Source organism: Pinus tabuliformis, chromosome 6 (assembly GCF_031772625.1).
Source record: "Pinus tabuliformis cultivar Carrire ecotype Pingquan chromosome 6, CPIR1, whole genome shotgun sequence".
Lineage (NCBI taxonomy): Eukaryota > Viridiplantae > Streptophyta > Pinopsida > Pinales > Pinaceae > Pinus > Pinus tabuliformis.
In genome coordinates this window covers 1,568,666,314-1,568,810,492 of record NC_142292.1, presented here as the reverse complement: position 1 = coordinate 1,568,810,492, position 144,179 = coordinate 1,568,666,314, and the positions used below count along the sequence as shown (strand labels likewise).

The window sequence follows — 144,179 nt, the reverse complement described above, 5'->3', positions numbered from 1 at the left end:
AACAATGCCTTTACATTGCCAATTATCAAGGCAAGATGATATATAACCCCTAAGGTTTAGGGAAAAATCACCCAAAACCCCAAATTTACGGCAATTTAAATTATTAAATTATTAAGTTATTTGTATTTCAAAGTTTAAATAAAATAATTACAAATCTCTTTACTCTATTTGAAAATAGAAAGCAAAATTTCATTCAAATAATATTATTTTAACTTTCAATTAATTGAAATTTATTTTATTTTAATTAATATAAAATTATTTTTGGTTATTTATATGTATTTTTGAAAGTTATTTGTAATTTCAAATTAAAAATAAAATAATTATTGCGCCCATGGGGTAGATCTCGGGTAAAAACCTAAACATGTAAACTTAAATGTAAATGTAAACATAAACATAAATGTAAAAGTTAATATTTAACATTTAACATTGTTAATCTAATGTTGGCCCTATTTAAAAATCAATCTAATTATTATTATGTATAAACACAACATAAATTTAAAATATAAAGGGTTTTATGAATAGTAAATAAAAGAGCTATGGTAAATAAATAAAAATATATATAAACCAGAAGTATCTTAAATAAATAAGACTTTTTTTTATATATTTACTCTAAAGGTATGGTAAATAAATAAAACATGTTTTTATCTTTACTCCATAAACCTCTTTATATTTATAAAAACTCAAAAAATAGGTTTTATTTAGGTGGATCCTGCCCGAACACATAATTATTAATACCATGGGCCAATTACCATATTTATAAAAGAGGTATAAAGATGTATGGTAAATAAATAAAAACATATCAAATAAGTTTAGAAATCAACAGCTCACGGGGCTTTGGATTGACGGTGAATGGGTGCGCTGTTAAGGCACTCCTTGTGATAGGTCACCGGTTCAAATTCCCCGTGGGTACATAGGTTAGTCTTAACTAGAAAAAAAAGAGATTAGAAATCAACATCTAATTATATACCAAGCCTATGGGCCAAATACCATTGTAATTAAAAGAAATATGATAAATAAATAAAAATATAAATAAACAAGAGGTATGGTAAATAAATAAAACATCTTTTTATATTTGCTCCATAAACCTCTTTACACTTACTAACACTCAAAAAATAGGTTTTATTTAGGTGAAGCCTATGGGCAAAATACCACGAGCCAAATTATTATTAATACCATGCAAAAAAAATACTATTAACCATAATATTAATATTAAAAGATTGTTATTATTATTATTATTAAATCTAATATTCATATTAATATATCATAATATTGATATTATTAAATATAATAACTTTGTTTTAATCCAATATTAAATTTGTTATATTATAATATATATTAATATATCATGATATATATTAACTCTATATATATGGGAGGTAAGAACAAAGACATAAAATTATAGAGGTGGAAAGATAGGGGGAGTGACAAGGGAGAGATGGAGATAAATTGAAGGAGAGGGGAGAGGAGGAATAATAAGAGAGAGAGATAGAGAAGTATAAAAGAGGGAGATGGAGACACAAATATGGAGGAGGAAGAGAGAGGAGAGTGGGAGGGAGATAGTGAGAGGATTGGAGGGCAGAGAGAGAGAGAGAGCGATAGAGCGAGACAAGGGAAGAGAGATAAATGTAGGAGAGAAAGGGAGAGAGAGGAAGGATGAGAGAGACGAGGATAGGTGGAGGGATAGAGATATGGAGTTGGAGGGGGAGAGAGGGAATGAAGAAGAAAGACATAGAGAGTGAGACGTTGAGAGAGAGAGGGACTGGCAAGGGAGAGATGGAGAGAAAGAGTGTATGTTTACGGGTGAGATAAAGAGATAAATAAGGAGAGATAGAGAGAAGGGGGGAGAAAAGGAGACAAAAGGAGAGAGGGAGGGATATAGTTACATAGGTAGAGAGAGAGAGAGATGGGGGAAGATATAGGATTGGAGGGAAAAAGAGAGAGAGAGAGAGAGTGAGAGAGAGGAAGAATTAGAGATAATACTTGAGAGAGAGAGGAGATGTTAGCCCCCTATACTACTAGTGTAACCCATTATTGTTATTAGTACAATCCCCTTATTATATTTTTGTACCCATGTAGTCCCCATATTGTTATTATTGTGCCCCATAGAAGCCCACTATTGTTATTATTGTGCCCTTACATTATTATTGTTATGTTGGCTCTGATTATATTATGATCCCATAGACTCCTATATATAGAAAGGAGGTCTTGTCATTTGTATCATCCAAGAATTGTTCATTTGTGTAATGTAAAGGAGGTTGCCCCCTCGAAGGCGCTAAATTCTAAGGCATTCAACTATCTTTTCTATTATGAGCTAGTTTCATAACATTTGGTATCAGAGCTTTAGATTCTAAGGTTTTGCTGCTCCAAATAGGTCATCGTGGCATTTTCGCTATAAATTTTTTTCTACGAAGTTTTAGAAGCGAAAAAAAACCCATTTGAGATGAAATCACACTGAACCATGAGTTTGAATTTCAGAGCTTTTCGCGCTATATTACGGAGATATGATCTGAGGAAGTTGGTCTTTTTTCAGACTCCTAAATTACATTCCAAACAGGCGACCTGGGGAAAATCGCCATAACATTCTCTCTGAGCATTGGATTGAAATTGCGTAAGAAGGTACAGAAAGAGGATGAATTGTATTTTCTTGTATATATTTTTCAAAGCCAAAGGTCGAAACAGGGACACGTGACACGTCGTACAAGTTCGCTCTACTGAACTAGTCTATAATCAGGTCACTATGGGAGATTTGGCTTAACTCGTCCTTGGAGAATCCAATTTGGATCAGACTGGTGGCATTGGAAAGAGGAAATAGAGGGCTACTGCAGGTCGTAATTTCAGAACTAGATGATCTGAAATTACAAAGATACATCAGAGGCAATATCGAGCTCCTACAAAGTGAAAAAGGTGTGTAGATTTTTTTTAATTTTTGCTTAAGCTTGGTTTGAAAAATTATTTTGAAGGAATTCAAAGGGAATAGTTGAGCATTATTATCGGTAACTGATGCCTCGAGGAAAGAAAATGCAAACACCTAGTAAGCAACCTGAAAGCTCTAGCATGACTCATGAAAAAGAGGAAGAAATGCTACATGGTATATCAAAATTACAAGACCAAGTGCAACAAATGTCACTCTCACAAAAGCTAACAGAAGCTAAGATAAATGGCATGGAATCTAAGATAAAGGGTGTGGAAGCTAAGATGAATGGTGTGGAAGCTAAGATGGATGATTTGAAGATAGATTGGAAGACAGATTTGAAGATAGGCATGGCAGATTTGAAGACAGATTTGACAAATTTTCTACAAGAAATACTTACTAATGGTGAAAGGGTAGTAAAGGAAACTCATGATGCGAACAAAAGAAATGTTAATCATGATTTCATAGACTCTATTGTTGGATCGAAGGCCCACCATATTCCAAAAATTGATATGAGGAAGTTTGATGGCAAGGATCCCACAACATGGATATGACAGATGGAGCAATTTTTCGATCTCAATAATGTGCAAAACACACAAAAGGTACGTATTGCAACTTTATATTTGGAATCAAATCAGTTTGTATGGTATCAATGGCTTTGCTCTCGTAAAAAAATTATCACTTGGGCAATTTTTACGGAATAATTGACAGCACATTATGAGGATACAAAAAGCAACACTTTTTTTAGCCAATTGATAAGTCTCAAACAAAAGGGTTCAATAATGGAGCACAATGAGGAGTTCCAAAAATTGAACGTAAGGTTAAAAAATATTCCAAAGGAGCATAAGATTGATGTGTTCATAGGGACTTTAAAGGATAATATCCAACATGATGTTTTCCTTTGGGAACCTGATTCATTAGAGAAGGCATTCAGGTTAGCAAGAAAAATGGAAAGAAAAATTATGGCAACCATGAAGCATACCACTCACAACTATAAATATGGAAGTGTTGTTGCCCCTAGTCTTCAACAACCTATAAGGTTGACACCACAACAATTGGAAGAAAAAGAGAAAAAGGCTTTGTTACAGTTGTGATAGCAAATACATTAAAGGTCATAAGTGTGTTGAGAAGAAATTATTCTACATAGATTGTGAAGAGGAAGAAGAAAAGGAGAAAGAAAGGTAAAAAAAAGAGGATATACTCCAGGAACAAAGCCTAGATAAAGAAAAAATGAATCTGACCATATCTTGTAAATCATTGGCAAGAATTACCACTCCTAAAACTCTCAAGATAGAAGGAAATATCAAGAAGAAAAAGTTGCAAGAAGTGAAAGATCACATCAATAAAAAAGAAATAAATCCAACCATATCTTGTAATTCATTGGTCGGAATTACCACTCCTCAAACTATCAAGATAGAAGGGCATATCAAGAAGAAAAATGTTCAAGAAGTGAAAGATCACATCGAGCATCAAGAAATGAATTCGACCATATCTTGTAAAGGATTGGAAAAAATTACCACTCCTCAAACTCTAAAGATAGAAGGACATATCAAGAAGAAAAAGGTTCAAGTAGTGAAAGATCACATCGAGCATCAACAACAAGTTCTCCAACTTTTAAAGGATAACACCACTTTGGTGCAAAATCGAATGAAACAACAGGTAGATCAACGTTGTAGTGAAAAATGTTTTGATGTAGGTGATTGGGTATTTTTACTGCTACATCTCAAGCAAGCTATTTATGAGAAGGAAATGTTGGCAATACTATATGCACTTAAGAAATGGCGACCTTACTGAATGGGAAGACACTTCAAGGTAAAAATGGATCATGATAGTGTTAAATACTTTTTAGAACAACTATTATCTTTAGAAGAACAAAAAAAATGGGTCACAAATATGTTGGGTTATGACTTTGACTTCATTTATAGAAAAGGGAAGCAAAATTTTGTTTCAGATACACTCTCAAGAAAGGATGAGGATGTGGAAGCATTGTTTTGTGCTATTTCCATTATCCAACCAGATTGGATAAATGAAACAAGGGATGAATGGAAGAAGGACGAAGAAGTATGGCCACTCATTCAAAAGTTGCATAATATTCCAATTCAAATAATATTGCCAGAACTTGAAGAGGAAGGAAAAATCAAGCTGGAACTGGAGCAGTCACAGAAACAAGAACCCGATAGCTATGAAATTGATCAATTAAAGAGTATCTCATCAAGTGCAAGAACTTACCTGCCGAATATTCCACATGGGAGGACAAGAATTTTATACAGAAGCATCAAGAACTACTCAAGCGTTGAGGACAACACTTTTTGAAGGAGAGGGGCATGTTAGGCCCCTATACTACTAGTGTAACCCCTTATTGTTATTAGTACAACCCCCTTATTATATTTTTGTACCCATGTAGTCCCCATATTGTTATTATTGTGTCCCATAGAAGCCCACTATTGTTATTATTGTGCCCTTACATTATTATTGTTATGTCAGCTCTGATTATATTATGACCCCTTAGACTCCTATATATAGAAAGGAGGTCTTGTCATTTGTATCATCCAAGAATTGTTCATTTGTGTAATGTAAAGGAGGTTGCCCCCTCAAAGAGGCTGAATTCTAAGGCATTCAACTATCTTTTCTATCTTTTTTTGAGCTGGTTTCATAACAGGACACGGATGGGGTAAGAGAGAGGATTAGAGGGAAAAGAGAGAGAGAGAGAGAGAGAGAGAGAGAGAGAGATGGGGGTAGAGAGAGGGAGGTAGGAGAGAAAGGGAGAAAGAGGAAGTACGAGAGAGAATATTTGAGAGAGAGGAGGAGAGAGGGATGGATAGGGAGATAGAGTTGGAGGTGGAGAGAGAGAGCCTCGAAGAAGAAATACATAGAAAGTGAGAAGTGGAGAGAGAGGGAGTAACAATGGGGAGACGGAGAGAGAGTGTGTATGTTTGGGGTTGAGATAAAGACAAAGAAGGAGATATGGAGAGAATGGGGTAGAGAAGGAGAGGGAGGGGTATAGTAGTAGAGTTGGAGGCTGAAGAGTAAGAGAGAGAGAGAGAAAGAGAGGAAGGAAGAGAGAGAGGATGTGAGAGAGTGGAGTGAGGGAGGGAAAGAGAGATGGAGTTGGAGGGGGAGAGAGAGAGGTAAGAAGAAAGAAATATAGAGAGAAAGGTGGAGAGAGAGAGAGGGAGTGATAAAGAGGATGGAGAGAGAGGGAGAGAGGAAAGAAGTAGGGAAGAGAGATAGAAATGGGGGAGAGGGAGAGAGAGAGAGAGAGAGAGAGAGAGAGAGAGAGAGGTAGATAGATTGAAGAAATAGAGTGTATGTTTTGGTGGTGATATAGAGAGGCAAATGGAGATAGAGATATAGATGGAAAGTGAAGAGAGGAAAGAAGAGAGAGAGGGAGAGAGGGAGGGAGGGACAAAGAGATTGATAGATATAAAGTGAAATAGCATGTGTGTTTGGGGGGTTGAGATAGAGTGGAAAATAAGGAGAGATGGAGGGAGATATAGATATATATGGGGGGAGGGGGAGAGGGAAGAATATTTCCTGCACTAGATACATTAATTTCAATGTAGATGGTGATTTTTAATCCAATTTGATTTCTTGCACTAGATGCATTGATTTTACTGTAGATGTTGATTTCTAATGATATTCTAATGATATTTGATTTCTTTCACTAGATGCATTAATTTCAATGTAAATGATTTCTAATCCTATTTGATTGCTTGCACTAAATGCATTGATTTCAATGTAGATGGTTATTTCTATTCCTATTTGATTGCTTGCACTAGATGCATTGATTTCAATGTAGATGTTGATTTCTAATAATGTTTGATTGCTTGCACTAGATGCATTGATTTCAGTGTAGATGGTGATTTCTAATCTTATTTGATTGCTTGCACTAAATGCATTGATTTCAATGTAGATGGTGATTTCTAATCCTATTTGATTGCCTGCACTAGATGCATTTATTTCAGTGTATATGTTGCTTTATAATCCTATTTTCTTGCTTGCACTAGGTGCATTAATTTTAGTGTAGATGTTGGTTTATAATCCAATTTTCTTACGTGCACTAGATGAATTGATTTGAGTGTAAATGTTCATTTTTAATCTTATTTGATTGCTTTCATTAGATGTAGTGATTTTAATGTAAATGTTGTTTTCTAATCTTATTTAATTGTTTGCATTAGATTCATTAATTTTAGTGTAAATGTTGATTTCTGTTTTGATGTAATTGGATGTATGATGGTACATTAATTTTAAAGTTATTGGATTAACATTGTGCATTGATTCTAGTGTAAGCACAAAAAGTTATTTAAAATGTACATTTATTTTTGTGTTATAGTAATTCAACCTATTAATATTGGAGAGAAGGAGAGACAAGGAATGTTGTTTACTACAATAGATTGAGCTAAAGATTTAAATGGTTTATGGTTTAACGTGTCCTTTTCATATAATAGATATGAAAATATGGCAATAAATATGAAAAGATGACAAAAGTAAAAAGGGTGACAATAAGAATAATAGAAGAAAATAGTTTTAGATTAACCACAATGAAGACTATTTGTAATTGACTATATTCTTATTATTCACATTTTCTATCATTCAACACTATTACATTGTCCCTTTACATTCAAAATTTATATTTCATCATTAAAGTTATTATCGTTACAACAAACTGAGGCAACTAAGCAAATTTATAATTAAAATATACAGATTAATCTGAGACATATTAGCATATTTAAAATGATTATATTAATATTAGACGAATTTACGTATTATTGATAAAATTAATCATATGTTCATTAGATTTTCTTTGGTCACACATGACTGAAACCAACCTAGATCCATCTTAACTCTGGATCTATCAAGCACCGAGAGGGATCAAATCTCTCGAGGTACAAACATTTCCTCAAGTTTTGCACTCAAAAAAGAGGTTTTCACCTCAAGATATGTGATCCCTCTCGTCGCTTGATAGATCCGGAGTTAAGATGGAACTAGACTGGCTTTATTTTAAAATTGAGGAAATTACAAATATTTTGAAAGTAACTTTTCATTAAAATAATAGTTCTTTAATTTCAATTTCATAAATGGATATAAAAATAGCTTGGATCTATCTTAATTTTAGATCTTAATTTTGGATTTACCAAGGGCAGAGGGGATCAAATCTCTTTTCACTTTAAAAAAAGTTTGCATATGAAGATATTTTATGCCTCTGACACTTGGTAAATTAGGAGTAATATGATTGAATTATTAATTATAATTATAATTATTAATTTTATATTTCACTTTACTAATTTTAAATTTTTTAATTTTTAATTTAATTTTATTTTTTTTAACCCCAACTTTATTTTTCTTAAAATTTTTCACATTAAATTTTATTTTACGGAGTTTCCTCAAATTAGATGTTAAAATTGTTTTTCAAATAAAATAAATTGCCTATATTTTTTAATATTAAAAGTTATTTTTAATTTGCCCCATGGTGTAGATTAGTTGATGATAGACTAGGTTGTTAAGGCATTTCTTATGATGTTATTGATTTAAACTTCGATTAACTTAGTGTGCCACGTGTGAGGCAATGTGGGTACACTTGGAAGTGATTGTGGTAGTGGATAGAATCGATCTTTAAGTACAAACATGCTATAGTTGTCTATTATCTCATATACAAAAAAATAACAATAACAATAATAATCTTATTTTTTTAATTTTATTGAATTAATTATTTATCAAAATTAGATTTTATTAAAAGCACATGATTTTATTAGAAGTAGTTTAGGTGATGGAAATAAAGGAAACTAATTTTATTGTAAGCATTTTCTAAATTGTATCTCCACTCAAACACTCTCATAGAAAAAAAAGTCTTAACCCCACCCATCAAACAAGCCACCCAATGTCACCTTGGTGGCCTTCTCTCACTCTTTAGACTACAGGAAGGATATCCTTATCTGGGGGGAATCCTTAAATATCGAGCTAAGCTAGGTCATTGAGTAATGAAAGGAAGTTCCTTAATGAAGGTTAGTGATTTGACACTACTCACTCTCAAAGTAAAAGGTCAGGGATAAGTGTGTGAATAGTCAAACAAACCATGAATTATTAACAAATTTTGAATGATTTTAATTACACAACTATGCTTATTCATGCAACCAAATTATACTTGAAAAATGAAAGATAAAGCTTGCTCAATTAACCATATAGCATGAGATGCTAGTGAAGCATATATAAAATGACACAATAAAAATAGAAAATGAATCATAAATTGTCTATATAAGTAAGGCATTAGATCATTCATTCAATGTATTCATGAGCATTGGAGATTGAGAGTTTGTTATCATCATCAAGAGACCATTCCACAATTAAGAGATCATACACCAACAATATTAACTATGTTTGGGACAACAAAGAGTTATGTGTTTGCGATGATAAATAAAGGAAATATTCAAACTTGTCGTTGTTACTAAGGACAATGAAGACAACAAAGTTGAATGTGGACTACTTACACATTTGTAACATTCAAATTTCATCCATTTATCATCATGCAAGTTGCATGAAGGAAATTTGGTAGTGGTACTAAGTGAACATTATTTGATCAAAGTTCATACCCTCTCCTTAGCACTACCACTTTGCAAGACGAAGAAGAAATGTGAAATATATGTGCAACCAACTAAATAAGTTGGAAAGGTTGTTGCAACATATATAGGTGGTCATGTCGTGTTGCAAAAGGAGGTGTTGGCCCACTCCCCTTTTTGATAATTTGTCAACCTTTGAATTTGATTCCCTGTGAATGTGATCAAATGCTATGACCATAAAGATTCTAATAAGCTCTATAATTTTAATCATCCTTTGATCCAATAAACAAGTGTACAAGGATGTATAAACTTTCACCCAATATAAAACAACCTTTGAATCCCCTATGACTTGTAAGTTTAGATTGTTGAAGTGACGCAATTAAAATAAATAACATAAACAACTAATTCATATTATTGTAGTTTTTGTTAGGCAGTCATATTTTTTTTCCTAGACTAAATTAGTCATTTTTAGTAGTATTACTTATTAGCTAGTCGTATATTTTAACTAGTGACTAAAATAGTTATTTATGTTAGTCATTTTTAGTTGGGTCTCTTCATATTGCTAATTTTTGGTAGTATTTCACTTGTAAAAGTTGTGGTGATTAAATGTTTTAGTCACCTAGTCACTAATTTCATCATTTTCTAACAGTGATAGTGATAAAGGAATGGAGTTCAGAGTCTGTATTGTAACCATTTACAATAATTATGGTCAAAATCCCCTTCCAAATGTACCATGTAATATCTAGAGGATTGATCATGTATATTTTTTAGTTTCTTCTTTTCTAGTTTATGTGTTGATTGATCGACATTCAAGGAAGGGAGTCCTAATATGGAAAATAATCCCATCATAGTGACTTACCACTAAAGAAATAAAATTTATTTGGGATCTGAGCAATCTAAATATTACAAATTTTATCAGTTGTCAAACACCAACAAAACTGATAGATAAAGTGCCAATCTCCCTCATTACTCGTCCAATTCACAATCTTTGTGTCACACACTAGAGGATGAGTTGCGCGTTGTTGGAATATGCACACTGCATATGCACTGTAGAAAAAAATGATCAAGGAATGGAATTGGGAGTCAATATCATAACAAATAACAATAATCTTTGTTGAATAGCCCTACCTAATGTACCCTATTCAGTTTATAATATTGGTTATGTCTACTTTTTAGTCCTGTTTTTTCAATTTTTTTTGGTGGATTGGAATTTAAAGAAGGGAGTAATAATATGGAAAAAAATACCATCATAAGGACATGTCATTGTAGTCATAGATCTCAATTGGGACTCAAGCATTCTAAAATATGAGAGACTTGATTGGTTCTATCACTAGCAAAAGTAACAGATAGTGTCAATCTCTCTTATTATTTCACTAGATTTGAAGAAATTTAGAATGTGATTTTGACTATTACGAGCCGTATAATCTACTTTTGATAGACTTTGTTAGGTTTGACTAATCGCCAAGTTTCCATTGTCACTTTTTTTTATGCTAAGTAACTTTATGAAATACTTGAACGGAAAGTAGAACTATATTCTGTTGTCATACTTGGAGAATTGTTTCTAATTGAGGTTTTCACTTACAAAATATGAGAAAAGCATAATATTTAGTTTGAATACTACAAATATTGACTATTAACTAATATTTGAAAGCATGTTGAGACATATATATCATGTAAGGTTGTTTGATGTTGTGATTTGTTTTGAATTACAAAGATAAATTCAATCTCCCTAAATACCTTGAGTTCGACTGTGAATGACATAGGCTTAGTGGTAAGCTTGATAGATAGGATGGAAGGACCTGCACCAGGTGATGGTTTTAGATATACTACTGGACAATATTTAGTTGCTATGACAAAATGTCACAGGAAGGTAGTTCCATGACAAAGAGAATGAGTAGTTGCATGAGTTCGATGCCCCTCATCATTGTAGCTTTAGGTGGAAGTGTGATCAATAGTCTCCATCAACATAATAATGTAGAGTCTTTAGAAATGGAATCTACAACAACTTCTAATATCATGAGGCTGAGATTGGAGGTATGTTCTTTATTCACTTGTTTCTAATGTACTATTATAGTTTTCATGTGTGTTTGTGTTTATTAACTTGTGTTTGCATTAGTCCACTTTATTGTGTAGCTGTGGATCTTGAACTCACTAACCATGCAAGTTTAGAGATTTTTATTTTATCTTCTAATATACCTCTTCCATTTCAACATTAGAAAACTATATATTTGATCTTTTGCATCCTATTTCAATTTTTATGTATCTCTCAAATCATTATTTTTTAAATATTATTCATGATCTTTGATTTTTTTTTGTATTTAGTGTCATTTGAACCTTGGGAGTCTTTAAACTAGTTTAGCTTGTCTTAGCTAAGACTCATGAGTCTTGCGAAGTCTTATCTAGGGTGAGTACTCACATACGACCTTCCTATGAATCTATCCACTCACTATATTCATGGGAAGTTTGCCATTCTTTCCAAGGCTCACCATAAACTTTCCAATGACCATACTCACCACAAACTTGAAATATTTTTTGTGTACAAAATTTACTATATTTTAAGGGTTTCTCATCTTTGTTGAGCATTTCCTAGGTCACTGATTTTTGTTGAGTCCCTAGGCAGCCAAGTATTTACTAAGCCCACAATATTGGTTTAAATAGTTTAAAGCATATTTTTTTGTTCCATTTCTACAAGGAATTTGTGGGTTTGATTATTGTGGTTTCTCTCTACTAGGTGATTCTTTTTTGCCACATCACATGATTACAATTTATTGACACATCTATCATCACTTTCGCTCATTCTAATGCAAATCAAGATAATCCATTTTTCTATGTTCAAGCATCTCTAACACCATATATGAGCCATTGCGAAAAGTTTTTGTCTCTTTAATCTCTGCAACAATTACATCTAGATGGTTGGGCATTAGCATTTTAGTCCCATTACACTAAACAATAGAGAGATATGGTGGCTGAGATGTCATACTTCAATGAGGTTTAATCAAACTTGAAACCATGTATAGACTTGAGATGTTATTCAAGGTTTCTTGTTCCTCTATGTCAAGTTTCTCTTGTAGAGACTATGACAATGAGGGGGGTTAACTTGGAGTCCACAATCTATATCCTTTTTTTAAAGAAAGAAATGCCTCTGATGAGGCCTGGTTTAGTGAACATGTTTTGTACTTTATTCTTGTATCTTGTGGGTGACGTAGTCTAAATTGATCACTTATCCACTTTATCATATTTTATTGGAGACTTAGACAACTTTTATCACTCTCCCCACAACTTTATGCTCTATATACATCAATATAGATGAGCGTATTTTGAAGCCTAGGAAAACCACACCTATGCTTCCTATGTTTTCTATATTTATTTGGCTTCCTAAACATGTGTACAGTTCTGGAATACTCTTCTCATACTCACCTACTTTGTTACTCATGAATTTGTGTGTACATTCCTACATTGTTGGTTTTGTGATTATATTAATTGGTATAGGAAACTTAATATTAGGGGCTTCTCAAGACTTAACCACTTTTCGATCCATATCATTTAGGATCTTCTTCCCACATAGAATCTTTCTTTAGGATATCCATATTGTGGGGGTGTGGCTAAAAGATGAAATATTTGGCACTTTATCCTAGATATCTTGGGGATTTCCATTTTTGGTGTAAAATCCTATCATTTTGTGCATCTGCCAAGTCATGTGGCACCCTGTAAAATATCCAGTAACTCATGAGACTTGTTAATGCTTGAAATTGGAAGAATTCTAGAGTTAACTAGGGAAAGTACAAAGTCACCATGTAGTTCCCCTTAGCATTTTGGCTTAGTGTTTTCTAACCTTGGGGAGAATCCTTATGCAATCTATTGATGGAATATAAACTTGGGAAATAAAACACTCCCAAAATGTGAATAACTTTCTATTATATAAAAAAATGGCCTGAAATATGTGTAACATAAATCTAGACAACAAACTATAATGCATACTTACACCTAAGTAATCAATTTTGCATTTATAAGTGTGAAAATATGCTAGAAATACCTCAAACCTTCTCTTAAAAGATGCTGATTTGCATATAAAAGAACACAAAATTGCAAGCTTAAAGTTGGGAAATTAATATATGTGACCATAATGCCTTGAATTCATGGGTGCCGGAGTAGAAAATCAATTAGGCATGAGTAATTTACAATGTCAAGTGATTCAGAATAATTCAGATAAGGGAAGAAAAAAAATCAAGTAACTAAGATTTCATCCTGATGAATACCTTGAGATTATTGACTATAAAAATGACATAGTTAAGCATCAACATGGGGAATATGTCTCTTGGGTGAGGTATTGATGATTCTTACCAAAATATTTCAACTATTTAAGTCGTCTAATATTTTTTAAATTGCCACATCCTAAGACATTTCCTTTGTGTAGGTGGAAGCAACTCTAGTAAGAATCCATTAGTTTGACAATATCATGTTACATGAAGATCCATTCCATAGTTACTATGTCTCCCTTGTCATTCCATCCAATAAATACCTTGAAGGTTGGGCTCAGAAAGAAGGATTTGTTTACAAGGATTTTGCTGACTTGTGTCAGAAGAGTGAATCAATTAAAGAAGTTCAAAGCTCAATTTTATATATCTATTATGGTGTCCACCACTTCTACTTCATTATAAATTTGTATTAATATTAGATTTAGTTTTTCTATAGTACTCATAATATCTTACAATTCATATTTTCTATGGCACATTAAACATGCTCTTTGATATAATAATGCAAGAGTTTATTTATTAGGGAAAACAATAAAAGGTCGCATGGAGACATTTCATGAAAAATGATGGAATTGTCACTTTTAATGGCATTATATTGAACAACTAATTGAAGATCAATTTATGTGCATCAAGAATGGAAAAAAGGAAAATATATATTAATACTAGAGGGTTGATCATATGGGAGTGATAATTCCTATGGTTTACGGAAAATTGGATGATTGTTAGGATCTATAGATATTAGGGTTGTCTTGGTTTTTGAAACAAACATTTTTTAGGATGTAGATGAATATGAAAGAAGGAAATGAAGTGGGTACATTTGGTCAGATACATTGGAAGAGGGTGTAAATGAATTAGTTTTAGAAACAATTCCAAAATGCCATTTATTTGGCGTATCCAATTTTTTTTGTAGGTATGTGGAGATAGCATGCGAAAAGGATTCTATGGAGTACAACCAATTAAGGATGGACTTATTTTTATTTTTTTGACTCACAATGGAGTGGAAACCAATCAATCATTATGTTACTAGAAGATTTACTCCCTCTAGACCCTAAGGATCAATGCATATTGGGGCATGGTATCCACCCACATGTATGGGTAACCATAGGAGAATTTTTTTCTTCGATGATGTAGTTTTTCAACCAATTTTCATAAATTATTTATTATATGTTATCCTTTTCTTTCCATTTGTTTTCACGAGTTATCTACAACTTGAGATTTTTAGCACGTAACTTAGTCGGCATGCTTGTGCCTAATATTTTCCCGAAGGTTGAATACTAAGTTCCTAAGGTGTTCTTTTCTATGGTGATTTTTTATTTGCTTTGTTTACACAGGTCATCTAACCAAATAGTGGCCACTATCCCCCAACTGAAGAAAACTTGTTCAAGTTTCTTACTTTTCTGGGGAAAAATGGCATTGACATTGCTGATATTGAGTTATATGTGGTATAAATTCTTTATAGTCCATTTTATTTTATATTCCAGTGTTCATTGGATTTCATGTCTTATACTCTGCATTGTATCTTCTTTCATTTTAAGAAGAGGAACTCAATATTGGTGGTAAGAAGTAGGAATTGAAGAAAGAGGAGAACAAAAACACTAGAGTGACAAATGTAGAAAGAGAGAGAAGAGAATTGGTCTAGTGATACCCTTAAAGTTAATATCTTGCATGAGACTCACACATACATACTAATGTTGAAGCCTTAGAGTTGGTGAATTCACCTGCAATTCATTGGCAACACAATGATAATGTTTTGAAGCAATGACACAATATTTCATTTGTAACTTGTAGTCCAACCAATAATAAATTGGAAACTCATATTCTAATACATTTCATAGAATATAATTTGTTGTTGAAATTATTTATAGTTGTACTTGATATTATTTAGTGTTGTAATTAACATATGTAACTTTGCATTTTCATATTAAATGAACATGCACATTAATGCCATTTTCTTAATTTAGTCACAAAATCATACTAATTAATTACATTGATTAATAATGAACACATAAAATCAATTCACAACTACTAAATTAGTAGTTTATATTAATTATTGATTAACAGAAATAAAATGAATGTGCAATGACTAAATTAGACATTTATAATGATAATTAATGAAATTAATATAAACTACTAAATCAGTTGTTTATATAATGAATATGAAACTACCAAAAAAGGATAAATGGCTATTGTAAATGATAAATTTGTGAATTACAGAGGACAACTAAATTTTGCATATATATGACTATTAGTAGTTAATTTACAATATCTTATAACATGAATGAAATTTAGTCATATTTCTTTGGTCATTAATTAGTTTTTTCGGGTGATCATGTATTAGTACATTTTGTTGCGTATGTGGTCATTAATTGTGGCAATTAATGAAAAAATCAATGACTAAATTATTGACCAAATTTACGAAGAAACATACTACTATCCGATAAAATTGAGGCAACCAACAAATGATTAAGGTAGATACAACTAAAAGTTGGTTGCCTTATAAGACACTGTAAATTAGCCATTATTGGTCATCGAATGAAAAATGGTCGTTTATATGCAAAATTTAGTTGTTTTTTTAGTAACTAATTAGCCATTTTGTACTAGTGCTTAGCTCCTGGAATTGCATATTGTGCAACCATGGAGAACATCCTCCTTCAACTACACAATGTGAAATCCAAAAGCTCAGTCACTCCATTATCCTGGCTAGACTTTCCCAATACATAGTCCTTGACCAACCCAGCCTAGTTTGTTTCAATGCACACATCTAGTGGATAGTCGGGTCAACCTTAGACCCTTCCCATGCTCAAATGTGCACTACATAATCACAGTGCACACAAATTTCACTCTTACCCCTCTAGTGCTCAACTGCACAAATCCATGATCAATTTTTTTTTCAACTATACACTACACATTTCTAGTGTATAGTGGGATCATCCCTTAGTCCTTGCATTGCTCAATTATGTAATCCTTTACTTCCCATCCTTGAGCACTACACACTTCGCATTCTTAGTCATTAATCCTGTCACTCTTGTCTCTTTTACTTGCTCAACTATGTAATGCCTTCATCAGTGTTTCACTTGCTATGCATTGCATAATCTTAATGGATAGTAGGGCCTTCCTCTCGTCCTTACAATGCTCAAATCCAAAATTCATGGATTGTTCCCCTCAAGCATTTCATATTGTGCGGTTACAGTGCCTAAGCCTACTCTCCTTTCCCTCCGAACTTTCCCAATGTGTAATCTACACCTTGCCTCTCTCTTATCACTTTACATTGTGTAATCATAGTGTCCATACCCTCACTTCCTACTTCTTAACTCTCTACGTTGTGCATTCCTAGGCTTCTCATTTAGTTCTTATGCGTTGTCCCATCACATTTTGCCTCACATGAGAAAACAAAGATAAAACAAGTAATTTTGGGACTAATATTCTCTTGTCATGGGTGACCTATATTTGCTGGTGTTAACATCCTATGACTGCAAGATGATGATGAAGGAGGTTAGTAAGAGAGGTTACAAGAAGGAGACTTGTGGAGACAAGTCACAAAGATGTTATCATGTAGGAATAAAGGATCTGTAACACCCTCCTCCCACACCTACCCAAGTAACCATGCCAAATGGTAAACATGTGATGAGAGGATACTATGATTAGATTCGACCTCCTATGTGACCTTAAAGAAGTGGAATCAATGGAACACATCAACCAACTTATCCACATCAACAACAGAACCCTCAGGAGACATGTCAGCCACTCAAACATCCTATCCTTAGGTCCCACTTATGTTCTAGACATATTAGGCCTCAATCACTCCCATGATATAGGCAAGAGAGCATCCAGAAACCAAATGCCGCTCACAATATTTCTTGCTAGTGACCAGAGACTAAATTTGTCAGTCCTATCCCAGTCACCCTGAGATTTGAGCCACTTTTTCAGGTGATTTGAAATCACCCCTAGGTGACCTCAGGAAATTAATGAAGGTATTACAGACTCCTATGCTGGTGTGCGTGTCTATGTTATCTTGTGCAACAGATCGATAAGATTGTGAAATACACAGACACTTGAAACAGTAAGAGATCACAGTAAGCAAACATAAACACAACAAAATTTAATAAGGAGTTCACCCAATCCTCCTGGGCTACGTCTCCTGGTCTAGCCTTCAGTGGTGGCCTTTTTATTATGTTTTTAAAGCAGAGTCTTACAATAAGGAGCTCAATCTGAGTCTCACTTGACAGAGGATGATCAGTAGGATGGCACTTGGAATTCCCAAGTCCTTAGAGTTCACAAACTCCCCTTACCAAATTTTGACCTCAATTGGTCTCTGTCTGCTCGATGCTGCCCTTACTCTGATGGTCAACTCGGCTTCTCTGCCCTCTGCAACTTTGCCTCTCTTTCTGTGTCTCTCAGCCTTCGGCTTCTTCACTACTTCTCTGCCTCACTGTCTCTCTGTCTTGTCTCTGTCAGCTCGTGGCTTTAAAGCCAGTTCGTTTCTTCGACTGTTCGCTTCGTCTTCTCGGCTCTCTGAATCACCTGCCTCTATCCACTGGGACTCCTCTGCCCTGCATCATCATTGTTGTGTAACACTTCACAAAGAGGTGGCCACTTGTCTTCTTGCGAAGTGAGTGTCAGTTCTTCCTGAACGGTCGTTTTTTTCCGTTATTTCCTAGATGCCTATGAAACGGATCCTTCTGTCAATTTATTGGTCAAATCGGACTTCAAATCTTATGCATCGTAGTTTATTTCTCCCTCGGGTCCGGTCATCCATCAGGTTGAACCTCCACCATTGATCTGGAGCCCCCAGATCCTCCGGTCTTCGCTTATATCGCGCGGTTGAGTTGCTCGACCGTTAGTCCGCAATGTAAGCGGTTTCTCTCTCTCCCCACTAGACATGCATCACTCAGTGTATGGAATCACTGGGTCCTCAGCCAAATCCGCTTACCGCCCAAAATGCCTCCAATATTCCGTCGGTTTTGAGCACGGGACCCGCCTTGTCAATTTTAGCACTTTCCCACGGTTTTCCATTTTTCCTTATGACCGAGCACTCGGGGCTTTTCCTTCTCAAGGGATTTTTCCCAACGATATGTGATTAGCACTCTACGCTAATCGCGTATAAGAAACAACCTCCGTTTCTGGGTTTAAGCTTCCCAACTGCCATTTTTGTGCCATGCACAGTCTCCATGGGACAACGGTTAGCGCGCTTTGACCGAAGGTCCTCATTGCTCCATGCTGGCTGCAATTACCATTATTCAGAGGTTATTTATGATAGTTATAAGATTTTTTGAAGTCTGTCATTCATTCTTAACAATCATGGAATTGTTTGAGGATCCAATTTGGATCATGGCCTTCCCACTAAAAAAGCTTTTGGACCACCAAAAGTTGGTTTTCAAGCATCGACTAAGTAAGGATACAACTTTCTCACCTGTCTAATCTCTATCCATTTTGCACTGCTTGGCTTTGAACCCCTGAGCCCAATTCTGAGGTACTCAACATCTCCCCTACGTGTCGTTCTCACCTTCCTGTCCAGAACTGTGTCTTCCTGTAATTCATTAAGATATTCAGGTAGTAGATCATCAATAGAAGGCAATTGACTCTGTTCTTCGGGATCTTCAATTAACAAAGGTTCAAATAGTCTCAAGCTGTCTGCATTGATGACCGAGTAGATGTGCATATAAGCTGGCAAATCAAGGCGAAAATCATTCTCACCAATTTTCTCAAGGATCCTGAAAGGTCCATACCTTATTGGTTTCAGCCTTTTACCTTCAACTTGCATCCTGTCCTTGCTGATATACAGCCAGACTTGATCACCAACTTGGAAACTATGCTCCATCCGATGCTTGTCATGCCTTGCCTTGTATTTGGCCTCACTCTTTTCCAACTATTTCTGTACTGCCTTATGGATCTCTTAGATTTGTTCAATGAACCTAGTTGCCTTGTCCACATCACTGTGTCCCTCAATTGTTGTGTCCTTACCAAACACAAAATCCAAGGGAGACTTTGGTGTGAAACCAAAACAGGTCTCAAAAGGAGATCTCTATGTGGGAGAATGTTTGGCTCAGTTGCAAGCATGCTGCATATAACACAAATGTTCATCCCAAAGCTTAGGATGCTTGCTGCAATATCCCCTGAGCAACTGGATCACTGTCCTGTTGACTACTTCGGCCTGGCCATCTGTTTGTGGATGGAAAGTTGTGCTTTTCTTCAGTTTGGTGTCCATCAATTCCCACAGACTTGACCAAAACTTTCCCACAAATTGGGTGTCTCGATCAGATATAATGGAAGTGGATAATCCAAAATGAACCCATACATGTTGGAAGAACAGTTTTGCAGTTTGTTCAGCTATAATCTGTTTATTGCAAGGTATCAAAATACACATTTTGCTGAACCTATCCACAACAAAATACAGATAATGATGACCTTTCCTAGATTTAGGCGGTCCTCCAACAAAGTCCATGGAAACACTTTCCCAAGGATGAGAAGGAACTGATAATGGAGTGTAAAAGACTAGTTTCCTATTGTTGGACTTGCTTTTAGCACACATAGTACACCCTCTTACATATCTAGAAACTGTCTCGTTCATTTTTTGCCAATAACAAAATATTTGCAGCTGTGCAACTGTTTTGCTTACCCCAAAGTGACCTGATATTAGAGAAGTGTGTGCTTCTCGAATTATCTTTACTCTTTCAATTTGTGGAATGCATAGCTTCCCACAATGATACAAGAGTTGGTCCTTAATATGATAATCCAATTCTTCTACTCATTTTCCTTGACTTAAAGTTGCATATACATCTTTAAAGTCTATATCTTGAGCATATTGTTCAATGTAACTTTCATGTAATACAAAATTATGCTTAAGTATAGTAGATGCATTTATAATGGGTCTAGATAACATATCTGCAACTTTATTATGTATGCCCTTTTTATATCTGATGACTAAATGAAACTGCTGTAGGAACCTGTAGTGTCTTGATTGCTGCAACTTAGTTTGGGAGTGTAGATATTGAAGTGGTTGATGATCAATATGGATAACTGTTTCTTTGCCCATTAAGTAATGTTTCCACTTTTTCACACTATGTACTAATGCATACAATTCCTTATCATATGTGGGATAGTTAACTACTGCAGAGTTAAACGTCTCAGAATGATAACATATGGGTTTACCATGTTGTATCAACACTACTCCCATGGCATAGTCACTGGCATCCATTTGGATTTCAAACGGTCTTTGAAGATCTAGCAGTGCTAGTACTGGTGTTGTACTAATATTTTCTTTCAAGGTGTCGAAGGCTTTCTGTTGTTTGCCTCCCCACTGAAACACCTTGTTCAATCCTGTTAAAGCATGTACGGGAGCTCCAATTAAGAAAAAGTTAGAAATGAACTTTCTCCAATATTGTGCTGCTCCTAAGAAGCTTCTAACTTCTGTAGCAAATTTGGGTTTAGGCCAGTTTACAATGACTACCACCTTAGAGGGATCTATCTTCAATTCACCACCCCCTACTATATGTCCCAAATAATTCAAAGATGTTTTTCCAAATTCACATTTTGAGAGTTTAACATAAAGTTTTTCTCTTTTCAAAACATCTAGTGTCTACTTAACATGCTTTAAATGTTCTTCCCATGTTTTGCTAAATATCAGAATGTCATCCAGATATACAATAACAAAATCATCAAGAAAAGGTCTAAGCACATCATTCATTATTCTCATGAAAGTAGCAGGAGCATTAGTTAAGGCAAAACGCATAACCATCCACTTATACAATCCCTGCTTTTTTTTGAAAGCAGTCTTCCATGCATCTTGTTCTGCAACTCTAACTTAATGATATCCACTATGCAAGTCTAACTTGGAAAAATAAACAGCTTCCTTTAATTGATCTAATAGATCATCTATGCGAGGAAGGGGATAATGATTTTTTATTGTTATTTTATTTAGTGCTCGGTAATCAATGCACATTCTCCACGAGCCATATTTCTTTCTCACCAAAACGATTGGTGACCCACATGGTGATGTGCTAGGTCTAATGAACCCCTTCTCGAGCAACTCCTGCACCTGCTTCTTGATTTCTGCATTCTCTAAAGCGGACAACCTGTACATTCCAATGTTAGGCAATGGAGCATCTTGCTGCAAATTAATGTCATGCACTATTTCTTTTTTGGGTGGTAGACCTTTAGGTTCTTGAAACAAGATATCATACTCTGAAACAACTTTTTCTAAATCGGCTTGCTGTTTAGCATCACAGCCTTCAAATACATTGGTTTTATCAGGTTTGTTTTCCTTTACAACCATCAGTAAAAATTGTTTGCATGAATTTATAATTCGTTTCATCTGCCCTGAGTTTATGAGAGTGTAATTATTCTTGAGCTTATGAGCTCTTACAAAGTATTCAATTCCATTTTTAACGAGTAGATACTTGTTCTCAGCTCTATAGAAAATAGCTTTTCTATCATACAAGTAAGGAATTCCTAAAACATTTCCACATATATCCAAAGGAATTATATCTAACTCAACCTCATCTACAAATGCTGACCCAAAAGAAAACTTAAGTTTGCATTGTCTAGTCACTTGTAGTTGTGCTTTATCACTTAACCAACCTAATGGGTATGGTTTCTTGTGAGGTGTAGTCAGTAATCCCAACTTCTTTACAATTGCTTCAGAAATTAAATTCACTTGTGAGCCACTATCAAACAAAGTATCAATCTTTTGATGTATGGAAATAACTCGAATATGGAAAATCTCATGTCTTTTTCTCTCATTTTCTTCACCAATAGTAGATTGTGCAGAATTACTAGTAGATGCTTCAGAATTCTTACTTTTTATACCTGTGGCTACAATGGTTGTTTCATCTCCTGAGTCCGACCCCAAATCTTTTTGAATAGCTGCAACAATCTTCTTCTTCTTGCCCTCGAACTTCTTAGGTCTCAGCTCTGGATGCAGAATCCAACAGTACTCATCATCATGCCCATCCTTCTTACAGTGAGTGCATGAAGACTTGCTTTTCTGTGCAGTGTTGGCCTTCCTTGCTTTCCATTTCTATTTTCTTTTCTCCTTATTCTTGCTTGCAGTGGGTTGGAATGATCCCCCAACTTCTGGCTTCCCATTCTTTCTCTAGCTTCTAGATGTGTAGCTTGAACAGATACCTCATATATACTAGTGGGATTAAACATGAGGATAGTGTGTCTCATGTAGCTGTGTAGACCACCGATGTACTTCAACAGAGTCTCAGGTGAGTCTAATGAGATTCCTAGAATCAAAGCTCTCTTCCTAAATTCTTGGGTGTAACCTTGTACACTTTGCCCTTTCAATTGTCGAAGGGTTTTCCAACTCATCATGGCTTGCTACATGTAGGCCAGTGGATAGAATTTCTTTTGGATTGCAGAAACAAATTCACTCCAGACAGAAAGAGTCTTACCATGTCTCTTCATGACAGCTTGGGTCCTGCCTTCCCACCAAACCAAGGCAGTGCCCCCAAGGCATAGGCTGGCCAGCTGAATCTTGATCTTGTCTGAGTTGATACTTTGCACTCTGCAATAAACATCAATTTGTCTCCTCCAATTGTCCAGCTTTTCTGCATTCAACTCTCCATCATATATTTGTAAATCAAATTTAACATCTAGTTTAATCAAAGATGTCTTCTTTTTATGTTCAGGGCTATTAGGAGGTGTGAGAAAGTTTTCTTCTTTCCCTTTGCCTTTTTAGTGGTCATGGAGGAGAGACTCTTCTTCTCCTTTATCTTGTTTAGAGCCTGATGAATCTTCATCTTTATGTTTTCTAAAGTTCTTATACATTTCCTCTACCATGGACCTTATGGCCAGGAAACTATCTATAAATTGAGGGTCTGGCCCCACAGAACCTTCCTCCAACATTGTCTTCTGAGGATAGACTCTTCCAATTTCAGGATTATTTTCGACCAACTCTCCTTCTCCTAATCCAACACAATCTTGTCTAACCTTAACAACCTATAGCTCTGATACCACTTGATCTGAAATCACCCCTAGGTGACCTCAGGAAATTAATGAAGGTATTACAGACTCATGTGCTGGTGTGTGTGTCTATGTTATCTTGTGCAACGGATCGATAAGATTAAAAAATACATAGACACTTGAAACAGTAAGAGATCACAGTAAGCAAACATAAACACAACAAAATTTAATAAGGAGTTCACCCAATCCTCCTGGGCTACGTCTCTTGGTCTAGCCTTCAGTGGTGGCCTTTTTATTATGTTTTTAAAGCAGAGTCTTACAATAAGGAGCTCAATCTGAGTCTCACTTGACAGAGGATGATTAGTAGGATGGCGCTTGAAATTCCCAAGTCCTTAGAGTTCACAGACTCCCCTTATCGAATTTCAACCTCAAGTGGTCTCTATCAACTTGATGTTGCCCTTACTCTGATGGTCAGCTTGGCTTCTCTGCCCTCTGCAAATTTTCCTCTCTTTCTATGTCTCTCGGCCTTTGGCTTCTTCACTACTTCTCTGCCTCACTGTCTCTCTGTCTTGTCTTTGTCAGCTCATGGCTTTAAAGCCAGTTCATTTCTTCGACTGTTCGCTTCGTCTTCCCGGCTCTCTGAATTGCCTGCCTCTGTCCGCTGGGACTCCTCTGCCCTGCATCATCATTGCTGCGTAATTCTTCGCAGAGAGGTGGCCACCTGTCTTCTTGCGAACTGAGTGTCAGTTCTTCATGAACGGTCATTTTTTTCCTTTATTTCCTAGATGCCTACAAAATGGATCCTTCTGTCGATTCATTGGTCAAATCAAACTGCAAATCTTATGTGTTGTAGTTTATTTCTCCCCCGAGTCCTGTCATCCATCAGGTTGAACCTCTGTCGTTGATCTAGAGCCCCCAAATCCTACGGTCTTCACTTATATCGCACGGTTGAGTTACTCAACCATTAGTCCGCGATGTAAGTGGTTTCTCTTTCTCCCCGCCGGACATGCGTCACTTAGTGTATGGAATTGCTGGGTCCTCGGCCAAATCTACTTACTGCCCGAAATGCCTCCGATATTCCATCGGTTTTGAGTGTGGGACCCGCCTTGTCAGTTTTAGCGCTTTCCCATGGTTTTCCGGTTTTCCTTGTGACAGAGCGCTGAGGGCTTTTCCTTCTCGAGGGATTTTTCCCAGTGATACATATTAGAAACAACCTTTGTTTCTGGGTTTAAGCTTCGCAACTGCCATTTTTGCGCCATGCACAGTATCCATGGGCCAACTGTCAATGCGCTTTGACCGAAGGTCCTGGTTTCTCTATGCTGGCTGCAATTACCATTATTCAGAGGTTATTTCTGATAGCTATAAGATTTCTTAAAGTCTGCCATTCGTTCTTAACAATCATGGAATTTTTTGAGGATCCAATTCGGATCATCAGGCCTAGAGCCCAGGTCATTGCCCATAATGGAATGATAACTCGGGAAGAGTAAAAGAATAGGGAAACAATGATGCAAAGAAATAAGTTAAACAAGACCTTAATCAAACCCCTACTAGCCATTCCAGACATTTCTTCAAACATATCATCAACATGTAACCTACAGGTGTAAACAACATAATTAAGTGTAGGGGTCTCATACTTATTTGAGAATCACTATGAACCATTCTTCCCTCATGTCATTTGTTGCATTATCATCTATTAGGCCATAGATACATTATTCATTCATTTACAAGTAAAAACATGTTGAGAGCCATACATAGTTGTTGTCACAAAACATACATATAACTAGCATAATAGGGACAAAATATCATAAGCATATTAGCCATAAAATTCACATACACATCAGTACATTTACACGTTAAAATAAAAGGAATGAATTTCTCATTAATGAATGAATAAAACAACCGAAGATGTGACTACCACGTTCTACCCGACCATAGAATGGTTGAGACAAATCTCTCTTCAGCCATTCACCCTCATACCATTCCAAGCATAAATGTGGGACTCAAACCATAAGAACCAACCAGGGCATATAGAGGCTAAACCACCTCACCCTGATAAATAGAAACTAGGCTTTACCGTAATCCATCCTGGATCACTAGGCTAACACATTGAAAACATCATAAAAGGATTCATCATGATCTCCACCCGATCACTAGGCCAAACAAGCATGGATGCCACCGGATTTCTCCACCTACGTCGTGAGGAATTTTTTTGTCTCCTAGTCTCTCAGGCATTACCGCAATCCAAACCAAAATCACTAGGTCCTAAACTGAGGCCCACTCTTTAGGATTTACCACATATCCCAAACCTAGGATTACTAGGCCCAACAAAGAGAAAACTACCTCTTAGCTTTACCGTATATCCTTCCATTCACCGGCAAGGATTCCTAGGCCTACCGAGGCAACACAATCCTGGCTTTATCGCAACCCATAGTCTAGCTCAGGGGCCACTAGGCCAGTGGCTTTACCGTTATCCATAGTACTGTTTAGAGACCACTAGGCCATGTGCTCTATCATTCGGAGATCCACCCCACTCAGTTTTGAATCCATTCGACAATCCATCTCAACCAAAACATGAGAACCCCATCACACCATGGCTATTCAGAAATGGAAAAGATAGACTGAAAACACTGTTACACCTAGAAAAACCCATGCCACAACAACAAATAACCACATGCAATGTTATGAAACCAGCTCAAGAAAAGATAGAAAAGATAGATCAACGCCTTAGAATTCAGCCTCTTCGAGGGGGCAACCTCCTTTACATTACATAAATGAACAATTCTTGGATGATTCAAATGAAAAACCTCCTTTCTATATATAGGAGTCTAAGGAGTCACAATATAATCCAGCCGACCTAACAATAATAATATAAAGCCACAAAAATAACAATAGAGGGATTCTATGGGGCACAGAAATAACAATATGGGGGTAATAGGGGCACAACAATATAAATAAGGGGTATAACTACAATAGTAATGGGGTAATCACTAGTATTATAGGGACCCAACATGCCCCTCTCCTTCAAAAAAGTGTTGTCCTCAACGCTTGAGTAGTTCTGGATACTTCTGCATAAAATTCTCATCCTCCCATGTGGAATCTTCAGCGGATAAGTTCTTCCACTTGATAAGATACTCTGAAATTGATCGATTTCGTAGCTGTCGAGTTCTTGTTTCTGTGACTGCTTCCGGTTCCAATATAATTTTTCCTTCCTCGTCAAGTTCTGGCAATATTGTTTGAACTGGGAGCTTGTCGCCTATAACCTTCTTTAAACATGAAACATGGAAAACTGGGTGCAATCGAGAAGCTGCAGGAAGCTCCAATTTGTATGCCATAGTACCAATCTTTTGCAACACCTTGTACGGACCATAATACTTTGGTGATAATTTATTATCCTTCTTAGCTTGCTTTAGGGACATTTGCTTATATGGTTGTAGCCGTAGGAATACCCAATCACCTACATCAAAACTTCTTTCACTGCGATGTTGATCTGCCTGTTGTTTCATTCTATTTTGTGCCAACACGAGGTTATCCTTTAAGAGTTGGAGGACTTGTTGTTGATGTTCGATGTGATGTTCCACTGCCTGAACCTTAGAATTTTCTCTTAAATATGATGTGATGGATGGTGGTTGATACCCATAAAGTGCCATAAATGGGGTCATTTTTGTTGCTGTATGGAAGGAAGTGTTATACCACCATTCAGCCAGAGGCAACCATTTGACCCATTGTGTCTGTTTATCAGATACAAAGCAACGAAGATATCCTTCCAAACATTTGTTTACTATCTCAGTTTTCCCATCAGATTGAGGATGATAAGATGAGCTATGAGCTAACTGAGTACCAAGACAAGAAAATAATTCTGTCCAAAAATTTCCAGTGAAAATGGGATCTCTGTCACTTACAATAATCTTTGGGTTTCCATGTAGCTTTTGAATTGTTTCCATAAATGCAGTAGAAACTGTACTGGCTTTAAATGGATGTGATAATGCACAAAAGTGTGCATACTTGGTAAGTCTGTCAACTACCACCATGATGACACTCTTTCCCTCAGACTTGGGTAAACCTGTGATAAAATCCATTGAAACCTCCTCCCAACGTTGGCTTGGAATGGATAAAGGTTGTAATAGACCTGGTGTCTTAATTGTTTCAACTTTATTTTGTTGGCAAACCAAACATTCCGCCACAAACTTTTGAATATCTGATTTAAGGCCATCCCAAAAAAATTCCTTCTTAACCCTGTGGTAAGTTTTTAAAAATCCTGAGTGCCCTCCTAAGGGAGAAGTGTGCAATTCCATAAGAATCTTTTGTTTTAGCTGGGAATTCTTACAGAGGTATAAGCGATCTTTGTACCATAACGAATCATTTTTCCAGCTAAATGTATCAGAAGTACTGGAATCTTGTTGTAGCTTTCGAATAAGTGCCCACACTTCTTCGTCATTCTTCCATTCCTCCCTTGCTTCGTTTATCCAATCTGGTTGGATAATAGAAATGGCACACAACAATGCTTCCACATCCTCATCCTTTCTTGAGAGTGCATCTGCCACCACATTTTGCTTCCCTTTTTTGTAGATGATTTCAAAGTCATAACCCAACATCTTTGTGACCCACTTTTGTTGCTCTTCAGAGGATAATCTTTGTTCTAAAAAGTATTTAAGGCTATCATGATTTTTTACCTTGAAGTGTCTTCCCATTAGGTAGGGTCGCCATTTCTTAAGTGCATGGAGTATTGCCAACATTTCCTTCTCATAAATAGCTTTGCTTAAAAACTTTCCCTTGATTGGACGACTTTCAAAAGCAATGGGTCTTTCATCTTGCATTAGAACAACACCAATTCCATTTCCTGAAGCATCACATTCCACAATAAAGGTTTTTGTGAAGTCCGGTGTAGCTAAGACCGGTGCTTGGCACATTGCCTCTTTAAGATGTTCAAAGGCCTTTGTTGCTTCCGGAGTCCATGAAAATGCATCTTTCTTCAATAATGTTGTTAGAGGTGCTGCTATTCTCCCATAATTCTTAACAAACTTGCGATAATACCCTGTCAACCCAAGAAATCCTCGCAGATGCTTTATGGATGTGGGGATTTTCCATTCCTTAATGGCTTTAATTTTGCTAGGGTCTACCTTAACTCCTTCATGAGATACAATATGACCCAAATATTCCACCTCCTGGACTCCAAAGAAACATTTGGATCTTTTTGCATATAATTGTTTCTCCTCCAATAGTTGTAGCACCCTGTCAACATGTTCAACATGATCCTTCCAAGACTTGCTGTAGATTAGTATATCATCAAAAAATACTAACACAAATTTTCTAAGGAATGGTTTGAAAATTGAATTCATCAAACCTTGAAATGTTGAAGGTGCATTGGTAAGGCCAAAAGGCATGACCAAAAATTCATAATGACCCTCATGAGTTCTAAATGCCGTTTTCGGAATGTCTTCAATCTTCATTCTGATTTGATGATATCCCGAACGAAGATCCAACTTGGTGAAGTAAATTGATCCATGCAATTCATCCAGTAATTCATCAATGACAGGAATGGGGAACTTATCTTTAATAGTGAGCTTGTTGAGCTCCCTATAATCCGGACACATGCGCCATGATCCATCCTTCTTGTGCACCAATACTACTGGAGCAGAGAAAGAACTTTGACTCGGTTGAATTATACCAGCCTCTAGCATTTCTGCAACCATACGTTCAATTTCACTTTTTGGACATAGGGATATCTGTACGGCCTGATGTTTGGAGGAACACTTCCTGGAATCAGATGAATAGCATGATCATGATCACGCATAGGTGGGAGACCTTTGGGAGTCTCAAATACCTTGGAATGATTGTCCAGGACTTTTTGGAGATCTGGAGAAATAGATGATTCCATGTGGAAACATCTAGCGAACATAATTGTGCAATTACACCTCTTTGCTCCTTTTTTAGAAGCTTTGTCATACCATTAGAGCTGATTATCTTTCCTGGTTTCCCTGCAATACCCCTTAATTCAACTTCCTTTCCTTCCGTAGAAAATTTTATGAAAAGTTCTTGAAAATTAAAAGCTATTGTACCCAAGGATTGTAGCCATTGGACTCCTAGTACAACATCAGCACCTCCCATTGGAATGGAAAGCATTGGGCTAGTCAATACATATTCTCCCATGGATAGCTTGATATTATGGCACTTTCCAGAGCAATTTATTGTTCCTCCATTTGCAATCATCACTTGACACTCTGGTGCTGGATATAGGAAGCAATTCAATTCTTTTGCTACCCTACAATGAATAAAATTGTGGGTGCTTCCTGAATCAATCAACACTATTACCTTTTTCTTCTTGATTTGTCCTTCTATCTTGATGGTTTGAGGAGTGGTAATTCCCGCCAATGCATTACAAGATATGGTCGGATTTATTTGTTCTTCATCTAGGCTTTGTTCCTGGAGTATATCCTCTTCTTTTGACCTTTCTTGCTCCTTTTCTTCTTCCTCTTCACAATCTATGTAGAATAATTTCTTCTCAGCACACTTATGACCTTTAGTGTATTTGCTATCACAACTGTAACAAAGCCCTTTTGCTCTTTTTTCTTCCAATTGTTGTGGTGTCAACCTTATAGGTTGTGGAAGACTAGGGGCAACAACACTTCCGTCTTTATAGTTGTGAGTGGTATGCTTCCTGGTTGCCATAATTTTGCTTTCCATTTTTCTTGCTAACCTGAATGCCTTCTCTAATGAATCAGGTTCCCAAAGGCGAACATCATGTTGGATATTATCCTTTAAAGACCCTATGAACACATCAATCCTATGCTCCTCTGGAATATCTTTTACCCTTATGTTCAATTTTTGGAACTCCTCAATGTGCTCCATTATTGAACCCTTTTGTTTGAGACTTATCAATTGGCTAAAAAAAGTGTTGCTTTTTGTATCCTCATAATGTGCTATCAATTCTTCCGTAAAAATTGCCCAAGTGATAAATTGTTTACGAGAACAAAGCCATTGATACCATACAAACTGATTTGGTTCCAAATATACAGTTGCCATACGTACCTTTTGTGTGTTTTGCACATTATTGAGATCGAAGAACTGCTCCATCTGTAATATCCATGTGGCGGGATCCTTGCCATCAAACTTCCTCATATCGATTTTTGGAATATGGTGGGTCTTCGATCCAACATTAGAGTCTATGGAATCATGATTAACATTTCTTTGGTTCACATCATGAGTTTCCTTTACAACCTTTCCACCATTAGTATGTATTTCTTGTAGAAAATTTGTCAAATCTGTCTTCAAATCTGCCATGTCTGTCTTCAAATCTGTCTTCAAATCATCCATCTTAGCTTCCATGCCCTTTATCTTAGATTCCATGCCATTTATCTTAGATTCCACACCATTTATCTTAGCTTCTGTTAGCTTTTGTGAGCGTGACATTTGTTGCACTTGTTCTTGTAATTTTGATATATCATGTAGCATTTCTTCCTCTTCTTCATGAGTCATGCTAGAGCTTTCAGGTTCCTTACTAGGTGTTTGCATTTTCTTTCCTCGGGGCATCAGTTACTGATAATAATGCTTTACTATGCCCTTTGAATTCCTTCAAACCAAGCTTACGCAAAAATAAAAAATAAAAAACTACACACCTTTTTTCACTTTGTAGAAGCCTGATATTGAATCTGATGTATCTCTGTAATTTTGGATCATCAAGTTCTAAAATTGCAACCTGTGGTAGCCTTCTGCGTCCTCTTTCCAATGCCATAATTCTGACCCAAATTGGTTTCTCCAAGGAAGAGTTATGCGAAATCTCCCACAGTGACTTGATTATAGACTAGTTCAGTAGAGAAAAATTGTACGACGTGCCACGAGTCACTGTTTCAACCTATGGATCTGAAAAATGCCTACAAGAAACTACAGTCTGTCCTCTTTCTGTAACTTCTTATGAAATTTCAATCCGATCCCCAGAGAGAAAGTTATGACGATTTTCCCCAAGTCACCTGTTTTGAATGTAATTCAGGAGTCTGCAAAAAGACCAACTTTCTCAGATCATATCTCTGCAAATATCCCTTGAAAAGCTCTGAAATTCAGATCCAAGGTTCAGCGCGATTTATTCTCAAATGGGTTTTTTTTGCGACTTCTGAAACGTCACAGAAAAAAAGTTATAGTGAAAATGCCACGATGACTTGTTTGGAGCAATGAAACCCTAGAATCCAAAGCTCTGATACCAAATGTTATGAAACCAGCTCAAGGAAAGATAGAAAAGATAGATCAACGCCTTAGAATTCAGCCTCTTCGAGGGGGCAACCTCCTTTACATTACATAAATGAACAATTCTTGGATGATTCAAATGACAAAACCTCCTTTCTATATATAGGAGTCTAAGGAGTCACAATATAATCCAGCCGACCTAACAATAATAATATAAAGCCACAAAAATAACAATAGAGGGATTCTATGGGGCACAGAAATAACAATATGGGGGTAATAGGGGCACAAAAATATAAATAAGGGGTATAACTACAATAGTAATGGGGTAATCACTAGTATTTTAGGGACGCAACATGCAATACCGTGCATGCCAAATTTAGCAAGGAAAATACACATGAAAATTGATACCTGCAATGAATCCTGCTGTAGTTGCCTGATCCTACCTCTCCCTACTTGATCTTTGCTTCCTATTGCCTTATTTTCCTTTCTTTCTCCAATGCAAAAATGCTTCAAGAAAACTCTATGTCCAAGAGTGTGTGTGTGTGTGTGTGTGTGTGAGAGAGAGAGAGAGAGAGAGAGAGAGAATAATTAGAGAGCTCCAAAACTAAACTAACAAAAGCTTACCAGCTGATCCTCAAAACCCTTTTTATGAATGATGCCTCTACTTCATTTTCCATTATTTTCCTTCATTTTTCTCCTCACATGCAACATTTGACCTTTCACCTTACTTTTCTCCCAATTTCCTTTATTTTCATAAATAAATGTGCCAAAAATGCCATTTTTCCTTTCCAAAGCCTTAACCATTTCCTTTGCCAATTTCCATAGCCATCAACAACCAAATGAACACCCCTTAGGATGTCTTGCCCAACATTCAGCTTGGAATAAGTGTCCCATCAACCATGGTTATTATTTTTCCTTTATTAAATTTTATTACATGGAAGTTTTACCAGGGCTATTACAGAATTCTCACCCTTGGGGAACACCATCCTTGGTTTTAGACCACACCAAGACCTTAACAAAACCACTGAAAAGAAAACATAATTCTCATGGAGATTTATAAGATAGCTTGATGCAGTATTTACAATGATCACCCTACTGAAAGCAAACCAACATAACAACATAATAACATGACATCATACTGACATTGTTATAGACATTTTTGGGCACTACAACCCCAAGCATGAAATGTCCATAAACCAAGGGCTCCTAAGTCCCTAAAAGTGTTGTTCTAACCCCTAAAGGAACAAGGTCAACTGATTACAGCTTCTCCCAGAAGTTCTCCATGAAAAAATGCTCAGAACTGGTCAAAACAGGATCATTTCAGCTGCTCCATAGGTAAAGTGCATTGCATCTCACCTAAACACACTGTGTGGGTGCGTTGCAGGAATTGTTGTTGGTTTCTTGAGACAACATCAGATTGTTGGGTGATCTAAGCTTTGTATGAGGTGAAGAGGGGATTCTTTGCTGAGAGGATGATGCTGGGTCAGAACAAATGGTTGTAACTCCCCTTGGCTCTTTCTTGTTTATCAATAAAAGCTATTCACGTTTTCCTCCATACTCTTGTGTCATTCATGTTTGTTGCATTTGTATGGTCAATTTACATCTGATCCTAGATTGTTTATGATTATAGATCCATGTTCTTGTATAGTGCTATGCTACTGTGATCTTACAGGTACTTGATGAAGCTGGGCGTGCAAGGGAACAAGTAGCGAAAGACTATCAAGAGAGAGAGGAATCGAACCAGGAGATTAGCGCAATACAGAGGTTGGTCTTCTTTATTCTTCTCTCATCTATACTTCATAAAGGAAAAATGAAAGTAGCTTTACTTTGTTTGTTTCTAAGGTAGCTATCACACCTTAGTGGGATAAGCAGTTCTGTGTAGACACTTTTCCCTGTAACAAAATGGCGACTCCGCTGGGGACGAATTAGTTTGTTTGTTTATCTTCCTTGTTGTCTATTTTATAAACTTACAGACGGAGCCTGAAGTCGAGCCAGGTAGCTTTCGAACTGCATTTGCTATGCAAATGCAAAGTAGATAAATGCCGCTTCAGTCAATCTCCGGGATTTGTTTATAAATTAAACAATTGATTTACAAACTCTCTGATTGCCCTTTGTGATAGCTCTTAGATCCTCCTTAGATCTACCCCTGATTGTTGCATTACTGATTACCATTTGCTCGGCCAAAACCCATGAACTGAACTGCAAACTGTGACCCGAAACCCAAGCAAAGTCTCGTCTCTGGCCCAGCACAGGTATTGTTCTGTGAATCTGAAATTCAGCACACTTCCCGAGTGTAGTAGGTGCACTGCATTTCAAATTCCCTGTGTTATAGGTGCGCTGATCAGACTAGGCATTGTTCAGTTTTGGTTTCTGTAGTTCATTCTTTCCAGTTCTATTCATGAATTTTTCTGCCTGTGATCAGTATATCTCTGTTTGAAACCCCTTTTCTTTGTTGTTATTCCGCCTCCTTTGTACAAAAGAACTGTAAATGTTTTTGTGTGTTTGTTGGGTCATTTTCAGTTCTCCTTTGCAAAAGTAACGTAATTGTATTGTCGTCCTTTGATTTGAAAGCGTCGCAAGTGTCGTTTTTAGGCATAGGAAAGAGTTTGATTGCTGTAGATAGTCAATTATCCTGTTACTATTGTATTTGGTCTGAATTTGTAATTTTTCTAGTGTTGAAAACAAGTATTCATTTCCAAATCGTAAGGTGTTGTGACTGCCTCCATTTTTTATTTCGAAAAGAAACTTGTTGATAACTGTCGCTTGAAAAGTAATTCAGATTTGTGCATCAACTTTCTTTTTACCATTTACATACTAAGAAAGTCGAAAACAAATACATGCATGTGCATTTGCATTTAGGCTGTCTGATTGGTTTGATTTAGGAAAGCGCATTTAGAGTGTGCTCTTTGCTCTTTGTGAAAGAATACTGTCTCTCTTTCCTTAGTAGCTAGGATTTTCATTGCACAAAGAAGATAAAGGACTGTTTATCATCTTAGATTTCATTTTAGGAATTATACATCTACATCTCGCGGTGAACCTGAAAGGCAAACTTCATAAACAAGATCAACTATAAAATAAATTCAATGAATCTAACAACGCTTTGGAACCTAACGCACAACATTTAGAAGTCTAGGCTAGAGACGTATTCCGGCGTCGTAAAGCCTGGTAACTGTTGTTCTCACTGATGGTTGGGTGATTCCTCCACTTTGAAACGATAAGTGCCAATACGGACTTGTGCTCCCACGTACCGTCGAGTATATTTTGGGAGACCACAATAGGCTTAATCCTTTATCCATAGGATGCCGTGTCTGCCGCCCTATCGATCGCAATGCACTGAACATAGCATTCGGGAAGATTGACTGCGGTACCGTAAAAAGTGTTCTGCAGTTTTGCGATTGGTTTGGTAATCCCTCTACCTAGATTTCCAGAGCAGTCCCTTTTGTTCCTTTTCAGACTCCTTAATAGAAAAGGTCCATCTGAGCACTTGTCACTTCAGGCTCATTAAAAATCGAAGGCGACTAGAGTCATCTTTTGTTTTTTCTCGACTATTAAAAATTGAAAAAATAAGTTGTGTCAAAGCGTCTAAAATTTATTTTAAACGGAATAATCATCACCCTTTCCTACGTTGATCTTAGGTTGAGAAAATGGAACCCACCAACCAAGGAATTCCCCATGGAGGAAATCCTAGTCCCTTCTCCTCTTGGGGAGATGTTGGTGCACCCCATATGGCCACATTGTCACTTCTAGGATTGACAATCGACTTTCCCATATGGCTCTTCTCAACCTCTGTCATTCAGAACACCGCAATTCCTGAACAATCGAGTCAGCAACTAGATGAATCCAGAGTTACCCACCAACCTTCTACTTCCTCCAATTCTTCCTCTCCTCCTTCTTCTTCGCTTGATGGGTTTGGTAAAGCCAAAAATCAAGTACCTGAGAAGAAGAAGGAAAAGAAGAAGAAAGCAAAGAAGAAGAAGGAGCCAAAAGCGAAAGGGGGCAACCAAGCGTCGTCTAGCGAAAATCCACACACTGCACCGACCAGGCCTAAATCGCCATGTGTCATTTGCAAAGGAGACCACTATCATCGAGATTGTCCTTGCATCCCTTGGATATTAAGGGACTGGTCTCCTCGTTTGCACAACCCGGTGTCGTCAACCTCTGATGATCATGTTGAAAACACACCGTCGACTAGTGAAAGTGAAGCCCCAGGACAAAAAGGAAAATATAGATTTCCTTGTAAACTGTGCGAAGGCGACCATGCCGTCCACCGTTGTCCCTTCTTAGACGAGGCTAAAAGAGTTTTGGACGATCATCCAGTTTCACCGTTACGACTTCCTCCTGGATATAAAAAACTCTTGCCGAGTCCGTCACTAGTTGAAAAGCCGGCTGACCCGCCCAGGTGGTCGGCCGAAGCGTCTATCATTGAAGACAAACCATCTGAACCCATACCAGACGAAAGTCAAAAGGTCGAGGCGGCAGTTGACCCGGTCTTGCCTTCAGAGGTTCTATCTTCAGATGATACAGTCACAGAAGAGAATAAGGATGACACCGTCCAAAATCTTTTCATAAGCACAGACTCCGATGAACATGGGGGCAATTTACCCATTCCTTTACCGCAGGAAGGAAGTTCGTCAGAATCGTACCCGGACGTCTATTCGGTCCCACCTCCAAGCAACCTAGTTGTCTCCTTCGATTGGAATCAGCTAGGCAGACCCCGTTTACCAGCTAGTGTACCATTCCGAATTATTGCTCAAGTATATAGAATGGTTATGGCTGGTACCATCATAGATGAAGGGGCTTCTGTGAGTATCATTTCCTCGACTGCTTGGAAAGCACTTGGTTCACCATCTCTTTTGCCTGAGATGAGAAATCTAACAGGCTTTGACAAAGGAACCAGTCGATCGTTAGGGATCCTTCCCAATGTGCCCATAACACTGAGAGGGAAAACCGTTCAAATGAACGTAATGGTAGTTCAAGGACCCCTGGATTATAATATAATCCTTGGACGAGACTATATTTATTGCATGGGAGCCATTGTCTCATCACTCTTTAGAGTAATGTGTTTTCCGCACGAAGGAAGAGTGGTCAAGCTCGTAGACCAGCTTTCATTTCCCGGATCACGCATAGCAAATAGTCATATACCATCCCTGAATGGTCTTTTCACACAAGGAATGTCTCATCAATCCCCAGTCCGTCCACCTGATGAGCGCGAGTGATTCGGGGGACATGACTGAAACCCAGGGGGCATGCACCCTGGTCTGCTTCGGCAGGAAAACTTCGGGTATAGGGTAGGTTTCCGCGAGAGATATATGACTGGTCTGTACTCCCGTCCGTGATTGGAAGAGGGAGTTATTCTGGAACAAGATTCTCTTGTCAAAGTTACGTGAGTGGAGTAGCCTCCTCCACTCACCTTTTTCTATTTCGGTAGACATCGCCGAAGAAGTGTTTTGTTTGTGCTGTGAATAGAAAAATCTTTAGGTAACCTGAAAGAGGTATACCTTTCCTGATGAAACAAATGTTTTGTCGATTTGAAAAAAAGGTGGCCTTGAAAATTTATTTTATACCTGGGGGCATGCAAACCTTTTGGCATGCAAGCGAAGAGCGACTATTTATTTTTTTAAATTTATAGGTCCTCTAACCCTTTAAACTCGTAGGATTGGTCGTTTCCTAACTTGCATAAAGAAAGGATGTGGGGAAAAACTCTAAAAATTGCCGTTTTTAAATGGGACATTCTTATTATATGACTGGATTAATCAAGCAGTTTTAGCGCATAGTTCAAGCTCGTTAAAAAATAAACATAAGCCATGAGCAAATGTTTCCCCCCGCATTTAAGCTCATTAAAAAATGAACTGTTTCACGGTAAATAACCATCATGAATGTAGTACTTCAGCCTTTAAAAGCCTTGGTCGTGTTCTCATCATCACCTCCACTCTGTATTGGCCGATCATTCACCTCCATTTGATTGTTTACCCCTTTTGAGGAACAGCTGCGAAGAGTGATCTCACTAGCCATCCTTGTAACACTGCCGTGATTGGAACATTCCAAACCTTACCTGGAATCAACTGCTACCCAATTTTATCACTCGTTCCTCAAAAGACGAGTCTCCTTTAAGCTCTTTTCAACTGACTCGTAAAATATGAAAATATTGTCGAGCCATTGGCCTCTCCAGCTCGTTAAAGGGACTGGAAGTGCTATCCCTCCTCTAAATTTTAATCTTTTTTGACCTGAGGGATTATTACACAAAAAGATCGAGCGCTTGTTTTGTTCGGCTTGTTAAAAGTATCGAAAATTCATCCCTTCTGTATTGTTTTATACTTCGGACTTAAGGGATTAGATGACGAAAAAGAAATTTTGGAGTTTCCTTTACGTTCCTTTTTAGATTCTCTAAAATTGAAAAGGACCGAGTTATCTTTGTCGTTAAACTCGTTAAAACTTAATAGCGACAAACTTGTCCATAGAAGACAAGAACGAGTTTCACTATCGCTAGGCTCGTTAAAACATAGCGATGGGTTTTCCCGAAGGGCAAATTATAGAACAAGCATATGTTATCCTCCTCAAGCTTGACAAAAATAAAGAGGTATTGGTTAGCAATGACTAGGGAAAATTGGGAAGAAAACTTGAAGAAACTTTGTTGGTAGCAAGTCGCTCTTGAACATGACACTTTCACTCCACATCCAAGTTGGGTTGGGTTGTTTCATTCACCGGTCACATCGCCATGGACCCATCACACCATCCACATTTGGGGTAATGCTACCAATCCATCATGTCAGTGTCGCCGATATGTTCAAGAGAAGTCATTCAAAGAATTCACCTGTGTCTCACCCGCTACAATACATTCATACTCCATTCTTTCATGACCGCCACCCTGAACCATATGTCATCAGATCGTTTTCACCTCCATTAAAATCATTTGCTCCGTTCCGTGTCATTGATGTGGAATTCATTAAGGCCCTCCCGTGACGGATCACTTCTTGTCGACATCAGCTCATTATCCAAGAAGTCGATCTAGGAACACCCCGTTCAGTACTTTGAAGCTTGCATGCCTCAATGGAAAGTTTCTCACTTCCGGCGACAGGTTTACATCAATGGCCTTCGACTGAAAGATTTTGCGTGGTGTTCGACGCCAAGTCCTTTATTCACACCACGTGAATTGTACTGCAGTACCTTGAGGGTCATTATCATTATCGGTGATTCCTCTCGTGCCTGTTAACAACTTACATCATTGGCTGGTAATCAGGCGATGTCTTTCCATGTTCGACTCCAGAACATCTCTCACATGGATAGACTTGTACTTCGAGTGAAGGTCGAATGAGATTGAAGACCCCAGATCTAGTTTCATCCATCCGGGCTGTGATATATATTCAGGGAAATAAAGACATCAAATGTACATCATTGATGCACAGATAATCATCCAATCAAAGGGATGATGGCTCTACCAGAATCATCAGTCTACACTCAGACGATTGTCTGTCCTATGTACATGAAAATGAATTTATAAAGCTGAGCATGGGAATGCCTGCCTCAGCTAGATCATGAAGATAATGTATTGTATTGTATCTTATTACAGGTCTCCTCCAGCTTGAAAGAACTTCGGATCCTCATAATAAATCATTTCACCCGACATCAAAAGATTAACGACCTCATGCTTTAGGGGGCAACTGTTATAGACATTTTTGGGCACTACAAACCCAAGCATGAAATGTCCATAAACCAAGGGCTCCTAAGTCCCTAAAAGTGTTGTTCTAACCCCTAAAGGAACAAGGTCAACTGATTACAGCTTCTCCCAGAAGTTCTCCATGAAAAACTGCTCAAAACTGGTCAAAACAGGATCATTTCAGCTGCTCCATAGGCAAAGTGCATTGCATGTCACCTAAACACACTGTGTGGGTGTGTTTCATTTCAAAAAGCCCTTCTATGGGGTGCGATGGGCGAGAAGTGACAAATGGCAGTGTCATTCCGCGAGGTGGAGAGGCATGGAAACTTCCAGAAACTTCTCCTGTGACACTTGCCTTTCTGAATTCGACCAAGGATGAGTAAGAGATCATCAATCTCCAAGTGGAAGCAAGAACTATCAGAGGGAAGACACTAATCAAATCACAAGCTGACTCATCTCCCTTACAGATATCTATATATGGATCCCTCATCCCAGAGATCCAGAGGCTGGAATTTTGCATATTGTAAGGAATTGTTGTTGGTTTCTTGAGACAACATCAGATTGTTGAGTGATCTAAGCTTTGTATGAGGTGAAGAGGGGCTTCTTTGCTGAGAGGATGATGCTGGGTCAGAACAACTGGTTGTAACTCCCCTTGGTTCTTTCTTGTTTATCAATAAAAGCTATTCAAGTTTTCCTCCATACTCTTGTGTCATTCATGTTTGTTGCATTTGTATGGTCAATTTACATCTGATCCTAGATTGTTTATGATTATAGATCCATGTTCTTGTATAGTTCTATGCTACTGTGATCTTACAGGTACTTGGTGAAGCTGGGCGTGCAAGGGAACAAGTAGCGAAAGACTATCAAGAGAGAGAGGAATCGAACCAGGAGATTAGCGCAAGACAGAGGTTGGTCTTCTTTGTTCTTCTCTCATCTATACTTCATAAAGGAAAAATGAAAGTAGCTTTACTTTGTTTATTTCTAAGGTAGCTATCACACCTTAGTGGGATAAGCAGTTCTGTGTAGACACTTTTCCCTGTAACAGACATGACACCCATATCGCTTATTGGAGTTTTATAACTTATCTCATGGCAGTGTTTACATCCATATACATATGTACATATAGAAAAATCATCACAACATATACCAGAACATAAACCAAAGCATATACCAGAATCACACCAAAACACCAAGCCAAAACTGCTTTGCCTCAATCGACAAACAAGGAAGGATACATAGCCTGCATATGACCCACCATCTCCCATGTAGCTTCATCGGGCCCAAAGTGCTTCAGTTGCACTTTAACTTGCTCGATTTCTCAGTTTTGGAGCATGAGCACCTTTTTTTGCAATATACAATGAGGCTCCAACTGGAATACTCCATCTAGTTCCACCTGCAATACAGACCAGTCAATCACATGATCAAAATCTTTAACATACTTCTTAAGCAATGATACATGGAAAACATCATGTACTTTAACTGTCGGAGGCAGTGCAAGTTGATAGGCTACTGGCACAAAACCGTGGTGCTAGCTTGACACATGATCCAATCCATAATGAGTTCTTCTTCAGTTTGATGCACAAATATACTTGTTCCCCAACCTAGAACTCCTTGAAAAACCTGTTCTGATATGCATAGATTTTATGTCTATCATGTGCTACCTTTGGATTGTTCTTGATCACCTACATTTCTTGTTCAATGTATGTCAACATCTCTGGTCCAATCAACACCATGTTAACCAGATCACTCCAACTGATGGGAGTGTTACAACTCTTCCTATACAATGCCTTAAAAGGACTCATCCTCGAATATTATTGATACTCATTTTTGTAAGCGAACTCTACCAATGGAAGGTACTCTTCCCACTTCCGCTACTGATGCATCACATACATCCCCAACATGTTCTCCAATATCCCGTTGACCCTTTCTATTTGCCCATCTTTCTATGGATGATAAGATGTGTTGAAGGCCAACTTTATGCCCAAACCTACAAATAATGCCTTCCAAAACTTGGAAGTGAACTTCGCATCCCTGTCCAACACAATCTCCTTTGGAACACCATGCAATCTAACTACATCTCTAATTAATAGCTATTCTACATTGCTAGCTAACAATGCAAACTTCACTGGAATGATGTGTGCAACCTTTGTTAACCTATCCACAACAACCATGATGGAATCATGTTGTCTCACTATCTTAGGCAATCCTATTATGAATTCCATCGAAATGACCTCCCATTTCCACTCTGGAATCATGATTTCTGGTAGAAGTCCACTTGGATGTTTTCACTCTACCTTCACTTGCTGATAATCAAAGCACCTAGCCCCAAATTCTGCTACATCCTTCTTCAAATTCAACCAATAATAATATCACCTTCTTGAGCTCACTACTATATGAAACATATATCTTATCTCTGAATATGACCAATCGATTTGTTCTAAGACAATAATCCATACCCTGTGCACCTGCACCTGTACTTGTACCTATGCCTGTACCACTACATGTACTTGTACATGCACCTATACTTGTACCTATACCTGTAATATCACCTATACCTTTAACAACACTGTGCTGCAACCTGCACACAATATCCATATACCTAGCATCTTACTGACCTGCCTACAATATCCTATCCTATAGATATGTACCATAGGAACTCATAGCTGCCAAGTAATTTACCTGTATCCGTCTGCTGAGAGCATCTACTGCCCTATTGTCTTTACCTTTGATGTACCTAATCTTGAAATAAAACTCAATAATTGTGGCAAACCATCTAGCTTTCCTGGAATTCACATTTGGCTGGTCAAACAAATATTTCAACCCAATATGATCACTCATCGATACAAACCTCATGCGAAGAAGATAGTGCCTCCACACCTTCAATGCATGTATGATCTTTGCTAACTCAAGATCATGTGTCGGGTAGTTATGTTTGTGCTCGTTTAGTTTCTGCGACTCGGCATACCGCTTGTCCATTTTGCATAAGGACTCCACCAAGTCCCCTCTTGCAATCATCTGTGCATAATACAAACTCTTTGTCCAAATCTGCAATTTGTAGCACTGGTGCATGTGTCAACAACCGCTTAAGCTGCTCAAAACTAGCCTCACACTCCTCTCTCCATTCAAACTTCTTACCTTTCCTTTGCAATGACGTAATAGGATAAGTAATCTGTGAGAATTTCCTGATGAACCTCCTATAATAGCCTGCCAAACCTATGAAATATCTCATGTCATAGCAATGCTTTAGTTTCCAAATAACTTCCTCAAGTGACTGAGTCTCATCATACTCAATCTGATCTTTAAATGCTAATGGAAAGCCACTGACACACCATTGAACTTTATCCTTCTCATTAGTAAGATATGATGCATACCTCAATAGCTCCAGAAACTTAGTCGTGTACTCTTTGTCTGTCATCAATCCCATCTTTAGCTCATAGAACTATTTAGCCTTACTGTCGTAGTACCTTTCTGACAAGTAATTCTTCATGAAAATCCTCTTGAACTCATGACAACTCAAATAATCCATCATGATGTCTTTGACCTGCTTCACATCTTCCCACCAAATATATGCTTTACCTTTCAAGTCGAAGATCGCTGCTCTAGCCTTCATGTTATCTGTGTAATTATGCAACTCAAAGCATTTGTTCATCCCAAGTATCCAATCAGCTACATTTTCTAGCTTCTTCATATCTCCATAAAGAGTCGGTGGTTTTTCTTTCTTTAATTCATCTGGTAAGTATCCCCTATCATTCGTACTGTAAGGATGATAGCGATGATGATCATGATGTCTATCGGAACCAGAACTAGAATAGTACCTGTACTCATCGCCCCTCTTATCTGGAATGTTCAACAACCTAACATCTCTCACCATATCATAGCTATCCGATCTGTGTCTACTAGTAGAACTACTTCCATATACCCCATTAGTTCTATCCTCATGTCCATGGTTGATCAGAAGTGGCCCTTGTCATTGGAAGTCTGACAAACTTTGAAGGAGTATAGCATTAAACTTTTATTGTTTCTCTTGTGCCTACATGATCTAGTCATTATCTACCTTACAAATCCTTATATCTTCTTTCAAGCTTCTTAATGTGTCTTCCAAATCAGAAGAGTGCCCCACACCATGATTCCCATCTAATTCATAGGGATATTCTATGTAGTTTACCACCTTGATAGCCATTTGATCTCTTTCCTGCAATGCTCAATATGTCAGATAAACCAATTCACAATAAATCAACGTACCTTAGTATAATTTGGGGAGGATACCTCATCTGCAATATCGTCAAATCAGCGTGATACATGTATAACATAATCATAACAACATATAGACATATAACAAGTAAGTGCATCAATGAATAAACATCATTCTAGCTAGGGTCCAGTCATCAATACAAGGCCATATCAATAATGCATGTTATGAGATCATTCATGACAACAACCATTACTCCATTGTACACATTGCCACCTGCAACCATCAACAAGCATAAGCAATGATAAATCAACTACACATATGCATAAATGCATGTAGTCAAGCATAAGCGATAAATTCTTGTAATCACCCTACAAGACTTATACATGTAATCAAATCTATAAGAATGTAGCCTAACATACAAGGATGTAAGTAGGTGACATAAAATCAACATGTAAGAGACATATAACCATATGCAACCAGTCCTATACTCATAACGATGCATTCCACAAAATAAACATCAAATTCTCTATGATAACCTTACTTCAACCATAATCAATCATCAAGAAAATGCAACAAGCACATGGAATGCAAGTGTAAGACACACATGCAACTGACATGCATGCATGACCAACACACACTGCCCATCCAGTTCGAAGGGAGAACCATGATATGATACCACTCTTTAACACCCTCCTCCCACATCTACCCAAGTAACCATGCCAACAAGGTAAACACGTGACGAGTGGCTACTATGATTGGATTTGACCTCTTATGTGACCTTAAGGGAGTGGAATTGATGGAACACATCAAACAAACTATCCACATCAACAACAAAACCCTCAGGAGACAGTTCATCCATTCAACATCCTGTCCTTGGGTCCCACTGATGTTTTGGACATCTTAGGCCTCAGTCGCTCCCATGCTATAGGCAAGAGAGCATCCAGAAACTCAAAGTCACTCTCATAAGCTTCCCTGCCAGAGACCAGAGACTAAATTTTTCAGTGCTATGCCAGTGATCACGAGATTTTAGCCACTTTTTCAGTGCCAGAGTGTTTGGAGAATTTAGCATCTACGGATAAACACTAATTTACTAGACAAATACCTGTACCTAGAACAACAATTTAAAGTGTTTTAGACTTTCCCTATAAGCAATAGATAAGAAGAGAGGATAAAAGGCCTGCCTGTAGTTCTGCTTTCCTCTCGACTCCCTTGTATCGATTTCGTCGCTCCTTCCCATACTTAAACCGCTTGAAAAGTACCCTCTCAACACAATAGAAGACGAAAACCAATCAGAGCGTACGATCCATTGAATATAAATGAAAGGAATTAGAAGCAATTCATACATATAAGCATTATGAAAGAACACAAATATGGAAAAAGGTTCAAACATTTTATTAGTTAGAATAAGGAATTACAACCATCAGTGTCTGATTCAAAGTCATTCCTCTATCTTGGATCCCATCCACATCACATCAAAAGCAAGACAAGCTTGTGGCATCACATCATTTGCTCCAAAGTCAAGTCTCATAGCAGCGTAATCTCCTTACAATTCAACATAGTCTAGCCCCTAATCACTTAGATGAGTGGTCAATTTATAGGAAGATGAAGGAGGTTTTGTCATTAATGGTGACATATAATGGCCTTCCATACATAGAATTAGTTCCATGGAGGAAGGGATGAGTGGATAGGATGATCCTTAACTCATTCCTCATCCATTTTCCAGCTCATAGCAGTTGATAAGATAGATGACTCCACAAGATAAGAATATTCCCAAACCCTATGTGAATTTCGTTCATTCTCACCCAGCACAGGTGAAAGGAAGCCTAAGTTCTCTACAGAGCACCCTGGCAGTGGACTTAGCTACTCTGCAGCGCACTTTCATAAGGGCTTACTTGTGTTGATCCCTCTAGAGGAAATTTATGGATGTCTTCAAGTCATGAAATAGTCTTGGAAGGAGACATTCAAAGGGTTGACTTGTTTAGGGCATGAAACAACTAATTTTAGGGTTTGATGAGTCCTAAATCACTGATCTGAATGTTGGGATTTGATGTGCCCAAATGGATCTGTAACAGTAGCCCCCTAAAGCACGAAGTCGGAAAAGTTCCAATGTCGAATGAAATGCCTTACGATGTGATGAGGAGGTATCGAAGTGGAAGGTGACCCGCGTCAATTACAACACATATATAATGATATTTGATTTTACATGAATAGCTGAGGGAAGGCATACCCATGCTCAGCTTATAAAATTTCATTACATGTACATAAACAGTCATCTACAGATATAGACCCATGATCAGAATGACTATCAATGTAAAGCCATTGTACATATGATTTGGTACTCCTGATATCGCAACCCGAATGGATGAAAATAGATCTGGGGTCTTCAATATTTTTCAACCATTTGCTCAAGTACAAGTCTAACCATGTGAATATGTGATCTGAAGTCGAACATGGGAAGACACCATCTAATTACCAGCTGATGATGTAAGTTGTTAACAGATGCGAGAGAAATCAATGATAATGATAATGATCCTCAAGGTACTGCGGTACATTCTGCATGGTGTGAATGGATGATTTGATTTCGAACACCATACAAATTATTTTGGTCGAAGGCCATTGATGTATGCCTATTGCCGAAAGCGAGAAACCTGCCATTGATGCATGCAAGCCTCAAGGTACTGAATGGGTGTTTCTAAGTCAACTTCTTGGATAATGAGTTGATGTCGACAAGAAGCGACTCGTCGCAGGAGGGCCTTGATGTATCCCACATCAACGACACGAAACGAGTGTAGTGATTTTAGAGATGGAATTTGACTGACGACACAAAGTTCAGGAATGGCGGTCATGAAAATGAAGGTTTATGGTATTGCAAAAGATGGATTTTGACTGGATGACTTCTCTTGAACATGTCGGCGACACTAAAGTGAATTGGTAGCATTGACCCAAAACAAAGTGATGGATGGTATGATAGACCAATGGTGTGATAACCATCAAGCTAATAACCCAACTCAGATAGTCACGGTGATGGAGTGAAAGTGTCATGTTCAAGATCGACCTGCTACCATAAAGTGGCTTTCCCCTTTTTCCATTTTCCCCAGTCATTACTGACCAGTACCTCTTTATTTTTATCAAGCTTAAGGAGGATAACATATGCTTGTTGTATAATTTCACCCTTCGGACGAATCCATCGCTATCTGATGTTTTAACGAGTCTAGCGAAGGTGAAACTCGGTCTTATCTAGATGGACAAGTTTGTCGCTATTTGATGTTTTTAACGAGTTTAACGACAAAGATAACTCGGTCCTTTTCATGTTTAGAGAGTTTGAAAAGGTACAAAAAGAAAACTCCACTAGTTCTTTTACGTAAATTAATCTATCAAGTCTGAAAAAGTGTAGAATAATACAAGAGAGATATTAATTCGAATCCGTTAATGAGCTAGAAAGGACAAACGCTCGACAATCTTTTCATGTTTAGAGAGTCTAAAAAGAGCTTAAAGAGGACTCCATTTTGAGGAATGAGTGGTGTCTAGGATGGCAACTAGTTCCGGTGATGTTGGAACTTCTCAAAACATGCTAATTTATGTGAAGAGGCTGGCTAATAAGACTACTTATTGCAACTGTTCCTCAAAAAGGGTAAAACAACCAAGTGAAAGCGTATGATCGGCCAAAGGGATGGTGGCAATGGGATGAAAATAGCCAAGGTTCATCCGGTGAAAGAGGCTGATAGAATGGCAATCATGAGGGTTAAAATGGAAATGGGTTCATTTTTAGACAAGCTTGAACCATAGGGAACTATGCTTGTATTCATTTTCATGTTTACACAAGCTTGAAATGAAAAACTATGCTTGGATTCAGTTTCATTTCTACACAAGCTTAAAACGAAGAACTATGCTTGAGATCATTTTACATGCCCCCAACATGATGAAAGGAAGAGTCACCTATAACCAGATGGAAGTCGCCGCGGTGAAGTAGGATGGTTATCCAACACCTTCGTGGCTTCGTCCAGATAGGGACAAAGGTGAATGGGGTGATTCCCTTCACATAACCTACAGGGAAACTTAACTTTACCAATAGGTGCATGCCCCCTAAGTTTCATTACATTCACCTAAGTAGACTACTCGTGGCTATCAGGTGGATGGAATGAAGGTTCTTTTACGAGATCAAGTGAAAGACTCGACTGGGATTTTACGAGATCTAATCAAAGACTCGACTTGGAACTTGGGACCTTCTTTCATTTTTTAATGAGCTTGACACAAGACAAGGAACTCTACTCAGATTCCTTGTTTCATTTTTTAACGAGGTTAACACAAGACCGAGAAGTATCCTCATATTCCTTGTTTCATTTTTAACGAGGTTAACACAAGACCGGGAACTATCCTCATAGGAGTTGTTTCATTTTTTAATGAGGTTGACACAGTAAAAGAACTATCCTCATGGGCCTGTTTCATTTTTTTAATGAGGTTGAGATAGTAAAAGAACTATCCTCATACCCTTGGTTTCATTTTTAACGAGGTTGACACAAGACATGGAACTATCCTCATACTCCTTGTTTCATTTTTTAATGAGGTTGACATAAGACCAGGAAGTATCCTCATGTTCCTTGTTTCGTTTTTTAATGAGGTTGACACAAGACTAGGAACTATCCTCATGGGCTTGGATCAAAACTCATAAGAGGTCATGAAGGAGAGATCTGGTTCCAATGCCCCTAGTACATGATGTACAACATCACTGAATTGATTTTCAGTTGATGTAGGCATGGAACTGGTTTCCACATAATTAACCCGTGGCGAGGATGATACCATTGGTACAAAAGGACCATTTAGGGAAGATGGTTGACTGGAAGCCATATTTGGACTGGGAAATGAAAGCTGGTCAACGGTGACAATTTTACGTTCATGTGGGAAATAAATCACTCGAAAGAGTGTTGAAACAATAGCTCCCATGCAATAAGCATAGTCGCACCCAAGAAGTAAATTGTAATCTAAAGGGCCTGGGACTATCATCACGTTTAGATAAATGATTTTTCTTCCCAAAGTAATAGGTAACTAAGGGAGGATCCCTAATAGTTGAATGGTTCCTCTGTTAAAAGCCAACAGACTATGGGTAACAGGCACAAGTGGCGGAGAACGGAGTGCTTGCCAAGCAGTAGAGGAAGGGATACTCACTAATGCACCTTCATCTATAATAATGCCAGATACAATCATATTACAAACTTGTACCATGATCTGGAAAGGCACATAAGAAGGAAGGCAGAATCTTGCCAGTCGATTCCAATCAAAGGAAGTGACCAGACTACTTGGAGGGGGTCCCATAGAAACAAGAGAATTATCCCCTTGAGTTACGAGAACGAGAGGATTTTCCTCCTGTCTTGATGGAACATGAGGATTGCCCTCAAGATCATTGGAATCTAAAGAAACAAAAAGAACTTGAGTGGTATCATATTCACTCTCTTCAGGAAAGGTATGATTAACTGAAGGTGAAATTGGATCAACTGTTACCTCGACCTATTGATTTGGGTTGGTTATGGACTCATAGGATTCACTTTCAGAGAGAGTGGGTTTGACCGGCGATTGATTTTGGTCAGTCAATTCATCAACCAGTGAAGGATTTAGGGAGAGTTTCCTGTAACCATATGGAAGTCGCTGCGGTGAAGTAGGACGGTTATCCAACACTTTTTTGGCTTCATCCAGATAGGGAGAAAGGTGAATGGGGTGATTCCCTTCACATAAACTACAAGGAAACTTAACTCTACCCTTCTTTCCATGAATTTTACTACCACTACTTGATGGTGTGTCACCAGCATGATCTCCAGAAGTTGATGACACAGGATGATGTGAACAAGAAGACCATTCTTCTAAGATCTGAGGAATATAAGGACAATTTCGAAGAAGATGGTCTCCCACACAAAGTTTGCATGGATATTGAACTTTGTGACTTAACGGGTGGCTTCTCATCAGATGTTGCATTCAAAGCAATGGTTGCTTGGTTACCCCTCTGCTGAGTTTGCTTCTTCTTCTTCTTCTTCCCTTTCCTCTTCTTCTTAGCCACTTGGTTACTAGTACCAATACTTTCACCAGGCGAAGAGGAAGAAGGGGACGAAGAAAAGACCAAGGAAGAAGGCAAAGGGTCAACTTTAGGATCAACTAGAGGTTGATTTTGTCCAGTTGGAGGTGTACTCAATTGCGAAGAAATCATGACATTTTGAACCAAAGAGGTTGAAAACAACCATACTGGCAAGCCAATGGTAAATCTTGGAAGGGAAAATGTAGCCATATAAGGAGCACCAATATTTCTGAAAGGAGGAAAAGAACTAGGATTCCCATCAAAAGGAATTCCTTGGTTGATGGACGAATTTATCGCCATATGTTTCAACCCAAGATCAACTAAGGAGTGAGCGTGGAGGATGCTATCCATGGTCAATTAATTTTATTTTAATCAAAGTAACATAACAAAACAAAAGAGGGATAATCTAGGCAAAAGGTTTACCAAGCAACTATGAACTATAGAATACCTCCTGGTGAACCAAGAAGTACAGGCAGGCAATCTCCCCGAATGCTGTGTTCAGTGTACTACAGTGTACAAGGCGGCATACTCGGTTACCTAATTATGGATAGCAACCTAGTGTTTTCCTCCCATATATACCCAAAGGTACATGGAGGCCCAGTCTGTATAAGTGGTTTCTAATGCAAAACTGCACAGTGAGAGCATTCCCATATACTTTACGTACTGTAACACCGCCCTATATACCCGAAGGTACGTGGACGAGCTACGATATACTCATGTACAGGGAATGAGGTATCACACTCGGGATGTATTGCTGACAAATTAGTGCAACTGCTTTGGTTTACGACGCTGGAACATGTCTCTAGCCTAGACCTCTAAATGTTTTTCGTTAGGTGACAATGCTCTATTAGGTAAATGCAGATAAATTTTAAGTTGATCTTCTTTAGAATTTGCATTTCAAGGTTCACCACGTGATGTATGTTTTCAATTCCTAAAATGCAACTAATATGATAAGCATCCTTTCCATTCAATTTAACAATGAAAATCCTTAGCTAGTAGGGATAGAGCAATCAGATTTTGACAAAGAGCAAAGAGCACATCTAATGCAATTTCCCTAGCTATTCCTTTCAAGCATTCACAAACTACAATATGAACGATGCAAGCTTTTCTTTTCGAATCCCTTAATGTCATGATGAACAAAAAAGGAAATATGCACATACAATAAATCAATATTTAATAAGAACGAAGACTTTGACGACAGTTCTGTTTCGAAGGAAAAGAAGACTTTACAACACTTTCTTTTGAACAAAGATTAATCAATTATATCCTAACTTTGACTATAGACTGATAATGACAAAGAAAACATGTAAGAAACATTAATCAATCAAATCAAAGTAGGGCTGACAAAGGAGATAAAAATTGTTCTCTGAGACATGACATTGATTGATCAAATAGCAAGCAAACAAACAGAGAAAAGTTGGCAAAAACACTTTCCAAAGGTGGGAATTTGACCTAAGGTTGATCAGCACAGGTCAAAGAGGGCATAACTGCACTACAGAGCACTGTCTCTCACTCAAGGGTGCTCTGCAGAGCATTGTCCCCTGACCAAGCCTGCGCTCATTTCTGAGAGGCCACTCAAGAGTCATCTAACCTCAATTTTTGACCAAAATTCAATGCAAAAGAGCTGAAATACAGTCAATGAACACAAATAAAGTCTACAAGGATGTCTTAGGAGGTGGATAAGCTACTAGGAAATAGGATTCTTCCCCAGCAGAGTCGCCAATTTGTTTGGAGAATTTAACATCTACGGATAAACACTAATTCACTAGACAAGTATCTATGCCTAGAACAATAGTTTAAAGTGTTTTAGACTTTCCCTATAAGCAATAGATAAGAAGAGATATAGAAGCCTACCTGTATTTCCGCTTTCCTCTCGACTCCCTTGTATCGATTTCGTCACTCCTTCCTGTGCTTAAACCACTTGAAAAGTACCATGTCAACACAATAGAAGACGAAAACCGATCAAAGCATATGATCCATTGAATATAAATGAAAGGAATCAGAAGCAATTCATACATATAAGTATTATGAAAGAACACAAATATGGAAAAAGGTTCAAACACTTTATTAGATAGAAGAAGGAATTACAACCATCAGTCTCTGATTCAAAGTCATTGTTCCAGCTTGGATCCCATCCACATCACATCAAAAGAAAGACAAGCTTGTGGCATCACATCATTTTCTCCAAAGTCAAGTCTCATAGCAGCATAATCTCCTTACAATTCAACACAGTCCAACCCTTGATCACTTAGATGAGTGGTCAATTTATAGGAAGATGAAGGAGGTTTTTTCATTAATGGTGACATTGAATGGACTTCCATACTTAGAATTAGTTCCATGGAGGAAGGGATGAGAGGATAAGATGATCCTTAACTCATTCCTCATCCACTTTCGAGCTCATAGGAGTTGATAAGACATGGAAACTTCTAGATGACTCCACAAGATAAGAATATTCCCAAACCCTATGTGAATTTCGTTCATTCTCACCCAGCATAGGTGAAAGGAAGCCTAAGTGCTCTGCAGAGCACCCTGGCAGTGGACTTAGCTGCTTTACAGTGCACCTTCATAAGGGTTTACCTACACTGGTCCCTCTAGAGGAAACCTCTGGATGTCTTCAAGTCATGAAACAGTCTGGGAAGGAGGCATTCAAAGGGTTGACTTGTTTAGGGCATGAAACAAATGATTTTAGGGTTTGATGAGTCCTAAATCACTGATCTAAATGTTGGGATTTGATGTGCCCAAATGGATCTGTAACATAAAGCCCAGGTCACTACCTAGAATGGAATGATAACTCAAGAATAGTAAAAGAATAAGGAAACAATGATGCATGAAATAAGTTGAACAAGACCTTAATCAGACCCCTACTAGCTGTAACACCCTCCTCACACATCTACCCAGTTACCAGCCAACCAGGTAAACATGCAACGAGAGGCTACTATGATTGGATTCGACCTCCTATGTGACCTTAAGGAAGTGGAATCGACAGAACACATCAACCAACAAAAAACCTCAGGAGACATGTCTACCACTCAGACATCCTATCCCTGGGTCCCACTAATGTTCTAGACATCTTAGGCCTTATTCACTCCCATGCTATAGGCAAGAGAGTGTCCAAAAACCCAAATTCCCTCTCACAAGCTTGCCTGCTAGCAACAAGAGACTAAACTTGTCAGTGCTATGTCAGCGACTCTAGGATTTGAGCCACTTTTTCAAGTCCATAGCCCAGGTCACTGCCCATAATGGAATGATAACTCAAGAACAATAAAATAACAGAGAAACAATGATGAAAAATAAATAAGTTTAACAAGACCTTAATTGGATCCCTACTAGCCATGACATGCATTTCGTCAAACATATCATCCACATGTAACCTACAGGTGTAAACAACAGAATTAAATGTAGGGATCTCATACTTATCTGAGAATTGCTATGAACCATTATGCCCTCATTCCATTCGCTACATTATCATCTAGTAGGCCATAGATACATTATCCATTCATATATAAGTAAAATCTTGCTAAGAGCCATACATAGTTGTTCTCATAAAACACACATATAACCAACATAATAACAATAGAAATACTCATGAAAGTATAACCATATAGACCACATATAATCCATCAAAATGCTCATAGAAATACAAGGAGAAATAACCTTTCATTAATGATGCAAAATTTAAACCTGGGATGGGACTTCCAAATTCCACCCGAACATAGAACGGCTAAGAAAAATTTCTCTTCAACCATTCACCCCCTGCCATATTCCAAGCATGAATGTGGCAATCAAACCAAAAGAACCAATCAGTGCATACCGAGGCTAAACCACCTCACCCTCATCAATAGAAACCAGGCTTTACCGTAATCCATCCTAGATCACTAGGCCAATACAATGAACACATCATAACAGGCTTTACTGTGATCTACACCTGATCACTAGGCCAAACAAGCATGTATGCCACCGGATTTCTCCACCTACATCGTGAGGAATTTTCCTGTCTCCTAGTCTCTCAAGCTTTACCGCAATCTAAATTATTGGGTGTGGAGCCTGATTATCTTCTTTATTCAAATGCATCACCGCATTGGACCCCAATTTGTAATGGGATGACAATGTCGCTTTTTATTTGCATTGCAAGGGGAGTCCGGGGTGGGGGGCGCCCTTGTAAAATTTCCTTGTAAAATGTTGTAATTTCGTAGTCAATCTGGGCATTTCATTAGGCAGAAATCTGAACGTAGAAGTTATGTTTAATTTAGGGTTTTTTCCCCTAGAAGGCAACCCCTCGCTATATATGAGGGAATTGTATTGCGGCTATGTAGATGTGTATTCTAAGCGAGAAAGAGAGAGGAGATTGTGTGAGAGAAGAGAAATAATTACAACGGATTTGTTGTAGGTTGTATCTCTTCATTTTGCTGGATAATATAAAAGGAAGGACTCAAGTTTTCTCCATGGACGTAGCCCAAATTGGGTGAACCACGTATATCTTTGTCTCTCTTATTTTATGTGTTTTCTATGTTTATATTTCTTCAATATTTTATGTGTTTGATTGCTCTGTAATATATAATGTTCTAACATAAACCTCAATCACTAGACCCTAAACTGAGACCCACTCTCTAGGCTTTACCGCATATCCCAAACCTAGGATTAATTGGCCCAACGGAGAGAAAACCACCTCTTGGATTTACTCTATATCTTGCCATTCACTGGCAAGGATTCCTAAGCCCACCAAGGAAACATAATCTTGGCTTTACTGCAACCCAAAATTTGGCTCATGGGTCACTAGGCTAGTGGCTTTACCGTGATCAACATCCTGGTTCAGAGACCAATAGGCCATGTTCTCTATCATTCACAGATCCACCCCACTCAGCTTCGAATCCATCTGAAAATACAGCTCAACCAAAACATGAGAACCCCTTCACACGATGGCTATCGGGAAATGAAAAGGCTGGGATTAAAATAATGTTACACCTGGAAAACCCATGCCACCACAACAAAAGAACCACACGCAATACCATGCATGGAAAATATAGCGAGTAAAATACACATGCAAATCGATACCTGCAATGAATCCTGTTGTAGCTGCTTGATCGTGCCTTTTCCTGCTTGATCTTTTCTTCCTCTTACCTTCTTTGCCTTTCTTGATCCAATGCCAAAATTGCTCCAAGAAAACTCTATGTCCAAGAGTGAGAGCGAGAGAGAGAGAGAATAATGATAGAACTCCAAAACTCAATGGACAAAAGGTTATCAACTGATCCTCAGTAGCCTTTTTGTGAATGAGGCCTCTATTTAATTCATTTTCCATTATTTTCCTTCTATTTACTCCTCACATGCAACCTGTGACCTTTCACCTCCCTTTTCTCCCAATTTCCATTATTTTCATAAATAAATGTGCCAAAAATGTCAGTTTTCCTTTCCAAAGCCTTATCCATTGGCTTTTCCAAATTTCTTAGCTATAGAATTAATCAAATGAACACCCCCTAGGATGTCTTGCCCAACATTTAGCTTGGACTAAGTGTCCCATCAACCATGGTTATTATTTTTGCCTTTATTAACTTTTATTACATGGAATTTTCTCCAGGGATGTTACAAAACCCTTCCCCTTGGGGAACACCATCCTCGGTGTTAGATAACACCAAGAATTAAGCCAAAACTGGGTAAAAACAAACATATACTGCCCATGGAGCTTTATAATATAGCTCAATGTAGTATTTACAATGATCACCCTACTGAAAAGTAAACCAACATCATAACAACACTATAACATGACATCATAATGACATGACACCCATACTGCTTATTGGAGCTTTATAACTTAGCTTATGGTGGTATTTACATCCATATACATATGTACATATAGCAACATCACCAAAACATATACCAAAACATATCCCAAGACATATACCCAAAACACCATACCAAAATTGCTTTGCCTCAACTGGAAAACAAGGAAGGATACATAGGTCACATCTGATCCGCCATCTCGCATGTAGCTTCATAAGGCCTAGAGTGCTTCCATTACACTTTAACTTGCTCAATTGCTCAGTTCCAGAGATGAGCACCTTTTTCTGCAATATACACTGAGGCTCTGGCTGGAATTATCTATTTGGTTCCACCTACAATACAAACCAGTCAATCACATGATCAACATCCTTAACATACTTCTTAAGAAATGACACATGGAAAACATCATGGAATTTCACTATTGGAGGCAGTGCAAGTCGATAGCCTATTGGACCAATCCTCTCAATGATACTGAAGGGTCCACAAAACCATGGTGCCATCTTGGTACATGATCCAATCTGCAAGGAGCTCTTCTTCATTTTGATGTGCAAGTACGCCTGTTCCCTAACCTGGAACTCCTTGAACAACCTGTTCTGATCTGCCTCCATTTTCTGCCTATCTTATGATGCCTTTAGATTCTTCTTTATAACTTGCATTTCCCATTCCATGTTTGCCAACATCTCTGGTCCAATCACACCTTGTTAACTGAATCACTCCAATTGATGGGAGTATTGTAACTCTGTTCATACAATGCCTCAAAAGCACTCATCCGCAACGATTCCTGATACCCATTTTTGTATGCCAACTCAACCAAGGGGAGATACTCTTCGCACTTCTACTGTTGATGCATCACATACATCCTCAACATGTCCTCCAATATCTTGTTGAGCCTCTTTGTATTTCTATCTGTCTGTGGATGATAAGCTATGCTAAAGGCCAACTTTGTTCCCAAGCCTACAAATGAGTCCTTCCAAAACTTGGAAGTGAACTTCGCATCCCTATCTAACACAATCTTATTTGGAACACCGTGCAACCTAACCACTTCTTTGATGAATACCTATGCTACATCACTAGCTGAGAATGTAGACTTCACTGGAATGAAGTGCGAAACCTTCGTCAACCTGTCCACGACAACCATGATAAAATCATGTTGTCTCACTGTCTTTGGAAACCCTATGATGAATTCCATGGAAATGACCTCCCATTTCCACTATGGAATTGCGATTGGATCTAGAATTCCACCTGGATATTTGCACTCTACCTTCACTCGTTGATAATCAAAACACCTAGCCACAAACTCTGCTACATCCCTCTTCAGATTCAGCCAATAATAAAATTTCTTCACTGCAGTCAATGTCTTCTGATAACCCGAGTGACTTGAATAAGGTTTCACATGAAACTCTCTCAAGATCACCTTCTTGAGCTCGCTCCTATCTGGAACATATATCCTATCTCTGAATCTGACCAATCCATCCGATGTAAGATAATAATCCATACCCTGTGCACCTATACCAATATCTGTGCATGTATTGCCACTTGTAACTGTACCACTACATGTACATATACCTGCACCTGTAAAATCACCTGTACCTATACCAACACCCTGCCGCAACTTGTGCACAATCTCCATGTATCTGACATCCTACTGACCTGCCTACAAGATCATATCTTGTAGATCTGTCCCATAGGAGCTCATAGCTGCCAAGTGATTTACCTGTACCTGCATGCTGAGAGAATCTACCTGTTAGTGTCAGTCTTTGAAGCCTTCCACTAGTGATCAAATATGCTCTTACAAAGTGGTCTCACAGTGTCAAAGCCAAATTTTGTCATTTCAGTGAGTTTTCAAGTATAATTTGGTCACTAGGTATTAGGTATAGGGTTTGTTTTCACTCCTTCCAAATTTTTCCAAATGTCGGTCCATGTCACCATTCAGCTAAGTGTACCATCATTCAAAGAGTGGTCATCATCATTTCAAGTTCCAATGGGTCATTTTACACCTTGTTTGTGCTTCAATTGTACTTGGGTAAGGCTCATTTCCCTCTCCTAGGGTTTTGAAGGTAATTTCTCTTGGATGGTCAAATCGTCAACACAACTTATATCCTGATGTTCATACACCTTCCCCTATCCTTAATGTACCTTATTAAACACTTTCCATCACTGATATCCCTCAAATTCCTCATTTTCCCACAAACCCTAGTTTCTTGCTACAATTTGACAATTTTCTAGGCTAGGCCTGTGTTTTTCCATTTTGAACCCCTTCCCCTCACTCAACATTTGAAATTCCACTTTCCCCTACTTCCTAACATCCCTCCCTACTTCCAAAAATTTTCTCAAGAATTTAGAAGCCCCTTATCCCCTTCATTTCACTTCATTTCAACAAATCCCCTGTTCCACACATCGGGATAGGTTTTACTCAAATGATGTTTCTGAGCAAGAAAAAATTAATTTGGAAAAGTGAGAGAGGTTTTTTTCCATAACAAGTCAAGGAAGAAAACCCTCCTTCAATATTTACACAGGTGTCACAGTTTTAGAGAAATGTCAAAAATACAAGTTGCCTTAGGAGAGTTAATGCACCTCTAAAGTGACCTTGGGAAAATCAAAATTTCTCCTAGCTTTCTTGGCCAAATGACTTACTTGATGAGTCAAATGATAGATAGACACAAAGAGATTTCCAATGAGCTATCATGAGCTCAATTTGGTGTTTAGGAAAACCTTCAAAAGTTGATTTCAATAGCACTCTGCATTTAGGCAGCCTCATTTTGCACATTTTGACCAGTCTTGGGAGATTTGACTTTTGACAGGGCAAATGACCTCCAAATTTGAAAATTCAAGATGTTCTGGAAAGTAGACTTGATAATATTTCCAAAAAGCTATCACACGCCCAATTTGGACATTGAGAAGGTCTCCAAAAGTGGTATGAAAAATGGTGTTGGGCACCTGTCAATTGGCGCTGCGCACCTGTGAACTTGTGGCAGTGTAAAATTACACAAACGTTGCGCATAGAAAAGGCACTGCGCACCTGGAAGCCAAGCTCTCAAACCTGTCAAATTGTTCCAAAGAGCACTAAATCACCTCAAACCTCCAAATTTCCTCTATTTCAAGTAAGTATCACTGCCATTCTTTCTTAAAAGAAGTTTTGCAATCAGTTATTGGTGAGTTTGTTTCTTAAGAAAGTAAACCCTAATTGTCACCTAAAATATCTCATAAACCCAAAGGCCCATTGTTTTATTGTTTTTTTCCCCCATCTAGTTGTTGTTCCCTCAAACCTATTCCCCATACATGATTCCCTAAACATTATTCCCTCTATATTTTCCCCACTTCATACATATACCCTAAACCCTACCATATTCCCAAACTCTATATCATATGCCCTAAACCCTATCATAATCCCAAACCCTACATCATTCATTAATCACTCATTTCCCACACCCCTATCCCATTCTTGTGCACCCTCATTAACATTCCTATCTAAAATCTCTTCATACTCATCATACCCTCATTCATTACTCCATCACTCCTCATTGACCATAAAGACAAACAACAGTACAATAAATGGAGAGGGACAGTGGGTATGAAATGGAGGAAGAGACACATAGTGACAGTTCCAGAGAGAGAGACACTCAGGGTAGAAGACCTCATAAGGGAGGAAAACATATCAGAGAGGAGCCCACCAATTTGAGAGAGCTGCAAGCTTGCCCATTTACCCTTTCTTGTTTTAGACATCAATCATGTTTACTTTTTGTGAAATGGTGAAAAAGGGTAAAATCCCATCATGAATTAGCAAGGTTGAGGAAGGCTTTGAGAAGAAAAAAGGAGAAAAAAAGAGCATGATAAACTCAAAATCTTGGCTGAGGCTTCATTATCTCAGCAAAGCACTTAATGAGGTTGCCTCTTGCCAAATTTGAAGAAATTTTGAGAATTTTTGGTCATTTTGCATTTTTGGAACTTTTTACAGAGGAAATTCCAATAGGTGGCGTTGCGCTTCTGTTGGGGACACTTTCTTGCAAAAAAGTTTATATTTTTAGAATCAACATGGAAAAATATGGAAGCTCAGAAATTGCTGAGAGTTTTGGACAAGTTCTAGGTCTTCAAAAGGGCAAAAAACGCCCAAAAAGTGCCTTCTCTGCCACATTTTTGCCACACAGGTAGAAGTCTTGGGAGAATCAATTTTTGGAGGGGAAAATGGACTCCAAATTCATAAATTCAATTTGTTCCAGAAATTAGATTCATCAAGCTTTCCAACGAGCTATCCTGCACCTGATTTGGACTCCCAGAAGCCTTCCAAAATTGGCCTAGAAAAAGTGTTGCGCATAGGATCAGTGGCGCTACACATAGGATGAATATTGCCAGTTTTGTTCAAAAATACAAATTTCGCCTAGTTTTTCTACAAGTTGACTTTTCCTCTCATCTTGGATGAATTTATGATTGTAAATGATTCTATGCTATGTAAATGTAATTTCAAAATGACCTTAGAGGGTAGATTCATCATTTTGAAGTGGTTTGGGGGTGAATGAATCAGTTTCCATGGTTTTAGAGGCAAGCTATTCCACTGCCTATATTCCTGTTCCTAGTTTAGATATGGTTGAAACAACCCCTTATTTCTTAGATTCAACCCCTGATGGCTAGCATAGATGGTTTTCATGTCTATATTATGTATTTTCTTCCTCATTTGTAAAGGTTGGACTTTGGCAGAAGTGTTGGCACTCATTGAACATTTGTATCAGCAGTTTGGCAAGGAATAAAACCAGGGTTCACAACTATTTTTGTGGGATTCTTGTGACAATGAGTTTATGTATTTTTTCTTCTTTGTAATGAGTTTTTCTGATGTTTTATATGTATCCACATCTCTCTCTCTCTTCTAAACTAAATGAATCAAGGTGAATAGACAAAATACACTAATTTACAGTGCTTTGTCTTGGGAATGCATTTGGTTTTCAATGTTTTCACTGTTTGAAGAGGATTCATAGTTTCTTTATGCCCTCCTCAACCCCTCAGCTATCTTAATCTACCATCTCAAAATATTTCGAGTACATAAACCCTTGTCTACCTTTCCCTATAGAACATGATTGTATCCCTAAGTTGATTTCCCGGACCCAATATGCCTTCTCCAATTGATCTAGCAACCAAAACCTAAAAAATTAAACAAAAAACATAGAGCTACTATACCTAGCCTAAAATCAGCATTCATTTCAATCATCTCAAGCCTTAGTTGCCAATATCCTAATTGAGATTGACAAGCAAAGAGCCCTCTCCCAACCTGGTAGGGCTAGCTACCAGGTTAAGCGTGGTTTGATGTTACCCTAGACTTGCCTTCCTTCATCCTGAGGTAGATTGAGGTAGATCAAGGCACTAATGCTACCACCCTGTTCTCTTTACCTTTGATGTACTTGATCTCAAAATAAAACTCATTGATCGTGGCCAACCATCTAACTTGCCTAGCGTTCAGATTCGGTTGATCAAACGAACACCTCAACCCAATATGATCACTCATCAATACAAACCTCTTGCCAAGAAGATAATGTCTCTACATCTTCAATTCATGTATAATTTTGCTAACTCAAGATCATGTGTCAGGTAATTCTTCTTGTGCTCGTTTAATTTCCACGACTCATAGCATACCACCTCTCCATATATCATAAGGACTCCACCAAGTTGTCTCTTGCAAGCATCTATACATACTACAAACTCTTTGTCTGGATTTTCAATCTGTAGCATTGGTGCATGTGTCAATAACTACTTATGCTTCTCAAAACTAGCCTCACACTCCTTTGTTCATTCGAAATTCTTACCTTTCCTTTGTAATGATGCGATAGAATAAGCAATCTGCGAGAAGTTCCTGATGAACGTCCTATAGTATCTTGCCAACCCCATGAAAGATATCACCTCATCCACATTCTTAGGAGCTACGCACTCCAATATGGCCCTTATCTTTTCTAGATCTACTACAATGCCTTCCTTGGAGACAACATGCCCCAAGCAGTGCATCTCAGTCTGAAAGAAACTACACTTGCTGAGCTTAGAATACAACGGATGCGCCCTCAACAACCTCAACACTACTGCTAAATTCTTAGTGTGCTCTTCCTCAATTTTATAATATACCAGTATATCATCAATGAACAAAATAAAAAACTTATCCAAATATGGATGCAACAAACTATTCATCAAGAACATAAATGTAGCTAGAGTATTACTAAAGCCAAATGGAACAAAAATGAGCTGATAATACCCATACTTGGTTCTAAACGCATTCTTGTAAATTTCATCCTCTTTGATGTGTACCTGATGGTATCATGATCTCAATTCAATCTTGGAGAACACTACACCTCCCTTCCGCTGATCGAACAAGTCATCAATCCTCGGCAACAAGTACCTATTCTTGATATTCACATTATTCAACTGCCTTTTTTTTGTCCACCACTGCATAGATACGAGGAATTCTCTGCCCTACATCCCCAACAATCTGCGCCTCCTATGCACTCTATATCTAAGGCCTACCACCCTAATTCTGTCGATAATCTCTCCTAAGGTGTTCCTTGCCACATGTCCAACACTCCAAATGACTAGTACCAACACCTCTATGCTGCTGCTGCGACTCATGTCCATGTCTAGTTGCATTAAATCTCTTTTGTGGTGCCACATTCTCTTTCTCATCTGCATGCTGAGGCCTTGTCCTCTTAGGCTGCCATTTAATTTTACCTTTGACTTTTCCCTTCCATCCTTGTTGAGATTCATTCTTACACTTTGATTGTTCATAGAAATTCTTCAATTTCCCAATAATGTCCTCAAGTGACCAAGGCTCATCGTACTCAATCCAATCTTTAAATTCTAATGGAAAACCACTAGCAAACTGTTGAACTTTATCCTTCTCATCAGTAAGATATGGTACATATCTCAATAGCTCCAGAAACTTGGTTGTGTACCCTTCATCTGTCATTGATCCCATCTTTAGCTCATAGAATTCTTTGGCCTTACTGTCGTAGTACCTCTTTGAGAAGTACTTCTTCCTTAAAATCTTCTTGAACTCCCACCAACTCAAGCCATCTGTCCTGATGTCTATGACCCTCTTTACATCTTCCCACTAAATGTGTGCTTTACCTTTCAAGCTGAAGATCGCTACTCTCGCCTTCATGTTATTTGTGTAATTATGCAACTCAGATAATTTGTTCATCCCAAGTATCCAAGCCTTTGCATCTTCTAGCTTCTTCATATCTCCATCAAAAGTAGGTGGTTTTTCTTTCTTAAACTCATATGGCAAGTATCCCCTATCATTCCTCTTGTAAGGATGATAGCAATGGCAATCATGATGTCTATCAGAACCAGAACTAGAATAATACCTGTATCCATTGACTCTCCTATCCGGAGTATCCAACAACCTGCCATCTCTCACCATGTCAGATCTATCCGACCTATATCTACCAGGAGACCTAATTCCATATGCCCCATTAGTTCTATCCTCATGTCCATGGCTAATCCAAAGTGACCCTTGTCGTTGAAAGTCTATCAAACTATGAAGTAGTATGGCATTAACCTCTGCTTGTTTCTCTTGTGCATGTATGATCTGATGATTATATGCCTTATAACTCCTTATCTCTTCTTTAAATATTATCACTATATCTTCCAAATCAGAAGAGTGCCCCACACCACGCTTCCCATCTGATTCATATGGAGATTTTACGCAGCCTACCACCCTACTAGCCATTTGGTCTCTTTCCTGCAATGGATAATATGTTATATAAATCAAATCATAATAAATCAACGTACCTTAGCATAACTTGGGGAGGATACCTCATCTGCAAGATCATCAAATCAGCATGTTACATGTATAACATAATCATAACAACATATATGCCTATAACAAGTAAGTGCATCAACACATAAACATCATTCTAGCTAGGGTCCAGTCATCAATGAAAGGCAATATCAACAATGGATGCTTGACCTCATGCATGACAAAAACCATTACTCCATTGTACAAATTGCCACATGCAACCATCAACATGCATAAGCAATGCCAAATCAACTACACATATGTATAGATGCATGTAGTCGAGCATAAGCGATCAATTCTTGTAATCAACCTACAAGACTGATACATGTAATCAAATTTACAAGAATGTAGCCTAACATACAAGGATGTAAGTAGGTGACATAAAATCAACATGTAAGCGACATGTAATAATATGTAACCAGTCATATACGCATGACAATGCATTCCACAAAATCAACATCAAATTATCTTTAACAACCTTACTTCAATCATAATCAATCATCAAGAAAATATAACAAGCACATGGAATGAAAGTGTAAGAGACACACATGCAACTAACATGCATGCATGACCAACATAAACCTTCCATCCAATCCGAGGGGTCAACCATGCTCTAATACCACTCTATAACACCCTCCCCACAGATCTACCCAGGTAACGATCTAACCAGGTAAACATGCGATGAGAGGTTACTATGATTGGATTCGACTTCCTATGTGACCTTAAGGAATTGGAATTGATGGAACACGTCAACCAACCTATCCACATCAGCAACAGAAAACCTCAGGAGACATATCAGCCACTCAGACAGTTTGTCCCTAGGTCCCACTGATGTTCTGGACATCTTACACCTCAGTCACTCCTATTCTATAGGTAAGAGAGCATCTAGAATCCCAAAGTCTCTCTCATAGGCTTGCCTGCCAGTGACCAGAGACTAAATTTGTCAGTTCTATGACAGTGACTCTGGGATTTGAGCCACTTTTTCAAGCCCAAAGCCCAGGTCACTGCCCATAATGGAATGATAACTCAGGAATAGTAAAAGAATAGGGAAACAATGATGAAAAAGTAATATGTTGAACAAGACATTAAATGGATCCCTTCTAACCATGATAGGAGTTTTGTCAAACATATCATCAACATGTAACATATAGGTGTAAATAATAGAATTAAGTGTATGGATCTCATACTTATCTGAGAATCGCTATGAACCATTGTTCCCTCATGCCATTTGCTGCATTATCATCTATTAGGCCATAGATGCATTATATTTACAAGTAAAAATACGCTAAGAGACATACATAACTATTGTCATAATACATACATATACCCAACATAATAACATCATAAATACTCATGAAAGTACAACCATAGAGACCACATATAATCCATCAAAATTCTCATATAAATACAAGGAGAAATAACCTTTCATTAATGATGCAAAATCCAAACCCGGAATGGGACGTCCATGTTCCACCTGACCATAAAATGGATGAGCAAAATATATCTTCAACTATTCAACCCCAAGCCATATTCCAAGCATGAATGTGTGACTCAAACCAAAAGAACCAAACATGTTATACCGAGGCTAAACCACCTCACCATCATCAATAGAAACCAGGCTTTACCGTAATCCATCTCGGATCACCAGGAAAACACAATGAACACATCATAACATGCTTTACCTTGATCTCCACCCAATCACTTGGCCAAACAAGCATGGATTCCATTGGACTTCGTCACCTACACCATGAGGAATTTTCTTGTCTCCTAGTCTCTCAAGATTTACCACAATGAAAACCCAGATCACTAGGCACTAAACCGAGGTGCACTCTCTATGCTTTAACACATATCCAAAAACCAAGATTACTAGGCCCAACAGAGAGAAAACCACCTCTTGGCTTTATCGTATATCCTGCCATTCAGCGACAAGGATTCCTAGGCCAATCGAGGCAACACAATCCTGGCTTTACCACAACCCATAGTCTGGCTTAGGGGTCACTAGGCCGATGGATTTACCTCGATCCAGAGTCTATTTCAGGGACCACTAGGCCATGTTCTCTATCATTTGAAGATCCACCCCACTCAACTTCAAATCCATCCAGTAATCCAGCTCAACCAAAACATGAGAACACCATCACACCATGGCTATCTAGAAATGATAAGACTAGGCTGAAAACAATGTTACACCTGGAAAAACCCATGCCATAACAACAAAAAAACCACATGAAATACCATGCATGCCAAATTTAGCAAGGAAAATACACATGCAAATCGATACTTGCAATGAATCCCGTTGTAGCTACTTGATCTTGCCTTTCCCTACTTGATCTTTGCTTCCTATTGCCATCTTTGCCTTGCTTGATCTAATGCTAAATTTTCTCCAAGAAAACTCAAGTGTCCAAGAGTGAGAAAGAGAGAGAGAGAGAATAATGAGAGAGCTCCAAAACTCAACTAACAAAAGGTTACCAACTAATCCTCGTAAGCCTTTTTATGAACGAGGCCTCTTTTTTCTTCATTTTCCATTATTTTCCTTCAATTTCCTTCTCACATGCAACATGTGATCTTTCACCTCCCTTTTCTCCTAATTTCCATTATTTTCATAAATAAATGTGCCAAAAATGTCTTTTTTCCATTCTAAAGCCTTAGCCATTTTCTTTGCCAATTTCGTTAGCCATAAAAAATCAAATGAACACCCCCTAGGTTGTCTTGCCCAAAATTCAACTTGGAATAAGTGTCCCATCAACCATGGTTATTATTCTTCCTTTATTAACTTTTATTACATGGAATTTTCACTAGGGTTGTTACAATAGCCATGCCAATAATTTTATCAAACATGTCATCAACATGTAACCTACAGGTGTAAACAATAGAATTAAGTGTAGGGATCTCATACTTATCTGAGAATCGCTATGAACCATTGTTCCCTCATATCATTTACTGCATTACCATCTATTAGGCCATAGATACATTATCCATTCATTCACAAGTAAAAACATGCCGAGATCCATACATAGTTGCTGTCATAAAACATACATATAACCAACATAATAGGGATAGCAATATCATAAGCATATTAGCCATAAAATCCACATATACATCAGTATGTTTACACATGAAAATAAAGCGAATGAATTTATCATTAATGAATGAAAGAAACCAATCGGAGATGGGACTACCACGTTCCACCCGACCATAGAATTGCTGAGGCAAATCTCTCTTCAACCATTCAACCCCATGCCATATTCCAAGCATGAATGCGGGACTCAAACCAAAAGAACCAACCAGGGCATACCGAGGCTAAACCACCTCACCCTCATCAATAGAAACCACACTTTACCATAATCCATTCCGAGTCACTAGGCCAACACAATGAACACATCATAACATGATTTACCATGATCTCCACCCGATCACTAGGCCAAACAAGCATGGATGCCATGATATTTCTCCACCTACACCTTGAGTTCATGTCTTGTAGTCTCTCAGGCTTTACCGCAATCCAAACTCAGATCAATAGGCCCTAAATCAATACCCACACTCCAGGATTTACGACATATCCCAAACCCGAGATTATTAGGCCCAACGAAGAGAAAAACACCTCTTGGTTTTACATTATATCCTTCCATTCACTCGTAAGGATTCCTAGGCCCAGCGAGGCAACATAATCCTGGATTTACCGCAACCCAGAGTCTGGCTCAAGGGTCACTATGCTAGTGGCTTTACTGTGATCCACATTCTGGTTCAGGGACCACTAGGCCATGTGCTCTATCATTTGGATATCTATCCCACTCAGTGTCGAATCCATCCAGCAATCCATCTCAACTAGAATACGAGAACCCCATCACACAATGGCTATCTGGAAATGGAAAGGATAGGCTGAAAACACTATTACACCTGGAAAAACCCATGCCAAAACAAAAAAGAACCACATGAAATACCATGCATGCCAAATTTAGCAAGGAAAATACACATGCAAATCGATAACTGCAACGAATCCTGATGTAGTTGCTTGATCTTGCCTTTCCCTGCTTGATCTTTGCTTCCTCTTGCCTTCTTTTCCTTTATTGCTTCAATGCTAAAATGATCCAAGAAAACTCTAAGTGTCCAAGAGTGAGAGAGAGAGAGATAATAATGAGAGAGCTCGAAAATTGAACTAACAAAAGGTTACCAACTGATCCTCAGAAGCCTTTTTATGAATAAGGCCTCTATTTTCTTCATTTTCCTCCTCACATGCAGCCTGTGACCTTTCACCTTACTTTTCTCCTAATTTCCTTTGTTTTGATAAATATATGTGCCAAAAATGCCATTTTTGCTTTCCAAATCCTTATCCATTGCCTTTTCCAATTTACTTAGCCATAAACAACCAAATGAACACCCCCTAGGATGTTTTTCCCAACATTTAGTTCATAATAAGTGTCACATCAACCATGGTTATTATTTTTCCTTTATTAACTTTTATTACATGGAATTTTCACCAAGGTTGTTACAGGATCCTTAGACCATGATGGGTAGATGACAACTCATGATGACTTAGAAGGTTCCAATACTTATCCAGACCCTTTGGAAAGTGAAGATGCTCCACATCACATATTAATAATGAAGAGTTAAAGACATAACAGTGGGGAAAGGAGCCTCACATTGATACATCACAATGAAGTCTCACGTTAGTCACCAAATTATGGTCATTTAAAATGTCAACACAAAAGTGTTGTTTGGTACCATGTATTTTGCCACATTATTGGTGGATAAAATTATTGTATTTTTTTGAAGTGAGAAGATGTAACATGTGAGGAAGCCCAAGTGTCACACATGGAATTTAAAAAGTCATTAGGAAGTCCAAGAGTCATGTAAGAAGGTAAAGAGTCATAGTAGAATCTCAAGAGTCATGAGGGAGGTCAAGAGTCACATGGGAGGAGACCTTTCACCTCATTTGTTTTAAATAAACTCTCATAACTCAAGCAAAAGGTGGGAATCTTGGGGACTTTCACCTTGGCTTCTCTAACTTAGCATAGGAGAGAAGATCATTCTTTGGAGGAGTAAGTGGTGACTTAATGTTCCACTACTGGAGATAGTGTCAGATCATTTTAACTGTGTATCTTTGAACTTTCAATTAATAAACAAAGCTCTCAGAGCTGACACATTTTCATGCATGTATCATGGATGTTGCAAGAATGATTCTTCCAATGTTTTTGGAATATATTTGTTGTCATACATACTAAATAAAAGGAACTATTTCGTTGGATTTGGCATATATCTTGTTGAATGCACATTGTTACTTGCTTGTATGATCATTGTTATCTTGTGAACTATTTTGCAGGCTAATTAACAATCCTTTATATTCTCTCATGTGTTTTTACTAGGATAGTACTATTACTTTTATCTTAAAGGATCACTCTTTCTATTCCGCTCATGAAAGAACCTTATATATATTACAATTGTATGCTTCATAGTGTCCACTTACTTTCTTATCTCAGAGTTTGCGCGTAATCTATTATGTTGATAATTATAGCCAAGGAAAATCTCTAAGAATAATGGTGGTTAGGCCAATTGTTCGGATGGGGCTCCTACTCCAAATGGTATGAGGTCTAATTGGGACTTCATATTGAGGACACCCCCCCGTATTGGCTGACTTCTAGCATCGTCAAAAAGAAGTTATGGGATGTATTATTCTTGAAAACCCTTCTATAAATATATGGTAATATTTGATTATTCCCTTGAATGACCTTATGTCTACCACATCCTTCGATACTGGCTAGTCAAGAAGAGATTTTACTATCTCTAGGTCCACAACTATGCCCTCTTTAGATATAACATGACCAAGATACTATATCCTATCTTGGTAGAATTTGTACTTGATCAATTTTTCGTATAAATAATGGTCTCTTAGTGTTTACACCACTATTTGAAAGTGCTATTTGTGCTCTTCTAATGTATTAGATTATACTAGTATTTCATCTATAAAAATCAACACAAAAATGTATAAAAACTTGTTGAACATTCTAGTGATTAAACACATAAATGTAGCAGAGGCGTTTGTGAGCTCGAATGGTAAGACCATAATTCATAATTTTGTATCGTGTTCGAAAAGTTACCTTGGGAATTTCCTGTTAATCCTTAGCTAGTGATAGCCACATATAAGACCTATTTTTTTAAAATACCATTTCTCTTTTGACTTGATCGAACAAATCATCAATCCTCAGAAGAGGATAATTGTTTTTAACAGTCAACTTGTTAAATTGATAGTACTCGATGTATATTCTAAAAGTTTTGTCCTTCTTTTTAACAAATAGGAATTGTACACCCCACAGTTACACGGTAGGTCATATTTATACTTTATTAAGCATTTCCTACAATTCCATTTTCAACTTTGTATGCTTCAACACACTCATTTGATAAGGGGAATTTGATACCGGAGTTGCTCCCGGTATCAAATCTACAGAGAAATATATCTCCCTTTTTGGTGGAAGTCCTGGAATATCATCTGGAAATACGTCTGGGTAATCTCGAATAACATCCATCTCATCCACAAATTTACACACTTTATTTGTTGATTGATCCTCAACTTGGATGATGGAAAAAACTTTTCCCCCTCTTCTTGTGGTTGATTTTAACTGTAATTATGTTACTTGTTATACAAAGATAGGCTTAGGTATACCTTTGATGAATTACACTTATCCATTCTCTATTGTACAAGTAACAATTTTACTTAAATAATCAATAACTTCTAGGTGCCCCTCTAACTAATCCATCTCTATCAACATATCATAGGAGCCAAAAGGTAATATGTTCAGATTTACAATGGTTTGAATTCCATTCAAGGTCACTGGGAAAGTCTTTACCCATTTTTTCACCGTTCGTTTTATTCCTGTGGCTAGGTAAAATTACCAATAATTTCTGTATTTATCATATTTAAGCTTGCATTGTTTTACTACCTGAGGGATAACGTAACTTACACTAGCACCATGATACATCAATACATAAATATGTTGGTTAGAAATGGTACCTTAAAGTTCCACCATCATGTACTGATGTTATGCTTGACATCCTTCCATTGTGGAATTAATGCGTGGTATGCTCTTGACTACATCATTAATGATAAAGGCCTCATCTAAATGTTGTATATTTGTACAATTTTGTTAGTGTAAGGGAAATTACTCAATAAATGGGGTTCTCCACAACCCCAAAACCTTAAAGGTTCCTTGTCCTTATCATTACCTCCTTTACTAACTTTCGTTTGCTTGGTTCTAACTTGGGACTAATTTTGTGTTATCGATGTTTGATTACTATTTCTATTCCCATTTCCTCTTTGGTTGCCTCTCCTAAACTGTCTAAACAGTCTAGGTTTCCCACTCTTTATTCCTTAGAGCATTTTGTCTTTTTTCTTACCCAACCAAGACTTTTGACTTTCACTCCTTTGTCTAGACTGTTGATAACAAATATGGCCTTTTCCGATTACTTTCTCCATAGTCTTCAGATTATCATACTCAATCCTTTCCTTAAAACAAAGTGGAAGACAATTCGGGAAGCACTGATTTTTTTCATTTTCATCCTTCAGATAGCGCATGTAGTGTAATAAATGTGTAAACTTTGTTTCCATTTCATCCATCAACATCTATCCCAATTTTAAATCATGGAATTCCTTTGCTCTGTCATCAAAGTAACACCCATTTAAATACTTCCCTTTGAACAACCTTTGAAACTCTTCCCAATCAACCTCCTTGCCTTCCAAATTGTGGACTATCCTCATTTCCTCCCACCATAAGGAGGCCTTCCATTGTAACTGATATATGGCCAACTTGACCTTTAGTTTTAGGGTGTAATCATATACTTGGAAATATCTATTAATATTCAACAACCAGGCATCAGACACTTCCTATGTTTCCCCATCAAAAGTTGGAGGTATGATTTTTCAAAATTATCCATGAAGCTATATCTTTGGTTTCTTCCCTGCCTTCACCTACATTTTGGAGGAGCTATGTTCCTTTGATTCAACAATTTTTCCTCTTTTCTTTATGCCACTTCCTCCATAGTCTTACTTTTGACATTTCCCCTGGATTTTCCTCATCTCTTATTTTTTTCATTGTTTTAGGGTTTGACTTATCAGTTAAGTTTTTGATTAATTGTTCCTATTTTTCACTAGGTTTCAACAGTTTCTCATGCCCTGCACACAAAATTATTAGTTAAGTTTACATATTTCTCATCATATGAAATAGTTCTCAGTTATGATTTTTCATCTGTTGTTCTAGGTGTACATAAATTTCCTCCTCTCCAATATATGTACCCTGTGGTTCATCCATTTTTCTTAATCCACACAACTCCTTTATTACTCAATCTCTCTCTTTTCTTAACACACATAGTCATTCATTAATCAACAAGACTTAAAGGCCACAATTTTGCAACCTGCGCTCTGATACCGCTTGTAACATCTCTTCCTTCTGAGTAATAAATCACCACAGTAAATTGCATAATTAACACAACATTTTTTTTTTAACTATAGGTTTTTCCTAATACACATCACTTTGATTCTTTTTACCATTTTTATCTCATCAAATTAATGGAGTTTGTCTTTGTATAGCACGAAGAATTCTTTGTGATAATCCGAAAGATGATTAACAAAGAACAATGTTATATTAAACATTAATATATATATATATATATATATATATATATATATATATATATATATATAACTTTATATTACCTTTACCACAACACTATTAACTATATTACATGAGAGGACTTTCCCTCTTTTTATCTCTCAAACTTTTTAAATGAATCTATTAACAATATTTTTTTTTTATACACTCTAAGTTTGAAGGGTTTTACCGTATACAAATGGTGCCAAATATAGATCCCAACAACACAAGTTTGATGTCATTGTTCTAACTATGGTAGTGATGGGCCATGCTACCTTCGATATCCTTGAGACATATAGGTAATACATTTTAAATACGTCATTCCCAAAGTTACATATCCTCAACTTAGGTTTGCAATGACTTATTTTATATGTTATATCATATGGTTTAAAACTATATCACCTTAGCTATAGTCATATTGTATTGTATTGTTTAGACTTAGTTTTCCCACATCACACACACTATTATGTCGATATGTTTACATGTATTTTCAAATGTGGCGTCTAGTTATTCCTTCATGGAATTTTAGGTTAGTTATTATGGTTAACGATCACAATTTTCTCATACATATGGATGGTTGAGATTGAAGGGGCAACGGTTAGGGTATCCACCTTACCCCTGTCCATCGTGGGCTCCCATTCTCTCCGAAGCTTCTTGGTGAATTTTTTTCTACAAGGGTTTTGGTTCTTGTTGCCACTGCGTAGGGTTTCTTTTGAGAAAATAATTGAAAATACTTTTGATTTGACCACAACAAGATTATAACTCTTCACCAAGACTTCTTTGTTAAGTCAAGTCTCTCAATACTCTTCCCTTTGGTAAATTTTCTTAGAATCTTTTGTTTGTTATTCTCAATACTTCTCTAGTTTTTTTTTGCATAATGTTTTACTCCTTACATCTTCCTATTCTGTGAGGAATGTCTAAAATTTTGTTGCCCTTATTGTACCAATTATATTGATGGCGCCGCTCGCTAAAGGGTGTGTTGATCCAACATCATATTAAGCACAAAGTTTCAAAGATTCTCTTAAGCTATTTTCTATCTCCTTTAGCTTGTCGGCATGGTAATTTAGCTTCCGGTTCTTAAATATATTTAGTAGAAAAATATATTATGGTTGGTTAATGTGTCTCTCTAAGGTTCAAATTTGTAAGATTGTTACGTTAAGTATTATTATGCTTGTAATTGTAGGTAAGAGGACGACATCATCTCGCCACCTCACATAAGTATTAAATGGGAACCCCATTCAATAAAATCATTGTATTTTATATGTATGTCTTAGAAGGATACAGCCTCCATTTTGGCTCTCTTCTAACATTGTATTTCGGTTTTATCATAGGTATGAGAGTAATTATGTGGTCTGATGTTGAGGAAAGAGGTTTCGACTCAAAATTTGTCTTCTTGTTTACGAAAGAGGGCTCGGCCCAAGTAAATAGGTTATTATGTAATTATTTTTATTGTTACTGAGTTATGGTTACTGCAACCTATAAAATTTACACTTCCAACTACCTAAGTAGTGAAACCCTAACCCCAGTGGGTTTGGGTATCTTCTTCAACGAAATCCTAGTTTTTAGTTTTTCATGATTGCAATACCAATGGGTTGAGCTCTAATTAGAATATCACAGGGCTTTGTTGTTTCTTTTAATAATTATAAAGAAAATTGTTAAGTCTCATCTAGACTCTGTATATTTAGATTTGTTATGTATTTTCTCTTTTTCGACTAGGAAAAAAGGTTTAATTTAAATACTATTCCATATTTCCTTCGAAGAATACTTCTTATGTGTTTTATTTTCGTGGCAAATAATTTATGTAGAGATATGAGGTATTTTCATTTCGTTTTTCTTAACCTGTATATTTATATATATAAATGGGTATTTATGGGCTAATGTTTCTTTATCAAGTACTGTTATGTTTCTTTTCTTTTAAATTCAAGATCAGATGACTATTTTCCCTTTCTTTTAGCGGAGTCTCATTTTGTTATTAATTATTTTGGGCCTACAAATAGTCGTTTCGATGTTTTGAAATCTATAGCATGTACATTGTTTGTTACTGTATATTTTCCATTCTATTTTAATTATGTATTAATGCACTGTTTTAATATTATTTCATTTAAGGTCTTATTTTTCTTTTGCAAAAACTTACATTAGACTAACCTATATAATATTTACTTCGTTCTCACAATATATAACTACTACAAATAATATATATTTATTTCCTATGTATGAACAATTCCAACAAAACATTCAGTGTAACTTGAACACTATTCAATACTTGCAATCAACCCATATTACTAAAATAATAGTTATCTGTCATAAATATATTTGTTTTATTTCCTTGCTCAATCCATTTCTGTCCTGTAAAATTTCATAATTAGTTCAACCAAATCTTTCATACCTTTTTCCTTTTACATAGAACCTATTTTCCTACACCAATACATATTTTATATACAACTCTTGCAAAACACACAGTTAGTCCATATGAAATATTCCTTTTACATAATTGATTCTATTCATACTGAGTCCTTTATGAAAAAAGGTTAAAGACCTCCATGTTCCACCCAACCTTGAACCAATTATCCACTAGTTTCCTTTGAGTTATCCCCAAACTGTAAAGAAAAATAATATCACCGTAGGAGTTTATTTTGTAGCTTTATACATGTTGAACCGTTAGCAACATCCTGCTAAGTTCTCTTGGTTCTACCAATCTTTCTCTCCCACTGGTGTTTCTTTTTCAAGAACTGTCTTTATCTCTCATAGATATTCATTTCATAGATTCCATACCGTGGCATATTTCTCTAGCCATATAATATATTGTGGTCTATTAAACTCTCTTTCTTCGGTTTTTCTCCAAAGTGATAGAAGGAGGATTTTTTCATTTTATTTATGTCTTACTACACTCAACCAACTCCAATTATTTTTCTTGACAATTAGGGGCTAATATCTCATGTTATCTTTTAACTTTTTTTCTAAGAGGATTAAAAACTTAATATAATTTCATAATTTCATCTTTTCCAAATAATATTTATATTATACTATTCATCACATGTCATTTACTTTCTTTAATAAAAAATTAAATAAATATGTCATATAGTAATTTCCCCAAGGGTATTACATGAGATTTCTTGTGGTTCAACCCACCAGAGATAGACATGATGATATGAATGCAATTATTTCTTCTCTAAATGATCTTCAAGGAAATCAATGGTACATGCAAGGTAGACTCACAATCTTGTAAAGGGGACAATAGAGTCTACAAGAAACGATGGACCATATAGAGGGTCGTATGGCCCATACAGAGAAGCATGTTCACTATGAGTTTAAACCTCTTCCATCACTTGGTTCAAGATTAGATAATATTGCTCCAATAACTTCATTGGATTCATAATGGCTTTTCGATGCACTCTGGTTTTGATAGTGTTCTCCTTCTTAGTCCCTTTTTTTTCTAGATGGTTAAATATTGTTAGAAATGTATAATCCTTTTTGGAAACTACCTACCAGCCAACAAATCTCTCTTTTCTTTCTAGTTGGTTAAATGTTTTTGGCAATGTATAAACCTTTTTGGAAACTATCTACCAGCCAATAAATATCAGAAAGTTGAAGCCCATAAAATGTTGGAAATCCATAAACAACCATATAACCATTTTACATAAGCATTTTGCATAAATAGAAAAATTCTATTTAGGAAAAATAAATTATAAATATATTATGTTTTTATAAAAAAAATTGTTGCCCCTTTGTTCATATTTGTCAAAAATTATTAAATAGCTAAGGTGGATCTCGGTCGTTATAACCATACTCAGGATTGAGGGGTAGTGGAGTGATCATAATTTTTATTGCTAAAGATCATGGTTGATGCTTAATTTTGAGAGGTTTTTTTGGGTTGATATTTGGTTTATTGGTATTTATTATTTATTAATTTATATGGTTGTATTAGTTTTTTTTTTGTAAGCTTAGTAGGACCTTTCATTCAGTCCTAAAAAACATATTACAACCATAATAGACATTTCGTGGCCTCAACTTGCCCATCCAAAATCTAAAGTTCTTAAGTCTGTCAAACTTAGCCTTACAGGCCTGAATGTCTGAAACCTAGTTCACTCTTAACCTACTAACAACCGTACTACTTAACGACATATACAACATCAAAATTTAATAACAACCACAAAAAAGAAGCACCTAGAGCTAGTCCTTTGAGGACTCCACTGGACTTGGGTCCTTTGCACTGGAACCCTGAATCTGTGACTAAGGCGGGCACCTTATGTGTCGTTCAATATGACCCAACTGAACATTTTGCTGTTGAATTTGGAATTGGAGAAGTTGGAATTCCTTTCAATTTCAATGAAACCTGTTGTGTTCATAATTTCCCTGGTCACTATGTTCTTCATCATCTAGTAGAGATGAATTGTTTGTTTATACTGTGTAATCCTATCACGAGTATTGCCGGGATTCAAAACCAACAACCTCCAATATTCCTCTTATATCTCCTACTCGTCATGTTGGTTGAGGTTCACCTCCCAACCTGCAATCATCTATCTCACCTTGGCACGGGTGCTTGTGACATAAGCTTGAGTTGAATTACTGATATGCTGAGCCTGTGATTTCTGGCCAGTTCACCTTGGTGGTTTCTATGAGGAAGAACCTCTTCCCTCGCGGGGTGCTGCATTTCGGCGACGCCTATGCCCTCCTGTATCATTTTATTTTTTGACTACATTTGGCCAAGCCATATTCACCAAATCCCACTGAATAGTAGAACAATCTTTGAGCCAAACCGCCAGTTGACCAAAAGCTCGCGACTCACAGATTGAGCGAGCTTTCAACCTACTAACACCTCGTGCATTAACAAAGAACAGAAAGAGGGGACAGATAAAATTAGGTTTATTTCTGATTAAAATACATTAGAACTAGGCGTCCCCCTGCCATTGGTACTCTCCTCCATATGATAACACCTCGTGATCTAGAACCACATTTAAACAATAGAAACCATGGTGGGACGATCTCCTACCAAGGAAGGGATTTCTAGCCCGCTCCTCAGGGCATTTCCCACATCGAAATTTAGAGTAATAGTGAACTAAAATCGACATCCTATAGGTCCTAATTGTAAACCAATTCGACCAAATATAGAAACAATCATGCTGACAAAGACAAATACCCTTCCCACAAATTCAGAAGGTTGATACTATGCCATACATTCCCATGTGAAGAAATACAATACCATACAGGACTGAAACCGGTTTAGAAGAGTGTTTTATAGTTATATATAAACTAGCAATTGTACCGAGAGGTGCAAAGGAACCCTTATAGGCGGAGGAGGGGAATGTGGAAGGAAATAATCAAGCCAAATATATATACAATGAAATACAATCAAAATTTTAGTGTTAAATGCAAGAAGAAAGTTACAGTAACATAAATGTCCCATAACAATCGCAAACCTTGTAAGCACAAGGTACATTGCCAAGGAGTTCAATTTCTTTGGGATTTTTTAAAACGACATGAAATAAATTCTTGAAAGGATGGGAAGAGGAAATTAATTTGAGAAATTAATGGGGGGGAGGGTTTGCCATGGAATTTTATAAATCTCAGGGCCCACTAATGAATCTAAATGAACATTGGGAAATTTGAATAATTATTTTATAAATCTCAGGGCCCACTAATGAATCTAAATGAACATTAAGAAATTTGAATAATTATTTTAAGGTCTTGTAGAGTTTGAAACGAACTTGTATTTTTTTATGTTTTGTTGGCTAAAATTTAGAGATATGAAAAGTGTTCCCTTAAATTAATATGTTCAAATCTAAATTATAAATAAAAGAAAAATTATATTTTAGAGTGTCTATAATATCTTATTCAAGATATATATATATATATATATATATATATATATATATATATATATATATATATATATATATATATATATATATATATATATAAATATATATATATATACGGGCACCTTATGTGTCGTTCAATATGACCCAGCCGAACATTTTGCTGCTGAATTTGGAATTGGAGAAGTTGGAATTCCTTTCAATTTCAATGAAACCTATTGTGTTCATAATTTCCCTGGTCACTATATTCTTCATCATCTGGTAGAGATGAATTGTTTGTTTATATTGTGTAAGCCTGTCGCGAGTATTGTTGGGATTCAGAACCAACAACCTCCAATCTTCCTCTTGTATCTTCTGCTCGTCGTGTTGGTTGAGGTTCACCTCCCAACCTGCAATCATCTATCTCACCTCGGCATGGGTGCTTGTGACATAAGCTTGAGTTGCATTACTGATATGCTGAGCCTGTGATTTCTGGCCAGTTGACCTTGGTGGTTTCTACGAGGAAGATCCTCTTCCCTCCCGGGGTGCTGCATTTCAGCGACGCCTATGCCCTCCTGTATCATTTTATTTTTTGACTACAGTTGGCCAAGCCATATTCGCCAAATCCCACTGAATAGTAGAACAATCTTTGAGCCAAACCGCCAGTTAACCAAAAGCCCGTGACTCGCAGATTGAGCGAGCTTTGAACCTACTAACACCTCGTGCATTAACAAAGAACAAAAAGAGGGGACAGATAAAATTAGGTTTATTTCTGATTAAAATACATTAGAACTAGGCGTCCCCCTTCCATTGGTACTCTTCTCCATATGACAGCACCTCGTTCTCTAGCACCACATTGAAACAATAAAAACCATGGTGGGACGATCTCCTTCCAAGAAAGGGATTTCCAGCCCACTCCTCAAGCCATTTCCGACATCGAAATTTAGAGTAATGGTGAACTAAAATCGACATCCTATAAGTCCTAATTGTAAACTAATTCGACCAAATATAGAAACAATCATGCTGAAAAAGACAGATACCCTTCCCACAAGTTCAGAAGGTTGATACTATGCCATACATTCCCATGTGAAGAAATACAATACCATACAGGACTGAAACCGGTTTAGAAGAGTGTTTTATAGTTATATATAAACTAGCAATTGTACCGAGAGGTGCAAAAAAACCCTTATAGGCAGAGCAGGGGAATGTGGAAGGAAATAATCAAGCCAAATATATATACAATGAAATACAATCAAAATTTGAGTATTAAATGCAAGAAGAAAGTTACAGTAACATAAATGTCCCATAACAATGGCAAACCTTGTAAGCACAAGGTACATTGCAGAGGAGTTCAATTTCTTTGGACTTTTTTAAAACGGCATGAAATAAATTCTTGAAAGGATGGGAAGAGGAAATTAATTTGAGAAATTAATGAGGGGGGAGGGTTTGCCATGGAATTTTATAAATCTCAGGGCCCACCAATGAATGTAATGAACATTGGGAAATTTGAATAATTATTTTATAAATCTTGGGACCCACCAATGAATCTAAATGAACATTGAGAAATTTGAATAATTATTTTAAGGTTTTGTAGAGTTTGAAACGAACTTGTATTTTTTTTATGTTTTTGTTGGCTAAAATTTAGAAATATGAAAAGTGTTCCCTTAAATTAATATGTTCAAATCTAAATTATAAATAAAAGAAAAATTATATTTTAGAGTGTCTATAATATCTTTTATATATATATATATACGGGCACCTTATGTGTCATTCAATATGACCCAGCCGAACATTTTGTTGATGAATTTGGAATTGTAGAAGTTGGAATTCCTTTCAATTTCAATGAAACCTGTCATGTTCATAATTTACCTGGTTACTATATTCTTCATCATCTAGTAGAGATGAATTGTTTGTTTATACTGTGTAAGCCTGTCATGAGTATTGCTGGGATTCAGAACCAACAACCTCCAATCTTCCTCTTGTATCTCCTACTTATCGTGTTGGTTGAGGTTCACCTCCCAACCTGCAATCATCTATCTCACCTCGGCACGGGTGCTTGTGACATAAGCTTGAGTTTCATTACTGATATGCTGAGCCTGTGATTTCTGGCCAATTCACCTTGGTGGTTTCTATGAGGAAGATCCTCTTCCCTCCTGGGGTGCTACATTTCGGGGACGCCTATGCCCTCCTGTATAATTTTATTTTTTGACTACAGTTGGCCAAGCCATATTCACCAAATCCCACTGAATAGTAGAACAATCTTTGAGCCAAACTGCCAGTCGACCAAAAGCCCGCGACTCGCAGATTGAGCGAGCTTTCAACCTACTAACACCTCGTGCATTAACAAAGAACAAAAAGAGGGGACAGATAAAATTAGTTTTATTTCTGATTAAAATACATTAGAACTAGGTGTCCCCCTACCATTGGTACTCTTCTCCATATGATAGCACCTTGTGCTCTAGCACCACATTGAAACAATACAAACCATGGTGGGATGATCTCCTTCCAAGGAAGGGATTTCCAGCCTGCTCCTCAAGCCATTTCGCACATTGAAATTTAGAGTAATAGTGAACTAAAATCGACATCCTATAGGTCCTAATTGTAAACCAATTCGACCAAATATAGAAACAATCATGCTGAAAAAGACAAATACCCTTCCCACAAATTCAGAAGGTTGATACTATGCCATACATTCCCATGTGAAGAAATACAATACCATATAGGATTGAAACCGTTTAGGTGCAAGTGATGGGATGTCTTTGATCAGAATAATGCAAAGGAAGATCATGATGATGGGATGATATTCTATCAAATCTAGAAAGATGTGGCATGAAGTTATGGAGCCTTATGTTTTCCCCAAAAACTACAACCATGTGCTTTTTTACCCAGATGCATTGGATAGGGATTTGTGGTTCATATTAAGACATGACCCTATATCAAAACATATTTTTGAGAACATCGATGTTATCATGCAAAGAGAGGAAGATAATTAGGGTGATGACAACAAAGAGTGATAAATACTTGTGTTATTCCATCATTTATACTATTTTTGTATGTTTTTGTTTTCATTATTTCATTAGTTATATTGTCTTTTATTTTCCTTGTTGGCATTTTATATAAATGGTAAGATTTACAAACGTTTTTACAAGTTTTTTTGGAGTGGAAATATTTTTACACTTAAAACTAAGAATTTCCAATTATGTAATTTATAATTTAAAAGTCAAAATTTTAACATATTTGTTTAATGTGTTTAAATCTAATTTATAGTATACTTCTTTTGTATCCTTTGGATAGACACCAAGATGGATCAGAAGATTGTAATTGTAAGCATGAGTTATCAATTTATAATAATATTTTAATAAGATACCAATCTAAATATACTCATATTATCTCCGTTCTCAAATAACATTGTGAGTATCATTCTACAATAACTCACAAAGTGATAGAAAATGGATAAAAAATGATAAAATAGCTCACAAAGTGATAGAACATAACTCACAAAGTGATAGAAAATGGATAAAAAATGATAAAATAGCTCACAAAGTGATAGAACATAACTCACAAAGTGATAAAACAACTCACAATGTGATAGAAAATAATTCACACTTTTTTCTTCAAGTTTTTTTCAAAATCAATATAAATCATGTAGTGATAAATCTATGAGGATTTTAACACTGAAAAAATTGGGTATTAATATGTAAGATTAAATTCTTGACATGAGAGGTAATATCATGTTTACTCTATTTAAATTCTAGTTCTTGCAACATTATGTAAACTAAAAGGAGGTCTTATGCATGTATAAAATGTTGATTACATTGTTTTATGTACCATAAGACAAAATAAATGGGCTTACATTGATGCATGAGAGGTTTTAATTTGTTTATTCATGGATGGAGAGTTTTGACTTTCCTTTTCAATGGTTATCATGAATAAAAGTTGAATTAATAAATATTTTATGGCTAGGAATTAGATGTTAAATAATGTTATGGTGATTAGAAGGCATTTGTTTGACTTTCTAATAGACTTGGTGATGCATTTTTCTTTCCTATTTAGATTATGCAAAATAAATATATATTTTCATGTGTTTATAAGTAAATTATTTAAAATAGACATGTCTTTATCATTGTGAACATGATGTAATATTAGCTAGAAGAAATGTGAAAACATTAATTTTAGTGACTATATTGTGATAAATATGTGGAAAAAATAATATTTCTTGACTTTTTCATTAAGAAATAATCAAATATGTTATTTGTCAAAAAGTTAAATCTAATATTGTATGATTTTTTTATTATTTAAATTATATTTATTATTTTAAAAAGATAAATTTAATCCATTATAATAGCAAATAAAGAACCAAAATAGCACCAAAATGTTATATCTTTATTACTAGAAAACATTTCACTTGCCTCTTCAAGGGAGAGCTTCCAACAGAGCAAATCGGCAACTACCAGTAACCTCATAAGCCTTATTTTACATTTCTTGATCCTTGTCTTTAGAGAGAGAAATTTCTAATTTAAATTAGTAAGAGTTGCTATAAATATTAAATTTAAATTGCTTGAAAATCTCATAACTTTGGTGATAAATTAAATTTTATTATTATTAGTATTTTTTAAGTTATATTAAATCTAAATTAATTTTAAAAAAATATGACTTAAGTTTTTTAAATTTAACAATAGATTGAATTTTATAAACTAATATAGATCCATCTTAACAACGAATCTACCAAGAGCCAAGAGGGATAAAATCTTATTATATGAAAATATATTTTTAGAATGTAAAATATGAAAATGGATGTACGTTTAATCTATTTTAGTGATTGATAAATCCGTGATTAATATGGAGGTATAATGATTTTCTGTCTCTATATATACATTGACCATAATGTAATTTTTCATTGGTTAAATTACATTTTTGAACTATTTATTATTAATAATATATATTTTTTTAAATTGAATGCGTTACACATTTTTGTCTTATTAAAAGCTAACAAAATTATTTTACCTTTAATATTTTTTCCTCTGAGTATTGAAATATTTTACTAATTAGGTTAGAATGAATATGAATGAAATATCTAACCAATAGAAAAAAAATTATGGTGATTTTACAATTATAGTTTCAGCCATACTAAACTTTGTAATCTATAAAAATATCTTTGCGTTTTTTTTGAAGTAAGTCGTACTGAATCCATTTTCAGATTAAAATTTTGATATAATTTTACCAATACATAATCTATAATAAATATTATTTCATAAAAATAAACATCATGATGATAACCATCTAACAAAAATAAGCATCATTTAAGATACACATTCAAATTTACTGCCATCATCTAATTATATACACCTCTAACAGATATAAACCTCATTAGCTAGCACACAAATCTAATAATCTAATAGTGCATCATCATCGTGATCACATCTAGCAAAACACAAAAATTGTAATCTAACATCATCACCACACACATCTTCAAATTAATATACATCTCATATCAAAAAAAATTCTATCACATACACATCTATTTGCAATCACATTAAATGAACATACCTAACGTGACCTAACAATATACACATCAACACCAACATATAAATTAAGTACATAACATGAATAAATAAAAATGTGTTATATATTTATATATAAACAATTCAAATAACTACTATCAAATATCTTGTACAACAAACGTAGTAGTGGTAACATGGTATATACCAGAATACGATGGATAGTCAAGTATTGCCTCAACTATCAAACTATGAGGTGGAGGATAAGGTGGTTGGTTTGCTCTCTCTAGAGAAGCTGAAGCACCTCCTCTAATTCTATGATGTGGTCATCCGGTGAATTATGAGGAGGTGTACTACCAGAAGGATCATCGACACCCTGACCATGATCTGATGGGGTAGTACTACCAAAAGGATCATTGACACCCTAACCATGATCCAATGGGGTAATACTACCAGAAGCATGATCAATATTAGCACTATTTTTTACATATCCAAAAGTTGAAAATTCCTTTGAAAAATTCATCTATATTTTGGGTTGGTTCAATTACTTTTGAAGTTTGAGGTGAAAGTCATTTTAAAACATCTTTAAATTAGTTTGGGTTACAAGTCAATATTTTTTTATGGATAAAAAGGTATCTTATAATTTTGTGTAAATTAATGACCAATCCAAATGTTAAAGGTAATCCAAACTAAATTTCATTTTAGAATCCAATATAGGATTCATTTCATAGGGGCGCTACGAAATAATTTTTTAGCGCTTGCAGGTTTCTCTACGAACTAATTTCTTAGTGCATACAAGGTGCGCTAATAGCACTTTGTTTTTTTTTCCTTGTTTTAGTCATCATCTTGAAGAGCAAATTTTAAACATTTGGAAACGAATTTTTGAAAATAAAAAGAGTATTTTTGCGGGAATGGACATATTTACGAAACCACCTCTTGGTTTTTACATAGGTGTCATGGATTAGATGATACAAAGGAATCTTTGCAACCCATTTTTCCATATTTAAATATTAAATGATTTCCTGTTTTAGTCATTAACTTTGGGCACTTTTTTCGAGTATATGGAAATGACTTTTTCAAATATGAAAGAGGCTTTTGCTTGGAACATGCTTATTTACAGAAACCTCTTTCATTTTTTATACATATATCATGGTTTAGAAGATAAAAAGGTATATTTGGAGTTTATTTTTCAAAAATTTGTCAGAATTAATTTTTTCTATTTTTAGAAAACGCCCAATCAATTTTTAAAATTCACCTCATCAATTCAACTTGGGGATCATATATTATCTCCTCATTGATTTTTTGATTTAGTAAGCTAACCATAGATGAAGAGGTTTGAGATCCATTATCATTGGATCTTTGATCATAATGTAATTTTCTATAAAGTTGTTTATGGAAATGAGCCAAGGGTTGGTTCTTGGTAGAAGAATTGTGTAGATTTGGTTTCTTGATGTTAATGGAAAATCCAAGACAAAAGTTCTTAATTTGCTTATCAGAGACTCGATTTGCAATGTCTATGAGTCATTCCTCCTAGTGTTGTTCATTTTCTTTGCAATTCTCATGATTATTAGTTCTTCATATTTGCACAACATCTATACATGAGTAGAATTCATATACTTAGATTCTTTGCTTTTTGCTATTTCAAATATTTCATTTTATTCCTCTAAATTTGCACAAAATTCAATTGGTTCTTTGAGTAATGGATTGTTTCCTCCTTCTACTCACTAGCTAAAGTGGAATTTGTCTTATGCCTTTGATCCTTGTATATCTTTCCGCCAGTTCTTTGAAATTTCATTGAGTTCAACCTTATGACTCTGTGAACAATGGTCCAAATTCCCATTCTCCAACCAATTTGTTATTAATCATACTTGATCTAGCCACTGAGCATATTTAAGACTTGTTATTGTTGTGACCTAGAGTAGAGAAGTCAAAGAGAGATTCTTCTCTAGATTGGAAGGGCCAAATTTCAATCTAAAAGTCTAGTTTAAAAGTTACCTTAGTGATTTCCCTCCACAACTAGGAAATTACAAATCGATGGAAATCACCATCCTCATCATCATGATATAATCATGGAGCATTGCATGAAGACTCATGTGATGTATATGGAATTGCATGCCCTGCATCCCTCCTCATTGCTAGTAGCTTGATAGCTCCAATGATATGATACATAAGACTCATCATATCACACAGAAAGTCCTTCAAGGGCTCCAGAAACCAAGGATTTGCATTGATGTCTTGAGCCCTCGCAGGGCAGACTCCCTCCTCAACCAAAACCCTATACAATCAGTCATAATAGTCCACCCTAAATTTGAAACCAACCCTAGAGGCCCACACACCTGCACGCACCTCTACATCTCATCAGGATGTCCCTCACCCTCTAGGGCCTCGCCCATCTCCACATCTCCCTCCAGTGGGGAAGGAGGCATGTCCCCAATGAACGAGTCGATATCTAGAAAATATATAGTACACAACAATAAGTAGAAGATTTCATTAAACAATTTAATAAAACAAGTTAAAGAACATGCTAGAATAAATTTTATTCTAATTAATTAAGATAATAAAATGAAACTAAATTAATTTAAATAGAACACTAATATTACCTCTATGACATGTAGGCTCATCCTGTGTGAAGAGGATCTTTGGACATTATCCCCAATCTCTCCCTACGTACACTAAGATAAAAATGTGGTCAGCCTCATTGCCCAGTAGCGCTAGTTCCTGGGTGGAAATTTTGGAAGGATACTCTGGCAAGCCCCTCTTTGGCATCATCTTGCCCCACATGCACATCTACACCTCAGTCACCGACCTAGGAGGGTGAAAGTAAAAAATAAGCCTCATCTCTGGAAACCTCTCAAAAAATAAAAATAAAAATATTTGAAGCGAAAGGGAAGCTCACCCTCCCATGAATCATTACACAACATATATCTAAATCCCTACAAAACTGCCACAAAAAAAGGGCAGACGATCTGATACATCATGGCACCTACATCCGAGAATCAACATAAAATCAAAGAGGGAAACTAATGTATTTCCCATCACTATTAGAGTGTGCAATGGTAACTCGCTAATAATGAGAGGCACCTAACCTCTTGTGTAGCAAAAGAAGAAATCTGTAGTTTTCCAGCACGCACCTGAAAATCTGCTAGATGGACTACATGAGCCCCAACATATCTCTGAGAGTAGACAAGTTTACTCTAAGCTACAACACCATGGGTGACATTAGGGAACTTGGGAAAATCCTCCCCTCTCCTAGATAGACCAGTGATAAAATATATGTCCTCCTCATTAGGCCTATACCATGTGTCAAGACTAACACGAAAAGACTTGTGGTGGACATCCCACTCACAGATCAGCACCTACAGGGATGTGTCCTCCTCATAGTACTCAAGGAGGCCTACATTACTCAAAATAACTTGGGTCATTGTGCTAATACAGTGAGGGTATAAATCTCTCTCTCTCTCTCTCATGCCTTCCATGTTCAGACCATATTGTATTGGTCTAACATTTCCTTCTACTCCTTTTGCTACCCCCTTTGTTGACGTCTCTGCTACATGATTGACATATACAATACATCAACCCTCATACTAAGATGTGATTTTTTTATTAAATAAAAAATGTATTTATAAATATGGACATATAACATTCAATTAAAAAAAAAATTCATCCCCAGTGCGCCCAAAAACAATAATGCACCAGATCTAGTGCACTATATAACATAAAAGCACCAAGAACAATGCGTACATACATATGAGACACTGATTTTGATTCGAACACATAAAGTTTCAACCTAGTGTGTCTGACAACTTTACACACTGATGCATAAATATAACATTATCGCACCGGTATGGAACATTCAAGTTATCGAACACACCGAGCTATAATTTTTTTAATATTATGTTTGCAGTGCGTCTAGTAAATATAAACACACTGGGAGTAACCTAAAAATTTATTAGTCAGCTAGTAGGCTGCGGGGCTTGATCCCCTTTGGTGTTGATCAGCTCAGGTATTTCCTATGGGAAAAAAAAAACCTAAAAATGTACGCATTGATGTACAATTTATATATTTTCCCAATGTGTTCTAAATTACGAAAAACACCAGTAAAATAGTGGTGTGTTTAATTCATGCATCGAACGTGGTGCACCTTGTAAATTTACAGGGTGCACTGATATCAATGCAAATCGAACTTGTTAAATGCATCGTGTAGGAAAAAAAAAAAAAAAATGGGTTTTTGGACCTAATTTGCAATTCTAATATGATAAAAAATTAAATTAGAGAGAAATTAACTAACGTAGAGCTTGCATTCTTCTTCTAAGTCATGTCTTATCAAGGTAACAATATCATCTTCATCTACTTCATTTTCAGTACACGTTTTTTTTTGTCTATGTATTTGTTTCAAAGCCTTTAATAAAGGCTCCGAGATATGTTCAACATTGCTAAACAAAAAAAATATAGTGGGTGTACCTAATTGTTGGATCATTGCATATAAGTTCTTATGCAAATGCGAAAAATAGTCTGGCGATGTTTGTATTTGTCTAAGATCCATATAGGTAATGTTCGATGCAAGAACTTGTTTGAAATTTTCCTTTGTTTTAACATCTTTAGGTATTAGTTTTTTACTTTTAACTATCCTTTTCTTATACAAATCCAAATACAAATAAATACTTGATTGAGTATAATTCACACTGTTTTATAAAATAAATATGTTATATGATCACAAAATCATGATCTTGATGCAAAACCTCCCACTCAGTAATATTGCGATATGTAAAGTTTCTTGTAACAAAATATAATCATTTTTCTCCATAAAACAATATGGGAAAGCTCATTTCCTCTAAATAATATCTTTGAATATGCCCAAAGGCTCGTAGCCTTCACCCGGAGCAATGTTTATTTGATTATTGCGAATATCATAAATACTATACGAATATCTAAATCCATGTAACAATGTCTTTGTCACACGCTCTTGATCATAGTAATCATTATCATCACTACTTCTTGTATCTGCATCTGTCTCATATGCCTATCCATCTTTTTTTATTATCAAATGCATGTTTCCATTTTTCATTTATTCTGACATAGTTATACATATATACATATAGTTATGTTCAATACATACTATATCTAGTAATAAATAAAAATACTACCTTCCATATTCCCTTTTTCATATGGCATTGCTAACTTTATAATGTATCCTTGCCAATTTTCTATTCCAGGAAATCGCTTAATTGCATCTTTGCTCATGTAATTTTTTTTATACAGTTTAATGGAAATGAATCATAATGCATCATTGTGTTGCAGAAAGTATATGCAATTATGTGTCGTAAAAAAGGAACATCATACTGATTCTCCATCAATTGGAATATTGTTTCAAAACAACTTTCACTATAACTACTCCAAAATTCAGAATTCTTTTTAACCATATGTCTACCCACACTTTTCTCTATCTGCATCCATCCATGTTTTTTTTCTTCGTATGTTTTTATATTTATTATAGGTTCATGATCAATTTCTATTGAATGTTTTTTATTGCATAGGAGTGGTTTGAAATGCCCGACAATTGAATTCTCACCATGGAACAATATGTCATAAGATTCTTCACAAAAATATGAATTAAAATACAAATAGTTTTTCATTATTGTCTTTAATCAAGGTCTTATGGGAATTTTTAGCTAGTTTGATAACCATTGTATACAAAATATGTCCGCCCAAAGTCCTTAGTCCTCATTCCTATCCAGGGATAGTATGTAAAGCTTATTTTGTCATCCTTTCGAGTAAACATCCAACCTATCTACACCATGCATATGTATTAATGCATCTATATTCAATTCACGTTTGTAAGATAGTATGGTTTCGATCTTCCTATCATATAAACAATTACTGAAATGTTCTATTGTTCCTTCATGAAATTTTGTTGACATGTATCTAAAATGAAATAGAGTTCACATACTACCAAATAGGGAATCTCCCAAACCATATTCAAAATTGTTCAAACGAAATAGATTATGATGCATTAGTATTGCATCCATACCATTACTTTTTATAGTAAACAAATGCTTCTCCATTGATGCTTTAGAAATCACGCTTCAAACATGTTTCTTCTTTGATGCTTTAACAATTACATTTAAAAAAAAAATCACTATTAACTATTGCTCAATGACAAGCACAAACATAAACAATGTAGAGTAAATCAAGTAAAATGATATAGATACAACCAATTTGCATACAAATATTGTTTATGAACGAGATATAGAGTCACAAAATAAATGAATCACAATGTATCTAATACGAATATCGTAAAATATGTATCTATTTTCGAAAATAGATATTGTGTACAATTCTTATCCTAATAAGTAAAACACACAATTCTAAAAAATAGAGTATCAATTCTGACAACTAGAGTAAAACAATTTGCAATGAGCCCCCATTTTTCTAGAACTATGAAATATACCAATATGCATTGGCAACATGCATCCCGAAAAAAAGGAATGCATGATCAACACCTGGCCAATGAAACTACCAACATGTTACATGTCAAAGCTATGCCACACGAGCTTTATAAAACTTAGAAAATTTGATTTATGATTCTTAGGGTAATAAGAAAAATGAAGTGACATATTACTTCTATCTATCTATTATTATTATTATTATTATTATTATTATTATTATTATTACTATTAAAATTAATCACAAAAACTTCATAAAACTTAGACCCTTCAATTTATGATTTACACCAAGGAATGAGTATGCAGAATAACAAACATAATTTTTCTATGACAAAGTTTCGTACTTCTGCATTAACTCCCCTCCCCCCCCCCCACAGTTCTCCTACACACAAACATAGATTGGAGATGTTGTTTAGAGCCAATTCAAAATTGAAAATGTATTTTGTAATATATCATAAATCTAGAAAACAACCAACATTTGATCGACCACGACTTTTTCTCCTCGCAAATAGAAACTTGTCTGCACAAGCATTTTCCAAGAGTTGTATGGAAATGCAACTCCTTTACACCAGGAAAAGGTATCTCTTTGGATAAATTTTAAACTCTTTCTCATTTAGAACATTTGAATATATATTTATATGCAAGAACAATTATCGAAGCTGATGAAAAAGCTTTTACTATCGACAATTAAGAATGTGCCAAACACAGAGTATGTCCAGAAAAAAATGGAAGTGTGCATTTTTTCATTTGTGCAGTCGAGCATAATAAAAAAAAGGATAAGCGAATTGTTAAAAATGCAAAAATCACAAACTGATACATTAGTAGGAAAAGCAACAAAAAGACATATTTACAACTACATTTTTAATTGACCTGATTGTTATTTAGATAGATTTTTAATCGTTTGAATGTCTTCGATTCAATATTGATGGCGTACAACCATGGGAAGCGATAGAAATAAATTTTACGCAATCTACATCTGAATATAAAGATATTACCATAATTGCTATAATAATGTCAATACAATGGATGTTATTCCCAAATCAGAGTTTAATCGTCGTCATCGCTATCTAGATACAATGTTATCTAATATAGATTTTTAATCGTCCCAGTGCCTTCGATGAAATAATGATGGTGTACAACCACCAAAAGTGACAGTAAGCAATATAATATAACTTGTATCTGAGTACGAAAGATTAACCATAATTTCTAGCAAGAACTGTTATAAATTCCAAAGGTGCCACATGTATGTTACAATTTTCGAGTTGGATTAAAAAATATCTTATGCATTTCCACACATAAGTGTATCAATATGGATCTACAAATACTAATCATAAATCTAATGTAATAATCTTCCATCAAAAAATGGAAAATCCTGTGACTTTGCAAAAGAATCAATAGATCATCAGAATAAAACAGTCCACAATTGAAACAAGGAAAGTAGTGTGACATTCACACCAGGAATAGATAAAGCCACACTATTAATTCACAGAAAATCTAAAGGAATGGTTGCAATGAAGAATATATTATATCTTACCATTGCACCAACATGCCATGAAGAGAAGCACTATGATTACCAGAATTCCCTACTCGATCATAGTGTTCAGTGTTGGAAATATGGGAAAATGATGCAATACCAATGCACCAGAAATCTTGTTGGAAAAAAATGAACACTTTGATCCACTTGTTATTAATGATGATATCATATTCCCATATCCTTAACACATAACATTATAATCGAAAAAATGAACAATGTGGTCAATGATCCACTAGTAAAATGAAAATTTTGGCCAGTGATCCATCACATTGATTGAATGAAAGTAAGTTTTACAAAACCGAATGTTGTTAATGATTAATAGTTTCTATGTTATTTAGAATAAAATAATAATGTTTCTTATTTAATGTTTATTATAAAAGTCCCTATTGAAAGAAGTTAATGTTGGTTATTTAAAAGAAAATAGTAATGTTTCTCATTTAATGTTTATTATACTTCATGTATCCCAAATTAAACCTCTCCGCACAATGGATTTCCTCTACAACTTCGTATATATGGCTATTTACACAAAGATATTGTTTATACGTGTCGGAATGAACAAAAGCAAAGGTATTTATTGTAAATTTTGTGATTAAAACACTTGTTTATGGAGCACAAGTGTGCATGAATTATGTGTAAGGTTTTTTATTGTGTCGAGTGAAAGCTTAAAGGTTTCCTCTGCAGAATGGAATTCCTTTGTATTTTCGTAGATATGCCTATTTACACAAAGATACCATTAATAAAGCTTTCTTTTTGGGCAGAGCAGAACCTTTTATGCAAAAGAAGTTGATTTTACTAGAGTGAGGGGGGGGGGGGGGGGGGAGCTGAACAAATGTCAAATTAATATTATTATGTTTCCTTGTATAGAGGATAGAGTATGTGCAGGAGAAATAGGGTCTTTTTCATAGACGAGGGTGCTAAATACATTGTGTTTTCAATTCGTGTGAAGAAAAAGTGTTGTGTGGTAAAACAAATGTCTGAAAGGCTTTATATTTTTTAATTATTATTTAGGAACATTTTTCGCAACTACGGAAGTAGTTATACGAAGGTGCTCGAAGTCAACAGACATTCCACATAATTCATGGAGACTTGTGCTCATAAACAAATTTTTTAATCACAAAATTTACAAAAAATACTTATGTTTTTGTTCATGCCAACACCCACACATAATTTACTTCTTTTGTGCTAAATAATTTTCTAATTAACTCATTATAGGTTGTGTTATCATAATCAAAGCTCTCCACTTATGTAAATTGTTTCTTTCCACACAATTATTTGGAATTATTATTATTATAATATATTATTGGTAATATTTTAATTCTAAAAATTGCTAAATAATTTACTAAACATTATACCAGATACAGGAAAAAACTCTGCAAAATGAAATATGTCTGAATGGAAAATCCATTCATAAGAAAAATTGTATATATGACATAAGAAAATGTGAAATAACATTACATTACAAATTAAAGTTATAAATTTCCCTCTGCACCTGCATTCTCTCGTACATATCTCATTCTCCACACAACAGTGATTCTGCACAGCTAAATGAGATTTTTTTTTAAGTGAAAAATAGTTTAAAATTAATTTTCCCTCTATGCCCCCATTCTCGCATACATTGCCCATCCTCCATGTTGTCACCTACTGCAAAATGTGTTTTCAGCTGTCAAAAGAGTGAAAAAGAGCTGAAAATTTTGCATTTATCTTCTAAGCCACATAATTACTCAAAGCCTACATCAAACCCTGCCCATTGGAAAGTTGTCTGAAAAGTATTTCCAACACTATGTAGAAGTCCAAAAACGGACTCATGGATCAAAAGATATGGTCTTCTGAATTTTGAAGGATTCAGGCATTAGGAAAGAAGGAATATGGGAGTTTCGATATCAGAGATCGCATATCGGAGGTCTAGCAACATCGGAGATTAGAAATCACATAGAAATGCATCATTGCATATCAACAAATCACATATCAGAGGTACGATATACCAGAGATAGAAAATCAAAGATCACACATCGAAAGGTCGACGATCAGAGGATTAAAATTTATGAACAAGTGATAACATTTTAAAAGTTTAGATATCGTAAAAGTTTCAATAACATTAAAAACCATCAGGGAGTGTCGAAAATAACTAACAAAGGATTTCATCTCAAAACCAAAGGTGGGCGGGCCCTTTTCTCTCTCCTTTAGCAGGACACGTGGTGGCATATGATTGGTTTCGATAAAGATATAGTGGCATCAAATGTGGTGGTACCAAAGGACACGCTGCAGGAAATTTTGGCGTTTTGAGGGGGCCTATGGGGGCATTTCTGGGTGACACATGTCACCACTCAAGAGGTGCCACATGGAATGATGACATCATATCGGAGGTCACATATTAGAGGTTGAGGATTATTGACACTTTATAATAGTCGACAATTGAAAAAATGTCAATAAGGGGGCTCTGATATACGGCTGACACAGAGTTGCAAGAAGAAGTCAAGGAAACAAGGCGTGAAGGATGAGGGCTGAGCACCAAGGGCTATCGAAGATTGAGGAATTGAAATATCTCAACTCCCAAGTTAAAACCCCAATTTGAAACTGTCGATGAGAGGGGTTTTGATATTTTCCTAGCGCATGATCAAGAGGAACTTAAACAACCAAGGGCACAAAGCATTTTACAAAGGGAAAATGGCCCCCAAGAAGAAACAAAATTCCCTAATGCCTTAAGGTAAAGCCTCCGGTCACGACCTACAGTCCTATGATGAGAAATGTAGGAAGAGCTAAACAAAATTTTCCAAGGAACATTGAAACTTTGTTTTCGTAACGTTTTTAAGAGTAAAAGTCTCGATGAGTAAAAGCTTCGATAGTGTAATATAGAACGTTGAAGGCATATGGGTTAATAGCTCAGGTATTGAATGAAGGCACAGAGTAGTTGGAAATCGAAATGGGCTCATCCTTGGGAAGAATCTGTAACAAGAAACTAAGGACTACATGGGCAGCATCAATGAATTCGACTATTGCTCGCACCCGTCTTCGGTGAGTAAATGGAGGCATGGGACTTAAGAAGCCTTAATTTCTCATAATGGAGCTCCCCCACAGTGAGACAATGAAGGACTTCTAGGTCAATTTCTACTTCCTCTCTGTAACAAGCAACCACAGTTGATCGCTCCTGGCTCTAGAGAGTGGGGAAGCCAGGTAGTTATGGTGAAAGCGACAGGTGAACCGACCGAGCAGCAAGAGAGGCACATCATGGAAAAGACGTGGCCTAATCAGAGACAATCTTAGGAATGGCGTGGGGATAGTTTCCTGATCCATCATTTAGTTTTCATTTTTGTTTATTATTTTGTAATTTTTACATTTTCAAGAACGGAATCAAATCCGATTGTAATGATTTTGGTTGCGAAAACTAGTTGATTACACAGCGGGAGCTTGGCTAAGATATTTTGTGACTGTTGTTCAAAGCATCCCCTCTCCTTATAAATAGAGGGAAGAAACACTAAACTAAGGTTCCCAAATTCTGCATTCTAGAGGCCCTCTGTTTGCAAAGAAAGTGGTTCCACATTGGTTCTATTTTCCTATTCATGAGGGGATTGAGCTATATATTGCTAAATGTAATGGACTGTTGATTTAGACTCTATCTTGAAGGACTAATGAAACTTTTTGGTGGTTCAAATAAGATAAATGTGCAGTATGTTTCCCGTTTGTTTATCACTTCATGTATGTATTTCATCCTCTGAAATAGTGTAATGAAGCTATTGGTATCACTATCATTCATGGTTGTATATTTACTCCTAAGTAGTAATAGTAACCGTGTTAACTACATATATACTTATGTTATGAACAACCTACATTACCTGTAATTTGCGCAGATTTACTTAATATTATTTTGTGACAAATATATTCATGATGCATAGAGCTTGGGAACTTAATTAGTGCTCCATTACTTCTATTTTTTCACCTCCTCACTCTTCCATACTTCTACTGGAACTTGTTGACTAGGATTCTATATTGTATCCATCCCTGTGGATCTAATTCCCTCCTTTCTTTCCTCCTTTTCATTTTTACTATAACGCCAATATTAAGCTTCCTATTGTTATGTGTCGGCCACCAAAACCAGGACATTTCTCTTTAATATTAGCCATATTTACCCCTCGAGTATTTAGTTCTATGTATCAGCTTAAGTTTACCTTGATGAAGGGCTATTGAACCAATCCCCCTAAATCATCTCTTTTCCAATTATGTGACATATGGATTGCAGCAGAAATCCCTCATATAATCTTCAGAAGCACTCCTCTCTTATGATGTCCTAGGCACTGGTCTCCAATCAACCTAGAGGCTATCTCTAGGAGGCTTTTATATCTCCTGAAGCACTTGCGTGATAGGTGATAGAAAAATCTACAAAATATTTTTGGCGTCGTTACTAGGGAATGAATTTGAAACACTTTTCCCTCGATATGAAAATTTTTACATTTCCTGTGTTTGGTGAGAAAGGTAAGTGTGGGTTGAAGATATCTCACCTTGGAAACTCCACTATTTCAATATTATTGTAAACATCCTGACAATTTCATTGTCTGTATCTTTATTTGTTCAATATAGTTTTCAAGAAGCCTCATACTCGCTTTGATTCTAAAACAACTGAAAATTTCCCTACCTTTGAACTTGAGATCAGTCACCTAAAGGGGTTTTCAAAATGACCCTTCCTGCATTCTTCACCAACAGATTTTCCCCACTAGATTTTCCTTCTATTGTTGGTTATCCCAATCATGTCCCTCCATTTCATGAATGGAATACCTATCCTATATTCAGTGGAAACACAGATAAAAGGCCAGACCGGCGCCTCAAGGATTTTCATGAATGCATGGAACAATAGGGTATTGTTTTTGAAGATGCGAAAATGAAATTGTTCATGTATTCTTTAGAAGAATATTTTAGAGTTTGATACAGAACAATACCTCATGGAAACATATATTCTTTAAAGAGCTTTCACATAGCATTTAATCATCATTGCAAAATATTTTATCTACCAGATACTCTATTTGAAGATTTTTGTGCACATTTTAATGTTGAAAATGTTTTGGAGGTTAATGATTCTGCTGAATATGTTTGTGGGGATCAACTCCAAGAAAAAATATACTTTCATCAAGAAGCATCACCCAACGATCAAGAAAGGGAATAAGGAGACATTATCAAACTACAAATAGACACTTAAATATCTCATTCTGCCAAATTTGATGATTATCCTTCTTTTGATTAGTATAAATCTGATGGGATGTTGACCAGTGTATATATAAAATAATCCCAGTCATGGGAAGTTGCACAAAAAGAGGAGGCCCACCAAGAGGTTAATAAAGAGGCTCAAGTTTAGAATCTGCATCCTTCAAATGGAGAAAAAGTTCAGGAAGCTGATATTAAAGCCGATAAATAGTCTCCAATCTATGATTCAGATGATTCAGATGAGGATGAGATTGTTGTAGAATTTCAAAGGGATATACTTACAAACAAGTGGGGATAAGATTACCAACAAAAACTCCCCCAAGAGGAGCCCAAAGTTGAAGATCTCAACAATGTCAGTGGCTGCCTGTGACAAAAATATTCCTCCTTGGAAACTGTTCAATAAAGGGAGACAACCATAAATGTTTCTCATCAGTTCCATGATCCAATGGCTGACTATATGGAATCCTTCTTTGGTCAGCAACTGATCTCAATTATGGGGTATGTATTAAGTGTTGTACCTCAAGATTTCAAATGGTGCATGCCTAAGTCACTAATTTTCAAGAACACATCCCAATTAGAAGGTTCATGGAGGAGATTAACAGAGCTGAGCATCAACTATTAGGTTTGGGGCCTATATCAAAATTGTTTTCCAAATATTTTATGTGGTACATGCCTATTTTAATTGTTGAATTTTTAAAGAATGATTGCATAAGGTCTAGTACTCTAATGTTGGGCTGGTATCATTAGAAGATTGACCTCACTTGAGTGAATTGAGGCCTATGCCTAAATAGGAGTTGTATATAAATGAGCTCACTATGTGAGTGTTTAATTTCCAATTTTTAGTTTTTGTAGTTTTGCATTTTAGTATCATGAGGAAAGGACTCCCAACAGATAAAGGTCCATGGAGATTTTTGGGTTTCATAGGTTCAATATATTTTTGACTCCATGCCCAATGGTGAAGGCTACTAGTCTACAGGTTCTCAGCCCCTTTCCAGCAAGGAATTGTCCCCAGTTGGAGCAAATGTTGTCACCTATTGCAAAATGTGTTTTCAGTTGTCAAAAGAGTGCAAAAGTGCAGAAACGTTTGTGGTTGTCTTTTAAGACATAGAATGAATCAAAGCCTATATCAAACACTCTCCATTGGAAAGTGTTGTGAACACGCTTTCCAACGATATGTAGAAGTCCAAAAATGGACTACTGGATCAAAAGATATGGTCTTCTGAAGTTTCAAGTGTTCAAGCCTTAGGAAAGAAGAAATATCGAAGGTATAATATCAAAGATCGCATATCGGAGGTCCAACAACATCAAATATCGGTGATCACACATCAGGTCATCATGGCATATCTGTGCAACACATATCATAGGTCTGATATATCGAAGATAGCATATCGGAGATCGCACGTCGGAATATCGACACATCGGAAGGTCAGCGATCAAAGGATTGAAACTTCTAAACAGGGGAGAACCTTTCAAAAGTTCCAATATCATAAAAGTTATGATAACATTAAAAACCACCGGGGAGGGCCGAAAAGAATTAACAAAATAATTTTTGTGTTTGCTGCTAAGTAGTAATAGTACCTGTGTTAACTACATATTTACTTATGTTATTGAATAGCCTACAATACCTGTAATGTGCACAGATCTACTTAATGTTATTTGGTAACAAATGTATTCATGATGCATAGAGCTTGGGACCTTAATTAACGCTCCACTACTTCTATGTTCTCACGTCCTCACTCTTCCATACTTTTGCTGGAACTTGTTGCCTAGGATTCTATGTTGTATCCAGCCCTCTGCATCTAATTCGCTCCTTTCTTTCCTCCTTTTCATTTTTACTACAACGCCAATATTAAGCCACCTATTTTTGTGTGTGGGCCACCAAAACCAAGACATTTCTCTTTAATATTAGCCATATTTACCCCCTAAGTATTTAGGTCTATGTATATGCTTGAGTTTACCTTGATGAAGGACTATTGAACCAAGCCCCCTGAATCATCTCTTTTCCAATTACATGACATATGGAGTGCAGCAGAAATCCCTCAGATAATATTCAAAATCCATCTTCTCTTAATATGTCCTACGAACTGGTCTCCAATCAACCCAGAGGCAGTCTCTAGGAGGCTTCTATATCTCCTGAAGCACTTGTGTGACAGGTAATAGAAAAAGCTACAACACTCCACACAGTAAAAGCTTCGCACAAGGAAAGATTCACAAGAGGAAACATAATAATACCAATTCTAAAAATTTTCATAGTTAAATTAATTATGTTGCAAATGCATAAATTTCCTTCTGCACCCTTTATTTCCCATACACCATTTTCCGCACGTCCTTCAAACAATAAACATTTACACTATGCGTACTTAAAGTCGGAATTAATGGAAAAGATAGAGGCTAAAAATAAAATAAAAAAAAGTTACATCAATGGTATAATTAAATTACTAATGTGACTTTGCAAACATAGAGCCAGGGATTAGAACCACAATTCAACAAGTTTACTTCCAACCATAACATAGATTGAAGTCTATGGAACATGATTATGGAGCTGTTGAGCAAGAGCCTAGTGCTTCTTTATCTAGAATAGTTGGTACTATATAATTTATCATTGATTTGGTCTTAAAGCATACCGAAATTATTAAATCTGAAACTCAAGTCCATTTCGACCTTTAAATCATAGAATGGAAACACTGTTATGGAAGATGGAGCGAATACAATTGGCAAGCGAAGCATTGAGTTTTCACTTGGATAATTTGTCACAAGACATTGAAGAAGATGCTAATGAAAGAAATGATGATATCACGGGCATTGACCAAGGTTCCCCACCTTTTCATCTTAAGCCATAAGTAAATGAAGCCCATGCCACTTTTGATATGGAGGATATGTAGTAATTTACATAGTTGTTATTTTTTTCATTAATAAAGAAAATTAGTTTACAATAGCTTCAAGTCAATCCTTGTTTGAAGTTTTGAACAATAGAACATGGAATTGTGACTGGATTCGAAAATAAAAATTAATTTCCATGCATCACATTTATCTATATTTTTATAAATTGACATAGATACCCCATATTGCACACACTCAAAGTTCCACACAATGAAAATAATAATAATAATAATACTAATAATAGATTAACATTAATAGTTTAACATTAATTTCTCTATGCAACCCCCGTTCTCCTTAAAATTCGTCGTCCTAATTTTGTTCCTGTCGAATAAAGTTTCCAATATAACAACTCAACACACTAAAAGCTCCATACAATGAAATGTACCACACATACCATATTTAGAGAAATAACACATTGTTAGAGCACCCACAAAACCCCTGTTCTCCCGCACTTAACTCGTTTTTCATATTTTTTATCACCAATAGAAAAAACATATATTTCCAATATAACACAAATGCATATGTGTTGCATTTCACAACAAATCCATTCCGCGCAAAAATAGCACTTATTAGCATTAATAGTTTAACATTAATTTTCGTATATAGCACTCGTTCTCCCCCATAACCCTGCAATAAAAACCTCGCATAATGCAAATTAACAATTTTAATCATTATGTTCTCCTGCATAGATCTTGTCCTCCTTAAAGAGTCATAGTTCTAAAATCAAAGCTCTACGTAATTTCTCCCCCACACATACTTTGTACATTGCATAGTAAAAGGTTCTCATAACCAAACATAATAATATTCTCTATTTTCCCGCACATACCCCATCCTCCATAAACATTCATACAATAAATGATCCAGAAAATTGTGAAAGTAACTTTGCATAACGACTTGCGTAGCCCTCCCCCACCCCCGCCTATGCAAAGGACCTGCAACCGTGCCAGTTCTGTCGTCATGGGGAAGAGAAGTACCATAATATTATTAGCGTTAGTGTAAATGTCAGAGAAATCACTGACGAAATGGCCACTCAGGAAATTAGTCTTTTTTAATTTTTAAATCAAATTTCAGGCACTAACAAATAATAAAAATAAAATGTTCTCCACCAGGGGAATTAGTTCCAATCGGAAGTTGACAGGTCAATCAGAAATAAGAAATAATATTTTCAAAAAAATAGAAAAATATTTTTGAATTCATGTAAAAATAGAAAAATTCAGCATTTTCCCGAAACTTTAGTTAAAACTGCAAAAAAACAACAAAATAATGCACAATCAATGCAGTTTGACTGCGAGGCAATTGTTATAGTCCTTGCCAAGGCATGGACTAATAACATCAGGTATCTAAAATAAGCTAGATATGCCTATTAATTTGGCAACTCAGTGACAATTTCTAACCATGGGACTAGATTCCTCTTTTCGAGAGGACCAATTTTGACTATTGAAAGGCTCAATTTAGACAAGGGAAAGTTTATTTATGAAGAAAATACCACATATACACATTTAGACAGGTCGGCCTTAATAGGAAGTTGGTCACGCTTGGAAGCCTATAAATACAAGTGACCTCAACCTCATTTGGACATCACCAAGCATCATCTTCTTCTCTTCTTCGTTGATTGGTTTGCACAAGTTTGAGGCTAGGTCGAGGAAAGAGTTTCACACATGTCCAAAAATACAGGGTCCGAATCTCGCACGTGTTCTAGGGTTTTGTTTTATGACCGCATGATCGTCAAAGGAAAATTTTGTCTATAACCGCAAGCTAGCAAGCTCAAGGGTACAATTGGAAGGTCTCAACCGCATGCACAACTCTTCCTCTGTGCAGTTTGGCTCTATCGATAAATTTTGACATATGAACGCAGTTGGTCGTAGACAAAAAAAGTTGTCTCTGATATATATTAATGGTGAGAACATATTTATAAATGTTTTTGGGTTAGTTTTTCTAGATAATTTTGTATTGGGCTCATTGTATTCTCTTCTAAACATTTTATGACAATCCAGTAGAAGAAGAATTTTAAAAGGGTTTTCCCCCTTGTGGGGTTTTTCTTTGGTCTTTGACCAAATTTGGTGTCTCTTTCTAATTGTCTCCTTTGTCATTGCATTTACTGCTCTATGTTTAATTACTATTGATGATTGGAAAGTTTAATTTTTATTTGAAATATTGTTGATTGAAGAATTGAATTGGGCTAAAAGTAATTGAAACAACATAAAGTAGTGTGAAAATAAACATGGTATCACAGCTAAGGTGAAGGACAATCCTAAAAGGAGACAAGCATTGAAGAAATCATCTTTGGAAAGTTGAAGGAGCATATCTAATCAAGTCAATATGTCTTCCTTATTCTTCAAGGAACATGAGAATTTGGGTGACTCATATAACTTTTCTACATGGAAGATCAGGTTGGAGATCATAGTTGATAACAATGATGTTTTGGAATACATTCAAGGAAAAGTACCTGAGCCTCCAGGGAATGGTTATGTTTCTGCCAAGAACAAGCACACGAAAGGTGAGTTAAAAGCAAAGAAAATTATAGTTCACGGTTTACAAGATAGTCTCCTTGCATATGTTGGAAATTTGAGAAAGTTTAAGAACATGTATGATAATATAGTTGTCATGAATGAAGTCAACAATTTGAATGAAATCATGTCCTTGAAAGATCAACTCAAAGACATGAAGATGAACAAAAGGGAGTCTGTGCAATCCTAAATTATGAGGATATCTCGTCTTAGAGATCAATTGGAAATAGTTGGATAAATTGTTCCTAACAAGGAATTGGTGATTGTAACTCTTAGAGGTCTCCCTCCCATTTGGGAAACCTTCATTACTACTATACGCAACAGCAATACCTTCCCGTCATTTGATGACATTGTTGGAAATATCACTCAAGAAGAATCATGGATGATATCAAGATGAAGGATTCAAAAGCATGAAGAAGGAGAGCTCGTTGCATTCATCACTCAAAACAGGAAGAAGAAAGGGAAAGGAGGTCCATTAAATTCCAGAAAACCTTCACCTTAAAACACAAAACAAAAGGAATGATAGAACATCATCTCACATTGAATGTTACAATTGTCACAAGAAGGGTTTTTATGTTCGATATTTCCCCAAGAAGAACAATGGTCCACTCCACAACACTAGAAGCAACAACAACATGTTTTATTATTAAAGAAGAGGAGATGACCGAAGGAATGATCGCAATGGAAGAGATGAAAGAAGAAGAAGAGATTCTCCAAGTGAAGATGAAGAATATCGTCATCCTAAAAATAAGTCAAGGTACTTTAGGTATGAAAGTAATGTTGGCAATCATTCTAAATAAATTCTTATTTTTGCCCCTACTAGTTCTCTCCTCTGAATTAGTGGGATAGTTGGTTGGTTGATAGTGGGTCCACTCATCATTTCTCTAGGTATAATGAATTTCTCTCTAATTTGGTGGAGAGGGAGTCAAATTTGAAAATTATTCTTGGAGACAACTCCAGAAAATTTTATACTCTCCTTGTTGGATCACCCATGAGAGATGCATTCACATTGGGATCGAGATTGAAGGTCTCCACAGGGTTACAAAATACCTCTTCTAGCATTGGTCCATAATACTAATCATCTAAGCGAGCTATGGCACTGAATATTGGTCGTTTTACATTATGATGCTCTTCCGAAATTGAAGAAATTGGGAGTCTAGTATTCTTGATGTTCAAGCCCAACATGATGGATCATGTCCAGGTTCTGCTAGTGGAAAGAAGATAGGGGACTATTCCCCTCTAGTGAGAACAGGACAAATGACATCATCCATCTCATTCATTTTGACTTATGTCATTTGATGCCTATACATTCTATTGGTGGCCATCACTACTACATCACCTTCATTGATGACTTTTCAAGAAATACATGCATATATTATTTGAAGCACAAGTATGAAGCTTTCGAAATGTTAAAGGAGTTCAAACCTTTGGTCGAAAATTAAACAGGGAAGAAAATTAAATCTTTAGATCCGACAAAGGTGGCGAGTACATTTCAAATGAGTTCATCGATTTTTACAATAATTAAGGTATCAAGAAAGAGATGATTGTGCCCTATACTCCCAAGAAAAATGGAGTAGCTAAAAGAAAGAACGGGTATATTGTAGAAGTTTCTCGTGCCATGCTCCATGATCAAAAGTTGTCAAAGTTCCTTTGGGGAGAAGCAATAAATGTTGTTGTATATGTTCAAAACAGGGTGCCTCATCAAGAATTGGACAACAATACCCCCGAAGAAGTGTTCACATGTTCCAAGCCTAATGTTGGCCATCTCTATATCTTTGGTTATCCTGTATATTTCCATGTGCCGAAGGACAAAAGAAACAAACTAGAAGCCACTGGAAGAAAAGGTACGTTTGTTGGATATTGTGAAAATTCCAAAGCTTTTAGAATATAGTTCCTAGTCAAAGGAAGGTTGAAATTAGCATGGATGTAATGTTCTATGAAGATGTTTCCCTTGAGAAAGAAAGTGACCTTTCTCTACCTCCTCCTCTTGAGAAGAAGAATGATGATATGAATATTTTAGATGGTCCTTAAGTGCTTGAATGTGAGACATACATCTTTGATGATCCCATGGAGCCCATGGATCCCTTAGACCCTCCTTTATGTGGCCTTCTTGCCAAGAAGAGGCCGCTTTGGCTTCGTGACACATTACAGGATGATGAGAGACGATTTCTCTTTCGAATATCATTTATAGATAGCAATAAGTCATGTAATTACTAGGGATATGTTGTACACATGAACACTATGATTCAAGCCAAACCTACCACCTTTGAACAAGTCGTGAAAGAACAAGTGTAGAAGGATTTTATGGTTGAATAATATGAGTCTATTATGAAAAATGATGTATGGGATGTTGTGTCGAGACTAAAGTGGAAGTCTATGGTGACTTCAAATTGGCTATTCAAGATGAAACATTGAGTTGGCGGTAGCATTGAGAAATATAAAGCAAGGTTCATGGCCCAAGGAGTCTCCAAAAAAGAGGGAGAAGATTATGATGACGTTTTTTCACTTGTGGCTCGATATGCAACCATTCACTTGATAGTTTCTCTTGCCACAAGTAATGGATGGACTACATCAGATGGATGTAAAGACAACATTCCTCCATTGCATGTTACAGGAAGAAGTGTACATTGAGCATTTATAGGGGTTTGAAGTAAAGGATCAAAAATCACATGTTTGTAGGTTGAAGAAGGAATTGTATGGTTTGAAGCAAGCCCCCAAAGCATGGTATGCCTGCATAGATAGTTATTTGGTGAAGCTAGGATTCACAAGAAGCAATGTTGATCCCAGCCTCTACTTGAAGGTAGTCCAAGGTATGCCATTGATTTTGGTTCTATATGTTGACAATCTATTCTTGATAGGTAGTGAGCCCCTTATGATCAAGTGTAAGAGGGAGTTAGCCTCTAAATTCGAGATGAAGGATCTTGGACTCATGAAATACTTTCTAGGCCTTGCGATGTGGCAAAGGCCTAGTGAGATTTTATTTTCACAAGGAAAATATGTCATGAAGCTATTGGATAAAACTAGAATGACAGAATGAAAGTACTTTCCCACACTGATGGAAATGGATTTCAAGAAGTTATGTGGAGAAGCTGTAGGACCCAAATTAGCGAATCCATCTAAGTAAATTAGCGAATCCATCTGAGTATATTGAGTTATGATTGGGGCTCTCATGTTCTTAGTGAACAATCATCCAAACATATGTTATGTAGTGAAACATTGATTCAATTCATGACTGATCCTATCCATGCTCATTGGATTGCTACTAAACACATTTTGAGATATTTGCATGGGATGATCATCCTTGGTCCGAGACATACTACTGGAGATGTTTGACTTCATGGATATATCGATGTTGAGTGGGCAGCAAATTTTGTCAACAGGATTAAGAGTATGTATGGATGTTGTTTTTGTATTATATCTATTGTTATATCTTGGATGAGCAGGAAGCAGAAGTCCATATCATTGAGTATTGTTGAGGTAGAGTACATTACCATTAGCATGGCTAGCTGCGATGTCATTTGGTTGAGGAAGATCTTTGGAGGGCTATTTGAGCAAGTCCTAGAAACTACATCGATATTTTGTGACAACAAGAGTGGGATCTCTCTAGAATAGAATATTGTATTTCATGACAATTCCAAGCACATAGATATTTGATATCACTACATTCAAGACATGGTGCAGAGAGGAGTTGTTATAATCCATCATATATCGGCAGATGAGTAGATTGTAGATATTCTCACCAAGGATTTTCCAAAATGGATGTTCTTAGTCTTAAGAGAGCAGATTGGACTGATGGATGTGACCCCTTCTAATAAGCTGCATCACTAATCAAGAACATTGAGTCAACTCTTCCCCCCTGTCTGAGCTCCCAAGGTGACAAATTGAGATGGATGGCTCTTGGTGTTGAGGGATATCTAGAAAAATTATAGGGTCATAGATGTTGCTCCTCTATATTTTACCCATAGGGTTGGAGATGTTGCTCCCCTATTTTGGTATTTGTAGAGTATACCTCAGTTGGAATCATACCCACAAGTTGGGCTTGTTGGGATTGCCGCTCCTTGTTTGGCCAACAGGTTTAGAGTGTACTTAGGGGTGTACAACCCAAGTTGATTATGATGTAGTTTTTCTACCACATGACTCTTGAGGATCATTGTTGGGAAGATCAGTGGGTAATAGGATGGGTTGAGATGTGATCCCCTATATCACCTATTGCTCGATATGGGGTTGAAGATGTTTTTCTCCCACATGCAATTCTAGGTTGAGATTTGCTCCTCGATGTAGATTCAAGTTGAGATGTGCTCCCTGATATTATTTTCAAACTGAGATGTGCTCTTCAACATTATAGAAGGTGGTAGTTAATGCTCGCCAATTCTTCTTCTTCAGATTTGAGAATGTTTCAGCGGATAGAGTTAAGCAGAGATGGGACATGATATGACGATATGATACACATGACATGATGTAATTGTAACTTCTCCATAACTGAGAGGGAGCGTTAATTTGGTAGTTAAATGGAAATTCGAACCATGGGACTAGATTCCTCTTTTTGAGAGGACCAATTCAAAATATTGAAGTGCTCAATTTGGACAAGGGAAAGTGTACTTATGAACAAAAGCCCACATATGAACATTTGGACAGGTTGGCCCTAATAAGAAATGGTCACCCTTGGAAGCCTATAAACACAAATGACCTCAAGATCATTTGAACATCACCAAGCATCATCTTCTCCTCTTATTCATTTATTTTTTCGCACAATTTTGAGGTTGGGTTGAGGAAAGAGGTTCACACAAGTTCAAAAATACAGGTTTTGAAGCTCGCACGTGTTCTAGGGTTTTGGTTTCTGACCATAGGCTTGTCAAAGGAATTTTTGGCTATAAATGTAGGCTATCAGGCTCAAGGGTGTGGTTGGATGGTCTCAACCGCATGCACAACTCTTGCTCCATGCAGTTGGGCTCTAGGGCTAAATTTTGACATATGACCATAGCTGACCACAGATAGGAAAAGTTTTCTCTGATATATATTGATGCTATGAAAATATTTTTGAATGTTGTTGGTTTAATTTTGTTGTATGGTTTTGTATTGGGCTCATTGTACTCTCCACTGAACATTTTATGACAATCTAATAGAAGAAAAATTTTCAAAGGGATTTCCGCCTTGTGTGGTTTCTCCCTGGTCTTTGACCAAATCTGGTGTCTCTTGTTGATTGTCTCCTTTGTCATTTCATTTACTGTTCTATCTTCAATTACCGTTGATGATTAGAAAGATGAATTATTATTGAAAAGATTGCTAATTGAAGAATTGAATTGGGCTAAAAGTAATTGAAAGAACATAGAGCAGTGTGAAAATTAACAATGACATGGTATGAAGTATACATTGCAAGTCATCACAGTCTCTAAGGTTATTTGGTTCATTTCTCTCAACTTGTTAATTCCTCAAAGTTGTTTACACCTAATCTTTGGGATTAGGTAAATCCATGTAAATATTGTAAAAGGAAAATAAGGATATTCCGAAGACAAAGAGACACTGGGAGATGAAACCCAAGATTCTCTCTCTCCATGTATATATCTATAATCCATATTAATGCAAAGACACAATTTGATTTGAGGAGTTACCTCCTAGCTTGACATGGTATTAGAGGCAGTCCCATTTTTAGCTTCCTTTCTTCCCTTGTAACTCCCACTGCTTCTGTTCTACATCTTTTGCAGACTAACATTTCTGTCAAGTCCCTGCATAATCCCATACATTGTTGTTGAATGGATAACTCTCATAAAAGATTTGGGCTTGAGTAGTGTGAAATTGTTGGAGCACAAGTCCCATTCTAGTATTTTCCTACTTAGTAACTCCTTTGCATTTTGGGCTTGATTCCCTAAAGTTCTTCTCCAAGTAACATAGATCCTTTTTGTTCCTGCAAATGTTGAATGCTAGCTATTCTGTCTAGAAGATGTAGATCGCTAGGTTGACTTGTTGGATATGAAGTTAAAAACCAAGAGACCTTCTTTTGAAATCATTCTCTACATATTAATCCATTCTCGACATTTGAGAAATTCGTTAATTAAATGTGAGTAACTCTTGAAGTCTATCTATTGGAGTGCATTGAAGTTTTATATGAATTTCGTATCTCTGGTTATAATACAATGTCTCAGGCTGTATATGGTGCATTCTTCTGCATTCAATCTATTATAAATAGGAAATGATATATTATATTCGAATGAATGACCGTGCAGTGAATGGATTGTTGAATGATGCATTGGAATTATCTATATACATTTGAATGGTGGGTGAATCATTATTTGAATGGTGTGTGTATCAATTTTTTATGTGTTAGCATTTTTGAGGGCCGTATTTGGAGTTATTTTTTAATACCATAATCTTTTACATGTCACATATATTAAATGGAGCATATGGATGGAAAATACGTCGAGTTCCTATTTTGAGGGGTGTATTATAATATATTATATGTGGAACATTATTATAACATATGTTATGTGGACCATATGTGGTTTGTAATGAGATATGTGAGCATTATGTAATATGTCATGAAGGTATATCGAGAGGTTATATTTTTAATTGAAGGCTTTTGAAGGCATGTTAGGTCCCTATAATATTAGTGATACCCCCATTACTATTGTCATTGTATCCCTTATTGTTATTATTGTGCCCCATAGAATCCCTCTATTGTTATTTTTCTACCTTAATATTATTATTGTTACATCGGCTTGGTTATATTGTGACCCCGTAGACTCCTATATATAGACAGGAGATTTTGTCATTTGAATAATCTAATAATTGTTCATTTGTGTAATGTAAAGGAGTTTTCCCCCTCAAAGAGGCTTATTTCTAAGGCGTTGATATATCTTTTCTATCTTTTTATGAGCTGGTTTCATAACATTTGGTATCAGAGCTTTGGATTCTATGGTTTCGCTGCTCCAAATAGGTCATCGTGCAATTTTCTCTATAACTTTTTTTTTGCGACGTTTCAGAAGCTAAAAAAATAACCCATTTGGGAAAAAATAGTTTTGAACTTCGGGTCCAAATCTTAGATCTTTTCTCGCTACATTTACGGAGATATGATCTGAGGAAGTTGGCATTTTTGCAGACTCTCGAATTACATTCCAAATAGGTGACCTGGGGAAAATCATCATAACTTTTGTTTTGAGCAACAGATTGAAATCTCGTAAGAAGTTTTAGAAAGAGGATGTTCTCTAGCTTTCTGTATATTAGTTTCAGGTACTAAGGTTGAAGCAGTGACACATGGCATGTCGTACAAGTTCACTCTACTGAACTAGTCTATAATCAGGTCACTATGGGAGATTTGGCATAACTCTTCCTTGGAGAATCCAATTTTGATCATATTGGTGGCATTGAAAAGAGGACGCAGAGGGCTACTGCAAGTCACGATTTTAGAACTGGGAGATCCAAAATTAAAGAGGTACATCAGATTCAATACCGAGCTACTACAAGTGAAAAAAGGTGTGTATTTTTTAGATTTTTGCATAACCTTGCTTTGAAAAATTAGTTTGAAGGAATTCAAAGGGCATAGTGAAGCATTATTATTGGTAATTGATACCCCGGAGAAAGAAAATGGAAACACCTAGTAAGCAACCTAAAAGCTCTAGCATGACTCATGAAGAAGAGGAAGATATGCAACATGATATATCAATATTACGAAACCAAGTGCAACAAATTTCACTCGCACAAAAGGTAATAGAAAATAAGATGGATGGTTTAAAGAAAGACGTAGAAGCTAAGATGGATGGTTTAAATAAAGGCGTAGAAGCTAAGATGAATGACTTGGAAGCTAAGATGGACGGCGTGAAAACTATGATGGATGGCGTGGAAGCTAAGATGGATGGCATGGATGCTAGGATGAATGGCATGGATGCTAATATGAATGGCATGGACGATAAGATGGAAGAATTGAAGATATATTTGAATAAGTTGCTACAAGAAATGGTCACTAATGGTGAAAGGGTAGTAAAGGAAACTCATGATGAGAACAAAATAAATGTTAATCATGATTTCATAGACTCTAATGTTGGATTGAAGACCCACTATGTTCCAAAAATTGATATGAGGAAGTTTGATGGCAAGGATCCCGGAACATGGATACTACAGATGGAGCAATTTTTCGATCTCCATAATGTGAAAAACACACAAAAGGTACGTATTGCAACTTTATATTTGGAACCAAATCATTTTGTATGGTATTAATGGCTTTGCTCTCGTAAACAAATTGTCACTTGGGCAATTGTTACGGAAGAAATGATAACAAATTATGAGGATACAAAAAGCAACACCTTTTTTAGCCAATTGATAAATCGCAAACAAAAGGGTTCAATGATGGAGCACATTGAAGACTTCCAAAAATTGAACATAAGGGTAAAAGATATTCCAGAGGAGCATAGGATTGATCTGTTCATAGGGACTTTAAAGGATAATATCCAACATGAGGTTCGCCTTTGGGAACCTGATTCATTGGAGAAGGCATTCAAGTTAGCAAGAAAAATGGAAAGCAAAATTATGGCAACCAGGAAGCCTACCACTCACAACTATAAAGATGGAAGTGTTGCTACCCCTAGCCTTCCACAACCTACAAGGTTGACACCACAACAATTGGAAGAAAAAAGAGCAAAAGGGCTTTGTTACATTTGTGATATCAAATACACTAAAGTTCATAAGTGTGCTAAGAACAAATTATTCTACATAGATTGTGAAGAGGAGGAAGAAAAGGAACAAGAAATGTCAAAAGAAGAGGATATACTCCAGGAACAAACCTTAGATAAAGAAGAAATGAATCCAACGATATCTTGTAATGCATTGGCTGGAATTACCACTCCTCAAACTATCAAGATAGAAGGACATATCAAGAAGAAAAACTTGATAGTGTTGATTGATTTGGGAAGTACCCATAATTTTATTCCTTGTAAGATAGCAAAGGAATTGAATTGCTTCCTATATCTAGCACCAGAGTATCAAGTGATGGTTGCAAGTGGAGGAACCATAAATTTCTCTAGAAAGTTCCATAATATCAAGTTATCCATGGGAGAATATGTATTGAATAGCCCAATTCTTTCCATTCCAATGGGTGGTGCTGATGTTGTACTAGGAGTCCAATGGCTACAATCCTTGGGTACAATAGCTTTTAATTTTCAAGAACTTTTCATGAAATTTTCTGTGGAAGGAAAGGAAGTTGAATTAAGGGGTATTGTAGGGAAACCAGGAAAGATAATCAGCTCTAATGGTATGACAAAGCTTCTAAAGAAGGAACAACAAGGTGTAATTGCACAATTATGTTCGCTAGAGGTTCCCACATCGAAATCATCTATTTCTCTAGATCTCCAAAAAGTATTGGACAATCATTCCAAGGTATTTGAGACTCCCAAAGGTTTCCCGCCTATTCGTGATCATGATCATGCTATTCATTTGATTCCAGGAAGTGTTCCTCCAAACATTAGGCCGTACAGATATCCCTATGCCCAAAAGAGTGAAATTGAACATATGGTTGCAGAAATGCTAGAGGCTGGTATAATTCAACCTAGTCAAAGTTCTTTCTCTGCTCCAGTAGTATTAGTTCACAAGAAGGATGGATCATGGTGCATGTGTCCAGATTATAGGGAGCTCAACAAGCTCACTATTAAAGATAAATTTCCCATTCCTGTCATTAATGAATTATTGGATGAATTGCATGGATCAATTTACTTCACCAAGTTGGATCTTTGTTCAGGATATCATCAAATCAGAATGAAGACTAAAGACATTCCAAAAACAACATTTAGAACTCATGAGGGTCATTATGAATTTTTGGTCATGCCTTTTGGCCTTACTAATGCACCTTCTACATTTCAAGGTTTGATGAATTCCATTTTCAAACCCTTCCTTAGAAAATTTGTGTTAGTATTTTTTGATGATATACTAATCTACAGCAAGTCTTGGAAGGATCATGTCCAACATGTTGACATAGTGCTCAAACTATTAGAGGAGAAACAATTATATGAAAAAATCTCAAAATGTTTCTTTGGAGTACAAGAGGTGGAATATTTGGGTCATATTGTATCTCATGAAGGTGTTAAGGTAGACCCTAGAAAAATTAAAACCATTAAGGAATGGAAAATCCCCACATCCATAAAGCATCTACGAGGATTTCTCAGGTTGACAGGGTATTATCGCAAGTTTGTTAAGAATTATGGGAGAATAGCAGCACCTCTAACAACATTATTGAATAAAGATGCATTTTCATGGACTCTAAAGAGGCAATGTGCCAAGCACCAGTCTTAGCTACACTGGACTTCACAAAAACCTTTATTGTGGAATGTGATGCCTCAGGAAATGGAATTGGTGTTGTTTTAATGCAAGAAGAAAGACCCATTGCTTTCGAAAGTCATACAATCAATGGAAAGTATTTACAAAAAGCTATTTATGAGAATGAAATGTTGGCAATACTACATGCACTTAAGAAATGGCGACCCTACCTAATGGGAAGACACTTCAAGGTAAAAACAGATCATGATAGTCTTAAATACATTTTAGAACAAAGATTATCTTTAGAAGAGCAACAAAAATGGATCACAAAGATGTTGGGTTATGACTTTGAAATCATCTACAAAAAGGGAAGCAAAATGTTGTGGTAGATGCACTCTCAAGAAAGGATGAGGATGTGGAAGCATTTCTGTGCGCCATTTCTATTATCCAACCAGATTGGATAAACAAAGCAAGGGATGAATGGAAGAATGACGAGGAAGTGTGGGCACTCATTGAAAAGATACAACAAGATCCCAATACATCTGATACATTTATCTGGAAAAATGATTCATTATGGTACAAGGATTGGGTATACCTATGTAAGAATTACCAACTCAAACAAAATATTCTTAGGGAATTGCACACCTCTCCATTAGGAGGGACCTACCACAGGGTTAAGAAGGATTTTTTTTGGGATGGCCTTAAATCAGATATTCAAAAGTTTGTGGCGGAATGTTTGGTTTGCCAACAAAATAAAGTTGAAACAATTAAGACTCCAGGACTATTACAACCTTTATCCATTCCAAGCCAACGTTGGGAGGAGTTTTCAATGGATTTTGTCATAGGTTTACCCAAGTTCGAAGGAAAGAGTGTTATCATGGTGGTAGTGGACAAACTTACCAAGTATGCACACTTTTGTGTATTATCTCATCCATTTAAAGCAAGTACAGTTTCTACTGCATTTATGGAAACAATTCAAAAGCTACATGGAAACCCAAAGATTATTGTAAGTGACAGAGATCCCATTTTCACTGGAAATTTTTGGAGAGAATTATTTTCTTGTCTTGGTACTCAGTTAGCTCATAGCTCATCTTATCATCTTCAATCTTATGGGTAAACTGAGATAGTAAACAAATGTTTGGAAGGATATCTTCGTTGCTTTGTATATGATAAACAGACACAATGGGTCAAATGGTTGCCTCTGGCTGAATGGTGGTATAACACTTCCTTCCATACTACAACAAAAATGACCCCATTTATGAAACTTTATGGATATCATCCACCATGCATCACATCATATTTAAGAGAAAATTCTAAGGTTCAAGTAGTGGAAGATCACATCAAGCATCAACAACAAGTTCTCCAACTCTTAAAGGATAACCTCACCTTGGCACAGAATAGAATGAAACAACAGGCAGATCAACATCGTAGTGAAAGAAGTTTTGAGGTAGGTGATTGGGTATTCCTACGGCTACAGCCATATAAAAAAATGTCCCTCAAGCAAGCTAAGAAGGATAACAAATTATCACCAAAGTATTATGGTCCGTACAAGGTGTTGCAAAAGATAGGTACTATGGCATACAAATTGGAGCTTCCTGCAGCTTCTCGAGTGCACCCATTTTTCCATGTTTCATCCTTAAAGAAAGTTATAGGGGACAAGCTTCCAGTTCAGACAATATTGCCAGAACTTGATGAGGAAGGAAAAATGATATTGGAACCTGAAGCAGGCAAAGAAAAAAGAACTCAACAGCTACGAAATAGATCAATTTCAGAGTATCTCATCAAGTGGAAGAACTTACCCGTTGAAGATTCCACATGGGAGGATGAGAATTTTATACAAAAGCATCCAGAACTACTCAAGCATTGAGGACAACACTTTTTTGAAGGAGAGGGGCATGTTAGGTCCCTATAATATTAGTGATCCCCCCATTACTATTGTTGTTGTATCCCTTATTGTTATTATTGTGCCCCTATTGTCCCCATATTGTTATTATTGTGCCCCATAGAATCCCTCTATTGTTATTTTTGTGCCTTTATATTATTATTGTTAGGTCGGCTTGGTTATATTGTGACCCCGTAGACTCCTATATATAGAAAGGAGGTTTTGTCATTTGAATCATCTAAGAATTGTTCATTTGTGTAATGTAAAGGAGGTTGCCCCCTCGAAGAGGCTTATTTCTAAGGCGTTGATCTATCTTTTCTATATTTTTGTGAGCTAGTTTCATAACAAGGCATATCCATTTTTTTTTGCAATTATTTTGAGGCCACATCAAATTTTATGATGCATTCACTCATCTCCATAGTAGGAATAGTTCTCACTTGCAAAGATAAGTATCTTGAGTGGTCCCGAAAGATAAAACACACCCTCATTTTCAATGAGTTGTGGAAAGGGATTTGTGAAGGAGAAGGAGACAATGCACCTGCAAATCCCACTTCATATAAGGAGTTTTGCATTTGGGAAAACAAGAACAACAAGGCCTATGCCTTGATTTCAACATCAGTAAATGAAGAAGTGAGTTTCCATATTTCGCCATTTTGAAATGCCTTTGAAGCTTTAATGAAATTGAAGGAATTGTATGACCCACACTCTGAACTTGAATTTATTGAATTGATGATTAAGTTGTTTAGTCTTGAGTTGAAAAATGATGAACCTCTTACCTTAGCATCAGAAGTAAGATCCATTATGCATGATATAAAGGGCATGAGTGCTGAGATATATATTCCTCTCATAGCTTATGTCAGGGCACTATATCCCACCTTTTCACATTATCTTGAGTATTGCAAGCAAGTGGAAACCTTAAGGAGATTACCTTTGACTCCATTGAAAATAATTTTGTTGAGAGAGAGAAGGATTTTGGGAAGAATTCAACTCCTCAGTCTACTTAAAAAGTTGTATGCCTTACACAAAAGGAGAAGAATCATGCACAAGATTCTTCTATAGGAACAGGTGGATGAAGAGGAAGAGGAAGGAGGAATTTTAGAGGTAGGGGGCAGACATATCCAAGGAGAAAGTCTGATCTTCATTGCATATGATGCACTAGAGATGGACATGATGCATCCACATGTAAGTTTCCTTAGGACAAAATTGAGTAGGAAAGGAATGAAGGAAAAGGTAAAACTAATGACAAAGGGAAAAGTAAAGTACCTGAATCCTCTCACTATGTTGCGGCACAATGTAATAATGGAGTAACTAAAGACTTGTTCAATGCTTCAATTGCTTCATCGAAAGATGATTGGTTGCTTGATTCGAGAGAAAATTTCCACATGACTTTCAAGAGAGATTTCTTTGAAGAATTTACTCACAATGTTGATGGAGTAATATACTTTGTACACAAGTCAAAACTCAATCCATCAGGCTCAAATTGCCTAGTATTCCAAACTTTCTTCTACATAATGTTTTATACCTCTCGGAGCTGAGGAGAAACTTACTGTCTTTGGTCCACATCTGCCAAAAAGGACAATCCATTCATATATTTGATGGCAAGGTCAAGGTCAGAAAAGAATCATATCACTCACTTGTTATTATGGGGATAGAAGAAGAAAGGCTTCTGAAGTTGCAAGGAACCTCTGTTCATTCACAAAACTTCTCATACAGTTCTCACTATGATGAAGGTACATTTCCATCAAGTCTTTTATGGCATGCTAGATTAGGACACTTGAACTATGACAACCTTCATTTGTTGAAGAAAAATGGTGTTACTGGTTTGCCTATAATTCCTAGGAAACTTAAGCAATGTGATGCTTGTATCTTAGGAAAGCACACCAAACAGTGTTTTCATGATTCTCATTCCAGAGCACATAGAAAACTTGAACTCAGTCATTCATATTTATGTGGCCCAATGCCTATTCCTTCTGCAAATGGTAAATAAATATATGATGACATTTATTGATGACTAGACCAGAATGTGTTGCATTTATTTATTGAGAAAAAATCTAAAGATTTTGAAACATTCAAGAACTTTCATGCATGGATTGAAAATTATACACAATCTCATATTGGCTCTATTCTCATTGATAATGGAAAAGAATACACTTCAAATTAATTTCAAAACTATCTTCGCTAGAATGGGATCAAACATCAAACAATTATGCCTTATAATCCCCAACATAATGGAGTAGTTGAAAAAATGAATAGAGCAATATTAAATATGGTACATTCCATAATGTTTTTCAAGAATGTTAAACTGATGTTTTGGGCTGATGCAGTTTTTATGTGCTGTGTATATCCCATTTCTTGGAGGTTTTCGTCAATAATGGTTACAGTAAGAGACAAGGCCTTAAAGCCTTCCTCAAAGCTTGCAAAAGTCATAAGGCTAAGAAAGACCCCTTTGATCATAGTTCTAGAGTTCACCTCCCCTTCATCTAGGGGACAACTGATAGGATTGCTAGAATCCTCAAGAAGCACAACATTCCCTCAACCTTTAGACCCCTTAATACCTTACGAAGTTCCTTAAAATCAACCAAAGATCCTGTGGACCTGAAAGATTTGAAAGGCGTTTATGTCATCCCATGCTCCTATGGAACATCGTACATTGGTGAAACATGTCGATCCATTAATCAAAGGATTAACGAACACGTTGTCGATATCAAGCATGGAAGGACATTCTCTTCGGCCTGAGCAGAGCATGCTAGGAAGACCAATCATCATATATGCATTGAGGAGGCAAAGGTAATTGCGAAGATTTCTCACTTTCATCATCGTAAATTTAGGGAAGCCATAGAGATTGAAAGGCGACCTAGTAATCTTAATAGGGACGACGGGTGGAAAATCAATAGCTATTGGATTCCGGACCTTTCCTCTTAACTTCCTCCCTTTCGTTTCTCCTTCTCCTCCCTTCGATTTTTATATTTTTTAATTTCCCCCCCTTGAGGTTGGTTCCTTGATCCCTTCCCTCCTTTTTTTTTTAAATCTAAAAAATACCTTAATTAATATTAAATTCGATTATTCCTAGTACATGAATAGATGAAAGAATTTATATTATTTATTCCTTTTTATAACTAAATATTTCCTTCTCATTTCATTTAAGTTTAATATTCAACCAAACCTCTCTTTTTTTTGTACTAAAAAATAACCTAATTAAAAATAAATTTGATTATTCATAGTAACTATAACCAAATAAAAGTCAAAAAATATCTTCCTTTATAACGTGTTATTTCTTTCACATTTCAGTTAAGCTTAATATTTACCATTTTAATTTTTATTTCATTAAAAAAATTAGTTTAATTAAATATTTAACCATTTTAATTTTTATTTTATTAAAAAATTTAGTTTATTTATTCTTTTTTCTAAGGGTCATATTACTTAGATAGAAATTAAAATAAATAAATAAATAAATAATATTTTTATTTTTAGGGTTAGGTTAGTTAGATATTATTATATCACCTTAGTTAGATATTATTATTATCTATTTAGTTATGAGTAAATAAATAACAATTATTTTATTTTAAGGGTAAGGTGAGTTAGATATATTATATAATGTATTTATTATTGATTCATCTTTAGAATAAATTAAATTAAATATGTAAATAAATTAGTATTTTGGCCCTTTCTCCCATCCAGTCAAAAATAGTCGTTATCTAGCTGTTTTTTCCCTTAGCTGTTAGAAGGTTTGGACTCCCTATTTAACTTTCTGCTTTGATCTTATTTTTCATCTGGTCCTGATGATGAACCACACTGGCTGGTTCGAAATGCATCGACCTAAATCTACCAATGTGATTTCTTCCGAAATTATTTTCAAATCAAAATATGTGTCCATCTAATGCTACAAAAAACAAGACTCCCTATGAAATGTGGTATGGCCACATTCCTTTAGTGAGACATCTCAGGGATTTTGGTTCCATCTGTTATGCCTTAATACCTTAGGAAGAGAGAAACAAAATCAGTGCAAGGAGTCATAAGTCTATCTTCTTGGGGTACTCAAATACCTCTAAAGCATACCGTCTCTATGATGAAGTCAATAAGAAGTTTATAATATCTAGAGATGTGATCTTTTTTTAATCTTCCAAGGCTAACAATATTGTTGCGTGACAACTTGATCGCTTGGATACATTCAGACATGTGAAATCTTTTCAAGGGTTTGATAATCAGATTCCACATATTGAAGGGGGGGATTCCTATACTAGATCAATATGTGGAATCTTCTTCTGAAACACTCTCTCCCCTGCATGAAGCTCCAACCACTGATGACACTTTGAGTTATGTTAGTGACAGAATTGGGAGACTAAATCTTGATTTAGCCCTATCTCAATCAACTAAGTAGCCTAGGCCATCTTAGAAAGGTCCTCCTAAATGGTTGACAAAGACACTTGAAAGTGTTCGTCCTGATGAGGTCAGAAAGATAGGAACAAGAAGCTCAACCAGAAAAAATGGAGGCAATGTAGATGATTTTGATTCACCTGTTGATATGGATGTTTCTTATGATTGTGAACTAAACTTTTCTACATATTTTGAACCAAATTCATTCAAAGAAGTTGCTTCTCATGATGAATGGAAAGAAGTGATGCAGAAAGAATATGATGCTTTGATAAAGAATGGCACCTGGAATCAGGTTGATCTTCCATTAGGAACCAAACCAATTGGCTGCAAGTGGGTCTTCAAAAACAAGTATAAAGCAGATGGCTCACTTGACAAGCATAAAGCGAGGTTTGTGGAAAACGGTTTTGCACAGAAGGAAGGGGTCGAGTATGAGGATAATTTTTCCCCCACAACAAAATGGGCTACCATCTAGACACTCTTTGCCTTGGCAACACATAACTATTGGAAGTCCATCAAATGGATGTAAAAACTACTTTCTTAAATGGATATCTGAAAGAGAATGTTTTTATGTCCCAACCAGAAGAATTTGTTGTTAAGGGTCAGGAACATAAAATATGCAATCTTGTAAAATCCTTGTATGGCCTCAAGCAAGCTCCCCGAGCTTGGTACGAGAAGTTAATTGAGCATCTTCTAAAACTCAACTTCAAACATTATGATCTTCATGATGCAACTTTGTTTGTCAATAAAGTTGGCAAAAAAGTTGTATATCTTTTGTTGTACGTAGGTGATATTTTGATGAGAAGGGACAATGAGAGCTACATTTCATCCATAAAGAACGAATTGAGGAAATGTTATGAAATGAAATACTTGGGCTATGTTCACTACTATCTTGGAATTGAAGTAACTCAACATCCAAAGTTGATATTCCTCTCTCAACAAAAGTGCATTAGAGATATGTTGAATAGGTTTGTCATGGTTGAGTGCAATTACTTGACTACTCCAATGGAACAAAACTTAAATCTCACATCCACTGAAGGAAAATAATTTGAGGATGCAACGAAGTATAGACAACTCATAGGAAGTCTCAACTACCTAACTACTACCAGACCAGATATTTCATTTTTTTTGGAATCCTCTCCAGGTTTATGAAAAATCCTTGTGAGGGTCATTGGTCCACTGCAAAAGAGTTATAAGGTACTTGAAGGGAACCCAAGGCTTTGGACTTAAGTATACACAAGTGGGAGACTTCAGCTTGATTGGATACTTTGATTCAGAATTCGATGAGATAAAGAAATTGGGGTATCTACTTCAGGTTATGTTATGAGTTTTTGATCAAGAATCATCTCTTAGAGGTCACACAAACAATCAGTTCCACTAGATTCCACAAATGAGACAAAATATATGGCAACAACTGAAGCAACAAAGGAAATTGTGTGGCTAAGAAAAATTCTAGAAGATTTGCAGGAAAAACAAGTGCATTCAACTTCTCTCATGATTGACAACACTTATGCAATAAAGTTGGCCAAGAACCCAAAGTTCCATGATCGAACGAAGCATATCAATACAAAATACCATCTGATTCGACATCATGTTGAGGCCAAGACAGTCCACCTACACCATTTTTCCACAAACCAGCATATTGCAGACATCTTCACCAAAGCGCTTGGAAGAGAAAAGTTTGAAAGATTCAGAATGATGCTTGGACTCACCAACATCCCTTCAGATTAAGGAGGTGAATGTTGACACCTAATCTTTGGGATTAGGTAAATCCATGTAAATATTGTAAATAGAAAATAAAGAGAATTAGAAGACAAAGAGACACTGGGAGATGAAACCAAGAGTCTCTCCACTGGGAGATGAAACCAAGAGTCTCTCCATGTATATATCTATGATCCATCTTAATGCAAAGACACAATTTGATTTGAGGAGTTACCTGCTGACCTGACAAAAGCGAATAACCAAAATATTCATAACCAAAATCAACCCAAATTTGTGAGCATTACACCTCCATATAACTAAACAACTTCAAATTTATGATTGTGCAACATTGTCATAACCCATTTTCAATTAATTTTTTTAATTAAATAGCGAAAATTTTCCATTATCTTATTGAAAAGTGTACATGAGTATAATCACCATTATGAGAAACAATGAAAGCAAGATGTGTAGTCCTAGCTTTTTTGCCTTCATTTCCATGCACTCATAGCTTATACTATTAATCACATTTTTTTTAAATCCAAAATTTTAATTAAAAAGCAATATCACCGACATAAAACAATAATTTTACTTATATAGCATGTCTCAAGAATTTTTTTTGGAAATTCAAATTTCAATTATCAAAATTTATTTGTATTTCACTTTTCTTTTTGAAAAATACCAAAAAAAATAACATTACTTAAGTCATTTTCTTCTATTCTTTTATATATATTAAAAATATTATATAATTAATCTAAATAAAAATATTTTATTTTTATAAAAGAAAAATAAAAATTCTAATTAAAATAAATATAATGTATAATTAAAATACATAAAATAAATTCATTTTATTAATAATTTTTAATCATTTATTGATTTTTTGTCTAAATCTAAATAATAATACCATTTTAATATATGGTACTTTAAAATTTATACAATCATTAAAATTAAATTATATTAGAGATATTGATAACTCTTTTCTACATTTATAACATTATTAATGAATTGAAAAATATTTTTTTTGTGTTATTTAAATATAAAAATGTTCAAAACAAAAACATAAATAATTAATCATATATAAATATTAATGAAAAATAAATTACAATTATTAATCATGAATTATAATATATAGAATTTTATAAATATCTATATTATTTTTTTTAAAGAAAAAAAGTAAAATTCTCATTCCAAAATTCACCATATCTCCTCACCAATACTTTTCTAAAAGTATTTCTGTTCTGGTAATCGACATAGTAGTTGTTTTGGTAATCGACATTGTTACCACTACTAGCTAACTATTTTTTTGTTTAATAATATAAAAAATAACCTTCTTTGTGTCATTTTTTCTATTATTGTGTATATACTAATTTTATTTATTTATTTAATCTAAATTAAATTAAAAATATACTTTTATAAAAAATAAAAATTTTAAAAGATAAAATTTCTGATTAAAATAAGTATAATGTATAATTAGATATATAAAATAAATAATTTGTATTAATAATTTTTATTTTTTCCCAAATTTAAATAATATTATTATAATATATCATACTTTAAAATTTATAAAATCATTAAAATTAAATTGTATTAAAAATATTGATAATTAATTAATTTTCTAAATTTATAATATTATTAATAAATTAAAAATATGACCCACGGGGTTTTGGATTGATGGTGAATGGGTGCGCTGTTAAGGCACTCCTTGTGATAGGTCACCGGTTCAAATCCCCCGGGGGTACTTAGGTTAGTCTTAACTCGAAAAAAAATAAATTAAAAATATGTATTTTTTCTTTCTCTTCACATATGATATATAAATATGAAAATGTCGAAGACAAAAACATAAATAATAAAATGATGAAAAAATAAATTACATTTATTGATCATAATACATAGAATTTTATAAATATCTATACACTTTTTGGAGGAAAAGGTAAAACTCTTCGTTCCAAAATTCACCGTACATGTCTAGTTCTATTTCTTGCCAAGACTTTTCTACTGGTTGCCAAAACTTTTCTAAAAGTACTTCCGTCCTGGTAGTAGACATGGTTACCACTTCTACATTTGGATTTGTTGTTTTGATTATTTCAAGATTCTCTGAAATTTTTGAACAACCAAACAATTTTATACTACGAAGGCTTTTAAGATTCCAATAATCTTTTGGCAATATCATTAATGCTTCACAAAGCATCAATGTAAAATTTTCAAGTTCAGGCATTGCACCTTCGTGCATCATTGGTAACTCTTCTAATTCATCTAACATAACCATTGAAAATGTCTTCAACCTAGGAAATGCCCCCATCTCTCCAAATTCTTTAGGAATCCTTTTTAACTTCGGACATCCTATAATATCCAATTTCCTTAACCCTCTTAGATTTTGTAAATGTGGAAGTTCTTCCAACATTTTACAATTCCATAATCTAAGATGATTTAAATTTTGAAACTGATAAAAATTATTTTCCATTTTAACTATGTGAGAGCTCTGTAATGAAAACTTCTTCAACTTTGACATATTAGTAATATCTTCAGGTAAAAATGTTGTGACCGTGATCTTCAATTCCAATGTTTCCATCCGAAGCATCCTCCCTAAAATGCCCTCAGAAATTGTTTCTCCATTGTTCTCTAACCTCAAATATTTCAGTTGTGTTAAATTCCCCAGGTCGTTAATGGAAGCCGCTTTTTGACCTCTTTCAAACACTCGACGACTCCACGCACTGCTAGGAACCGAGAGGTGTTGCAAAGAAGTGAGCTGTGATATGCCATGCTGCACACATCGCAAATCGTCACAGCATGCAAGGGCTAAATACTTTAGTGCTCTCAACTTACCAATGCCCGAAGGTAATTCTGTAATTCCAGACCCACAAAGATCCAGGATTTCGAGATTTACAAGTTTGGAGACAGATGCTGGTAACCTTTTGATTGGTACATACAGTAATCTTAGGCATGCAAGTTGTTTCAAACAGCCAATACTTTCAGGCAATGATTGGATGGACGTACTACTCAAATCCAGAACCTTAAGAGAGATCATGCTCTCAATCACCCTTCTTGGAATTTCTCCCAAATGTCTGTTCCCATCCAATATTAATGTGCAGATTTCTGGAGCTCTGAAAGACTCTGGAAGAGAAGTCAACTGGTTGCCAGTCAACAAAATTCTAGTGCGTGCTAAACATTCACCTGCATCCAATGTTGTGAGAACCTTACCTGCGCCACAGTAGAAGCTCTCTTGCTGCTCAGCAATTTGTATTCCGCAACTGCGCACAACGTCGTGCATCCTGAAATATTGCACGCGCCCGTCAATATCTCTCAATGTCGGTTCAATCAAACAAAGCTCAGCTAAATTGTTGACGTAGATTCCTCCGATCTCGAATTGGTCGTCGCCACCCTGATCTCGCAGCAGTCCTTCTCCCGACAACAACTCTGCGACGACCCAAACATCAACAATTATGTCTTCCGGGAAGGCAGCAGCTATGTACAGAAAGCACAATTGGAGATTAATGTTGTAGTTGCCCAGTGCGTCATAACTAAACCTGAGGCAATCATAGACTTCGCTGTTGGCGTTTGACAACCTGTGGACTGCCAAGTCCCATTCTTGTGCATCAATAATACCTGCCATTGCGCTCCCTACTGCTTTGATTGCCAAGGGAAGCCCTCCACACTTTGTACACACAACCCTCGCCTTTCCTTCGTCGATGTTTCCTGGCAGACTTCCACTGTTATGTGGAAAAGCATGATAAACAAACGGCCGCCAACTATCATCCTCCATCAAATCGCCTAATCTAATCAATGTGGACTTATCTTCATTAACTCCCATCTCCTGCAGCGTTTTCTGGTTCCTTGAACTCACAACAATTTTGGAGGTGGAATGGTCGGTTAGCCGGAGTAGACCCAATTCCTCCAGCAATCTGCGACCCTTCTCCCATACATCATCCAGGAACAACGCAAACCTTTTTCCCTGCATACTCTCATGCAACCATATTTTTATAGCTTCATCATTCATATTTTGATCTGGATTTATGTTTGCTTGCATGGCTATTTGGGAAAAGAGTTGATTCCTAAGATTTGGGAAAGATGGAGACTGCGAAACAGTCAGCCAAAGCAACAATCCATTGGAAAATAAACCCCTCACCTTTTTGCTATTGAAGACGGACTTCAGGAGGAGGGTTTTACCAGAACCGCCCTTGCCAAGCACGCCAATGGACGAAAAGGAAGACTCACCTTCTGCCTCCATCACTGACTTCTCTAGTGCTGCAAAGGCATTGTGTTGCCCCACGATAAGGGGCTCGTTGATGAAGAAACCTCTTGAAGCATCAGGTTGGGTGGACGTCGCAGAAGTAGAGGCTGCAACTGGAGAGGCGTGCAACTCTTCGATTCTTGAAAGTCTCTCTCGGAGCTCCTCATTTTGGAGCATGCTAATCAAAGGAACTGATTGGAGATGCTCTCTGATATCTGAAATCAAACGAGTAATCCTTCTACTCATTCTATGACGAGAAATCACGTCATACTTAGCGATTGTACTGCATTGTTGCGCCATTGCTGATGCTGGTCGGAGAAACGCATCCAGCTCCTTAAGCCATTTATTAACAGCTGAGGGTCTCAGCTTATTGTTGCTTTGAGGAATTGAGATTTTCTGGCTATTTAATTGCAAGCGATAGTGCTGGATCTCCTTCAACTTTGGCTCAATATCCATTACCAGGCGCTCCAAATTGGCCAATTCTTTCTTGCAACGTCTAGCAATGTTAACGTGATGGATGATTTGGTGGATAGCCATGTCTATGCCCACACCAATAAATCCAGATACGAAACCAGGATCACCCATGATAAAAAAATATGTTCAACTCCCTTGATAGCATAAAATAACAAAGCCCCACAACGGTGAATATCAATATTGAGAAATCTCAAAATGAAAAATACTCTCCAGCTAATGAAATCCTCAACCAATATTAACACTGCGAGAGCAGAGCCTTGTGGAAGGGAACCAGAAATTATGTAACTAAAAACCAACCCGAGATTGTGAACACTAATGCTGAGATTTTGTAACCTATAACTCTCATACATTGATAGATAGGACCAAAGAATTGCATACTTATAGTTGTGCAGCAGCGTCATAGTTAGTATTTGTCATTTCAATAATGAAAAGAAAAGATCCTTTCATTCTTTTTCCGAGGATGTGAAAGAGCATGATCGCCATTATAGCAAACAGTGAAAACGAGATTCGTGACAGCTTGTGCTGTAATGAGTAATGAGGGCCCTTCCAGCTCCCCATGCTTTCTTTTCTATGATGTGAACCACAGAAATCTTCATTTGACACAATTGTTTATCACTTATTCTATTATTTTTCTTTGACCAATTTTTGTTACGATGCGGGAGTGATGATAAGTTTGTGTTTGATAATTTACACAGAAATTTCAAAAAACACTGAATCTAGTTATATATATTCACACCACATTTTAAAGTACAACAATCAACTCAGGTTTATCTTTTTTAACCCCAAGAATCAGTTAAAGAAGAGCAGCATAATGAGATTCCATTACCATCGGCCCCACTTTCATACATCAATGACGATGGAACAGGAGCAAATTTTCAATTTCACCGAACTCAAAGGGAACTTTGATAATTTTCTTTTCCTCACTTTGAAAGAAAGTTCCCGGAATTTTCTCTGCCAAAAGGAAAGGACAGATAATTTTGAGGGCCCTTCCTTCTTCCCCTGCCTTATCTGAATGATGTGGACGAGAACACTCTTCTTTTGAGCGAAAGCAAAGGTTATAGATTTTCTCGCCAAAAGGAAAGGACAGATAATTCTGAATGACTGTTCTTTTGAACGGAAACAAAGGTAATGCTTTTTTATAGATTTTGTTAGATTTGATAGAGATTTTCTCGCCAAAAGCAAAGGACACATAATTTTGACTGTGCTTCTTGCTCCTGTTGCCATGTTCTGAATGACGTGAACGAGAACGCCCTTCTTTTGAAGGAAAATCAAGGTAACACAATTATTATTATGCATTTAATGTTTTTTTTATTTTAGATTTTGTTAGAGATTTTCTCGGAATGATAAGATTTGAATTTATTAATAATTTTTTAATTATTAAATTCAATTATATATTTAAATATACATTTAAAAAGAAAATCACAATTTTTTATAATAACTTACTTCAAAAAATCACCCTCCATTATGTTTTTTTTACCTTCAAAGTTATGGAAATTCCAGGGATATTTTGAAAAAATTTAGCAAGGATTTTTGTGAATTTTGTGAATTCATGTAAAAGTTGTCAAACTTCATAATTTTAGGTGTTGTGGAAGTTTTTGATGGTGCTGAACCTATTTCCATCATCAAAAACATGATTCAAACACTCCCTCTATAAAAAATTTTGAAATATTTTTGCTTCGATTCAACCACTTTTAACCTTCCCCACAATTCCTCTGCCTCCATAGATGACTCCCATTCTAACCCATAAAAATAAAATACTTCTAATATTTTAAAATACTTCATCTTTTATTAGACAACTCCCATTCTAACCCATAAAAATAAAATACCTCTAATATTTTAGACTACTCCATCTTTTATTTCTCAACAGTTTGTTGTGTGACACCCCGTACGAATTTTATGACTTTATTTGCTAATTTTAATTTATTCTTATTACAATTATTATTTTTTTATGAACTTTGAAACTAACCATGGTTTAAGTGAGAGACCAAAGGAATGTAGTGATTCATACATGGTTAAGAAAAAAGTTTTTGAATATTAAAAGAAAGAATTTTAATATATAATTAAATAAAATTTTCCAAGGAGTTAGGTCAGAGTTAGGTCACATATAATTCTCTTCTTTCTGTAAAAAAAGACAATTCCAAGGAAGGCAGATCCTTTTTTATGAGAAAAGACCATGAGGAACAAAAGGAGAGAAATCAATGAAAGTGAAAGTCTAACACAAGACATTATGTAGGTGAGCAAGTCTAACACAGGACATTGTGCAGGTGAGCAGGACACTGCAACTTCTGAGGAGTTCTTGCGCTGGACTTGGTCCAGTGGAATCCTTGAAGAATCCTTGCAAGTTGGGACTCTCCACTGGACTAGTGGTCTTGAGGTTTGGAGGTTGGACAACTTAGGATTGATACCTATACTTTCTGGACGAGTGGAAGCTCGGGGGGAGACTGGACGTCATTGCCAGCCTCACGGTTGGTAGGAGAGACTTCTTGGTTTTGGCAAGGAATTAGATAAGTACATTTACATTATTGTATTTGTTATGTTTCTTTTATTTTAAAAGAACGACATTTCTGACTGAGGAAATTAAAAGAAGAATTGGATGAAGAGTACATCTTTGTATAGAAATAGAATTGTATAGTATTACTTCGTAGCCACATTTCTTATTGAGGAAATGAAGACAAAATTGGATAGTATATGTCTGGTTTTAAAAGAAATTTGAATTGTACTTCTTGTATAGAAATAGAAATGTACAATATAACTTTGTATGGAAAAGAAACGAGACAAAGGAAAAAAAAAAAACAAGTATACTATGGAATAATAAATCTTTCATATATTATTGATGAGCCTAGGTATTGCAACAATAATGTTGCAACTCCCAGGGCTACCAACTTTACTTATCAACCTGGGGTTCTTACAAACTTGGAGGTGACAATGTTATATGCATAACTAGAAGTGAAGGTCATGCATGTTGTCATTATTTGTCTAGCCAAAGACCCTAGAGTTTCCAAGCCAAACTTTTGTAGGCTTAGAAGAAACTTAATTCTTTGATGGAAGGAGAGCAAACCTATTCTAAGAGAGAGCTACTCTACTGCAGTAATGAAGAAAACATCATGAAATGCTAAACTTACACCATAACCTAACTAACCAATTAAACATCTATGCTAAGCAGAATTCTTAAATTAACACTAACCTAATGTTAATTATCTAAGTTGCAGAAGTAAAGAGCATCAAAACTAGACTAAGGTATAACAAAGAAACTTAGGCTAAATTGGATTTCAAGTGGAAAAAGCAATCGGAGGTCGAAATCAGTGAAAGGAGGACGTGAGGGAGAAACAGTGCATAAGAATCGTTGGATCAGTCGGGTGAAAGGAAAATGAACGACAATGATTGGATCGCAGGAGGTTACGTAGATAGATGGGCGAATAGGGTTAACTAACAGGATGAATGATGGAGATTATATCGCGGCAGTTGAGTGAATAGATGAACGAACATGGTTAACTGGAGATGGATGACTGAGATTATATCGCGGAGGCTAAGTCAAGAGATGGACGGACAGGATTAATTGGCAGATGGACGACAGAGATTAGATTGCGGGCAAAAGAAACGTGTGGAAATGACAGAGCGAGTTTAGAGGGCGATAAGTTATTTATCGCGTGCCATCAAAGTTGTAAGTGGTTTTCTAAAATTTTGCGCGATTAGCCTAACTGGGCAACACGTAGCACGGAGAAACCACTCTCATCACGTGCCCTCGAGTGAATAACGATCGGATAGAAATCCACGTGATATCGCGCGATAGCTGTTAGATTTGGCGAGGCAGATCAACGGTGGAGATTTGACCGAGCTAGTTGGCGAGCGAGTGCGCGATAGCTGACAGATCTAACGAGGAAGATCGACGATGGGGATTAAAGTGAAAAAAGTCGTGTTAAAAATGAATTGGGCAATGATTGGGAAGGTTTGTTGGTGATCGCATGTTGAGGAAGTGATGTAGGAGGAACGCGCTGGAGGCAATTTCAAATGAAAATGACAGAGAAAACCAGTGAAGGTGAATAAATAACCGCATTAAACAGCAAACTCCATAGCCCATGTGAGAACCAGAGACTATGTTTTTCGGGTTGCTAGAGGGTCCCTTCCTCAAGTCATGGTCCTAGAGGGAGGAGATGAGGTCGAGACACCTGCGCACAACCTGATAGTGATATTTTTCCTTTAACTAACCTGTGAACTAAAAGAAGGCATAAATGAAAGTAAACTAAAGTACAACGCAGATGAACAGAACCAGAAAGCTACTTCAGCAAATAACCAATGAGAAACCATGAATCTATTTAAGCAAATGAACAAGTAAACCAGAAAGCTATTTAAGCAGGTAAACAAAACCAGGAAACTACTTAAACAAATGAACAAAACAAAACTTTATGCTAGCATAAATGTAAAATAAAGAGGAGTTGTGGCTGCTTGGGTCGAGCCCTAACCCAAGAGCTTCAGCCTTCAAATTTAACTCAGAACTGGATTAAACAGAACTCATTCTTATTGTAGAAACCATGGATTACAGAGCAAACCGTCACTAGTCATTGCAACTCATAAATAAAACAGAGTTTGACAATAGAAGTTTGAATCCTACTGAGGTCCTCAGCCTCTCTATTTATACATTTGAAGTCTCTAACGACTTCCTTCCCATTAGGGAGGCTTGGCCTCTAACTCAAGAAAAACTGGTTTTTGTCACTCACACTTGCTCGGATGTCTTTTAGTCTTCAACGTGATAGCTATGTGCACTCTGAACTGATGGTGGAATATTCGAATGGAGGGGTAGTAAATGAGGAGGATTTACCTCCTATAGTTACTCTCCCTTGTCCCATTCAAGTCTTTACCAAGGTCTTTGCCATAGTTCTTTGCTTTTATCCTTTCTACCTGTATTTTCCTTGCTTTTATCCTTTATTCCTGCATTTCATGCACATTAGACCACAAAGAAACATATCCAACTCTAACTCATTTCATAAACAAAATATAATCAAAAGTATGCAATAAGTTGTGAGAATAGTTGGTTTGACTAAGCTAGGAGGTGAATTAAGGCTAATTAAGGCCCATATAATTGCTCAATGAGGATGAGCAACTTAGTTAATGTCCATGTCCTTCATGGCTCTGGTAGCCTCTCTGACATCCCATCTCTTCTTCTTGATGACAGAAGCTTGCTTTCCTTTATACTTCTTCCCACTGCCTCTTTTACTCTTCTTCTTTTCTCCCTTCTAACATCCCTAGGAGTAGTGGTGGACTGAGTTTTAGGCCTATTCAATTGACCTTCAACCTTTGCATTGATTGCTTATACATAGGTGTCCTGTTGAGTGCCTCTCTCAACCTTTGATGGGAGTGATATTCTTTGATCTTCAAGATGTGTGGCAGTGTGTTCCATTTCCTTTGGCAGGCATGTGTATTATCATCTCTTGGCAACCTAAACATATTTTCAAAATGTGAAATTGCTTGCTCTTGGCAGCAAGATATCTAAGTGCTAGCTGAAGATCATTTGCAATTAGATTATGCGTGTTGATTAGGGCCATAGGATTTGATTGTTCAGCTCTGATGAAAAAGAGGTTCATTTTTCTCTCTGGTCAATATTCTTTTCATCTTTGCAGCCCTTGACTTCTCAAGGTTAATCCATGATGCCAAGACCATTAATTGTAGATCTTCTAGCTCTGCATTAGGATCCCAAATATTCATGTCTGTGAGGGCCATATTGTGCAAGTAAAACTTAGCCATTTTGGCCCTATCCTCCAGTGTACTTTGATCACAAAGATCAATAATCTATCTGCAGTCTTGAAATGGCATGGTGCCCCTTTGTGCTAGTGTTTTAATCTGAAATTGCACCCATTGTTCTCTAAGGTAAGGAGTATAGGATTTAGCTGGCATCCTACACTGGATGGACTCCAATGAGAGGTTGGCCATACATGCTAGCTGATTTTCCTTTTCCTACAGTTGTCCTCTTTGTTTTTCTTATCTTCTTCCTTTTGTTGTTCTTTCTCATCTCCATCAGTTTCTTCTTCTGTTTCAGCATCATCCTCCTTGTGTTTCAACATGTTCCTCTGAATTAGTTTCTTCTTTATTCATCTCATCCCATCTAGCTCTGTATCTTCTTCTTGTTTTACCTCCTCCTTACTGAAAGAAGGACTAACATCATAGATGATGGTTTTGATGTCATCCTCTACTGGTAAGTCTCTGAAGACTGACCATTTTATAGGGATCCTAATGTTTTGGAGGGCATCCTCAATGAGGATCCTGATCAAGCCATGGTGAACTAACTACTGGGAATTTTGCTTCCTTTACTTTGCTTCTGGAGTCTATGAGTGATTGCATTAAGAAATAGGGTATGCCGAGTCTTTGGTGTACTGGTGTTTCTACCCCAAACCTTAGTTCTTCAAGTATTCTCAAATGGTTGCCATAATAATATTGTATCTATGGAATCTTGCATTCTCTTTTGCCTTATTAAAGAATTTCCTTTTTGCCACCTTTTCGCTTATAAACCAACTACCTCTTAACCTTTACAACTTTTGATCAAATGATGCATATGAATGAGTCAGTGGGATACTTACCTGCGGTCTTGATGCCAGGCTGCAGTTGTCAAAGATCAAAGGTGTTGCTGATAGTTAATCTTCTTCTTCCTCTGCTACCTGCTGATGGTTTATTAGATTTTGCACATGTTTGTGACTGAAGATTTGATGTTGTTGCTAATGTTGTGGAGCTCTTAGATCTGATGCTACTGCTATTGTGGAGCTCTTGGATTTTATGTTGCTGCTGTTGTAGAGCTCCTGGATTACCACTTGGAAATGTTTGGTGTCCCCCTTAGAATTTCTTGATCATGTTGCTGGTTGGTGTTGTGAGGATGCTGTAATGAATGGACAGAGGGAGTAGGAGTGTATGTGGATGCAGGGATGATGGTAATGGTTGAGGTGATTATGTTAGAAAACACCATCTTAACCTGAATTGAAGCAATGAAGTGAAAAAAAATAGAATTGATGGAGGGATGCATGGTAAGGAGTGGAGGAGATGAATATATGTGAGGCAAGGTTCCCTCTGGATCTTCTCTTTGCTCCTTACTTGTCTTTTTCACCCACTTGAAAATAACAAGTATGTTTTTTTCTTATATATATATATATATATATATATATATATATATATATATAGATATATATATATATATATATAAAGAAACACCTAGGCTACCTCAGAGAGGTTTTCACCCTAGGTATCTACTCTGGGCGCCTCAAGGAAGGTTTTCACCCAGGGATCTTCTTACTCTTATTCATTTTTCTCATCCTTGGGCCACCTCATGAGGTTTTCAACCCAAAGATGGGACTCAGGCGCCTCATAGAGGTTTTCACCTGAATCCTTATTTTTTTGTATTTTCCTTTTTGACTGACCTGATGAGGAAGGAGCTGGAACTTGCTCTACCATCATTACTATCTTATTGATACTGTCAACAAACTCTTGTTTTGATAAAGGCCTCTTGTACATTTTCAATCTGTGTCCATTAACTAGCAATGGAATGGCTTCTTCATCAATAGTTCTCATTTGCACTGAACCATTGTCATGGCATCTTTCCACCACATAAGGTCCAAGCCATCTTGTCCTTAACTTGCCCTTGAGGTCTTTAAACCTAGAATCATATAACAATGCCTAGTCTCCTTCTTGAAATTTCTTCTCCTTGATGTGCTTGTCATGCCATATCTTCCTCTTAAGCTGAACTATCTCTGTATGTAAGAGGGCCTGCATTTTGAATTCATCCAAGCCATTCAAATGTAACAACCTTTCTTTCTGTGCATGACTAAGATCTAAATCTAGTTAGGCTGCCATCCTCAATGTGTTATATTCAAATTCAATAGACATCATAGCCATTTTACCATAGACCAGCTCATAGGGTGTAAATTCAGTGGTGGTCTTCCATGTTGTATTATAGGCCCAAGCGGCCTCAACTAGTCTCTCTTCCCAATCCTTCCTGCTGTTGCTCACTACCTTGTTTAAGATGCTCTTCAGTGCCCTAATGGTTAACTCCACTTGCCCATTAGCTTGTGAATGATAAAGAGTGGAGGTCTTATGCTTGATTTTGTGATGGCTGAGTAGTTCTTCAACCATGCTAGAGGTAAACTGGCCACCTTGGTCTGTGACTAGCTCTCTAGGGTACCCAAATTTGTAGAATATATTCTCCCTTAGGAACTTAGCCACCTTCTCTTCTGTCGCTGCCTTAATTGCTTTGGTTTCAGACCACTTAGTTAAATAATCAGTGCACACAATGATGTGTTGTTTTTTCTTTGAAGGAGGGTTGATAGGCCCAATGAAGTCCATGCCCCACTTTTCAAATGGCTCGAAAGTCACTTGAGGTTGTAGGGGAATTTCATCTCTTGGAGTCGGCTTTCCCATCCTCTGGCATCGATCACACTGACTAATATACTTTTTCACATTCTGATGAAGAGTAGGCCAATAATAGCCTGCTTGCAACACTTTGAATGACGTCCTCTTTGTTGCAAAGTGACCTCCACAAGGCCCACCATGACAAGTCAAAAGGATGTCAAAGACCTCCTCTTCCCTTACACACCTTCTTAAGATCTGATATGGGCCAATGATTTAGGTGGCTCCAGAGAGACATACAAGACAAAGATGGCTCAAAAATCAAAGTGTTTATATTATGATCAAACTAGGGCCAGATCGAAGACCTCGTCATCCTGATCGTGGAGGTGCGAACGGTTTGTCAAACTGAGCTCGTATGTGAAAGATAGAACTCTTCAAAGTTTGACATGACAGGGGAAAAGTGGGGCCCACAGTGTACCACATGGCATCCCAGTAAGCAGGTGGGACCCACATGGTAGCCCATCAGCCATTAACACTTGGCATCCTCTCATTTGTCTCCTAAAACTGCATAAGAGACAAAATCATGAGAAATGGTTAATAAATAACCATATAATGAAATGTTTCAATATATATAGTTATTAAAATAACTATATAAAAACAATCAAACACATGGTTTCAGAATCAGTGGCAACAAACTCCACCAAACCCTTTAAAAGCAACCTTATTACAAATCGCATTGCATATATATAATAAGGCTGACGGCCATAACCCCCGCCGGCCTTATCGCAATCACAAATCATAAACATATATATATATATATATATATATATATATATATATATATATATATATATATATATATATATATATATATATATATATTGGGATCAGTGGCCACAATCTCCGCTGAACCCTCCACAACTGTCGCACCCATTATATATATATATATGTGTGTGTGTGTGTGTGTGTGTGTGTGTGTGTGTGTGTGTGTGTGTGTCGGCGTAACCCTCGATAAAGGTGTTGATACCTCCGCAACTGTTGATCACCGATTGATAATATCGCCAATATATATATCGGTGGAAACTTGGATATCGCACCAATTAACACACAACGCCAACCGCCGATAAATGTGATCACCAATATATATATATATATATATATATATATATAGATATATATATATATATATATATATATATATATATATATATATCTATATCTATATCTATATCTATATCTATATCTATATCTATATATATATATATATCTATCAGCGAAGTCCCGAAAATCGCGTCGATAAATGCGCCAGTGCCCGTATTGATCGCCGATTTGATATGCCGATCGCCGATTTTGCGCCAACAACAGTTAAGGGTGTGTTGATAATGCAACAACGTGGGGTTTTCGGGGTTTGTGGTTATAAAATTATATATCTATGGAGGGGCAAGATTTGATCCCCCGACCTCTCCTCAACCATATTACCTCTTTTAGCCAATGCGTCAACCACTGTACATTGGTAAATCCGCCGATGAGTTTTATTTAAACTCAATATTTTTAACTCTGCAGACAGTACGAGAAGGAGGAGAGAGACTGAAAGCATGGATTTCGAGGCAAAATGTAGGCATGGATTTTGAGGCAGTGAATTAATTAATATTTTAATGCAGGAACCATGAATTTTGCAGGAGGGCAGAATTTTCACTTTGTCAGAAATTGACAAATTTTATATGGTTTTTACACCTCTTATCGCCACGAACACAATGGTGTTGTTCATTTCTTCATCAGAGGTCTAAATTTTCTAGTCATTTCCAGAATGCACGTGGAACCATGATTTCAGCAAAAACACGGTGCAGAACCATGAGCCATGAAATTTTTCTGAGGTAAAATTTTGACATTTCAGAATATAGTCAAGTTTATACTTGTTTTTCATGGTTTTCCGCAAGGATTGAAATGGAGAGATTAGATTCGCCATCTGAGTTGCAGATTTACAATCCATCCATGGAACAGAATCTTTGAGGAATCTCGAGGGAATCTAGAAGATTCCTTGAGCCCAAAATTCTCAACTTCTCAGAATTCAGATTTTGGACATTCGATTCAGCACTACTCGACGCCAAAAATCTGATGATGTCTTTAGATTTCTTATTCTCTCATTTCTTATTCTAGCCACTTTTCTAAGTGCCAGTGCAGATGTACACATTCATGTGCGAGCAACCATTTTCATGAGATCGATGCCTTGAGAGGAATGGTCTGCGCAGCTTCAGTAGTGAGACATCCACTTCCTTAGATGGCCCTTGGTTGTGAGGTATATGATGTGTTCATGTACTTCGTCTTTCTGCATTATGTTGCACAGATCCTTGATTGTTGTTGATGCAGGATCTTCTTTATTACATGTTGTCATGATTCCTTGTTTGATTTGATGCGGAATCTTCTATGTGATGTACTTGTTGTCATAACTCATCATGTTATGTTTTTAGATCCCTTGTTGTATGTTGTTGGGATACTCTTGTTGTCGTCATGCATGTCTTTTGCTTTGGCATATTAGTAATATCTTCAAGTAAAAAAGTTGTGAAGCTGATCTTCAAGTGCAATGTTTCCATCTGAAGTATCCTCCCTAAAATGCACTCACAAATTACTTCTCCATTGTTCTGTAACCATAAATATTTCAGTTGTGTTAAATTCCCCAGGTCATTAATGGAAGCCGCTTTTTGACCTCTTTTAAACACTCAACGACTCCACGCACTGCTAGAAACCAAGAGGTATTGCAAAGAAGTGAGCTGTGATATGCCATGCGGCACACATTGAAAATCTTCACAGTCTGCAAGGTTTAAAAACTTTGGTGCTCTCAACTTATGAATGCCCCAAGGTAATTTTGTAATTCCAGAGCCATAAGGATCAAGGATTTGGAGATTTACAAGTTTGGAGATAGATGTTGGTAACCTTTCGATTGGCACATACACTAATCTGAGGCATGCAAGTTGTTTCAAACCGCCAATACTTTCAGGAAATGATTAGATGGACATACTACTCAAATCCATAACCTTAAGAGAGATCATGCTCTCAATCACCCTTCTTGGAATTTCTCCCAAATCTCTGTTTTCACTCAATCTTAATGTGTAGATTTCTGGAGCTCTGAAAGACTTAGGAAGAAAAGCCAACTGGTTGCCAGTCAACAAAATTATAGTGCTTGCTAAACATTCATTTGCATCCAATCTTGTGAGACCCTTACCTACGCAATAGTAGAAGCTTTCTTGCTGCGCAGCAATTTGTATTCCCCAACTGCGCACAACGTCGTGCATCCTGAAATATTGTACGAGTCCATCAATGTCTCTCACTGTCAGTTCAATCAAACAACGGTCTGCTAAATTGTTGAGGTAGATCTTCCGATGTGGAATTAGTCGTGGCCAACCTGATCTTGCAGCAACCCTTCTCCCAACCACAAGATAATGATGAGCTCTACCAAAATAATTTGGTCTTCCTGGACGGCAACAGTGAAGTACAGAAAGCACAATTGGATATTAATATTGCAGTTGCCCAGTGTGTCGTAACTCAACCTGAGGCAATCATAGACAGGTTGAAGGTCTTGCATGTTGGCGTTCGACAACCTGTGGACTGCCAAGTCCCATTCTTGTGCATCAATAATTCCTACCATTGCCCTCCCTACTGCTTTGATTTCCAAGGGAAGCCCTCCACACTTTGTACACACAACCCTCGCCTTTCCTTCGTCAATGTTTGCTGGCAGATTTCCATTGTTATGTGGAAATGCATGATAAACAAACAACCTCCAACTATCATCCTCAACCAAATCGCGTAATGTAATCAATGTGGACTTATTTGCATTAACTCCCATCTCCAGCAACGTTTTCTGGTTCCTTGAACTCACAACAATTTTGGTGGTGGAATGGTCGGCTAGCCGGAGTAGACCCAATTCCTCTAGCAATCTGCCACCCTCCTCCCACACATCATCCAAGAACAACACAAACCTTTTGCCCTGCATACTCTCATGCAACCATATTTTTATAACTTCTTCATTCATATTTTGATCTGGATTTATGTTTGCTTGCATGGCTATTTGGGAAGAGAGTTGATTCCTAAGATTTGTGAAAGCTGGAGGCTGCGAAACAGTCAGCCAAAGCAACAATCCATTGGAAAATAAATCCCTCACATTTTCACTACTGAAGAAGGTCTTGAGGAGGAGTATTTTACCAGAACCACCCTTGCCAAGCACGCCAATGCACGAAAAGGAAGACTCACCCTCTGCCTCCATCACTGACTTCTCTAGTGTTGCAAAGTCATTGTGTTGCCCCACGATAAGGGGTTCATTGATGAAGAAACCTCTTGAAGCATTAGGTTGGGTGGACGTTGTAAAAGTAGAGGCTAAAACTGGAGAGGCATGCAACTCTTCGATTCTTGAAAGTCTCTCTAGGAGCTCCTCATTTTGGAGCATGCTAATCAAAGGAACTGATTAGAGATGCTTTCTGATATCTGAAATCAAACGAGTAATCCTTCTACTCATTCTATGACGAGAAATCACGTCATACTTAGCGATTGTACTGCATTGTTGCGCCATTGCTGATGCTGATCAGAGAAGCGCATCCAACTCCTTAAGCCATTTATTAACAGTCAAGGGTCTCAGCTTATTGTTGCTTTGAGGAATTAATATTTTCTTGCTATTTAATTGCAAGTGATAGTGTTGGATCTCCTTCAACTTTGGCTCAATTTCCATTACTAAGCGCTTCAGATTGGCTAATTCTTGTTGGCAACAGAGAGCAATGTTAACGTGATGGATGATCTGGTGGATAGCCATGTTTATGCCCACACCAATAAATCCTGATACGAAACTAGGATCACCCATGATAAAAAAATATGTTCAACTCCCTTGATAGCACAAAATAACAAAGCCCTAGAACTGTGAATATCAAGATTAAGAAATCTCAAAATGAAAAATTTTGTCCAGCAAATGAAATCCTCAACCAATATTAACACTATAAGAGCAGAGCCTTGTGGAAGGGAACCAGAAATTATGTAACTAAAAACCAACCCGGGATTGTGAACACTAATGCTGAGATTTTGTAACCTATAACTCTCATACATTGATAGATAGGACCAAATAATTGCACACTTATAGTTGTGAAGTAGCGTCATAGTTAGTTTTTGTCATTTCAATAATGAAAAAAAGATTCTTTCAATTTTTTTCCAAGGATGTGAAAGAGTTGTTAAGATCCATTAGGTTTTTCCCAACTGCTGCCTACAATTACAGAAGTGAACTTAGTCATTTTCTTAATTTTTGGAAACCAACTGCAGTGATTTCCTTAAATTACGGAAATCAACTGCAGTTTATTAATTTCTTGTTGGGAGCTTCTGAATTGGTCCATTACTCCATCTGGAGTTCTCTATCATGATCTGTGGAACACCTGACACATAGCCAACAAAAGCTTGATGGAAGCTTGGCTATATATATTTTTGTTTGGTCCCCAAGCTTGTATCTCAATCCCCTTCAGTTTTACACCATCAAGTTGAGAGAGCAGAGCTTGGAAGTGCCTTCAGATTTTCTGTAGTGATTTTTCTTGTCTCCATTACGTTTCACAGCTTGATGAACGGGAGCACTCTCTATTTGGGCATTTATCTCTCCTCATAACAGTTCTGCGATTGTCTTCCCCATTTTGTTGTCTCTATAATCATGCAATTGCGGCCTCGGGTAGTCTGTTCAGGATTTCCACTCCCATCTTTGGAGATATAGCACCCATTTTTCATTGCAAACCAGACTACTATCATCTGCTCTTTTGTCGGTAAAATTCATTCTAGCACGGTAGTTTGATACATTTCATTCTTGGGAGAGCTTTTGGGTCCAGCGTTCTGAGATTTCTTGAATCTTCTTCAAATTGCTGGTTTGATCGAGCAAACAACGCCTGCAAACTCATCTGCTGGTGGAGGCTCCCAGAATCCAAAATTATTACTGGTATTAACATCAATGGCTGGAGGTAATTTATCTTGGGCATAAACTTTAACATTATTAAAGTTTTATTTTTCGATTCTTTTTCCGCATTATAGTAGAATCGTTATAATCGTTATTTAGCTATCATGTTTTTTGGCTAAGAATTTGGTATCAGAGCCTTATTTTATCTCTGCCTTGGTGTGTGCAAATTTACAAAGGTGATTTAATTTATTTTATCTTGTGAGCAATTATTGCCATCATTTGGAGTAATACTGATATTTATGGCAGTTTTTACTCATACTCTGTCACTTATAGTTCTCTTATAGTTCTGGTTATATTAGTGCGGAGTCATATGGAGTTTATTTAAAATGTCATTTTGACTTATTCTTTTCACCAAACACTTTTCTTTTTTTTTTACTCTACTTAAAGAAATGTTTATAATTTTATAAGTAAATTTTGAAGTGTTTCGTCAGTGCAGTAATTGTTTCCGCCTTCCGTATTTTTTAAATTCCTTCATAATAAACTGTGTATACGCCATTTCACGTAGCATGAAATGTGAAGTATTGTGTATATTTTTGTTTATGCAATTTATAATAAATAATGTCTAGTGATCCATATAATTTTAATTGATTAGAGAATAGCCACAACATCTCTAATTAAATAATATTATATATTATGATTGGTTAGGATCACATAAAGATTATTTAGACATTAAATTGTAATTAATTATACTAAATATAATAAATTTTATCCTACATGAATTTTTATTATATTTATGTAATTAATTAGGATAAAATATTCGTAACTTACCCACATGAATTATGAATCAATAGTTTTATCATAAAGTTCAAAACTAAGATACAAAAAATATCAAATTATAAATCATAATATACCCTTTAGAATTATGAATTAAGCGAATAATTTGACAAATTCTATCATAAAGAATAATTGAATCTGCTTGAATTAGAAATTTGGCCCACAGGCAATTTTTATGTCATTAGATTCAATTTTGAGCATGATTTACATTGGTAAAACATGAAATTTTATTTAGGCCTCAATTTTTAACTTAAGCATGTGATCTTTAATTTTATGCAGTTGTACAACCTGCAAATTTCTCTGAAATTCATTGTGATATCCCTGAACTTAAGGGAGATAACTATAAGGTCTGGAAGGAGAGGGTTCTCCTTCATTTGGGGTGGATGGACATAGACTATGCTATTAGGAAAGATGAACCACCAGCACTCACTAATACCAGCATTGCAGTGGACATCATGCTTTATGAATGATGGGAGCGATCTAATCGCCTAAGCATGATGTTCATTAAGACTAAAATTTTAGCTAGTCTTCGTGGTTCCATTGATTAGCATGAAAAGGTCCGAGACTTGCTGAAGGCCATTGATGATCAATTCGTCACTTCAAACAAGGCACTAGCAAGCACCCTAATCATGAAGTTCTCGTCCCTAAGGCTCACCAGCGTGAAAGGTGTGCGCGAGCACATAATGCAGATGAGCGACACTGTGGCTCAATTGAAGAAACTCGAGGTTGAAATATCGGAGTCCTTCCTGGTGCACTACATCCTGAACACCCTTCCACACCAATATGGACCTTTCAAAATCTCATACAACACACATAAGGATAAATGGTCAATTAATGAACTCATGACCATGTGTGTTCAAGAGGAAGAGAGACTGGTGATGGAATTGGGAGAAAGTGGAATGCTGGCAACGTGTGGAAAGGGAAAATCTCAAGCCAATTGGAAAGGGAAAGGTAAAGTACCTCCCCAAGCTGATATCAAGAAGGATTCCAAGTGTTTCTTCTGTAAAAAGAAGGGACACATGAAGAAGGAATGTGCCAAATTTCAGAAATGGCTTGCAGACAAAGGTAATTTAATCTCGTTCATTTGTTATGAATCTAATATGGTTAACGTCAATATTAACACATGGTGGATTGATTCTGGATCAACAATTCACATTTCAAATTCCTTGCAGGTTTTGCAAAACCTAAGGAAGCCGGTGGGAAGTGAACAAAACATCTTATCAGGAAACAAGATGGGCTCGCATGTGGAAGCTATAGGAACATGTTATTTAACTTTAAGTATCGGCTTTGCTTTAGAATTAGAAAATACCTTTTATATTCCAAGTTTTTCTAGAAACTTGATTTCAGTCTCAAGGCTTGTACCTTTTGGATATTCCTTTAACTTTTCAGAAAAATCCTTCAATATATTTTATAAATCTGATTATGTTGGGAATGGTATTTTGTCTAATGGTCTTTACTGCATTAATTTACAAAACAATGTCACTTATGATTCAATGCATGTTCACACTGGCACTAAAAGATGTGTTATTAATGAAGATTCCTCTAAATTATGGCATCGAAGACTAGGTCATATCTCCATAGAAAGAATTAAAAGATTGGTAAATGAAGGGGTGCTTAACACTCTGGATTTTACTGATTTTGAGACTTGTATGGACTGCATAAATGGAAAGCAGACCAACAAGTGAAAGAAAGGTGCTAATAGGAGTTCGGACATATTAGAGATCATACATGGTGATATATGTAGTCTAGACATGGACTCACATGGTCAGAGATACTTCATCTCCTTTATAGATGATTACTCATGATATATGTATCTCTACATCCTTCATAAAAAGAGTGAAGCATTAGATGCCTTTAAGATCTTTATGGCTGAATTAGAGAAACAATGCGGCAAGCAAATTAAGATCGTGAGATCAAATAGAGGTGGAGAATATTATGGTAGATACACAGAGGATGGACAAGCACCTGGGCCATTTGCAAAATTTCTTCAAGAGCATGGGACTGTTGCCCAATACACCATGCCTGGTTCACTCGACTAGAATGGTGTAGCAGAAAGAAGAAACCGAACATTATTGGACATGGTGCGGAGTATGCTTAGCAGCTCCAATCTTCCTAAATCCTTGTGGACTGAAGCACTTAAGATGGCTGTGTATATATTAAACCGAGTACCAACCAAGGTTGTTCCTAAAACGCCATTTGAATTATGGAAAGGTTGGAAACTGAGTTTGTGACATATGTGCATTTGGGGATGCCCGTCTAAAGTGAGAATTTATAATCCACAAGAGAAGAAGCTAGACCCAAGGACCATTAGTGGTATTTCATTGGATAAGCTGAAAGGTCTAAAGGTTACAGATTTTATTGTCCATCTCACAGCACTAGGATTGTGGAATCAAGAAATGCAAAGTTTCTTGAAAATGACTTGATTAATGGGAGCGATCAAACCAAGAACATAGTTTCTAAGAAGGATCATTTAGAGTTTCAACCTTCCACCTCAAGTGATAGATTGGTCATTGTTCACAGCACCCCTCAAGTACAAACTGGTGGTGAACAACCAATTGTTGAAGTTCCACAAGCTGCTGACGACATTCCAGTAGATCAGGTAGTTCAAGAGTTGCCAAGAACTTTTGAACAACGAGTTGAACCACATACTTCTCAGGGAGATGATGGTACAACATTAAGAAGATCTACTAGACCAAAGAGAACAGCAATTCCTGCTGATTATGTTGTGTATCTGCAAGAATCTGACTACAACATTGGAGCCAAAAATGATCCTAAGTTATTTTCACAAGCTATGAGTTGCAAAGAATCAAAATTATGGTATGATGCCATGAAGGAAGAGATGAATTCTATAAAGAGTAACGAAGTCTGGGATCTTGTTGAGTTGCCTAATGGTGCAAAAACCATTGGATGTAAATGGGTCTTTAGGACAAAGAAAGACTCATTGGGAAACATTGAGAGATACAAGGCAAGACTTGTTGCTAAGGGATTCACTCGGAAAGAGGGAATCTACTAAAAGGAGACTTTCTCTCCTGTATCTAAGAAAGTTTCCTTGCACATTATTATGGCATTAGTAGCCCATTTTGACTTGGAGTTGCAACAAATGGATGTGAAAATGGCATTTCTTAATGGAGATCTAGAGGAGGAGGTTTATATGAAACAACCTGAAGGATTCCCCTCTAGTGATGGTGGGCAATTGGTTTGCAAGCTCAAGAAGTCATTATACGGTTTAAAACAAGCATCCCGCCAATGGTATTTGAAATTCCATAATGTAATTTCTTCTTTCGATTTTGTAGAAAACATTATGGATCAATGTATATACCTGAAAGTTAGTGGGAGTAAACTTTGTTTTCTTGTTTTATATGTGGATGACATTTTGCTAGCAACCAATGATAAGGGTTTGCTACAATGAGGTGAAACAATTCATCTCTAAAATTTTTGATATGAAGGATATGGGTGAGGCATCTTATGTCATTGGCATTAAGATCCATAGAGACAGATTTCGAGGCATCTTGGATCTGTCTCAGGAAACCTATATTAATAAAATTTTAGAGAGATTTCGGATGAAGGATTGTTCACCAAGTGTAGCTCCCATTGTGAAGGGTGATAGGTTCAATTTGAACCAATGCTTGAAGAACGACTTTGAAAGGGAAAAAATGAAGAACATTCCATATGCTTCTGCTATCGGAAGCCTAATATATGCTCAGGTCTGCACAAGACCTGACATTGCATTTGTTGTGGGAATGTTGGGACGATATTAGAGTGATCCAGGTTTAGACCACTGGAGAGTTGCAAAGAAAGTAATGAGGTACCTTCAAGGAACCAAAGACTACATGCTTATGTATAGACGGACGAACAACTTGGAAGTAATTGTCTACTCAGATTCTGACTTTGCTGGATGTGTTGATTCACACAAATCAACATCAGGATACATTTTTATGATGGCCAAAGGAGTTGTATCATGGAGGAGTGCCAAGCAGACCTTGATTGCTACTTCCACTATGGAAGCCGAGTTCGTCTCCTATTTTGAGGCTACTTTACATGGTGTATGGCTTAAGAGTTTCATTTCTGGGCTTAGAATTATGGATTCCATCTCTAAGCCATTGAGAATATATTGCGACAATTCAGCTACTATTTTTATGGCTAAAAACAACAAAAGTGGGAGTCGAAATAAACACATTGACATTAAGTATTTAGCTATAAGGGAACGTGTTAAAGAAAATAAAGTGGTCATTGAGCACGTCAGCACTTAGTTGATGATCACTGATCCTTTGACTAAAGGCATGCCACCGTTTAAATTCAAGGATCATGTAATGAATATGGGACTTGGTTCCATTATGTAGTTTCTCATTGTATGGAAAATGTTATTTTAATGAAATTCTTAATTATTGTGATGTTTTTCTCATATTTATGTGCACCTTAATTTGATTTGAGAAAATTCATCTATGTAGGACCAGGAATAAACATAAGGTTTATTCATTAAGAAATTGTTGCCAC

General features: G+C 36.4%; 2 protein-coding genes across 2 annotated transcripts; both read right to left on the bottom strand.

Moving 5' to 3' along the window:
* Nucleotides 1–24,739: 24,739 nt before the first annotated feature.
* On the bottom strand, nucleotides 24,740–124,732 carry LOC149264763 (disease resistance protein At4g27190-like). The gene is made up of 2 exons (XM_089400735.1): nucleotides 122,544–124,732; nucleotides 24,740–24,947 (listed from the first exon to the last, which is right to left on the bottom strand). Exons 1-2 carry the CDS (start codon nucleotides 124,730–124,732, stop codon nucleotides 24,740–24,742), a joined length of 2,397 nt encoding a protein of 798 aa, XP_089256861.1.
* An 11,596-nt stretch (nucleotides 124,733–136,328) lies between these two features.
* On the bottom strand, nucleotides 136,329–137,201 carry LOC149264762 (putative disease resistance protein At1g61300). The gene has a single exon (XM_089400727.1). The coding sequence runs from the start codon at nucleotides 137,199–137,201 to the stop codon at nucleotides 136,329–136,331; it is 873 nt and encodes a 290-aa protein (XP_089256853.1).
* Between the last annotated feature and the right edge of the window lie 6,978 nt (nucleotides 137,202–144,179).

Bases quoted from the DNA above. Each gene is read 5' to 3' on its own strand.
- LOC149264762 (XM_089400727.1), bottom strand. From the start codon at position 137,201: ATGGAGGCAGAGGGTGAGTCTTCCTTTTCGTGCATTGGCGTGCTTGGC.
- LOC149264763 (XM_089400735.1), bottom strand. From the start codon at position 124,732: ATGGGTGATCCTGGTTTCGTATCTGGATTTATTGGTGTGGGCATAGAC. The intron at 24,948-122,543 runs GTTAGAGAACAA...TGGTAATTGCAG, and splicing joins ACACAACTGAAATATTTGAG to CCAGCATAGAGAAACCAGGA.